Consider the following 118,620-nt stretch of genomic DNA (forward strand, 5'->3'; position numbering starts at 1 on the left):
TATTTGTAAATTTCATATTTTGCAGTGATGCGATTACGCCAGCGGGGTCCTAGAATTTCATGAAATGTTTACAAATTGAAATTGATTAGATAAAAAATGTGTTCACATGCAGGTGAGTGTGAATATTTTAAGTTGATAAATTTAGATTTTCCAGAATCCATTGAAGACGCGTTTGGGTAAGTTTCCTAGAATTTCCAAGGATGCAATATATAAATCGTGAGCCAGACGCCAGATTTGAAAAAAAAATGTAATTTATGTTAAGTTAATAATGCAACAACTACTAGATTTTGTTTTAAGTAATTATTCGGTCATATAGACACAAAATTTCTAAGAAATCTTTCATTTCAAAATTAAATTTAAATAGAGATTTTGGAAAAACAATATGTATTTTATTATTCGTGGTCGAATCTGTTCATAAGGATGATTCAGATTAATAACGGGAGTTCGAGTTCATCAAGTTGGCTATGACTTTTTGTTGAAAGAAGAAGAAAGGGATGATGCCTTCTTTGACAGATGTCAGTTGTATTTTGCGAGTGTAACGTCTTTTTTGAGTCAGTTTTATTTTCTGTGGAATTGAACTTAAATTAAATTAAATTTCAATTTAATTAATGCATCAAAACTATCTATCCGACAATTGAGTCAGCAAATTAATCTCTCTGTTGGAACAACGCATACAATGTTACACAAGAATTTATCAGCCAGCAGATTATCCAAGAAGATTACATCTTTGCAATTGGCCGTCGTGAGCATTTAATGCTTTCAACATAAAAAACACATCTAATCTAAAATTTTACAGATTAGACATCGCTGCGACTTGTATTCAATATTCAATGTTACCAAACATGTAGCCAGGGACATGTCCTGCTCTAATTATAAACCTTTTTGATAACCTGACACTCACTTTACATATAAAATAAATTTAATCAAAAATGTCACTTCTTGACGTGGTCCGAACCTGCGAACCTGACTTTTGTCATTGATCTTCTAAGACATACAATGTTATGAAATATTCAAGGCTACTTAATGAACTTTTCAATTGAAGACTCGATACATAGTGTTCTGGTTCTTGCTTTGTAACCAAATATAATAAGAAAATATTTTGGCATTCTATGACGACGCTGTAGAATCCTTATTTATCAAGTATTACGATATGTTACCTGTTACAAAAGAGTTAAAAATCACAGCAGAAATTGCAGAGATTCATGTTTCTTCATATTTTAAAATATCAACAAGACTGTAAAAAAAAAATTAAAAGTTTGTAGTATTATTTTAAAAAAATGCTTGCAATGTGATGTCATCAATTTTTCGTCAAACATTAAAAAAATGTCACTTTTTTGTCAATATTTAATAAATTGTTTACAGTAAATCTTTAAATTGTAATCTATTTACACTCTGGTCGTGGCCAAGATCCATGTAAACGCACTGTAAAACCTTCAATGGTGTCAAATCTTGTGACAGGCAAATTTGAAATTTACCATTAAAGGTTCATTTTTGTAATAGCATAAACATAACTGACATAACCTATATTTTTTTTAATGTTAGAAATATTATTTCCTGTTCGACATACATAACGTGAAAACTGGTATATAACCAAATATATAAATTCAGTTTATACCTAACTTGACATCTCTCAAAGATAACCTCAAAATTTACAATTACATAATTCATGTTTTTCAAAATTTTTGCCTAAACGAACACGAAAAACGTGTGCACCTCGACCAAAAAGGTGGCTCGACTAGAAAACTCAGACTCGCACGAAAAAGACGCCCTTTTTGGGCCTTGATACACAAATACTTAACTATAAGGTGTTTTTGAGGCTTGAAAATATTCTACGCACACCAAATCCTACCCATTATTATAAATGTACAGGAAATTAACATAATATCTAGATTATTATATGTAGCAAAGTAAGGTAGAGTGGAAATAGAAACAAGGAATGTGTCACTTAAATTTTCATTAGTAGATATGTACAACGTAAAAATATTCAAGCTGAAGAAAAGTTGTAAAGATTTACCTATGAGATTTTATGTGTAAAACAATACATACATTTTTCTCGTGATTATATCGCGCGTTCAAATGAAATCCTGGGCTGGGAAGGCGTTGGAAACCCTCAATTGTTGTGCTTTTTTAAAGCGTAGATTAATTGGAGTATGTTGACAGCTAACCTAAAATTTAGAGCCAAAAAATCTTTCTTTTTTTCTTTCTTTGCAATGTTTTACATTAAAAGAGAATAACTTAACGATTCCTGTTCTCGAAGCAAATATTCTAAGGGCACCCTTTACTGAAAACAAACATGTTCAATTGTGTCCCGATTAAACATAAGCAAATATCATTCGTGCCAAACAGGGGGAAATTCAAACTTTACACTATTCTAAACCGTTTAATATTTCCAACGCCTACTCAGCCCAGGATTTCATTTGAACGCGCGATATCTATTGGGTGATTCAAAATGATTGCTGACATTTCTTTGACAGTTCTTAATCGCGCAATTTTGAAAATTTGTCAAGTTAATGTGCAATGGAATAAAAAAATCAAATGCACGCTAATGAAATGTCATACAAATGTCAACTATACCCCACCTACACAGTTGCCACATACATTTTCGTACATAGTTGCCATACTTACCCACAACCATTTTGAATCACCCAATATTTCGATAAAAAAAAAAACAATGAAAATAATTTTTCCTGTTGTCTCCGTGTATACTGATTGTGTTGATACTGTTACTTCCGACGACGATGAGTAATCTGATTTAAAAAAAAATCCACTTCCCTCTAACGCAAGTTATAGGAAGTCGTAGCATTTCAAACTGAAGGTTAAAACATCCTGGAACTATCATAATAATTATTAAGATAGCACGCCGCATAGTTGACCGCAATTTGAGGAACGGCTTTAATCATCTCAACTTGGGAAGATCTTCAGATTATTTATTTTTGTTATCCTGTCAACTTGCAAACTGACGTATGAACGAAGAAACCGCAGATTCGATGCGGTACGTCAGACGGAAAATTCACACTGTGAGAAAGTTTAATTTTAGACGTTTGATAATGTTCTTTATTATGACGTGGCGTATTTCCATCGTTATCTGCGTCCACGGTTGGCAAAAAAATCTGTCGACATGACGGTTTGCAGAATTCGGATGTGTTCTCACTGACTCAATCGATTTAAAAAGGCTGATACAAAATGAATCATATACGTAATAAATGTAATTTGGACTGATAACAAATCGTTAATCGGTTGTTTAACTGTATCTGTGCGATAAGCAGAGAGAAAAAAATCTTGTCTCCTCAATTTTTTAGATAAAATATTTCAGTGCATCGGCGAACCGGTATGTTTGCTGTTTATCCTATTAGATTGTGAAGTTTATGCTTTTATGTAAAAGGCAATACACTTAAATAAATCTATTTATACGAAGCTAGAAATATTTCGGTATTTTGAAAAATGAGTTCGATAATGTGGTTACTTATTGAAGATGAATATGCATCTAAATTTATATGAAAATATTCTCTATAAATAGGGCGATTGAATAGGTTGAGATGAGGGGGGTCACAGAAGGTCTTTTCATAGCCGAGTTATACGAGGTGTCGACGACGCCACTCTAAATTGCGTTGAAAGCTTTGCTCTGATTAACAAAACTGAAATACTGCTCCAGATTAAAAAAAGGAGTGTTTGATATTGCCCCAAAAACTCGGACAATTTCTGACTCAGACTGATCGGTGGAAGTCGAACAACTCTCAGTTCGTGGTCATAAATTTAAATCGGAAACAATTTTTAAACGTAACATTTTCTTTGCTATTTCTTATGGTGCAAACATAATTTGGTGCACGGAATCTGTCCACTTATTTTTTTTAACTGCCAGACTGATTAGTGATTATTTACTTGAAATGTATCTTCTTATTATAAATTAGTACATATGTGAAACCTCAAAATCGACCACATATCATCTGAATAAAACTGGATATGATACATCAGTGGGAGTAAACTGAATACACAACCGCAATCGAAAACACTGGGATAACCACGTTGAACTGGTAAAAATAAAAACAATAAGATTGTGAATAAGATGAATGAGATCGACCAGATCAAATTAAAAACAAAACCAAATGAATTAAAATCATTGATCCAGATTGGTTTCTCTTTATTTATACAAAGTGTATCTGAAATACGTGTGTCAATTTTAATCAGTGGAAGAACTCGCCAATTTATGAAACTTTTCTCTGCGAGTATAACATTTTGTAAAATCCGCAAAAGAATTTTAATTTTGATTATTTAATTTTTGAAGTGAAACTTTTTATGGGAGGGTCTTGAAATTCTGATCGGCAACCTTTTTGTGTGACGAAAAGTGGTGGGGGTAAACACAGTCTCACACAACGGTTGCGCCAATATTTCCATCTCACTTAAATGTAATTGTGTATACTTCTGTCTTTGTCACACTCACGGCATTTATCGATAATGTCTTCTCTTTAATTTGGAGGCTTAAAAATGAACAATGAGTTACGCATTTCGATATTGTTTAGTGTGATCGTTGTTTATAATTTATTTTCTTCATTAAAATATACAATTTTGTTGTGAATATGCTATTTAAAAGTGATTGATGAATAATTACAATGTTTCCCTGTAATACAAAAGTTTCACTTCTATCGTGCGTCTTTACAACACATTCTGTTTTTTTTTTTTTCTATAACAATGTAACTTTTTTTGACAAGGCTCCGTTTCTATAACAGAAAATGTTCGCCCTTACCCACAGCTTACCCATAGGTGGGTATACATTTTGATGGCCAATTTATTCCAAATTTTAAATCAATTTGTGACGCTTTTTCGTAAAAAATTTAAATAGAAAAAACGTTTCATTTAACAAGTGCTGCTACGTGTTAAAATTAACACACGCATTTTAGATACACCTTGTATAATTCAAATGTTAGTTGACTTATTCAATAATAATAATAGAGTCCGTTTCGGCTCAGGGACGCGAGGGTCGCGGGTTCGATTCCGACCCAGGGCGAAATTTAAAAAATGAAAAAAAAAGGCTATATTCTGTCTCGTGATTCGGAAGTCACGTTAAGCCATTGGTCCCGGTCTATTGAGTTGGTCATCATGCCCCTCATAGATTTGTAAACCAGTCCTAGACTGTGTAACAAATTTATAATTTTTATTTTAAAATAAAAATAAATATTTAGGCATTAATCAATCAAATCATAATAAGTATGGCATGCCTATGTCAACATCATCTAATATTTCTCTTGACGAAAATGATAGTTTTTTTGAATTTAAATATCCTCAAGACTCAAGATTTCGTTTACGAACTACCCACTGGAAAATTAGTGATAAAGATTTAACCGACGCAGGTCCTTCGAACGTTAATATAAATCTTGACGAAAAATTCGGAAATGTCAAGAAATGTCACAATACAATTTATATTATAAATTAGTTTTTCAATGTGAAGAGTGCAACAGGAACTTTAAAAATGAAAAGGGTCTTAAAATTCATAGAACAAGAATCCATGGACTAATGGGACAATCTTTTTTGTGCGAATCATTTTCCTCAAAAATTGATAAAACAAGAAGGAAAAATGAAACAATCCATCAAACTCTACTTACTTCCATGGATTATGAGAAACAATCCGGATCACAAGATAGTCAACCTGATGGATCTCAACGATTACGTTGTACTCTATGTCCTGGAAAATCATTTAAGGATAACAACAGATTGAAAATTCATGTAGATAAGTATCATGTCAATAATAATCTATCAACTTCTTCTACTTCTTCTTCAACCGATTCAATAACAAAATTGCTAATTAATTTGAAACTTCAGTTACCAACTATTAGAAGAATTCCAAAAGCTTGTAGACATTTAGCTGCAGATAAATTAAGTTCCATTGTTAATAATTGTCTTTCGACCAAATCATTATCATCCTTTGAGAATCTTTTGCTTTTTTCGTATAGAGCTTTCAATGTAGCAGAGAAATCTGATAAGTCGTTGAATAAGCATATAAAAGAAAATCTTTCTAATTTTGAAGTACCTCAGATACGAACTGGTTCTAAGAAACGTACAAATTTATCATTAGCTAAGAAAGTAGAAGCAAAAGTAGCCGATTTTGATATCAGAGGAGCTGTTAAATTATTGTCCTCGGATGACTCATTAGCTTCATTCAACGAAGATATTGCTGAAGAACTTAAAAAAAAACATCCTTCACCATCTCGCGAACTTTTTTTCCCAGACCCTTCCAAACCAGGAGACATTAGTTTAATAGTCAATGAGCAAACGAGAAGCTATCAATTCATTTCCTGCCGGTTCTTCACCAGGTTTAGATGGCATGAGACCACAATACTTGAAAGATATCATATCTTTGTCAGCGGGTGAAGCAGGTCAGAAGGCACTAAGAGCTTTAACCAAACTGTGCATTTTTTTATTATCTGGGCAACTTCCTTCAGAAATCTGCCATTTATTGTATGGTGCGTCTTTATGTGCCCTTAACAAGAAAGATGGAGGACTTAGACCGATCGCTATCGGAAACTGTTTGCGAAGATTGACCTCAAAGCTAGCCTGTTTTCAAAGTCGAAATATTGTAAATTCGTATTTATCTCCACACCAACTTGGAGTTGCAACTAAACTAGGATGCGAAGCAGCAATTCATACCACACGAACCTTTGTTAATAACGATCAAAACCGTGGCAAAGTTCTTCTTAAATTAGATTTCAAAAATGCCTTTAACTCAGTCGAACGGGATTGTATTCTGAAAGAAGTCCAATGTCATACCCCACTTCTGTACCCTTATCTTTATCAATGCTATAGAAATCCTTCAACTTTATTTTTCGGTAATCATTTAATTTCTTCTTCTGTTGGAGCTCAGCAAGGAGATCCCTGCGGTCCCATGATTTTTAGTTTGCCATTCAACCAATTATTTTATCTTTGGATTCTCAAATGAATATATGGTATTTAGATGATGGAACCTTAGCTGATTATCCAGAAGTAGTTTTATCCGACTTTAAGAAAGTTATAAATTTATCTCAGGAAATTGGCCTTGAATTAAACTTTAACAAATGCGAGATCTTTTGCTGTTCTGGAGACACAGATTTAAAAGTCATAAAGGAATTTCAAAATTTAGCACCAGGCATTAAAATCTGTGACCGAGAAAGTTTATCTCTTTTAGGCTCTCCAATCTTTGACCAAGGTTTCAAAAACACAGTCGAAAAAACTATAATTACAGTTGAAAATCTTTTAAACAAAGCTGAACTCCTTAACAGACACGTGGCTTATACTTTAATCAAAAACTGTCTTTTCATACCAAAATTTAATTTTTTATTAAGAACAACTCCATTTTGGAAATTTTCTAATTATGTTAATTCAATTGATTCTTCTTTAAAGTCTTGTTTAGAGAGAATACTTAATTTACGTTTAACTGATTTACAATGGCGTCAGTCCACTTTACCGATTAGATTTGGTGGTCTGGGAATTCGTCGCATTTCCGATATTTGCCTCCCTGCTTTCCTATCTTCAATTAATGGGGTTAAAAAGCTTGTTTCTTTATTACTAAACTCAAAGGATAATGAGCTTAATATTCACCATTATGATGAAGCTTTAGCGGTTTGGGGTGTAGCAAATGAAAACGAAATACCAACAATTCCACAATTTCAGAAGAATTGGGATAATATTAATATCAAAGGAATAATTGCCAATGACTTAATCTTTAATTCACCTAGAGACTTGGCTCGTTTTAAAGCTTTGCAATGCAGAGAATCAGGATCTTGGTTGCATGCAATACCTTCTCCTAATATTGGTACTCTTTTAGATAACACTTCCTTCCAAGTTTGTATTGGTTTAAGATTGGGTTGTAATCTTTGTACACCTCATATTTGCAAATGCAATGCGAAAGTTGACGAAATTGGCACCCACGGTCTAAGTTGTTTCAAAAGCAGTGGTAGATTTTCAAGACACACTGAAATTAATTCCATTATCAACCGGTCTTTAACTTCAATTCATGTGAATTCAACTTTAGAACCAAACGGACTGTCTCGGGATGACGGGAAGCGCCCGGATGGGATGACTTTAGTACCGTGGATTAAAGGTCAACCTTTGGTTTGGGACGTCACTGTTGTAGATACACTTGCAGACAGTTACGTATTGAAATCATCTGAAGTCTCAGGTTCTGCCGCTGAAATGGCTTACAAACGCAAACATAGCAAATATAGTTCAATCATTTCGTCAAACTACGTCTTTAAAGGTTTAGCATTTGAAACCTTAGGCCCTTGGTGCAAAGAAGCCATCGATTTCATTAATGTCATCGGAAACCTTATCGCGGAATCAGGCGATTCAAAATCAAAGAAATTCCTTTTCGAGAGGATTTCCCTTGCCATTCAACGTGGAAACGCTGCAAGCATTCGGGGCAGTTTTCCAGATTCCGCAATATTATCGGAAATTTTTGTATTATAAAACAAAAATGTTATGTAATTATGTTATTAATATAATGTTCTACTATTTTTTTTTATCAAATCATATTCAACATTCAATTATAAAAGAAAATTTAGAAAAACAATTTGATTTAAGAATTAAATCTATTTTAAAATCAAAATTAAACGGTAATAATTTAATTAAAGCAGTTAATACATATGCTGTTCCATTGTTGACCTATTTTTGACACTAAAATGCATGCGAAAAAGGGCCTTTAAAACACTAAAGTTTTAAGGGTTGCTTAGGTAACAACAAATTTACCTACATTTTGAACAATGATAAATAGACATTGATGCACGATTTATGATAGCAACGAAACAACAACAATTGGCCATTTCTATATCAATGATTAATGACAATTTGCCTTTTTTAGTTATAATTTTCAGATTTTAGTGCAGGTATAATAAAAAATAGCGTATGATACACGTTTATAAGGGTCTTTAAAGCACTTGCGACGTTAAAAGCACTCCGCTACGCGTCGTGCTCTTAAACACGTCGCGCGTGCTTTAAAGGCTTCCTTATAAACTTGTATCATAATATACTATTCTCAATAGAGCTCGTGATAACACTTTTTTTTAACGCTTTGGTTTCAGCGGATAAAGGTTACACACCTTTAAATTTAAGTGATAATATAATTTCAGATATTGTTGAGCCAAATATACCTGACACTATAGCAAATATAAAACAAAAGTCTTTACATGGGAGATATTTTAAAGAACTAGAACAACCAGAAATTAATATTCAAGCTTCTCATGCATGGCTTAAAAAATCAAATATTCATCCTGAGACTGAGGGTTTTATATATACAAGATCGTGTTATAAATACAAGAAATTATAAAAAACACTTATGCGGTTTACAATCGATCATTGATAAATGTAGGATTTGCGGAACTGAAGGGGAAACCATTGAACACAACATTTCTTCTTGCACCGTTTTGGCTCAAAGCGAATATAAAAAACGTCATGATATATTCGCAAAAATTATACACATGAATTTAGCAGTTAAATTCAATTTATTAAAGGATACACAACCACATTATATTTATAAACCCGAAAGTTGTTTGGAAAATGACAATTACAAATTATATTTTGATCGTACTGTTTTAACTGACATTCACATTCAGCATAACAGACCAGACATTATTATTTTAAATAAACAACAAAAGCAAGCATATCTTTATAGCTGTTCCAAATTCACACAATATAACACAGACATATAATACAAAAATTACACTCCTGGACAAAAAAACCCGGACACTTAAAAAAAAATTGATTTTTTTAAATTTACCTTAGGGATACAAGGGAGATACACATTTCTTCCAATTCTCTAATCAGTTTTACACATGTCGATTGTTATAAATAACAGTTTTTGTTATCATTTATTATTATTGTTCACTTTCTTAAATCTAAAATTAATTAATAAATGAAAAAACTCTAGTGTCCGGGTTTTTCTGTCCAGGAGTGTAATAAATATTTAGAACTCTCCGTTGCTATGAGAAATATTTGGTGTTTAGAAAAAAATTCGATTTTACCATTTATAATTTCAGCAACAGGAATAGTACCGCAATCTCTTTTTAAAAATTTAAAAATTTTGGACTTAGAGAACACATTGGTGGTTGAAATTCAAAAAGGTATATTATTATACTCATGTCATATCGTGAGGAAATTCCTTAACATTGACACAGAACATAAAACACAAAAAAGTCAAAATATGGAGGCGAGACGCCGGTAATTATGTTGATAAACACTGCACTATTACTTGATAGTATTATCCGTAATAGTGTATGTACTCCGGCAAAATTGCCGTGCCGCCGGGTGGAGGTGGGATAATTAATAAACAATAAAAAAATTGTTAAATAAAAAAAATTTAATAATTTTTTAATTTAACAACAAAAGCAAGCATATCTTTTAGATACCTATAGCTGTTCCAAATTCACATAATATAACACAGACATATAACACAAAAATTAATAAATATTTAGAACTCTCCGTTGCTATGAGAAATCTTTGGTGTTTAGAAAATTTTCGATTTTACCACTTGTAATTTCAGCGACGGGAATAGTACCGCAATCTCTTTTTAAAAATTTAAAAGTTCTGGATTTAGGTAACACATTGGTAGTTGAAATTCAAAAAGATATATTATTATACTCATATCGTCATATCGTGAGGAAGAACAAGAGCACGAAGCTAATGTGGCAGTTCCAATTCAATAATTGTACTTTTCACTTTTGTGATAATTAGTGTAAAAATGAGGAATAAAATGTTACTTGAATAATACACTGCGCCGCAAAATTAACGCATAATTTAGAAAATTAATCGTATTCTTTTTTAGAAAATTTTCACTGCCCTTTGGAAACCAAAAATGTTCATTCTTATTATCTTAAAGTTTAAATCCGATACTCATTAGAAAACCACTTTTCACAATGAATCATTTAAAATTTAAATGTACAGGCTTTTTTAAAGTTTTTACACAGTACGAGTATGCGCTTATTTTGCTGCGCAGTGTATGTGTGAGCGTATTTTATGACTCTATAAGATACGTTGCTATTGACGACGTGTCTTATAGAGAAAAGCGTATTTTATGGGAAACATAAGTATAAGATATTAGTGTTAGAAAAATATAATTTTTTTGATGTATCTACCTAATAACCTACGTTAAAAAGTAACAATAAAAGTAATAATAAACTTTGTGTTCATATTACTCAAAATTCACAAAAATATTTAAAGAAAAAAATATAATTTTATTTTTCTAACACTAATATCTTATACTGTTTCCATGGTGCATTTGAACTCACACCTTATGTTTCCCATAAAATACGCTTGTCTCTATAAGACACGTCGTCAATAGCAACGTATCTTATAGAGTCATAAAATACGCTCACACACATCATTCAAGTAACATTTTATTCATCATTTTTACAGTAATTATCACAAAAGTGAAAAGTACAATTATTGAATTGGAATTGCCATATTAGCTTCGTGCTCTTGTTCCTAACATCTTCTTCTGCTGTTTCATCCAATGCAAGTGCCCGGCCATCGAAAATGGCAATCTTTACATTTTCTTCAAATGATTCTTGCCGTAGTGTGAATTAACTTTTAATGAAGTTCTACACGCTTACCCCATATCAAGAAAAGCCAAAATGACATCTTCGGTTACCTCCGTGATGCTTTTTTTTATTGTTCCGGCCTTGAAAGGAAACATACACCTTTTCGTATGCACTTTTAGACTTCATTGGTAACAAATTGCCCCTTTTCTCTTATTTCTTCTGGAACGTTTTGGCACATTTCAACGATGAAAATTGTTTTTTTCCAAATTTGTTGATATCATTACCATAGTACCCACGGCAATCTCCGCATTTTGTGTATTGTGACGCGCCTCGAATAATTTCTGAATTTATTAAAATTTCTGATAAGATGTTAGTGTTAGAAAAAATCTTGAAGACAACGCGTGTTTTATAGTTTAAAAATCTCGATCTATTAAATCCTCGCTCCCTGCGGTCGCTCTGATTTAAACTACGATCTCGATTTTTAAATCGTCTATAAAACCCTTGTTGTCTTAATAGCTATAAGGTACATGTTCCAAATAAGGCCCGCTCGAAAATAAGGCCCACTAATGATATTGACTTAGTTATAGAAATCTCCAAATATACGACAACATAAGGGCTTCGTTTAGCATGAGTGCATAAAATTCGTACAAATGACCGTACCAGATATGTTCAAATTTCGCGGTAAAATAACATTGCAAAGTTCACCCACCAGTGTTGTTAAAAAGCGGGAAAAGTAAATGTAAGATTTTAAGGTATTTACCACAAATTTCTGTTTGAAAATAGCATTGCAGTATTCCTTGGAAAGTTCTTTTTCATTGCATGCATTTATTTCAAATCTGCTTTTAGCTTCTTTTCGTATCATATCTTATACCCTTTAATGTGAGCTGGTTTTAATAAGGCCCGGCAAAGGAGTGGGCCTTATTAACACCGTAGTGGGCTTTATTCTTGAATTATTATTTTGACAGAAAATCAAATAAGGGAAGTTGGTATCGTCCCTGATGTGACACCTGTGAAATGATAAGTATGCGTATGTGCAAGAATTGTTCCGTTTGCTACCACGAAGCTTGTATAGGCCTAATAAAAGATAATGATTTGGATTATTTGTGTGGTTCAGGCAAGTGAAAGTTGCTTTTATTTAAGTATTCTAGAGGAAAATGATGTTTTATTAAATTTTATCGAAAATTTAATGGGTGGGCCTTATTAAGCACATCGTACCTTAGTTTAAAAAAAAACAATACGAAATCCGTTAACAGTCTAGTGAAATCAAAATTGATGGAACTAATAATTATTGTGTTATTATTGATAATAAGTACAATATGATCAATCAAAAAACAGATAAGGGGTGGCTATGAAAAACAAAATTTTTGAACGGAAGGTGAAGCTTTAATCATACTAACATCCGTGTTGAAGAGATTTTGCCAAAACTCCGACGTTGTGTACGATAAACTCAGTTCCCACTTTTTTCGTTTCCATTTCCAAAATAGGATTCTGTCATGAACAATATGTGTTCTCGAGTTAAAACCATATGTCAAAATTGATTAAATTACGCCACACGTTTTCAGAACTGTTGCTTTCCGTAGTCGCGCTTTATCTCTTTTTTTATTGATCATATTGTAGGTATAATAAATCTTTCAGTGTTTGTGTAGCAAGTTATAATTAATTTAATAAGAGCAACAGGAAACCAAGATTTCAAAATCATAATGAGATTAATTAATTAAAAGAGCGATCAAATTAATTTGTAATCGAGTTATCCATGAATCCGAAATCGTATGTCGTTACTTGAACTCCACGCTCCAATAAACACAGCTTGAAACATAGGTTAGATCTTGACATATCAATCGCAAAAGACATACGGATTCAAATCCATGGATGACTCGATTACAAATTAATTTAATCGCTCGATATTTTCTTTTCTTTATAATTGCACTTATCTTGTAATACAAAAATATCATTTTCCTAATTTTGACATATAAAGTGACACTTTTCAAAATTAATTGACGTTGGGAAACGTTACACTTTTCGTAACTGGTTACGAAAAGTAAAATCTTTCCTAACTGGTTAGGAAAAATTTATTGTATCATCAATTTGACACTGTCATATTTTTTGTTTTTAAGCAAAATAACCGTGCCTACTTACCTACTTGATATTTTAACACAATAATAATTTATTATTAATGAAATTCATTACTTCGTTTAACGTTTGAAGAAACTTTTTTTTGTCAAAATTAGAAAAAATCTTGTATGTAACACGTTAGGAAATGCAATTTTGTGTAACTCGTGTGATTTTGCGGGATCTCGCTGCGCTCGTCCCGCAAATATTCCACTCGTTACACAAAATAACGCATTTCCTAACTGGTTACATAAATAGCTATTTTTTGCATATCGTAGTGAAAGTGTAGCACTTTTTTACACGATTGTCAAAGCATACCTATTTTTTTTTGTAATTTTTCATAAATCCTTTTAAACCAAATTTCTCAACTTTTTTCGATATGCAAAAAAATAGTGTGTACAACACGTTATGAAAGTCTCTTTTTTTCACTTATCTGCAAATTCGTGAAAAAAAGTATGACTTTCAGAACTAGTACAAATAACTATTTCAATATTCTGATGTAGGCTGTTGACGTGTACATTTTCAGTTTCACTAAAAATTATTCTAATTCTAGTATGCGGACAGGTTTTAAGTGTAGGTTAAAGCTTTTCACAATGGTGTCTTGAATGTTTCGTATGGCTAAGAAAAGAAGGGGAACTTTGTTCGGGATTCCCACGTAGTGTTTGTTTGACCAGCACCCTATTGACCACAAAGATGATTAAATAGGTTTCGCTTGAATTTTCTTTGTCAACCTTCTAAATATTTGAATGTCCATTGTCGACTTTTTAATCAAGAAACATTTATTAGAAAAATTCTTTACGTAGTGTCATTTGATTAAATAATTAATCTTCGTCTAGCTGTGTTTGATGCTGATTTATCCACTCTTCTCCAATTTTGCCATGGTTACATTCTTCATCGGTGGATAACCTTTGGTTCGTATCGCCACTTCTTCCTTTCAGCACAGGAAACGAACCCTTTGCACTCAGGATTAAAATCATAATATGTAAATTACATTTTTTGTCTTAGTTTCTGGAAGAAAATACCTTCTACTAATATTTTAGCACAACTTTCCTTTTGTCATCGAATTCACGCTCAAAGGTAGTATTTTTACCCCACCGATCAAATCTACTTACGAGTAAAAACTGAACGAAGTGTTCACCAAATCAATCTGTTTCATTCTCTAATCGTCTCAAATGTTTCTGTCACCTGAAGTTGCCTTTTCACTCTTATTTGTTTCCTTCGCTAAACCCAAGAACCATACCTACAGATATAATCATCAATGTTGTAGCACTCCATTTTCCGAGGTTTTGAATTTTTAACAGTTTCACTTTTCGAGATCCTTTTGCGCTACATTATTTGGCTATTGGAAACACCTAAATTTTACGATCAATAGACGTAGGTACTTGTTATGGAAACTTGGCATCTGAAGGATTAGGTACATAAAATGTAAGGAAAAAAGAGTTATAATTTAATTAGTATATTAAAGAACGAGTTTTATAAGGGTTGATTTGGCGCACGAGTCCCAAGTGTAGAAAACGACCCGTAGGGAGTTTTGTATGGGACGAGTGCGCCAATGCCCTTATAAAACGAGTTTTTTACGTTATTTTTTAGAATTTGCACCCTTGTTTTAATCTTTAAATTAAAAAATTTAAATTTTCAAATGCTAGGGAATTTTGTCTTAATTGGTAATTCAAGGTAACGGATGCAACTACATCTGCAACAGATGTTAAAAAGTAGAGTTTGAACATTAATATTGGAAGTTTTTTGGTGTAAATGACAATAATACACTGAAATACTGATAAAAATTTTCTTAGAGATCTATTAAACTACGAGTGCTTTAAGAGATAGCCATAAACGACTCCAAATTGAATACAATAATAGGCCTATTAGAGACGCAGATTCTAAAATAGTATATTAAAAGACAAGTTTCATAAGACCAATCTTGAAGCACGAATTCAAGATTAAAAAACGAGTGGCGTAGCCACGAGTTATTTTAAAGAATGAGTGCTTCAAGGTCTTATGAAACGAGTTTTTTATACTATTTTTTGTAATTTGCCCTTTTTAAGCCGTTTTTAAACAAAAATGTTTACTTTCCTCGATTTAGGGATTTTCGTGGCGGTTGGTAATGTCTTAATTTTAAAAGTGAAAATTTGATCAAGATAAATCCTGATAAATAATTCTTTGCACATTTTGTAATTTAAACTGACACGCATGACGAATCAAGTTTTGCCAACCTAAAAATTTTCGTAAAATGTTCCGTGAAATAATGGCTATAAGGACATCCCAGATGATGACGTCGCGTTCGTTAATATGTCTATTAGAGAATCAAAATGGAGGCAAATTACAAAAATAATTATTTTAGATGTTTTAAATTTTGATTGTTTTGGAAAAGTTCAGAAAAAACTCTGATGTCGACTATTGCTCTGCACTGGAGTTGTCATATTGACAACATTGTTTTGGTCTTTGTCTTTGTACAAACTGTATTGATTTTTCTGGCTACCCAATTGATATACTGTATTGATATATTCTGCTGTATGGAGTAGAAGCTCAATTCACATTAATTTGCACTGAATATGTCTGTGCAGATTCAAGCAAAACATCGCTAATTTGTCTTCTTTGGAAACATTGTTGCTGCAGATGTTTTAGCGGTCGTGTCGAATTCATCCTTTGGTTGTTGAAAACGTTTGCATACCAAGGACATCAAGTCTTGTTGTTTACCTTTTTTTATTTGGATTTCCCCTTTATAGGGCAATTTGCCAACTCCAAATAAACCTATTTATGTATAAAGATATGTGTCACTGCTTTTCTGTGAATGAAAGCTTTCGCCAACCGATTTAATGCTCAAAGAAAGCTGTAAATGGAAGGCACGTAACAATTAAAAAAAAATCCTCATACTGATTCATATTACCACAATCATTAGACATACATTTAAATAAATGTTATCACAAAAATCACAATGATTTTCATGGACCTTTTTATTTGAATATCCCCATCTAAGATATTCCACTTATTTTGAATCACCTGTCCGCTAAGACCTCTTTATAAATTTTGCGAGTATTGCACTAATATGTACCTATGTATGTAAAGCTGTTGACTTGCGACTGTAGGGATTCTATGAATCCTCTTCGGTCAGGTTGGAAAGCTTCAAATGAAGGTAACACCCTATTTACACAGTTAATTTTTTTGTAAAGATCAGGATGGTTATCATTTTATTTTTTACGTAAATATTTATTGAGTCACAACTCTGAGAATCAGAGAATATATCTGTGAACATTAATCTGTTGTGGTAATCCTGTTTGATAAAAACAATGACGAAAGATACATTTGCACAAGACGTTGGTACATAGGAAGTATATAGATACATAACGTACGTACGTAGATAGGAACATAGAGATATAAATAAATATTAAAAACAGATTTTCAGTTTTAGAATCGCTTGCGCTAATTCCAAAAGTACCAAGTGGAACGTCGAAGTAGCAATTACACGCGAGTGTATGTTGAATCTGTTTTCCAATGAAAGAGAAAACTAAAAATCGATAATGTCTAAGACTTGTTTTAATCATACATTAGAACAAAAAAGTATCAATACGTAAATTAATAAAAACCAATGTGATGCAAAGGTTAGAGATGCATAAGCTGCAGCAAAAAATGAGACCTAGGTAATTGTCACAATGGACCTACAAACTGTTCTACTTTATCCTCATATATTGTGTTTTTAAAGTCTACAAGAAGTAGAAGCTTCGCTTACATAATTTAACATATACAGGATGATTCATATAGTTTCATACAACCTTTAACCGGTGGTAGATTCCAACCAGTAGACACTCTTACAAAAATGTCTAGGTTCTAAGATTAAAATTATTGAAGATAAAGCATGTTGAAGAGTGTACTTCCACCTTTTAAGAACTGTAGATAAATGAATAGTATATTATACGCCAAGGTAGAGAAGACATTTTTTTAAGCCGAGGTAGTTTATTCCCCGAGAAGCGAAGCTTCGAGGGGAATAAAGAAGCGAGGCTTAAAATTGTCTTCTCTAGCGTGGTTTATATACTATTTTTTTCACTACTAGATCCGTTAAAACCCTTTCTAATAATAATTATTAATTAAATTTGTTTGTCCGATGCGACGATCCGAGTTCTCATTTTTCAACGGTTGCTATGAAAATTGAAAATCGTCTGTCTACGTTAACCAATAAAAACAAAGAAAATCTTTCGTTGCTAGGTGACGGCTGTTCATTATTATATTATTAACCTAGGGAGAGAAATTCTACTTCTGGGGTCGGTTCGAGAGTCAATAATGACGCCTTCTGAGACTAGTAGTGAAAAAAATATTTTACGTTAAAACAAACTGTCAGGCATCGTTGTCAAAATGAAACTAAAGCGACCTTTATAATACGAATATTTTCTCTATAGCAACAATTGTTTGCTTCAATTATGACATTCATGACATTTGTTATACATTGGACGCAAAGTGGATAAATTAGTGAAGAATGGCATTCACTAATAGTGAAAAAACCGATATGGTAATTTTTGCCCAATTTTTGATGATTGACTAGAAATTTTATTGTCAAGAGCCTTTTGAGACCAGAATCTATCACTGGTTAAAATATGTATGAAACTATATGAATCATCCTGTATGTATTCATTAAATAATGATAATGAGGTGTTCCTTTACAACGCGTGGCATGAAAATGAAGATGGTTAGTAGAGTTATTTTCTAATATTTCCTGGTTGGCAGCTTTGATTTTTGTCCGCAGGAACATTCGACTCATTCTTTTCTGTTTTCTGTTTTAGATTTACTGCAAACTGCAAATACCTACATTTACAAGCTTTTATTAATTACACTACCTTATGTAATGTTTCTGATACTCTTTGACAAATTTGTTCCCAAACACGTCTTATACCACACAATTTTGTAAATTTACAATAGGGACTAGATAGCAATGAACCCAGAAGATAAACTACAAATTATATTTTTCTATTTCTATTATTTAAAAGTGTTTTTAAAATACTGTAACAGTAAATAAAAATTGAATACCTAATTAAATAAATAACGATCGTTTTATCTTCTTTTGTTCTAAAAAAATTTGTCACATTATACACAGCTACACTCGCGTTTTAAAATGGCCCACGCTTGCAAAAAAAGGCCCAATTTACACAGGAAAAAAAAAATCGCTTAAAAACTTTAAAATTAGCTTGACGTTTCGTTTTGACAAGTTGTGACATTTATCAAAATCCGTTCACATAGGAGAAAATTCTCAAATTCTGACAGTGTCGAACAAAAAAAATACATATAAAGTAAGCGGCAAAAGTATGGAATTCCTTAAAAATTAAACAAAATTTTTTTCAAAAAAATCTTTAGACAGGTTAATTTTAGTTTATAAAAATACATGTTTTAGTATCAAAGGAAATTCCAAGCAATCATTTGTTTTCGAGTGATGACGTCATGGATATTTTTTTTAAATGGAAACCCCATATTTTTTTCTTGATTCTGATAGCCCTTTTAATTGTCTAAACGACAGTATAAAAATTTATTATCTTACATAAGGAAATTTTTGAGAAACAAAAAATAAATTTGGAAAAAATAAATTTTATAACGAACAAAATCAAGTCAAAAAATCAAGTAGGTAAATCAAACAGTCAAATGTTACTGTCAATTTCATTCGTATGTGTTATTTGTTTTACAAAACGTTTTCGAAAATGATTCATTTAACAGAAACACAACGTATTGAAATTTTAATTTTGATTGGGTGCGGGGATAAAACTAGTTAAAACTAAAACAGGAGGAATTTCTAGCTTATTGTCAACAAGCTGGGGGATGGCAATTCGAACATTTAGGCCTGGTTTATTCACCTTCAAGTAAATTTATCTGGGCAGTAGTTGCTATGATTTAGAATCTGCTGTTGGTAGATCCATGGTAATTAGAATTACCGTTCAAATAAAGTTACTTGAAGGTGAATAAACCGGGCCTTAATTTCATAATTTTAAGTACTTAGTAACACAGTTTTTCACTTGTTTTTGTTAGTTATAAAATTTATTTTTTCTAGCATTTTCATTTTTTTTTTTCAAAAATTTCCTTATTATGTCGTTTAGACAATTAAAAGGGCTATCAGAATGAAGAAAAAAAATAGGGGGTTGTCATTTAAAAAAAATATCGATGACGTCATCACACGAAAACAAATGACTGCTTGGAATTTGATTTGGTACTAAAACATGTAATTTTATAAACTAAAATTGACCCGTCCAAAGATTTTTTTGAAAAAAAATTTTGTTTAATTATAATGAATTTATTCCATACTTTTGCCGCTCACTGTATAGGGTTTTCATGCGACTCTGAATGGTCGGGGTGTAAAACAATAAAATTAGAATTATCAGTAAACAGCCAGTAGTCGTTTTTTACATACCTACCAAGTAAATTTATCTGAAAAATATCTACATTAGAGTCATTTTTCTTTAAAATGCATTCAAATAGAATCGGTAGATAAGAAACGTAAAGGTCCCGGTCTCCAAATACTCAGCTTTTCAATCCGTTATCCGCAATGAGCAGTGCTAGCAAAATTTAAGTTTAGCTAGCCTGTAAAAATGCAAAATGTCTCTTTGCTGATTTGGTGAAGATCATAATTTTATACCTGGACCCATCAAAGTCACATGAAAACAGTATATACACAAAAATATTTATATACAGAGTTGCGATTATGTATGGAACCCGCTCCGTCCTGCTAAAATGGTTTAAGCTAGAACCCTGAAATTTTAAATAGGCTTAGGACTCATTGAAAGCTACTTTTCAAATGTTTTAAAATATTTTTTTATACATACATTTTCAAAATACAGTTGGCTTCAAAAAAAACGGGAAACGAAATTTGACCTAATGTGAATTGGAAATTTAATTTGTCAATTTATATCAATTTGTGTCTGTTTGACAGTAGTATTTGTATTTGCATAAATGACATTTCTGACACATAAGTGTAATTTTTTAACCTAAATTCTAAAAGACCGTTTCAAACTATAAAAATGTAATAAAATTTGACAGAACTTTTTCTGACAGTTCCCGTTTTTTCTGAAGCCAACCGTACAAAGCCAAATTATTTTTTTTTTAATGGGAACAAGGGTTAAATGGGCCATTCTTAATAGTATATTAGGTATGTTATGAGGGGCAAAAGTGGAGTTTTATGTGCTGCGGCTGGTAGATTGGCTGCCGAACGCAGTGAGACAGACAAACCAGCCAAAGTTTATGGGTAATTTACCTTTGTGATCGTTAATTTAGTGAGTGTCAGCGTAAGACATTAACATTAGGTGGCAGCACACCACAGATCTGTCATTTTGCGTATGACATGAGATACAAATGTATTGCCACATCTCTCTCCGATGCAGACAGCTAGGGCTATTGCAAAGCTAGAAGAAAATTGGTCGTTGGCTGCTGTGGCGAGAGAATTACATTGCAGTAAGACTTGCATCTTCAATATAAAGAGGGGTTGGCAAGAAAACAAGCTTGAGAGGCCAATGCGAATAGGTGTTAGAAAGGTTTCTTTACTAAAGTTTACTTTCACTTTAATAATGTATTAATTACTTCTCAGTCTCATTTTTATTATTACAACTTTTTATTATTAAAATAGTACGCACGAACGCCAATGAATACAGCCTGATTTAATCTAACGAAAAATATGGAAATTTTCGCAAGCTATCGTTCACTTTTGGATGGCCGCGATTGTACTACTCCGGCCAAAAAATTTCATCCACCCTTTTCCTGTCATTTCACAAAAATTGCGTGTAGTTTAACCTTTATTGTCATTATGATTGACGTTTGCAAATTAAAATTTGAAATTTATTACTGTCACCCATAAAGAACATAGACACAATTTGATTGACACATGTCAACATGTGAAGGAGGTTATTCGTTCCTAAAGGCTGCTTTAGGAACGTGGAATGACAGTTGTGGACGAAATTTTTTGTCCGCCATTTTCTTAGATGTAATCAAAAATATTAATTTTATACAGGTGTTTGGTAGATTCTTTCTTTTAATGTGCCCCACAAGAAAAAATCTAAAGGCGTTAAGTCTGGACTTCGGGGTGGCCAAAGGTTATTGGAATCTCGCCCAAGTGGCTCATACCAACATGACAACACTTTGACAATTGTTTTAAAGAAAAAATTAACTTTAATTTTAAAATAATTCCATTGCATTAAAGAATTTTTCTGTGGAGATTTTGGTATGTTTTTATCTTTAAAAATTCAGGATAGGAATCAAAAACTGAGAGTTCACCCAAAACTGAAAAAATGGAGGATTGTCTAGAAAAAAATGGTGATCGCGCGAAAACGGCAAACGGCGAAAAATAAAAATAATCGAAAAACGTTTCTTTTAAAAAAATAAAGGTTCTTATCCAAGTTCTTTTCGGAAAACTCAACGAGAAAAAAAATGCCACCATTAATTCAAATTTTGTTGTTCACCTCACCTACATTTAAACTCATTCTTCTTTCTTTGTGTGACTAGAAAATTTCTCACATTATTACAGCCTCAGATTCTCTCATTGGCAATATTTTTTCTTCAGTTTTTACTTTTTACATTACAAAAAAATACTGAACACCAAAACGTAACCTCATTGCGTTTATGTGTGAGTCAGCACTGTGATCGCAGCTTTAGGTCGGCTTAAAATCTGCGGACAGATGGCAGCACACCCCGGAGCTGTCATTTTACACATGATTCACATCATATTTCCCAGTACCTACCCGAAACTCCTTATTTCTTTTTGCATATCAGTGCATTGGTGCGCAAATACTTTATGCCATTACCGGTATTTAATTAATTGTTTTTTGATCGTATGACATTAATTAGGACAGGGAACAATGGAAGAAATCTTGGCCAAGCTTCTCGTGGCAAATAGCAGTGTTATTCAACAGGTAAAAATTGTTTTAGCCGATATGCATTAAACTGTGATCTTAACCTCACTAAACACGTGTACGTACATAAAATAAACCATTCACTTCTGATTTCTTGTTACAAAGGGAACTATAGAATTAAAAGAGGCATTTAAAAAGCCGGAAGCCATTCCGGCACTGTGTGAAGTGATAGTCTCATCTTCGAATTCTCAAATCAGACAATCCGCAGCCGTGCTGCTTCGGAGGAAGCTCGGGAAAAAGCGACAGTGGACTAAGCTGAATGTAGAGACTAGAAATAGGTAGAACAGTTACGATGTCTCACTCCCAGTTGCATGTTTTTTTGTTTGCAGGATAAAGCAAGGGATGCTGCAAGCCTTAGTAAACGAACAAGAAAAGCTAGTAAAAAATGCTATAGCGCAGTTTCTTGGAATTTTAGGTAAACATGAATTCCCTGACAATACATGGCCGGAAGTTTTACAGTTTGTACACACGCTTTGTAGCAGCGACCATATTTTTGATCGAGAAGTAGCCACCTGAAAACAAACACAATTCTAAATTTAACCGAAATCGTGTTTTAGTTGGGAATGTACACTTTATCAATTATGACTGAGATATCGCAGGGTTCTTACATTAACCATGCTGACGCTTTTGCGATACTTTTTGCAAATATCTTAAATACTCTTCCAGAATTAAACTCTAATTTAGCATATTACACTGTGGTAACTATGAACAACTTGGTGTCTGTAATTGCCGGCCATCAACAAGTAAATATATACCATTGGTGATTTGGCACATTTGTGAATTGATGTTTTCAGATGGTAAACGTGTACCACAGTTTGTTACCACGTATTTTAGAAATAATTAACGCATTTGCTCAAGAAGACGAAAAGCGCGCTTGTGAACTGTTCGAAATATTGGAAGAACTGATTGAGTATGCTGTTGCTGTCGTTGTTCCACATGTAAGGCTGATCGTAGACATGTGCCTTCGCATCGGGAGTGATAATTCGATGCCGACCACTGTTCAGATCAAAGCGATCAGTGTTGTCGGTTGGTTGATCAGATCCAAGGGCAAGGTTGCACTTTTGTCTGGTTCCTTTGCCCCAGTACTGATGGCGCTTTTCAGGTTATTCAAAAAAACAAATTAGTCGAACCGATCATAAACGTGTTGATACAGTTGATGGCACAACAACCCGACGACGACGTCAATGAGGAATATTTTTTGGGGGATCCTGACCAATTTACTTCTATTACTATAGCCACACAGACTTTGGATCTGATCGCTTTACATATACCATCAGAAAAAGTTGTTCCATATTTATTAACTAGGGTAGAGCCGGCTATTCAAGGCAACGACATTTATGCGCAAAAGGCGGCGTACTTGTCTCTGGCTGTTTTAGCGGAAGGTTGCTCGGAACGAATCCGTCATAAGTATCTGGAACCGTTTCTAAAATGCGTTTGTAACGCTATACACAATCCGAATGCGGTGGTGAGGAATGCCGCGTTTTTCGCACTGGGACAGTTTGCTGAACACCTGCAGGTGAGTGTTATACTCATATTCCATTTATTTGTGGTATTCGGTTTTTGTGGAAAAAAATTCGTTTGAGGGAATATTTAAGAACTTAAAAAATGTGCAAACAGTAATTTTGGTTTTTTGAATTTAAAACTGTGAAAGACAAAATGAGATGTATTAGATCGTTCCATAATGCATGACAGTTCTGATAAGCTAATTTCAGATATCTATAATGTGTTATGATACAAGTTTTGTAAGATATTACCGCACAAGTTGTTTGAGGCACGACGAGCCACAAAGGAACGAGTAAACAATATGTCTTATAAAACGTTAGTTATAGTTTGCATTTCTTGCATATGTACAGTCGGTGGACAAATAAAACTGGGACAAAAATGACAATCACATAAGTCAAAATTTACAAATTTGCATCGTTTAATTACGGCTTTATCACAAATAGGTTAACTTTGGTATGACATATTATATAGACACTGACAAATATATTGACAATTGAATGGTCTGATTTACACAGATTAAATTTTAAGTGTCCCAGTTTTATTTGTCCACTGACCGTACAATCGCGGCCATCCAAAAGTGAACGATAGCTTGCGAAAATTTCCGTATTTTTCGTTAGATTAAATCAGGCTGTATTCATTGGCGTTCGTGCAGCAGGCGTTACTATTTTAATAATAAGTAATAAAAAGTTGTAATAATAAAAAGACTGAGAAGTAATGAATACATTATTAAAGTGAAAGTAAACTTTAGTAAAGAAACCTTTCTAACACCTATTCGCATTGGCCTCTCAAGCCTGTTTTCTTGCCAACCCCTCTTTATATTGAAGATGCAAGTCTTACTGCAATGTAATTCTCTCGCCACAGCAGCCAACGACCAATTTTCTTCTAGCTTTGCAATAGCCCTAGCTGTCTGCATCGGAGAGGGATGTGGCATTAAAAAAAAATAGTTTCAATAAATTTTTTATCGCTAGTGTCAAACTTTGACATTTTAGGACGCCTATGATTTAAAGTAAATATCAAACTATAAAAAAAAAAACGTTCACTTTTGGATGGCCGCGATAGTACCTACTAGAAATTAAAAATTCTCCAAAAAAAATAAATGTAGGTATAAGGATTTTTGGGGAACCACTAGCGTAATAGTTGTGACACTATTGAAGCTGAAGCATTTACAAATCAAACTGAAGTTGCACATTATGCTATCAATTTAGTCAGTTCAAGATAAGAATTAATTTAAAAAATATTAGCTAAGAGTGGGCGTTTATTTTAGTTAAATGCTAATAAATGTGATGGTTTACATTTCGCTACAAGGTTTTGAGTGTCCAAATTTGAAGTTCCGTTTGAATGTTTGTATTATATCTGTTGCGTATTGAAAAGAAAACTGTTTCGACGTCTGTCTAGGTTTCGTAATGAGTCCATTGTGAACGCAAAATAGAAAAAAAAATGGTTTTTAATAATCTGAGGTGTTCAAGAAGGACTGTTTAAGGTGGTCACACTGAATTTTATTTTTAAATGGTACAACTGCAGTAACGTTTGACATTTCAAATTAAATAAAATATGCTAGTGGATCTGTTCGGCAGGCTAAAAAGAAGAGTTGCATTATGTTTAGAGCATTTCCTTTAGTTAATTGTTAGAAAATTCTACTGTATTTCAAGTTTAATTTCTTTTTTCCGTTAATTTTTACTCTCATAACCTACCATTTTCTCGCTGTTATGTTATGTCAGGTATCTGTCAAATAAACCAACAAAACATATCCGGTTGCAGTGTTGCAAATAGTCTAATAAAAAAATGTTCTTAATTCTACCTATTACCAACTCAAACAGTCCTTGTAAAATTGTAATTACATATTGGGTGGTGGATGACAAATCGAGGAGTTGGTGAATGTGACAAGAGTTCATTCATCAAACTGTTGTTTGTGAGAGTGTGTGGTCGGGCGTTATCGTAAAGTTGTACAGGGTGATTCAAGTTTTACCGCCCGAACGATTAACCCTTAAAAAATTAGTAAAAATCACGAAACTTTAGGGTTACATTCCCTTGATATAAGACTTCAAATGTGTGCAATCAATTTTCCCGTATCACTTCATTCAGTGCCATAAAATGTAAAAAATCGATTTTGATCCAAAAAAAAAATTTTTTTCGGACACGCTCATAATTCACAATTAATTCAAAGAACACATTTATGAAATTCGCATTGAAAGAAAATTGTTGGTTTTTGAATTACTCCAATTTTAACATTAAGAGCGAAAAATGACCAAGATTTACAACTGCAGTGTCATAAATAAATATTTCATTGTTGGTAGACATCTGTTGACAACTTTTTGAGTAATTCTTAAGTCCCTAAAGGGTACCATAAATTAGCCATGTCAACCTATTTTGTGGAAGTGACCCCCCAATTTAATAATAAATCATAGTTAAATCTTGCACTTTAATATCAAATTCAATTTATTTCGGAAACCGGTGATGTTTTCATAATTTCAATTACACCAAATTTTTCTTAGATGTTTGAAAGGACTCTCATCGAAAAATTGTGTAAATTAATCTAGCGGTTATTGAATTAAAACGAAATATTTACCTGTTTCATTAAAAAAGTTTAAATTTTTACAGAATGTTTTACAGCGATACACAATCATTCCTGAATTTTTTGAGAATTTTAAATCATTTGGAAGTGGGTGTTTTCGCTCGGGCGGTACAAATTAGAGGCCGCACTTCGAAGTTGCTGCATTTTGAACAGGGTTTATTTTGGACAATCAGCTTAAAAAATTTTCAAACAGATTGGTATAATTTGTGATTTAAAAAGGGTTAATACAGGGTCATTATAAATTATTGTCCCATCATAGTTGGCGTTGAAAACCCACACAAATTTTGGATGTGCCACCAGACTCGCAACGTTAGACAAACTACCGTGTAAGCAACAATTAGGTACTGTTTGAGTTGGCAATAAATTCTGGTGACTTTTGGTGACTTTTATGTCATGTTACAACGAGAAAACCATTTTATTAATAGAAGATTACGAAAACCAAGACGTTTAAATTTGAAATGCATGCCAGATGTCAACAATGTCATTAGAACAAACCGAAATAGGTACAATTCACAGTCTTGAAAATTTCATGCAAAATTTTGTATTGCCAACTGAAACAGTTATTGTTGCTCACCCGGTAGGTAGACAGATTTCCACTACCGCCACCATCGAAGATACTAGTCTCACTCATGTGAGGCTTGCGGCACATTCAACTACGTCACCAACGCCTACTGCGATGGAACAATAATTTATAATGACCCTGTAGTACATTACATACCGAGGCGGAAGGATTCCATTCCTGTCGAGAGAACTATAGTTTACCGAGAGTCTCGCCTCGAGGTGAACTAGTTCTCGAGACACAGGAATGGTACTCTAGTTTCGCCGAGGTTTAGGTTTGTATACTATTTTATTCACAATCAATCATTTAATAAAACATAATAATAAAAAATAAATAAAAACCTACCTATCGTTTATTTCGGCAAAATATTAACACTTTGTAGGCGCGCACGATTGAAATTTTATTAAATTTTAGTTCATAAAATTCACACCAAATTGACATTTGCTCAGATTTTTTAACAAACACAATGTTGATAGTGAAATAGTGTGTACCTTCCCCAGAATTGCAGGAATCCGCACACAAATTAACACTCAAATATCTTATCTGAGAAAGGCAAACTACCATACCAAAAAAACATACAGAGATTTTCGCGATTGGTGCGACAGTGGTGCCCCCACAGATCAGTTATGGGTTTCATTACTGACCGATTACGACTCATTACTGACTCCTTTTTTCACAATTACTCACCGGTTGAAGTGTACGCGTGTAATCGCTCACTTTTCAACGTTTAAGGGGTTCGAAAAGCTGTACTTACGTTACTACCGATTGTGAATAATAGTAATTTACGAAATAAGTGAGAGACGTCATTTTTCGCGCATGAGCGCGAATGTGCCGAATACTTCTTCTCGCATCGAGGTTCGTACAATATTTTTTGAGACGAACATTATGTCTGATTTGTCGTATACCCTTTGTAAGTAGGATGGCGCTTGCCAAAGTGTCAATCGAATTAATGTGATTTATTTTCACTCTTTTGAAATTTTCATCGTCCAAATAGGAGAAATGGCGTTTTGTAAACCAAAGTTTATTACTATGAAGTCAAATTATTTTCAGAACGCTCAAAAAGGCGAATGCTTTTTGGATGATTTTGAAGCAGAAGGGCGCGAAATCGGACTAGTGCTTCAAAATTATCCAAAAACCACTCGCACTAGTGTACGAAATCGACGTTCGCGCACTAGTGCTTCAAAATCGCCTGCGACCGCATAATAGTGCGCGAACATCGATTTCGCGCACTATTATGCGGCCGCAAAATGTCATTTTGAAAATAGTGAGTTCAAAAAATAGTATTACGGTACCTATTTTGTCAAAAGGAACCCGTGTGCGCTTAATCGGAACGTGGCAAAGTGATCATGATATCGTTTATCGCTCAAACTGTGGGTACGAATGTTAAGAACTGGGTAAGGTGCTATGAACAAGACGGTGAAAGAGATCTTTGTGATGATCGCTGCAAAACTGCAAGAAGAAGGAAAACAACTCTACAGCATGACAATGTTATGATAGATGCTATTTTGGAAGAACCATTTCAGAATGCGAAAAATGTACTACGAAACCTTACACTTCCGATGCATGTTTAAAACCAGGGAGAAAAGAAGCGCTCTCTGTAATAGGACCGTGACCGTGGGTCACCCCACTAGACTCCAAGAGTTTTGGAAGTCCGTTATATGGACTCTTCCTCTGAAAATGAGGGGCGTCTGGTATGGCGACTTCTTATCACTCGATTCAATCACTTTGGAATTCTGGAATGGCGTTCATAAGATCACGGAGATCTATTTCTTACCATTTGTCCGAGCAGTAGACCCACCGGAGTAAATGCCCATCGTCAAGCTTGTGCAAGACAATTGCAGTGTTCACACTTCACAGGTAACAAGGAAATGGTTCCAAGAGCATCCTGAATTCGAGTTGATACCATGGCCGGGTAAATCGCCAGACCTCAATCTTATCGAGAATGTTTGGGTGGAAGCTTGGACACCGCAATTAGAGAGGAATCGAGGGCAACTTGGTGTACTTGTTAGGAAAATACTGCAATAATTCTGTATCATCCTTTATTGCTCTGGCCAATTACGTTCTCGATCGGTTTTAAAAGTTGTATGTGTGTGTGGATACTGTTCATTTCTTGTTTTCTAAGAGTAATAAAGAAATTCATTATTTTTTTACCAGTTCACCGATGAGATAAGGTTGCCATTATTGCGGATACTGTAGATCAAGTAATTATGTATTTGCAATAGGGTAGTTCTGTTCACAAAGGGAAATTTTCAGCTCCGTCAAGAAGTTGACGTATTATCTTTAATTTGTCTGACTGTAACATCATGTGAGTCCCTTTCTGTTGACCCACTGACACTGTAGACTGCAAATGCTTCAGGTGTGATCCTCCCCATCCATTGGTTTTATTCTTCGTTTTATAAAACATCTTGGCAGATCTACTTTTCGTCACTTGGTTTCTTGAGAATAGGTCAAATCATATAAGTTTACAACAAAAGATAGGTAACAATAGATGGAACAATTTCTTTGTTTTTGCATTTGTCATTTCGTTCTCTTTCTACACTGTAAATATTTTCTTTCCCGTTGCTTGTCGTTTTTCTGCCCATATCTGTTTTCGCACAAGGACATCATCGTCATCTTTGTAGTGGCAACCCCCTCCCCAATTTTTTGCAAATTTGAGTATATTATCAAAATTTATGGGCACGTACTTACCATGTACGATAACACTTCCCGACATGATTTTTCTAACTGACCCAACTATGAGATTTTCTTATACCTTTCATTTATTAGGACTATATGACACCCGATTTCCATATTCCATCACGTCACGTTTGCGAACTAGACACCTATGAACATTTTTTATGTACTCGTGTATAATAATATATTCATTGTAAATTAATTTCTCTTACAAGCATGAAGAGTACACTAGAAGGTGCAAAATTAAGTAGGCTTAAGTTGTGTTTGGCATATGTACCAGGGGATATGCTATCCCGCTATGATGGGTGATTTTTGTTGGGTTCTTCAAAAAGAAGATAATAGCCCGCATAAAAGAAAAAAAAATTGTTTTGTATTGGATTGTACTGGTACTTAATCGTCCTTAGTCTGTTAACAATTTGCAATACAATTATCATTGGTTTTTAAGTTTTTTTACTGTTTTAATAAAAATAACATTAATGCATATGGGTTGTCACATGTTATTCCTAACTCGGAATCTAGACGTGCTAGAATAAATCTGTTGACGTTTATAGAATCAACAGACCCTAATTACCCCAGATTAGGTGTTTTCACTGCAGTTATAAAAAAAAAAAATCAAAAATGTCGGGTAGTGTAATTAGACCGATGAAATTCCAATTTATGTAACATCGAAATTTCTACAAAACATTCTTTAATAAGAAAATGATAACGTGGACGAATTTCTGTCAACCAAGAAATTCAAATATCAACAAATCGAAGCAACAAATTGAAAACACATCTTATCGCAAGGTCGCATTATTCACTGAAATATTCGGCAATTATTGTTACCATACAAATAGGCAATGCATAAATTTTAAATGAACTGATTATCTTAACTTTTTAAGGTTTCTTTCACTTTTTTTTTGTCTTCAAACAGAGTTATTTGTTGTTGTTTTATTCATTATCCGGAACAACTCTGGCTGCTTCTGTTTGGTATATTTTTGTTTTCCATTAAAGCAAAAATTAAGATTTGTTTTCGTCATTATCTCTTTTTCATTTTATCGTATACCTACTTCAATGTTTTTTTTGTTTTACGGTACGCTATGAGAAATTCGCACACCTACCCAACAAAAACAAAAAAAAAACAATTAGATCAAAGTCACAACAAGAAAAATTGCATTTTTTTTCTCTACACTTATTACAACGTCTAATACAAGAGAATTCTTTTTTACCACTTTTTGTTACCATTATTTTAAAGACAATTCCACTCAGAAAATTTCAACCAATCAGCTTGTAGTATTTTGAATCATTGGACCAATTAGGAACGAATTACACCGATAATTTAGCATGGTCCTAAAATTATCGAAAAATTATCGCTGTAATCATCTCCACCTTCCAAAAATTATCGCTGTAATTTTCTCCTCCTTCCTCGAATTTTGATAAACTCATTTTTGGTCCACAGCAAAATTTTTGTTGTTTTCAACTACGTTAACTAACTAACGCCTTGAATACGCATAAGAATACGTATAAATTAAAAAAAATGTGTAAAATTTGAAAATGAAATTTTCCTTCGTGGAATTGTCATGCCGAATACAACTCGGTGGTACGAAATTGCGGGAAATTTTTCTCCTCATTTTACTCGTATTTGTTTCTTAGACAATTTCCACTCGTTCGCTATGCTCACTTGTGGAAATTGTCGTCGAAACAAATACTTGTATAATGAGATCGAAAATTTCCGGCAATTTCGTACTCTCTCGTTGTATTACTAATGATAATTTCATTCTACAAAAGGCATAAAGGTCACTTTCACGCAAACTGCTGAAAAAAATTTGCTTGGAAAGTTTGTCCATCAATATTTCTTGTCTACAGTCTGGTAATATGGAATAAAAGTTTGTGGGCAAGATTGTTAATAAAAACATTTCAAAAGTTTAAGCCGACTGATGTAAAACTGATTTTTCTAATTTTGACATATAAAGTGACACTTTTCAAAATTAATTGACGTTTGGAAACGTCACACTTTTCGTAACTGGTTACGAAAAGTAAAATCTTTCCTAACTGGTTAGGAAATAGTATATTATATACCAAGGTGGAGAAGTTCATGATTATAGCCAGAGCGCCAAGATTAGAGCCCGAGGCGCGCCGAGGGTTGTAAGGCGCGAAGGCTATAAGGGACTTCTCCACTGTGGTTTATATACAATTTTTTTCACTACTAGATACGTTAAAACCCTTTTTGATAATAATTATTAATCAAATTATTTTGTCGGATGCGACGGGTCCGAGTTGTCATTTCTTGACAGTTGGTATGAAAATCGTCTACGTTAACCAATGAAATAGACGACAATCTTTCGTTGCTAGGTGACGGTTGTTCCATTATTCACCACTGGTTAATAATGAAAAATTATTTACCTGTCACTGGGCCAACGTAGAAAAACGAAACTTCTCAGTGTTCTATGACAACCGATAAAGCTAGACTTTATCACTAGTAGTGAAAAAAATTTATTGTATCATCAATTTGACACTGTCATATTTTTTGTTTTTAAGCAAAATAACCGTGCCTACTTACCTACTTGATATTTTAACACAATGATAATTTATTATTAATGAAATTCATTACTTCGTTTAAAGTTCGAAGAAACTTTTTTTTTTGTCAAAATTAGAAAAAATCTTGTATGTAACACGTTAGGAAATGCAATTTTGTGTAACTCGTGTGATTTTCCGGAATCTCCCGCAAATATTTCACTCGTTACACAAAATAACGCATTTCCTAACTGGTTACATAAATAGCTATTGTCTATCGCGATAACTGGCAGTCCAACAAAATTATCTTTTAATCCATCGTTTTCATTATTAAGGAATTAACATTCTCGGAACTCACATTCATATTAACTCCTCTATTGTCTAAGTGGAAGTCGTAAATTGAAATCCTAGTTGCACAATTTTCAATTTAATTAAGTTGTTTTCTTTTGTCCCATCCGCAATGAAAAAGATTAACTATAATACACTTTTTTATGATACTTAATTAAGTTGGAATATTGGATGATCTGACTGATTTTGTACATTCCAGCCTGAAATTAGCCAGTACGCTGCGGAACTACTTCCGGTACTCTTCGAGTACTTGGGGCAAGTTTACGCGCAAATGGAAAAAGAAAAATCGGAATCTGCCAGTCTGGACCGCTTGTTTTACGCTTTGGAAACGTTTTGCGAGAATCTCGACGAAGGACTGATGCCGTACCTTCCCACATTGATGGACCGCCTGTTCGTCGCACTAGATCCGAACGGGTGGTCAATGCAACTGAAGAGAATCGCCTTGAGCACGCTCGGCTCAGCCGCGAGCGCCGTCAAGGAGGGTCTGTTTCCGTACTTCCAAAAAATCATCGAACTCCTCAACTTGTACATCAATGCAGACCCCAACTCAGAAATCCATCAACTTCAGAGTTACGCCATCGGTAGAGAATGCCCTTCACAACTTTTAAAACTGTCAGTAATTGATTGTCGCCGTTGCAGAGGCTTTAGCTGTGATCGCACAATTTATCGGAGTGGACAATTTCAAACCGTTGGCGGCGGAATCCCTACAACTTGGTTTGAGGATTCTGCAGGGCACGGACGATCCGGATGTCAGAAAGAGCGTATACGCGCTGTTTGCGGCGCTGGCAATCGTCATGAAAGAAGAGATCAGTCCGGTTTTGCCAAAAATAGTCGAGCAAATGATCAATAGCATACAAAGCAGTGAAGGAATTGTGGTAAGTGTGTTGGTTTCATTTGATGGTTGAATTTAATTGAAGGTGTCGTAGACTCATTACGAAGAGGACGAGAAGGAAGAATTAGATGTTTACGGTGAGTTGTCCGACGACGATGAAGACGAAGAGGAGGATATCGATGTAGCGTCTTCGAGCAGTGCCGACTCGACGCATTGTCGATATTCGGTTGAGAATTCGTACAATGAAGAGAAGGAACAGGCGTGTTTGGCGTTGAGGGAAATCTGCATCAACACAGGGTAATATCTTAGGGATGATCGATCGAACAGTTGCACAAAAAGCGATACAAAAATTAAACACATAACCTCAAACTTAGAAAAACATAACCTAATTTAACAGACAGCTTTATTACCAAATTAAATGCAAATCTTCGATGGCCTCTCATTGTGCCAAAACAACGTGAATGCATTTTATAAAATCATCAGATTATTAGTTGACTATTGCAAACATTATGTGTTCTAATTCAGTCAAAAGTGAAAATTTTGTAGATGGTGGTTGACTCGGTCTAACTTTGCCCTTTGTAATTAGGAGCTCCTTTCTACCCTACATAGAAAAGAGTTTCGAGGAGATCTTCAAGTTGATAAACTACCCCCAAGACGACATCCGCAAGGCTTCCGTCGACGCCCTGCTCCAGTTTTGCATCGCCCTCCATAAAATGAACTCGAACGAAACGAAACAAGCTCTCTACAAAGCCCTCCAAATGTTTGTGCCCAAGTGCGCCGAACTGATCAGATCCGACGAGGAGAGAGGTGTCGTGATGTGTTGTTTGGACGCTTACGCTTCCCTATTGGACGAAGTGAAAGGTGACGTTCTCGTAGGAGAGGGCCACCGAGAGGCCATAATGAACTGCGTCATAGACGTCCTGACGCTGAAGGTACGTCGAGTTCGGTCCGCGACGCCATTCTTAATAGGGCTCCGTGCTTTCAGACCATGTGTCAGGACACCGACCTGGACGCCGCTTCCGAAACCAACGACGACGACGCCGAAGCGGAGCACGACGAACTGTTGCTGGAATCTGCCGGAGATGTCATTCCAAAATTTGCAGCGGCGATCACTCCAGACGATTTCGTCCTCTACTTTCCGAATATACTCCAGCTGATGACCCAGAGAACTGTAATTGCGACTCGTTCGCCACGCCTTCTCGCTAACGCCGTGATTTCAGAAAAAGCAGCACAGCATCAGCCAGAGGTCGTTCGCTTTCGGGACTCTGGCGGAGTGCATGAAGTGTCTGGACGTGTACGTGGAGAAGTTTCTGCCGCACCTGGTGCAGTTGTGGTTGGCCGGCGCGAAGGACGCGGCCGACGAGGTGCGAAACAACGCCATCTTCGGACTAGGCGAGATGATTCTGCACGGCAAGAGCGCCATATTTCCGTATCCTTTCAAAAGTGGAAATCAAATCGATTGAATTTCTGTTTCGTCACAAGTTCGTTGTGGTTTTTCTTAATTGTCAGTCTTTATCAAGATATTCTGCAGGCTCTGTCGGCCTCGGTGGCCAAAGAATCTCACGCCGGCACTCTGGACAACATCTGCGGGGCTTTGGCTAAGATGATAATCGTGAATTCTGCTGGCATACCCCTCGAACAGGTAATGCAAATTCTGAAGTGAAGTCTCTCTTACGAAGGGAACTACCGTTTTGTCCGCGTGATTTATTGGGGGATATCTCATTTGACATTTTCAGGTGTTCCCCGCTTTCTTGCAACGTCTGCCGTTGAGAGACGACTTCCAAGAGAACGAAGCGGTCGTCGAGTGTTTTTGCAGTCTCTACCGCGAAGGAAACGCCATTTTCAGGCAGCATTTATCCGATGTAATCAAAATTATCGTGCAAGTTTATCACAAAAAGCAGTATCCCAATGATGGTGAGTGCTCGCGAAGATTATTATATTCCCAGTTTAATTTTTATTTTTCCAGAAACGAAAACCAAATTAGTGGAACTCATTAAAATAATTAATAGGGATTTCAGTGAAGAATTTGGGAATACCGTGTCTTCCTTAGGACCAGAAGTAACTAATTCTTTACAGAATTTATTTACTGCATCTTAGGAGCGCAAATAAAATGAAGCGACGCGATTTTGTGTCGGGGTTGGTTGAAGTTAACTCTTGTCCTAAAACTGATAAGATTGACCGTTAAAAATTGTGCAATTGTGACTGATCCAAGGAGCACAGGTCGTTCTAGTTGAATTACTTTTTGCTAGGACAAGGGTTAATGTCGTTTTGTTATATTATTATAGCTCTTGTTTGATTATTTATTGTACCTATTATCAACTATACTACGCTACATCTAAAGAGTTAAATAATTATTGTTTTTAATAAAATGAACCGCTTTGATTTCTTTAAAACGTTGTTTTTTCTCCTTTCTTTAATTTCCAAGTTTGGCATGATTTGTGTTTTCATGGAATAATGCAATAACAAAAAAATCGCATAATCAAATTTTTTTTAGACGCAAGGTTAACGCTAATTATTATTGGTGAAAAAAATTGTATAATCTAGTTCTTTAAGGAATGTTAATTTTTGTTTAAAGTCGATGAGGCTTAAGCTGTAGAAGATGTCATTCCTATTTATGGATACCTATCATTTTATCTAACGTAATCTTAAAAATTAATTTTCAAATCTGTTATCGCCTATAATCATTCACTTAAAATTGAAAGCAAAGTAGATGTCTCAGATGAGCTAGAACATTTTGAGTGATGGACGCGCTAGAACTTGTGGCGAAAGTAAGTGGCAACAAGTCTAACGTCGCTAATGTGAAGTTAACAGTATGGTGAACAAAGTTTTATATTTAAAGTTTATTATAAACTATGTGCAATGGAGGTGCAAATATTAGGTGAGTACTAAATCTATTGTTATACGTAGATATTATTAGATAATAAAATTTATATCAAAACGGTTCAGCATTCAAGAAAGAAATTGCAGCACAGTTTTTTGCTGGCATGAGAAAAAATTGCTTTTTAGAATTTTTTTCTAGAATCTAGAATACCATTCACGAAATTATCGGGTCATTTAAGTAAATTATTCTTAGGCCCGTATTCACCAACGCCAATTAAAGTTAACTGTAGGTTAAAATATACGAAAACATTGTTATAACAATAGGTAACTAAAGTAACGAAGTATTTTAACCTACAGTTAACGTTAACTGGCGTTGGTGAATACGGCCGTTAGTAAGTTTGATCCGTTATTTTGATTTGCCGGCGTTACCGCGTGTACAAAATTTTGTTTGTGGAACGTAACCAATTTAAATAATACACTGTGTATATTACAAAAAAAAGTTGTCTTACTTGTTGTTGCCAAAGTTCTATGGAAGACATCTGTTACATGCTCTTGAAATGAATTTTTATGTATAGTCAAAATTTTGAGAAAACTTTCCTTGATACCAAATTATCCACTCCACATTGATTCAATTGGATTTAGGTCTGAATTACAAATTGACTAATTCCTTATGGGGACAGCGATTGTTTATAGATAATCCTCTACAAGGTTGATAATCTGTGAATGTGAATTATGTGGGATTATGAGAAAACCGTCTACTATAAATGAAGAATGTGCTTATATAAAACAATAACATTTCTTGTTAATATTTGTCGGTTTGTGTTTCACAGTAGCTTGCGTAAATATGGCTTAATATATCAGGGGTTCCCAAACATTTTATACTGAAGGAGCTCTTGCACAAGGAAAATGCATGCTGAAGTCCTCATAAAAATGTGTAGATGTTGTTAAATTTTCGGTGCAATGAAGGTAATCTACACATTAAACACTCTTCGTTACCGATATAAATTGAATTTAATACAAGGTGACTACAAATGTTTGTAATTTTTTCTGTTCTGAGTTGGCAACATATTTTAAGTTTTATGTTAGCATATCCGTATCCGATATTTAAATAATTTTAAAATGGTTTTTACAACTGGGCACAATTCACTTACTGTAATGGATTATTTTGGAAGCAGATTGCAAAATGAAAATTTATTCACGTTAGTAAAACTTGTTTTGACCATTCTTTTGTAAAAGCTTATTTACAATGATTGTCGATTAGTTAAAATAACACAAAATTTCCAAAGTCCTCTAAAAGATAGGTAAATGCAGTACCACAATTAATTTTATCAGATGGTGTAAAACATTTTTATGCCCTCCTTCCGTAGAATTATGAAAGGTAAAAGCAAATAAAACTAAATAGATCGTAATCATGTTTTATCAGGAAGACCCTCAGAGTATTAAGTCTTGTTATTAATGTATGACTAAGTCTCGTATATTTGCTGAATAGGTATCGTTGTCCACACAAAAAGTTCGAGAGGGTTTATCTCTGATGTGTTCAATATTAACAAGTGAATTTCATTTTTCTAAGCGATTAAAACATTAGATTTTGTAACTTTCAAGCTACTGTATTTTTACTCCTAATAGAAATATTGACTAAAATCATAAATCACACCAACAAAGAAACAGTTTACAATCAACTTACAGGTAAGAAACCGGTCATTTTTGCCCGTTGGGTGTCACCAAATATTTGGCTGGGTTATTTAACATCCCACCATAAATTGCCGGATGGGGTGCTTCAAGATCTGTTTCTTTATTCGTGTGATTTATGATTTTACTTAGTCAATATTTCTATTCTACTATACAACGTGTAACAGAAATAAGTACATACATGAATTTTAACTGGTAATAAAACTCATCAAGAGCAACAATTTTTCTAAATATTTTTTTTTTGTAAACGTTCTTGTTAATGAGTTAAAATTGTTTCAAATTTTTTACAAATTTCGCTACCCGCCACTGGAGAGCATACTACCTGGACATGATCGCTGTGCTTAGAAGGTTTACGTAAACGGCTGAACGGCTCGTTAATTTATGGGGGGGGGGGGGAATGTTTTAAAAAATTGCCGATTTGGAAAAAGTGGTACACGCGAGCAATAAATTTTGGTCGTCAAGGTCATTCTTTGACGCAATCGAAAATGCTCCATTGTAAAACAGTCCTAAATATCATAACCTATCATCATGTTGTATGACATTAATTGTCATTTATTTCTCAATTCTTTGACACTGTTGACGTGGGCATAATCAGGCAGGGAAATTTTTTAAATTTGCGACAATCTAACCAAATTTTGAAATGACATTGACGACCAAAATTTATTGCTCGCGACAGTACATACTACATAGAAAAATTGTTCATCATGACGAGTTCTGTTACTGGTTAAAATTAATGTACTTATTTCTGTTACACGTTGTATATGAAGATCCCAAAAAGTTTCCTTTATATCACTTTTTTACACGGATGTATTAAAAAAAATGTCCTGTTCCATAATCCGTCATTAAAAGTAACTTCCCTCTATGGTCTAACTTACATTCAAAATTTTCAAATTTCTAGCGTTAAAGACACTAAGGAATAACTTTTCCCTCGGACATCCGGTATAATACGGGTGATCAAGAAGGACCGTTTAACTTGGCAATACAATTAAGATCATTTTTTTGTTCGGGTATTTGCAACACTACAACTGGATATGGTTTGTTGGTTTATTTGACAGATATCTGACGTATTAACAGCGACCAAATGGTGGGTTATAAGAGTAAAAATTAACAGTAAAAAAAAAATTTTGAATACAGAACGATTATTAAAAATTAACTAAAGGAAACGCTCGAAGTGCTATAAACATAAATTCACTCTTCTTTTTAAACTCTCGAACAGATTCACCAGCATGTTTAATTTGAAATGTCAAAGGTTACCTACTTGTCAGTGTGAATCCGTCAACAACCGGAAGTTTCTACAGTTGTACCATTTAAAAATAAAATCCAGTATTACCAACTCAAACAATCCTTCTTGATCACCCTGTACATTAATAACTAGGTACAGTTGGTTGCAAAAAAAAAAAACGGGAAACGAAAATTTTCCTAATATAAATTTGATTTTGTCCATTTATCAATCAATTGTCTACCTATCAAATATGTAATTTTAAAAAATGTCATTGAATTTTGACGTTAATTCTAACCTATCTCTCGTAAGAAGGCATATGAAGGTTGCACACTATTATTTTGACAGTTCCCGTTTTTTTTTGCAACCAACTGTACGATGAAATACGGGGTGATCAAGAAGGACTGTTTAAGTTGGTGACACTGGACCGTATTTTAAATCGTATAACAGGAGTAACTCCCGGTTGTTGGTGGCTTGTCGTTGTTAATGCTATACCTATATCAGATACTTGTCAAATAAACCAACAAAACACATCCAGTTGCAGCGTTATAAATAACCGAATTAAAAATTTTTCTCAATTGTACTGCCAACTTAAACAGTCCTTCTTGATCACCCGGTAGAAAATTTTCAAAAGCAAATTTCATTATAAAACTCGTTTTAAGATTAATTTCTGTTAAGTTTAATTAGGAAACAATTTGGTGAACACCACAATTTCAAAAGAATATACAAATTGGAACTAAATTTGTTGTCAGAAGTTGACAAATACAGCCTGTCCCAGAACTGCCTCCGCATAGAAAACAGACGGGCCGACAGCAAAAGCGACCCCAAGATGACTAACTACTAAAATAAATTTTCCTATAGCTCACATAATTGAGTTATAAAGTTTTCAATCCCAGAAGCTCGTTCTCAGGTATTACTAAAAAATCAATTAGGTTGCTAGACAGCAAAAATAATTGTTAATATCACAACAAAATTCGAAATTAGAAATCTCACCAACACAAAATTGCGGTCATCCTGGTCAAGTTTAGGATGTCTTTTCTCGATTTTCGCTTGAGATAAGACTTTTTTCTTTAACACATTTACCGAAATACTGATGCTTTTTTTCTCTGGGGAGGCCGTTCTAGGAAATTCTGTATACAATCATTATTATTTAGGATTTAAGATGTGTAAATATTAGTTAACAAGATAGCCAACGTATTTTGAGTAAATTGTCGATTGCAAAAAGTAGATCTCGACCCATATTAGGTGTGTCCTATTGATTTAAAATAAAAAATTTCAAGTCAACCATAATCTCGCTGAACACAAGATGACGAAATAAAAAAAACAGATAAGTGAAGTTTATTTAAAATGAATTTTCTGGAAACGAAGCTCACACAAATTAATCATCATACAAAAATTTCTAATCATAGGTATTCCAACGAAAAACCACTAGAGTACTTTATTAATAATACAGAGAGAAAAAAATGATCTATGACTGTAATGTTTTAAATTGACATTAGTAATAATTTCAAAGATGAAATATCTGTCAAGTAACCTTTGTTAAAGAATTTTCTAGATTAATGATTACAAATTATATCAGTTCTACATATCAATTGTTAATTAACTTAAGCCAAGAATGTCACTTTAATTGCATTAAAACGATACATTTGATTTTCCATTTACATGGGATCGTGCATTCCTTTAAATGTATCCTCAAAGCTGATCCGTGATCCGTAATCCGTATAGTGCGTTCACAATCGACAAACTACTTTAAAAAACAAAGTCATAATACGTTGTCAAACAACCTCGTAGGTAAAATTTCTGCACATTTTAAAAATACACAAATATTTTATAAAACGTACGCTAACGTGGTTTCCTTGTTTTAAAGCATATTTCCTATAGGTTACTTCGCATTGGCGTACATTTTATAAAACATGATATACAGGGTGTATTTTTAAAATGTGCCGAAATTTTACCTACAAGGTTCTAGGACAACGTAGAAAACTAAAAGCAATTTAAAAACATTGTAGCTCAAAAAATAAATGTCATTTTATTTTTTGACAGATAATTTTTTAAATATTTTTTCCGAGTTCTACATGAAGCCCGTAGCTTGTGGTTAAAATATCTGTATAACTTTCAATAACACCCTGTATACTAAAATAATTATTTGGACAAAAGTATATCTTTTTCGTACGAGTCTGAGTTTTCTGGCCGAGGCGAAACCGAGGCTTGAAAACAGGCGAGGAGAAAAGGCACTTTTTGGCAGAGGTGCACATTAATTTTTTTAGGCGACTGCACGAACTACAAAGCAAAATACATCATTGGAAAAATTACAAATTTATTTTGTATCTACCTTTTTCAAATACATAGATACATTTATTAGGTAATACATATAATGTATTCCAACTTTAAAAAAACGATGCTTGGCCATGACAATCTGACAGATTTCATCCTGTATATCTGAAGAAAAGTTTGGTTAGGAATTTTGAAAATTTTGAAGTCACAATGTTGCCATACTTATGTTCCGCTTTTTTACGAATGGACGAGAGAACCAGAGTGTGTCCAAATTGCCGAAGTTGTACTGTATACAGTTTAGGATTTAATCGAATACAAATTCATCGTTCTCACATTGAAGGTGTCCATCAATCTGTTAATAATAATCGCATCGTTACTTACATCGGGCCTATCTCGTTTAAAATGTGTGGAGCACTTCAACACACTACGTTTTGTCTCAAAAGACACAACTTTTGGCATTATGCATTAGTAAACCCTTTAAATTACTACTTTGTGTTGTTTAATTTAAAATAAACTAGAAAAACGTCAAAATGACATTTATTGATGCTTTATTTACTTTTTTTTTAGAATCATCTTGCAACATAGGATTTCAAATTTAGTTCAAAAAGGTTTACAACCAACATGAAATGAAATATAACTACTACTTTCCTCAGTACTGCCAATTTAACAAAATTAAAGCATGGCAACCTATTGTTTTTTTAAAGATGGAATAGATTATATTAACAATTTTTTTTATACTTAGTATTTGCTATCAGCTTGCCAACAAAATTAGAAATTTACTATGTATTTGCAATACAATTAGGTACTTATGTAGTTACATAATTTATGGTGACAGAACAATTATCGGTTTTGTAGGTTTCGTTGCTAACTTACTAAACACGGTCAGCGTCCGAAAAAGAGTTACTTTTCGTCCGCTTGTGAGTACGTAAAATTAGCCTTTTCAAACTCATTTTTGACACTTCTTATGCCCTATACATTTTTTCCGGCCACTAGATTTATGAGTACTTTTAATAGATTATTATTATCTGTAACTACCAAATAAAAATATACAGTACAATTTATGGTTCGGAGAAAATTTCCAACGAATAAACTAATTCTGGACAGTTGTACACAAGACAATCACAATTTTTACTCTAGCTATATCGTAACACACAGATCAACACATCTGTATAGGATTAATTTGCCTGTGCCCCAATTTTGCGAATTTACTTTACATGTAAAGAACCAAATATTATATCATAATATGGCAAGAACCACTCTTGATTGTAACATATGCAGTGATCATCAGAAATAAGTTCATTATACTTTAATATCTTTAGATTAGGATCTCAAGAATTGTGCTGTAATTTAAAAATATCTGTTGACACAAAAAACATACACTTAAATTATGACAAAGATATACACTGCAATAAAGTCATAAAAGCATTATTAAAGAGGCAATCCCCTTTTAATCGGCCTATTTTGTCAAATTTATTGGCATATAACCGAAATAATGGACGATTAGATAAGTTTCATTTAGTTATATTCTATTTATGAAATATCACCTGAGAATAGCTTTGGAACAATAGTTACCCACACGATTAAATGCGCTTCTCAGTGCACGTACGCATCATCTATCTATTACGGAAAAAATGTATTTGTCCACAATGTAGAGTTCCTGTTATCAGTGTTGTAATTTCTGTGACGTTTTATTAGCCAAAAAGACAATACCTTCTTATCACCTGGATTGTAACTGTAATATTTTGTTATTTTTGGTTTTCAAAATATTTGTTTAATTATCAGATCAAATAAAGTGCATCCAAATGGATGGGATTGAAGTGGAAGCAGCATACCCCTTATCCGAGGATGAACACTTTCAAGAACCCAACAACGAAAAGAGATGGAGACTTTCTTATTTAAAGGTAAATTTCATTTTAACAAGCTTTGTTTCCACTACTCTCTATCTATGTCGTACCTATCTCCGAACAAATATATCAGTCGAATCATTTTACAAATATTTCGAAAATGCCCCATCACTTGACGAAATCTCATGACGCACAAGTTGACGCAATAACATTATCAACAATATTATTACGATCTTCATGTCATCACATATGTACTTGAGATTAAAACAAACCCAAAATCGTAATGTCCGGTGCAACAGGATGTAATTTCAGAATTCAGAGTCCTATCATTCATTCGGAACTTTGAACAATTTCACAAAGTTATATTTTGTATTTATCTTGAAATGTAAACACTAACATATTATTTTCTTTTCAGGATCAGTTTGAGTGCTTAGAATTACACAAATTATTTCACAGATACAGCCAAAGGATAAGTCACGGCTATTTTTCGCAATTCCTGTCTCTTCAAATTATACTGATCACTACTCATTTTATTTTGTTATTAGCCGCTGTAAGTATAACCGTACATTTGTTAAATATAAGGTAGTTGAAAAAGACTTTAATTGTTTATATCTATTGGTCAAAGACAGTGTCTCTGCTCGACTTTCATTTCCATTTTGAGCGATTTCATCCAATAAGCAATAAGCAATGTAATCCCAATAATTTAATGGTCAAAGCTCCGCCTCCACATTTCAGATATTCTAACTGGAAAATGACTAACTAAAAGTTCACAATTTTTTATATTTCAAAGATTTGCTTTCGTTGAATCCTCTATTTTCACACGGAAAACTTTATCTATTATTATCACACAAAGAGCGGTAAGCTCTTATTAGAAGCCGACACTTAGGTACATTAATTATAGTATGTTTCCTTTATTATCTTATTTACGATTATTTATTATTTTTATTGCAATTCGCAATAAATACCTTTGTTGACAAAACTGATAAGTGTGCAGTCAGTAGATGACCTTAACACCAATTTTAAAAATTCACATTTGTTCAATTTGTTTTTGTAAACGATTTTAAACTTTTTTTAGTTTTTTTATTTTTACTATTTATGGAAGTTTTCACAAAATTAAATTAAATTAAAATGCAACTCTAACACAAAATTCTACCAAAAGAAAGTGTTCAGAATGTGTAGTATGTAGTATATTATGTTATGAGGACCAAAAATGGAGTTTATGTGCTGCGGCTGGTAGTTTGGCAGTACGTTTTGCAATAATGTACAAATTTCTTGATTAAACCTTATTTATTCACTTCAGCTTTCAATATCTCACATTCAGACAAGAATTTGTTACAATTTGAGGTAGGAATTTCAAATAATTTAGCTAGTTTACTTCACAGCTGCTACTCAGCGGAGATAATAACTTCATGGACGCTGGTCAGCTTGTTAGATACCATGATAATGAAGTGACAGTTTAGCATTATCAGTGCAGTAGTACAGGGTTATTCTAAATGATTGTAGTCGAAGATGGCCATGCCCATGTTATTACATTTTTGCCGCTGTCATGTGAACTGTCAGTTTTGTCGCTGTCACTGTCATTTTGTAGGTGAAAAGTGCGGTGATGAGATTTTTATTTATTTTTGTTAAATTAACGATTGAATCCAGAAATATTGAGTTGTTTTGCACCCAATTTAACTCCCGTGTGTGAACGGTGTGTATTCACTTATTCACATCATTTTAATGTTTTTTTTATGTGGGGCGGCAACCATAAATTTTACATTCAGTTTTCACGCCTACTTCGACTAGGTACAATCATTTAGAATAATGTCATAACTTATGGACGTTTGAAGAAAAATATATTTTTTAATTAAATTAGGTACACCAAAAGGGCTAAAATAATCATGTTATTTTGGAAAATCATATCAAATTCTAGGAATAAGAAAAGTAAAAAAAAAATGTATAATATGAAGATGGCTAAACATGAGATCATTTATAATTAAAGTAGGCGGTTTTTTTCTACGATTGCTAATCCTGACATTTGAGTCGCTGTGTAAATTAAGGGTTATGTCTCATGTTTAATCATTTTAATTTAAAAGAAATGAAGCGTTAGAAAATAATATAGTTTTATTGACAATCATAGAAAATGTTCCAAATACAACTGTTAACTCTGCATTGAATTTTGAAGCGTCACTTTAATAATTCAAATCAAGTTGTGAACAGTGTTGCCAATTTAATTTAAAAGTCATATAGTCTACTTTAATTATTGTCCCTCTAAAATAAATAAAAAACTCAAACCAACCAAGCATATTCACCTCAGAAATTAATTAAGAACGTTAAAAAAATTGTCAAATAGCTCGTTTGCTTTTGTTTCCAAGTTAATGGCTTCCTTAGGTGTCAAACTATAAAGTCGAACGTCATTTATTTATCGAGTGCCTCATTCAATGTCCACAACTAAACTTTTAAGGAATAGAAGAATTAAAACTTCTTAAGCCTAGGGCCAGTTTACTGAAACGTAATTAAGTTAATCGTAATCAAATGCGAGATTAACTGAACACGTGATCAGATTGAATTTCGGATTCACGAGTTAATCGGGCATTAAAATTTAATTCGAATTAAATATTTAATTCTCTTTCTATAAACTGGCCTCTAATCTTAATTTGTTAATTCTTTATCTTAATTTGGTACTGATAAAAGTTTTTCTACGTTATCTAAAAAAAAAATAGTTGTGCCTCATCTGTCACGAAGAATCACTTGATTAACTAAATCACATAATATCTTCTTCAGTCATAACGTTTTTTGCAACTTGAGTCAACTTTAAAGTTCAATCCAAAGTATAGGCTCTGCCATTTCTATTGAAACACCACCTGTTGATTTTTCCTAAAATTTAGCAATGTGTAACAGGTTCGGTTGATTATAAAACGGCTTTTAGCGAGAAATTTGAAATTCTGACATTTTCTAGTTCCTAAAACGTCAAAGTAAATCACTGTCAAAATAAGTGTAAAATATAAATCAATTGTCTAACTACATATTTAGCAATTATTTATCTCGTCGACTCATCGTGCATTCTAAAAATAATATAATATAAAATATAACATAGGTATATAAAATATAATATAAAAATCAAGATCGGCAATTATAGTCAAAAAAATTACTAAACATATTTGCCGCGTTGCCAAACTGAAAATCGACAGGTGGTGTTTCAATAGAAAGTGCAAAGCCTATATGTACGAAAATTTATGTGGCAACTGTGTGGATAGGATAGAGTTGACATTTTTTTGACAGTTCATAGAAGCGCAATTTTGAAAATTGTCAAGTCAACGTGCAATGATACAAAAAAATCACGTACACTTATGAAATGTCATACAAATGTCAACTGTACCCCACCCACACAGTCGCCACATAAGTTTTCGTACGTAGTTTCTATACTCCACAATCATTTTGAATCACCCAATATAACAAAACCTTATTAAAGCATGTAGATCTATTTGAAATAACTTTCAACCATATAAAAACTGACTGAATGTCCCTGCAGACAAGATGAAAGATTGCAACTTTATAAAGTAAAAAGTACTAGAAGGTAATTTTGCACACTTATTTTTTACCTAAAGGGTGGATAGTAATGAACTCACCTCTACGTGAGAGACAAGAAAAAAACAATAAATCGCTTTAAATAGATTCATTAAACTGGATAAGTATTTTAAAATTTAAACCTCTGTACAGTTACGGCCACGGAATTTCGTCAGTTATTTTACTGTCAGTTCGAAAAAACTTATGTAGCCTAAGCTTTATTGTCATGACTGACATTCAAAATTTTTGTGACAGAAATTCTGTCACCCATAATAAAAATCAAAATGCCAACAGTAACGTTTTTTAATAAAGTTAGAATTGTTACCCTTGCTCAGGATGATAAGTCCACACAGTTGCGGCAACTACCATTAATTCCATTATTCAGAAATGGAGACATCCATGTCAAAAATTCAAATGTGGGGTTAGAAATATGTATATAAAGCTAATGTCAGTTGAATGACAACGTGCCCGTGACTGTACAATACTCCACCGCACCATTTCTGGAAACATCTTCTCGTGCCCACTTTTTATCTACTGTCAGGCAAAAATTGTGAGCCCTCATTGACAGTAATTTCCGCGTTACCGAGAAATGTTTAGAATAATATCAAATTTTTATAATAATGTTTTACGTCCGACACGTCAGTCATTCTCTGTATTTGTTTACTTATGTTCTCTTATCAATTTTTAGACAACGCCAGCGGATGTGATACCAGATCTTATCCTCTATGGTTTAATCTCAGCGTTCTCAATTATACTCCTAATCCTGACTGATAATTATGTCAAGAAACACCCGAAACTTCTTAAAATATTCGCCGGAACTGCGTTCGTGACGACATTTTTTATGAACTCCTTCATCCCTTTCTACTACAACAACCACGAAACCTACGGCAACTTGCGTCCGGCCTACACCACTTACCTAATAATATCAAATTATATTTTCCTAAATATTCACAACCACGTAGTTGCTTTCGTTTTGGGTCTCTTTGTATCCATTTTTCATCTAGTTACGCTTATATTAGTCACTTACGAGGACAGTGACCGACGTATTGAAAGAGTAAGTGATCTCTAGAATCATCTTAAGTACTATAGCAGACACTTTTAGCTTGCCTCAGATGGTATTTACTTAATTTCGATCAACAGTCTTGGACTTTATTTCCGATATATGAATGAAATTGTCATTAGAAGAAGTTTTCTCGATAGAAGATCTTGCGTTGAGTCAACACATCAGCTCAAATTCGAGGAAGATCAGGAGGTAATTTTACGTCAATTTTAAAGACCACAACTAATTGCGAAACTTTTAGAACCAACTCATGTCCAGCATTATCCCTCAGCATATAATAGTAAAAGTTAGATTAGCTTTAATGGAGTACATACGGCGCTACGAAAAAAACAACAACACTCCTCAAGTGAAACCATTCGAGTACGTTTGCCCACTCGTCTTCTGTTCTTGTTACATTTTGTCTTTGCAGAGATCTTTACGTGGAGGATCATCCCAATGTAACGATTCTGTTTGCAGACATTGTCAACTACACCGCGATGACAACCCAGTTGAACGTGATCGATCTCTTGGACATCTTAAACGAATTGTTTGGACGTTTCGATGATGCCTCTGAGGTAAATCTCCTACGTTATCTCCGAACTAGAAAATATGTTCTTCTCATTTTTTCAGAAATTGAAAGTGCTGCGAATAAAATTCTTGGGAGATTGTTATTATTGTGTTGCCGGTCTACCTCCAGATCCCGTCGCCCAACATGCAGAAGCGTGTGTTGATCTCGGATTGAAAATGATTTCCATCATAGCAGACATACGGTATGACCACAACAATCCATATGACTTAAGTAGGTTCATCTTCTTTGCTTCTACAGTGAGCGAAAGGGACTGGACATAAATATGAGAATTGGTATACACACTGGTAAGATAAGTTCTGGGATAATAGGAACGATCAAATGGCAATACGACATTTGGTCCACAGACGTTGATAGAGCAAATAAAATGGAAACTGAAGGGTCTCCTGGGTATGTAGATGACAAACGTTAGAAAAAATAGACAGTAACAATTTTTTTCCAGGATGGTACACATTACTAAAGAAACCAAAGAACGTTTAAGAAAGGAATATAATATTGTTCCATCAAAAAAAATTGTAAATGGCGAGAGGACTTTCTTAATACAACCGTTTCCAAATGTATGTGTCCGTTGTGGTTGGTTGTAGTGCAAGGCTAAATAGAAATCTTTGCAGAAAGAAATTGAGTCGAACGGTAAGTTGGTCGGTCCCAAGGAAGAACTGGAAGAAAGCAACGACACGGATAGCCCAAACAGCAAACGTAGGACATCAATTTTTATAAAGCGACCTAGCACTGTACCCAAAGATCTCAACAACGTCGTTAAACTTAACTCGCAAACTTCAACGTCATCAAGAAGTTTTTCGCTGCTCAGTAACTATCGAGCGTTACAGGAAAACAGGGAAACTAGCGAAATTAAGAATCAGACGAACGACCCGTCTGTTGGTAAACGTCACACGTTTCCCAGTACCACAGAAAGAAGGTACAGTGGGAATCCGAATTTGGGACAGTATCAAAGAAGACCAAGCGGAAATGTGAGGTATTCTACCGACAGGCGACTAACTGCGAGCGATCGGAAGCGAAGGACAGCTTTCATGAACAACAACATAAAAAGGTACAAGGAAAGGCTAGAGGAAACGAATAAAGAACTGGAGGCAACGATAGAAAGTATGTTGCTCTCTAAATTTGAGTAAGTGGGAGTGGATCTGAATCGAGTGAAATAGACTAACGACAAATTTTCAGACAATGGTTTAAAGTCAACGATATGTATCGAATACTTCTCGTGTTCAAGAATTTGAAGAGTGAACTGGATTTTATCAGAATGCCGGATCCTCTCTTCAAATATTATCTCTTAAGCGAGATCTTGTTAATTGTTTTAGTATATATTCTTCAGAATTTAACTCAGTCAACGTGAGTATCCACTTGCATTAATTACAAGTACAAAAAACTATACAGAGTGACTTTGAAAATTGTGCAGATATTTTAACCAGTCGTAGAACCCACACTAGGTAACGATTGAGCCAATATATCCTTATACAAATGTTGATATTTTTCGAGAAAAAGGGGCTAAACATTTTTCAAAAAAAGTTTGGAAGCCACTGAATTTTATGAAAAAATGGACCAAAAATTGTAGACTTTTCTTATTGTCATTTAATTCAAAATTAAGTCACCTTGACAAGAAGCTCAATCTTAACCTCATTTTAAATCACAAATGACTTTCACCAACCTGGAGAAAGCCGATATGGTTTTTGATTTATGGCGAAGTTCGCGTATATTCAGAATTCAGAGCTAGGACGGCAAACCTACGGTGAAAGGTTTCCTCAAAGGATATTTACCAATATCCCAATGCACGAACCTTTGTAAACGTTGTACAGCATTTTCGAAATGAACAAGTGCGATCTTGGCTGCCAACGAGAAGTTCGCATTTTAGTTGCAGAAGAAGTTCTTCACGAAATTGAAAACTATTCACGAACAAGTAGGTACAATCGCGGCCATCCAAAAGTGAAGGATAGCTTGCGAAAATTTCCGTATTTTTCGTTAGATTAAATTAAGCTGTATTCATTGGCGTTTTTGCAGCAGGAAGATGCAAGTCCTACTGCAATGTACATAATTCTCTCACCACATCAGCCAACGACCAGTTTTTTTCTAGCTTTGCAATAGCCCTAGCTGTCTGAGTCGGAGTGAGATGTCGTGGCATTTAAAAAAATACTTTCAATAATTTTTTTAACGCTAGTGTCAAACTGTGACATTTTAGGACGCCTATGATTTAAAGTAAAAATCAAACTATTAAAAAAAAAACGTTCACTTTTGGATGACCGCAGTTGTACTTAGCGTCTTGCAAATCACCTGGTAGTTTTTCAGTTTGTGAGTTCAAAACACCGCTCAGGAAATTCCTCAAAACAGAGGCATTCTGAATCGAGTTCGGCTTTGTTGGGCACGTCGTGCTGAAGATTGTGTTGAAAACGATGGCAAAGATTTTGAGCAATTTCTTTGATGTTTCATTTTATACTTTTACTGACAATTACAGTTTTCTTACTTTGTCGGTTAAGCCTTTGTTGTTTTCTGAATAATCACTTGACAAATTTTTATCAAAATTCATGATGAAACTCAAAAAACTTTAACGATAAAAACCAAACATAACCACACATAACCTCAAATGACAGAAAAACTTGACATTTTAGGTTGGTCATGCGTCAAAACTGCGCGGCAAATTTTAAATGTTTTCATTCATTTCAATTCATCATTAACATTATAAGGCAAGTTAGGTTGTTTTGCATTCTTTTAACACGTATTACCTTTAAAATATCTGCACAATTTTCAAAATCAGACTGTATTTGCATTGGAGGAAATACTCAGGTAATTGTTAGTTTTGAAAATTACGTTTTCGGATCTTAGTTCGTCTCCGTGTCGAAAACTACGACAGCTACATAAAACTATCGAGACACTTTTTTGTAAGGTGTAAAAATTCTTATAAAAGAGTTAGAGACGGCTGTATTGTAGCTATTAAACCAAGTGATTTTTTAAATTTCACATCTAGTCACTGTGATTCCATTGGAATACGAGTATAATTCAGTTATTTTAAAAAACTCAATGATTTAATCGTGAGAGAGTTTCAAAAAACGCACCTCAACATCTTCTAATTTCGCGTTATTTACAAATTCGTGGTTTCAAAAAAATTCAGTGTCTAGATACTATTTATAAAGAAATTTCTAATGCCAAATGTTTGTTTTTTAACACTGCGAAACAAAATTTTTATTTCCATTTTTATTAAACTTTGAAATGCACTCTAATGTACGAGGGGGTATTGATAAGTTTTTAGCTTGGTGTAAAAGAATAGCTATTTATTTTCAAAATAATAGGTATTATTTTACTCAACGCAATCAACCATACACTTGACACAACGTTCATAAAGTAACTGTAACCGTTTAGAAAAACATTCCTCTTTTTGGCCTGCAAACTGTATTTCTCAATCACTATTTCTTTTGACGTAGATCTTCGTATTTTTAAGACTTCTTTGAATTTTGAATATTGCTAATAAATTAGAAGGGACTATAAGTCAGTAGAATATGCTGGATAATCGGTAATTCTAAAACTTGTTTTTTTCACTACTAGTCTTGAGAAAGCGTCATTATTTACTCCTGAACCAAACCCAGAAGTAGAATTTCTCTCCTACTGAATAATCATGAACTTCTCCACCTTGGTGTATAATATACTATTATTGAATATTTGCAGAACAACAAGCAAATGCGTTGTCTTGCTAAAACAAGGAACCTTTAAAAGATTTTTCCCTACGTATTTCCACAATTTTAGTTCGAAATTTTGTTAATAAAGAACAGTAATAATTTCCCCTCATCAATTTTCTTTGCTGCGTGTAATCAGCAAAAATTACCCCGTCTTTATCACAGAAAACGGAGGCGAAGGCTTTTCCAGTAGACCTTCTCTACCCGAATTTTTGAATCGAAACCCAACATGTTTCCACTCTTTTCACATTTCTTTGCTCTCTGGGTCAGAATGATGAATCCAAGTTTCATTCATTGCAAATTCTCTCTTGATTAGCATTCAGTTAATTCCCTGTTAATAATATGAAAAAACGCGTTCATATGAGATGTTCATAGATGTTTTCTGCAGAAATCTTTATTCCAGTTCTCTGCTCATCTTTATTTTTTTTTATCTCTTTTAAACGCCACATCCCAGCCTTTCTAGTAAAACAAGAAAGACATTGATCTCCTAATGTTGTCAACATGTCGTCAAAAATTAATTTGCCAGATAACCCCTTCAAAAATAACTACTTGATTACAAAGCGGTACTGAATTTTATCAGAATTCAAATTTCTATCCGATATGGCTTTTTAAAAAAATAATAATTCGAAAACGGCCAAACCTTTTAACGTCAAATTTTGCACATGCACTTATCAGTGTAGATTTTTTTTTGTCATTTTAAGGATGATGTACTGGTTTACAGTACAGTTAGGTACTGTTTATAAAAACAAATCAGATTGTATCTATTATCCCAAACTAGGTGATGAAACATTAAGAAAAAGCCCAGTTTGCGACCTCGACTTCGTCTCGGTCCTCAATCTCTGAGCTTAGCACAAAAAGACTCACTTCTATTTTTAATGATATAATCTACCTACTATTTTTAATAGCCGACCTGACTTAAATAGGGAAGTGTATGCTTACAATAAAGGTTTTGTATAATTTTGCTCTGTTTCTCCTAGTCTATTAAGGTTCAAAAACGTAATTTTCAAATCTAAAAATTCTCATAAATTGTATCTCCTCGGGTCCAACTGTATTTTGTACTCTTAACATACCTAAACAAAATTTAATTTGACTGGACCATTTATCATGAGAAATGAAACACACAATTTTTAGGTGGAACCTGCCGAGTTGGCCATATTATGTGACCATAGGTATTATAGTATTTTTATTTTTACCCCTTTCTTGGACGCATTATCTGTGGATCAAGTATATTGCCAAGTTTGAATCCCATCTTCCCACCAACATTCTAATTAGATTTTTGTACAATACATCGAAATTGATAACCAATAGTGTAGTTTTTAGGCTACTGATTTACACCATCGTGTATGGATTATTTTGCCTATGCGTTCTCACGGAATGGGTAAGTTACCTATTTTACCCAACGTTGCTCAAAATATTTCTCCTCTTCTTATTCTAGCTGGACTGTTATAAATACACGGCAGGTGATGCGAACCCTGTTATGACAAAGAAAAATTTTTTAATATTAATAGGGAGTCGTGTAAATAACCTTACTTCGGAAGTGATTACATCGCACTGCGTCATCCCTTGGGTAAGACACGTAATACATACAACAAATTCTTCAAATGAACAAACGAAACATTTTTTATTTCAGCATATGACAGAAACATGCGGTTTAGCCATAATAATGAGTTTCCTGTTTCTTCGAATGTACATGTGGTTAAAATTAATTTACGCGTCTGTGATAGCCTTGGTGTACTCTTTCTGCATCTTAGAATTCAGCGGTGCATTTTATGGGGTACATGCGATAATGCTTTTACACCAACTCGTTACTTATTCAACTAATCTTTCAGGACAGTCAAACGTTCAATTATCTACTTTCCCCTCAGATATCTCACGTAGTCAGCGTGGTGTTTTTAACGTTAATTCTTCACCTAGTCGACCGCCAGACCGAATATATGAACCGACTTGACCACCTGTGGTACAAAAACTTGATCGAAAAGCAGAAACAAGCAAAGAATGTACACACAGTTAACAAGTTGCTGCTCACGAACATTTTACCCATACACGTAGGTAAGGTGCGCAATTTTTGCCCCAAGTGTCCAAGTACTGATTCTCCTTTTGACAGCTGAGTTATATCTCAACGTGAATCGAAATGCCTCCGACGAAATATACAGCGAGAACTACGACGACACTGCTGTGATGTTCGCCTCGATAACGAATTTCTCAGTTGAAGAGATGGGACAAGGCTTTTTGAAAACCATGAGTACTATAATCAGTGTATTCGACATGGTGCGTCTAATAACTGCACAATTTGTATTTGTAGTAATGTTGATTTTTATTTTTAGTTACTGGTTGAAGACACTTTCGGAAGACCTATCGAAAAAATCAAAATTGCCAAATGGACGTACATGGCAGCTTGTGGATTGGCCCCTGGATTGGGCAACAGTGAAAATATCCGAAAAGATCAAGGCAATCATGTGGTGATAGCGTTACTGAAGTTTGCAGCGTGTTTAATGCAGACATTGAAAAAAATGAATGGTGAAACAGGGCAAGAGATGAAACTGAGAATCGGTAAATGTTTGATTAGATTGGAAGGGAATCGATTTTTTCAATTTCTGTGCTTGCAGGAATAGCCCACGGGTACATAGCCGCAGGAGTGGTTGGATCCAAGAAGCCCCTTTATGACATATGGGGCGACCCCGTAAACATGGCATCTCGAATGGACACCACCGGCGAGGAAAATAAAATACAAGTGTTAGAAGAAACTGCCGAAATTATCGAGAGTTTTGGATACGTCTGCGAATATAGAGGACGGGTTAAAGTGAAAGGAAGAGAAAACCTTGTGGACACTTATTTCGTGATCTTGGATGAAGCTTTTAATTTAGTAACACGAAACATTACCGAGTAAATAATTATATTATGATAAAGGAATAACTGTGACACGCTCTAGGGTTGACGTATTGATCGGTGAAGATGGCATTTCATCGATTTGAAAAATCCAGGAAAATGGCGATCGCGATCCCACTTCTTATATTGCTGTACAATTCGGCGACGCAGCTTGCTGATCTGCAGCTTAAAATAGAAAAAGTGTCGGTTATAATAAGAAGTGGTAGGACATGCTGTTCGTCGTCGAATAAGGTTATAGAGCGCCCATGATCTCTGCCTTCTCCAGAATTAAATGGTTTATGGGGGGGCTCTATAACTTTATTTGACGAGAAATACGTATTTGGATGCTTACTTTGGTCTAGGAATTGTAAAGAAACCACCAAGTAGGTTGCAATAGACGACAGCACCTGGAAAAAACTGATTTATAGATGTTTACCAACAATACAACAACGGAAAAAATAAAGCTGAATACTATATACCGCGTTTTGATAAATTACCCCAACTGATACGAAAGAAATAGACAGATTTTCATACCAGAAATGACAGTATATTATACACCAAGGTGGAGAAGTTCATGATTATAGCCAGAGCGCCAAGATAAGATCCCGAGGCGTGTAGAGGGATGTAAGGCGCGAAGGTTATAAGGTACTTCTCCACCGTGGTTTATACCACAGACAATTAAACATAGTAAGACTGTCTAGATCTATTCAAATTTCAGCGACGCGCGATACTAGCGACGCGCTAACGTAGGGCCGAACTAGATGTATAATAAGTTGCATATTCCTCAATTATTGAATCGAATGTATAATTAGTTGCATACGGACATATTTTTTTGTTTTTATTTACCTATTTTCATATTATGGTTTTATTTATTGAAAAAAAAACAAAGACAAACAATTACCCAAACATTTTATTTCATTATTTTTAGAGTTTTCTTATAAAGGTTTGAATTTTGAAATTGTTTTTCGCTTATAACGATCCATGTAATAGATTATCTTTTCTCTGAGATTGAGTTCACAAATTTTGGTACGTTGAAAAACCTATAACACTTTGCCTGAGGATTTTGATGAATGTGCACGTTCTGGGATAACTTCAGGATCAGGAATCACAACTTCTGTAATTTACATAGTCATTAAAATCTTCGAATTGTCTAAAAAAACTGTTATTTTGTGACACTGTGAATTTGGAACGAAAAATTGATGGGAATGGCACGGGACACCTATAAAATCTAGTTTTTTGAGAACTTGTAGAATAATTTTCTGAAAAGTGGTCTTGCCAAGTGAGTGAATTTTGTAATTTTGAAGAAAGTATTCCAGAACTATCTAAAACCTTTATCCACCTTTTTTCAATTCTGAAAATAACATTTTTTGTAATAACTTTTTTTTCGAAAGTATTACTTACCGAATACGAACTTTTTGGTCAAAAACAATTCAAACAAGTTAGTCAGGCTTCGACATCGCAGGTAGAAGAGGCTCGGAACAAGTACGAAAGTCGTTTTGGATTATTTTATCATTTTTATCATAACGAAATTGATTAGCCAATTTTTGACAATGATTAATAAAGATTTTTGAAACGAACAAATTTGATTTTTTGAATAAATCAAATTTCCCGCTGTCAACGTAAATAGTCGATTCATCATCGACTAAATACGGTCATTTAGTTCGGCCCTACACTAGGGTTGCGCTAGCATCGTCCACGTCTCCTAGGTTTTATATGGACTTTAACAGTCTTAATTCGTTATTGGTCTGTGGTTTATACAGCGTGATCAACAATGACTGAGTCTGTTGGCAATGAAACAATTGAAAATACTGGTGATTTTTGTCTAGTAATTAGCACTGACCACGCATTGACTGGATTTTTTAACTTGAGATGACATTAAAAACATTCTTGGTAATGCAGGTTATGTTTATACTACCTATTACAAAAATTAACCTTCGTTGGTAAATTTTAAATTTGCCAAATTTCATTGTTACCAACAGACTCAGTCATTCTTGATCACTCCGTACTATAGTCTATTTTTTCCTGGTAGGCGCGTGCGTGCGCATTTACAAAATCCTGCAACGAAATGCGACTTTCCTATTGGTTACTTTATTTTTCTACTTACACTAGAGAAATGTGCAATATTACAGTGTTCTGTACTGTCAATCAGGTCCAAGCTGCCATTTTTGTTTCATCGTGTCTTACTTTTCCGTTCGTGTTTTGTGTCTCTTTTGTTTCTGTTTCGTGTCTGTTTTCTGTTGTGTCCGTTTATTTATTAAAAAAACAGGTCTTAGTTCTTAGAGGTTAAGAAGTTTTTATATGTCAACAAGATGTCTCAATTTAGATCACCAAATAAACGGCGTAAGTTGGATTTATGCTAACAGCAAGTAACAGTTTTTTATTAGTGCATATTTATAGCAAATTTCTCACAAGCCGAGAAAGAAATGATCGTTAAAGTATTTCGTGGGATCTCCAAGGATTTTGCCGAGTTAACCAAGACGGCTCAAATGGAAAAAACTGCAGATTATACTGGTATTGATTTCTGAGTTTTTTTTTTGTTGTATCACAGCTTAATTGCTTTGTGTTGAAGGTTGTGGATTTAGAACCATTCAATGATACTTGGCAGAAGAAAAGAAGTGTGGGCACCGAAGAAACCTGATAGGAAATGGATGAACATCAAAAATATCTCATTCGAAAAACAGTGCACACATTTTTCTCTGCAAACAGAATTCCTACAATTGATGCTGTGTACAGGGAAGTGCAAAACAATGAAGAAATTCCAAACATCAGTCGTTCCAAGCTTTATAATGTTTTACACGAATTAAAATTCAAGTAAGTACATACATTGTTTTCAATTAACTGTAAACATTGAAATCTATGTTTATTTCAAATAGCACAAATAACGAAACAGAAAAAGCCTGTTAATAGAAAGAAAAGACATATCTTGGCGAAGAAGATATTTTTATTATTATTATTATTATTATTAATTTCATGCTCAACAGGAAAATCCCAATTAAAGAGCACGTATAATTCGACCTACACAAATTAAATATCCGACAAATCCAACGATTTTAACACTTCAATGCTACAGGAGAACAGATCAACAAGATCACCGACAGAGTTGGAAATATTGAGCATGTTGTTCAAAGGAGAAAATTTAAGAAAATCCGTTCTTGGAGTTGATAAATAGAATAAGTTTTTACTACGAGTAGTAATAGAATGCTTACCAACACAAAAATTAATCTGACTGAGCAGAGAACAGCAGTCAATCAAGTTATGAAGGATTTTGTACAAGAACAATAAATTCATTAATTTATTGCGTTCAGATAAAGTTTTAAACGAGAAACGTTCTAATAAAATCTAATAATATTTACGGGAAATAAAAGAAATACGCCAAGAAGGGAGACCTTTTCTCTTGCAAGATACATGGTTATTAGAAATGATTGTAGTCGAAGCAGGCCATGTCCATGTTATGTAATTTTCTTTAGATGAAAAGTGCGGTGTTGATTATTTTATTTTATTTTTTTTAAATTAACGATTGAATCCAAAAGTATCGAGTTGTTTTGTACCCAATTTAACTCCTGTGTGTATAAAATAAAAATAAAAAATGTTGTACGTATAATATTTGTTATCAATTTTTCCACAAGTTGATTCATAAACTTTTTTGTTTACATTTTACAAACTATACAAAAATTAAATCATAAACATAAGTTTTAATCTGCAACCACAAATACTGATCCCCCTAGATAATATGCAACCAAAAATACTAACAATTCCTGCATCCTGCTAAAAATCTTAGCTATGTGATTCTACCTTTCGGAGATGCGCACGCACGCGCCTACCAGGAAAAAATAGACTTTAGTATATGTACAATTTTTTCACTACTAGATCCGTTAAAACCCTTTCTAATAATAATTATTAATTACATTTGTTTGTCCGATGCGACGATCCGAGTTCTCATTTTTCAACGATTGCTATGAAAATTGAAAATCGTCTGTCTACGTTAACCAATGAAATCAACAAAAATCTTTCGTTGCTAGGTGACGGCTGTTTTTTTTAACCAGGAGGAGAAAAATTTTACTTCTGGGTTTAGTTCGAGAGTCAATAATGACGCCTTCTAAGACTAGTAGTGAAAAAAAGTAGGTAATTTTTTAATTCAAATATGCAGAACAATTTTCCTAATATGTAAATGGCCAAACTACATAGTCTAGTCCAACAAACTAGATCTTTATTTTAAAGGATTGACAAAACTCTTTGAATCGTGGGAAAAAAGCTCAATTTACACGCGAACGAGTTGAATACAACGTTTTTTTGTTCGGCGAACCCCTTAAAGGCCCCAAAATCGCTTAAAATTTTTAAAATTAGCTTGACGTTTCGTTTTGACATTTATCAAAATCCGTTCACACAGGCGAAAATTCTCAAATTCTGACAGTGTCGAACAAAAATAGTTATTTGTGAATTTTTTAATATGACAGTTAATAAATAACCTTTGAGTTAAATCAATCATTGCCAAGTGGATTAAGAGGTTACGTTACGTCACCCGCACTATCTAAACGCACCTTCAGATATCGCAGCCAATGGGCGAGCGATAAATAACATGTGTCAGATGTCAGAAAGACAAAGATGGAACAAACGTCATCTGTCATCCGTGAGTGATTACTTTTTTAGTGGCGTGTTTATTGAATTTTCATAATTGGATCACACTTTTTGCGACTATGATACAAGTGACCCCGATTCAAAAAATATTTTAGAACATGAACAACAGACAATGACCATCTTAGAAAATGATTCGAAAGAAAAGAAAGTGGTGTGGTTCAGACGACAATGATTGTTTTTCAGTACCTAAGTTTGTTTACTTTAATGTCCTTTGGGGCCGCTGAAGTTAACATTCACAATGAAATCTCGACCGAGGATAATTTGGAGTCCCCGCTGTGTTGCAACCTTACAACAGATCGCGTCGAGATCGATTACAGTTCGAAAGTCGTGGAAAATGAGTACATTGTTATGTTCAACGGTTATTACAAAAACCAGGCCAGAGCCAATTACATCAACACCGCTCTCAACACGTCCGGTGTGAAAAAGTGGAAAATCCTTTCAAGGGAAAATCCAGCTAGTGACTACCCTAGTGATTTCGATGTGGTCATTCTCGAAGATACAGACAAAGGGGCTGGTTTGGACGCCCTGACTAACCATCCTTCGATCAAAACGGTCACCGCTCAACGGATGGTCTTGAGGACGTTGAAGTTTGTCAATGAGAATTATATCAGACGAGGGAGAACCAGTCTCAACTCGAAAAATCAGTTTTGGCAAGCCACCGGACGACACACTAGCCGACGCTTGTTGAGAGCCATTCCTAGACAGATTACTTCGGTCTTGCAAGCCGATTCGTTATGGAACATGGGAATAACAGGCAAAGGTATCAAAGTGGCCATATTCGACACCGGGCTGTCGAAAACTCATCCGCACTTTCGCAAAATCAAGGAACGCACCAATTGGACCAACGAGAAAACGTTCGACGACGGCCTAGGCCACGGAACTTTCGTCGCGGGGGTCATAGCCTCGAGCAAGGAATGTCTAGGATTCGCCCCCGATTCAGAACTGCACATTTTTCGCGTCTTCACAAATAACCAAGTGTCGTACACTTCCTGGTTCTTGGACGCTTTCAATTACGCAATATTAAAAAAAATCAACGTGCTCAATTTGAGCATCGGGGGCCCCGACTTCAAAGACCACCCTTTCGTCGACAAAGTGTGGGAGTTGACTGCGAACCGTGTGGTGATGGTGTCCGCAATAGGGAACGACGGTCCTTTGTACGGTACTTTGAACAATCCGGCCGATCAAATGGACGTGATCGGCGTGGGTGGGATCAATTTTGAAGATCAGATCGCGAAATTTTCCTCTAGAGGGATGACCACTTGGGAATTGCCACAAGGTACTGCTCCAACATAAAGAGAGAGAAAACTGATTTTATTTGTTCAGGGTATGGAAGGGTCAAACCAGATATCGTCACCTATGGTTCAGCCGTGAGGGGTTCTAACAACAAAGGTGGATGTCGAGTCCTATCCGGGACTAGCGTAGCCTCGCCAGTTGTAGCTGGGGCGGTTACTTTGTTGGCCAGTGGCGTCTTGCATCGGGGGGAAGTAATTAATCCTGCCAGTATTAAACAAGCATTGATGGCTTCAGCTCGTCGACTGCCTGGTGTTAACATGTTCGAACAGGGCCACGGAAAACTGAATTTAATGAAAGCATATCAGATTTTGAGTAGCTACAAGCCACAGGTGATTTTTTACCGTAACTTGCTTTTAGAAGTAATTTTCTTCAAATGAAATGACATTTTCTGTCGATAAAATTAGAATCTGTATTATCGACTCACAGTGACGTTACCTTGGGTTGATTTTGATTATTTCTTTTGCACATTTTTCAGTCGGTGCAGTCTTTAGCAATGTGAATTTATCATTTCAGGCAAGCCTTAGTCCAAGTTATATCGATCTCAGCGAATGTCCATACATGTGGCCTTATTGTACTCAACCCCTTTACTACGGTTCTCTGCCGGTAATCGTCAACGTAACCATTCTGAACGGCCTTGGTGTTTCTGCTGTGATCGTAAATAAGCCCCAGTGGCACCCGTATTCTCCTCAACACGGCCAAATGCTCGACATCGCCATTTCACATTCGGAATTGTTGTGGCCGTGGTCGGGCTGGATGGCTGTCAGTTTGTCCGTTTCTTCCGAAGGCTCTACTTTTGAAGGTCTCGCGCATGGGCACATTACACTAACCGTAGAGTCACCGCCGGGGCCGGGAGAAATAGAAGCACGACAAAGCACGGTCACACTTCCGATAAGGTTGTAAAGATTTCTCTCGTAAATTTGGTCTATCTGAATTCGACAATTTGTTGTAGAGCAAAAATTATTCCCACCCCACCGAGACACAAACGGATCCTGTGGGATCAGTACCATAATTTACGATATCCTCCGGGTTATTTCCCCAGGGATAATCTCAAAGTGAAAAATGACCCGCTGGATTGGAACGGGGATCACATCCACACGAATTTTAAAGATATGTATCAAAACTTGCGAAACGCAGGCTACTACGTAGAGGTTTTAGGTGAGTATTACTTATTTTCACATTAGTTTATTATGTGTAAATGTTGCTAGAACAAATCAAGACGTGTCTTTTTGTGACCAGTTACCGTTGAGATTCTGTAAATTGTATTTTAAAATATTTTAGGATCGCCTTTCACGTGCTTCGACGCCTCCCAATACGGAACCTTGCTCATCGTCGATCCCGAAGAAGAGTACTACCCCGAAGAGATAGCAAAGCTGAAAAGAGACGTCGATGCTGGCCTGTCGGTTATAGTTTTTGCAGACTGGTACAACGTGACCGTCATGAAGAAAGTGAAATTTTACGACGAGAACACCAGGCAGTGGTGGATGCCGGACACGGGGGGCTCAAACATTCCAGCTTTGAACGACCTGCTCGCGTCGTGGGGCATCGAATTCGGGGACAGGGTTTTCGAGGGCAGCTTCAAACTGAACGACCACGACATGTACTACGCTTCCGGCACGAGCATCAGGAAATTTCCGAACGACGGACTCTTGATTTCCGCCAACGTCCACGATCAGGGCTTGCAAGTGAGTAGTGTCGAATGACAGACGATCGATTTTACGATGTCGCTGTTTGAAGATGTTGGGCGAAACGGGCGAGGCGAACCGACGGTACAACGTTCTCGTTCTGGGGCTGCTGCAGACGAGGTCCACGGACAAAAGCGGACGGATAATCATCTACGGGGATTCGAACTGCATAGACGCTAGTCACTTGGAGGCAGCGTGTTACTGGATGTTGGACGCGATGTTAGAGTACACTTCGACGTCGCATTTGCCTTCCGTCTTCAAAGATAATCAGCTGAAAAATTGGGAACACACTGTAGACACTGACGTCCCGGTCAGAATGGAGGGAAACCGCCTCTACAGATATTCGAAAGTTTTGGAGGGGAATTTGGGGGAGTCGCAGGCGAGACCGTTGCCTCAGTGTCCCCATCTGGTGTGGGCGCACCCTATTCCGTTGAACGTTTCGGCGCCGTCGAACTTGTATCAGTCGCAAAAGTTGCTCTCGTTGATGGAAGATGTCGCTTTACCGACCATCAACATAGAAAACATCATCAAAGGTAAGTCTGCCGTTGATTCGCCCTATACTCCGTTCAGTTGAGCCCTCAAAATGTGCAGTCAAGTGGCCTGCTGCTTGCTTTTGTTTTCGTTTACGTATGGCGTAGCTTTATCAGCTGTCAAATATTTCGTAAAAGAGGACGAAAGAGTTTGAAATAATATGAAACGAACAGAAAACTCCAATTTGTCATTAGAGAGAAAATCACGGCCTGCTTGACAACAGTATTATATAAAACACTCGTTATTACTGTACGGTTTAAGTGAACGGAGTATAGACCCGTGAATCGGTCATTGTTTTTCCAAATTGCTGTTCAAAGAACGAATCTCTCATTAATAGTAGATTAAATTTTGTAGACGCTTCAGGACACGAGAATAACGAAGAAGCCGACTTGTGGAGTTGGAGAAACAAACAAATCAATTCAGTATCGTACAAAACTGAAAATTTTAACGTCACACTCACCATTTTAGTGTTGTTATCCGTTCTCGTGTTTTGTTACTGGCTTCGTATGTACCGGCCTAAACCAAAGAAACGGAAACTGTGCAAGCGGTTGATAAATTTCATGCAGTGTCGAAGAATGTCGACGGTTTAGTATGATTTTAACGACATTCAGTAGCGTAGCTATAGTTGAAACGAATGTACAAATAGAACTAGTGTAGTGTAAAATACGTAACAACTATTACATTACTGCCAATAGTAGTTCAATTAGCGGATCTAGCTCTAGTGCAATAGAATACGAAGGGTACGAAAGCTATAGTTATGTGGGATCGTATTTTTCATTCAAAATGTTTAAAACTTTTTCGACGTCGTTATGAAAAATACCAGGTTTGTTAGATTTGACGAATATTTTTCAGACAGTAGCGTTTGATCTATTGAACCCTAAAATATCCCTCGACACTTGTGAAACTAGCGAGTCAGCCAGAGTACTGAATTTAGATGTGCTTGAATCGCATTAGCGAATAAAATTTTGAAAGTGTAGTCGAGTAGAGAACGTAATAAAAACACTTAATTTTATCATTTAGAAAAAACTACAAAAATCGGTTGCTTATAGTGTGTTATATATTATTGTACAATTTTATTATTGCGTTGTAGATAACATTTTGTAGATTTATAATTATTGTATCTATTTTATTTATTATATGTATGCAAGAGTCGCGAATGCACACGTTAACTATTTTGTATGTATGGATATAAATGATCTTGTAGTCATATGAGATAATTAAAAGAAATATATTTTTAGTAAGAGATCGTTCGGTGGAATTATTATTTTAAGGACTCACCGATGGTATTTGGCACTTGTCGATGATAAAGAAACCGGCTGCAGAGACCTCAACCGGTCGAACTCCAAGTTGTATCATGAAGGTTTGAATCTGTAAAAAAAATATTTATTTATTTAAAAAAAGAGTAAACGATTCATTTAACGCACAGCAAATGTACAGTTCATCCATTTTCAATATACTTTACTAAATCTGGTGATTTTAGTAACTTTTTTTGTTCGACACTGTCAGAATTTGAGAATTTTCTCCTGCGTGAACGGATTTTGATAAATGTCACAACTTCTCAAAACGAAACGTCAAGCTAATTTATAATAAAAAAACGTTGTATTCAACTCGTTCTTGTGTAAACTGAGCTTTTTTGGCACTCGTGGGCTTTTAAAACGCTCGTTTCACTCGCGTTTTAAAATGGCCCACTCATGCCAAAAAAAGCCTAATTTACACACGAACTCCTTAAATGAACTACTATTGTGGTGTAATACCTAGAATACAACTTTTTTTTTTCATGATCATTGGATTTTAGTGGTTTTTGCTCACTGAAAATAGTTAGCAAAGATGGCAATTGAATCACTAGTGAGGAAATAATATTTTTAGAATTTGGAGTCGTTTATGGCTATCTATTAAAGCACTCGTGGTTTAATAGATCTCTAAGAAAATTTTTATCAATATTTCAGTGTATTTTTGTCATTTACACCAAAAAATTAACTCTAATTTTTGACATCTGTTGCAGATGTAGTTGCATCCGTTACCTTGAATTACCAATTAATACAAAATACCCTAGAATTTGAAAATTAATTTTTTTTATTTAAAAATTAAAAGCGTGCAAATCTAAAAAATAACATTAAAAAACTAGTTTTATAAGGACATTGGCGCACTCGTCCCATAGAAAACTCCCCTACGGGTCGTTTTCTACACTTGGGACTTGTGCGCCAAATCAAGCCTTATATATTATACTAATTTGAATACTCCTTGATGACGACTAGACACGAAGCTCCATTCGGTATGCGCCGGATTTTGCCAACTAAGAACGTCCGAGATCCACAAAGCGAATTCTACATACCTACATTTTGTGTAAGAGTGGAGTTTGATAACGAAATTGCTCTTGAGGACTATAACAATCCCTATAAAAGACTAACGGATGTAAGTCTGTACATAATAAGGAAATAAAATTTATTTTTTTTACACAATTTGCAAAGAGAAAAAAATGTTTCGTAATTTATTCTACATATAACAACCTCTAGAAATCACAAACTTGTCAAGTTAAAAAAAGTCACAAAGGAGTATTTGAATGTGAAGATTCACAAACAAATCTTAGATGTCATGCTTAAGTTTTTTAATTTACCTCTATGCGACTCTTGTCGTTGATCCGTGAAAAAACAATTCCTTGCAGCAGATCTATCACTTTGTTGCCCTGAAAGATGCGATTTCAATAATAATTTTTGTTGATAAAAATCGTCTAAACTTACAGATTCCTTAATTCGATGAGAAATTAAAAGAACACACAATACAATAAAAACGTTTATAATAGTAAAAGCTATTAAATGTATGTCGTGTGATCTCGTGTTTATAAAGGTGCAGACGTTGGTGATGACCATAACTATCACACACAACTGGTCGACGGCCATAAAGTCGCCATAGCACTTTCCCAACTCGTACACAGATTTCGTCGTCATATTATGCATGTGTCGAAGATATTCCAGTGACACGTGCATATCCTCTGGATACTTCACATTATCGTCGAAAAAATTAGCCACATACCCGCGTTTTCGTAAGGTTCTATTGATGATGTTGAAATTGCCGATTATTTTTGATGCGAAGTACATGTACAGCAGGAGAGGGACCACTTGCCAGACACACAAAGTGCCGAAAAACACTGCTGCCAATGTAGTGTTCTGCGCGCTTAATTCTGGAGGCATAGTTTCCAGCAGGATGTTCATGGATTCCGAGAACGACATACATATACACGTGAATCCCAAAATTACAGGAAGAGCGGTCCACAATCCAAAATCCCTTAGAGTGGTTTCAATCTTGTCTGTCAGTACGGAGGTTTTTTTCCTGTCGAAAGTGTCAAGTAGTCTGATGAGCTTCGGCAGTTTTCTAGACTGACTTCCACAATATAGAAAGCAAAGAGTGGTTCTTATGAGTATGACGCCGACGACGATGAACAAATAAAAATCTGATTTAGCGTCGAAAATAAATCCGGAGAAGTACCAGATCATGTAGATGTTTGCAGCAAAAATTCCGGAGCTGTACAAGTAGGCCAAACTTTTCATCTTCACTTTTAAGACTTTCGGGTCGTTGGACAAAATGTTTTGTAACGGAAATATTCCCATACATTTACACGTTACAGCAATTGGTTTAAAATACCAGTAAAATGTTTTTTCTTGGGATGGCGCCATCATTGTTAGTATTTTGGAGAACCGTGTCAATGAACAAACACTAACAAGTCTACCAAAACTTTTGTAAAAAGGCGATAATAAATCAATGGGGTCTCTTTTATATCTGGGATATAAAAGATAAAGAAGATAATCAGTTTAAAGTAGTGTTTCCGGCGAAAACATTATTTTTACCATATGGGACATAGGTATTTACTTAGTAATTAACTCTAATTCAAAGTGCTGTACGAGATATTTGACATTCCGACAAAATATGAAGGTACCTAATCATTGTATATTAATGACTGATGTTTGAGATACTGAAATTTATACACAATAAACACATTTATAGAGTATGTTATTGAAATGCGTTAAGAAAATTTAAACGGTGGTAGAACTCATCAAAACAAATTACTTTTCTATCTACCATTTTTTCGAAAAATCTTTCTAAACCCAGATAAAATTTGAATTAGTTTGATCGTAAATTCTAGTACCCGCCAATGTCTCCCTGCGTACATTAAAAGCGACAGAAGATAAAAACTTAGATAGTCAAGCAAAAACCAATTCTTTATTCGTAGTAAGTGAGAGTGACATTCAAGTTATGCACCACACTTGATCAAGGGCACTAACCTTCAAATTAAATGTTCGAAATGACGCCCTCCGTTATCGATGCACGCTTGTGCCCTTCGAGCCATAGAAGCTTGAGTTCTCACCAACATGGCGGAATTTCGTCGAATTGTTAATTCTTCGACGGTGTTAACTGGAGTCGCATACACAATCTGTTTTAAATGGCCCCATAGAAAAAAGTCACAAGGATTTAAGTCCGGTGAACGAGCTGGCCATAAAACTGGTCCATTACGACCTATCCACCGATTTTCTAAATTAGCGTCCAACCAATTTTTAACACCTCGTGATGCACTATGAGCGGGCGCTCCGTCATGTAAGTACCACATATCCCTCCGAACTTGCAACGGCACGTCATCCAAAAGGTCACTCAGCTCATTTTGTGAAAAATTTAAATATCCTTCACCATTTAAATGTGGAGGTAAGACATGTGGCCCGATCAAACGATTCCCAATTATACCCGCCCACACGTTAATCGAAAATCTTTGTTGGAAACCACGTTCTCGGATTTGGTGTGGATTTTCTTCTGACCAGATGTGGGTATTATGGGAATTGAAAACTCCATCTCGAGTAAATCCTACTTCATCTGTGGTTAAAACGATGCTTAAAAAATTGGGTTCTTCGTCGATTTTTTGAAGAAGCCATTGACAAAATGCAATTCGACGTGGTGGATCTTCTGGTTTTAAGTCTTGGACACGTTGAAGATGATAAGGATGTAATCCTTGTTCGTGCAGCGTTCTCCAAATTGTGAAACTGAAAACACCCATTTAGGAAAAATTTGATGTCATTGAAATCATGAAAACATCACCGGTTTTTGAAATAAATGGGATTTGATATTAAAGTGCAAAATTTAGCCATGATTTATTATTAAATTGGGCGGTCAGTTCCACAAAAGAAGTTGACGTAGGTTGTTTATGGTACCCTTTAGGGACTTAAGAATTAATATAAAAGTGGTCAACAAATGTTTCCCAACAATTAGATATTGTAGCATAAATCACGGATGTAGTACCAAAGCGCCCCGTACTAACCCTTTCGAAGCGCTACCGTCGCCAGCGAGAATCTAATCGCTGGGCCCCTACCATCATCATCAGCTGCGCGCCGTCGGAGCGTGCCGCACCATCCCCAGCCAGGCTATAAAAGGGATGCACGCATGGACAAATCAATCATTATTCATATGATCATCCGAACTCCCTCAAGAGTCTCACTACAAACCTTTATTAACTTTGTTTACCTTTATGTAAATAAACAATTTACAACACAAACAACGTTAAAATATTTATTTATGACACTGCAGTTGCAAATCTTCGTCAATTTTCGCTCTTAATGTTAAAATTGAAATAATTCAATGTCCTTATTTCTGAGACACGTTGTATGTGTAAAAATAAAAACGCAATCTCATACTGAAGAAACCAAAGAACAATATTTAAAAAAATATATTCATTGAAAATAAATATTTTGTTTTTTTGGCAAATAAAAGAGAGAAATTATATTTCAAAATTTAATGAAGTTCTAGGTACATTTAATTGAGGACTATGGCGGGCAATAAATTTAGGCCGGGCTGTCATTGGCTTGACATCAAAATGTGAAGCTGGCATTATGTCCAACTAACCCCATTTTCGATTTTTGTCTTTCTGAAAGAAACGTGCACCAGAGAGAAGTGCCTACTACAAATCAGTTATGGTAGAGCGTCATGATTTGTAAGTTACGAAAAGGGCGAAGGAAACGCCAAACAGCTTGAAAACGTTCAGTTTGATCAACCAATTTTTCTTTTTCAGTTTTCTTCAACTTGTTTCATTCTTTGGATGCTTCTTCTGTTTCTAATGTTACAGTTTGCGCGGTAGATGAAATTGCGTGCATTTCTTCATTTTTTTTTATCACAATTCTCTGTTTGGTTTTGTACATTAAAAGTCTTTTCGATTTCATTATGTAAGTTCTCCACTTTGTGGAACATAGTCTATTGTCTCATTGTATTCGTTATCACAGACTGCAGTGGCTGTCTTTAGGTCCTCTAAATCTTGACTATCTAAATCTTCTTTATCTAAGTTATTTCGATTTAGATCTTCTCTGTTTAACTCGTCTGTAGCAAAATTTTCTCGATATAAAGCTTCTCTGCCTAAAACATTTGTATCTAAATTTTCTCGATGTAAGGCTTCTGTCTAAATCATCTCTATCTAAATTTTCTCGATTAAAGTTTCTCTGGCTAAATCGTTTCTCTTTAAATTTTGTCGATCTAAAGCTTCTGTGTCTACTAAATTGTTTGTATCTAAATCTCCTGTTTAAATCTTCCCTACCTATATTAGCTATTTATGCACCAAGCGCGTTACAACGATGATTACGCCCGGAGAACGATGAATCCAGCTCGAGGGTTTTAGCCCGAGAGATGGATATCGTTCAATGGGCGTAATCATTCGGTGACGCCGTGGTGCATACAAGATTTTATTTTTCACTATACGTGTTCTTAAAAAAAAAAAAAACTGGCATCTTTACAATTATGAATTGATGAGGCCGTTATGAATTCATTACGCCCGCTTATTCTTAATACGCCCTGTTATTATTCCCCGGTTGTTATGGACATGTTTACTTATTTCGTGTCCTAGGAGTTATCATGCAATTATACTAAAGTGAAAAATAAAAAGCTTTTGTGCCTAAATCGTGACTGAATGTATCTAAATCGTGTCTAAATGTATCTAAATCTTCTCTGTTTAATCTTCCTATACATACAGGGTGGACCATCGTATAGCATATTCTCAATAAACCATATTTCTAATCAGCCTAGAAATTTGAATTTTGCGGTTAATAATCTTCAGTGAAAATACTACCTGAATTTTTTATTTTTTCAAACAGACCCTCCAAATGGCGTCAGGACGCTAAAAAATGAAAACATTAAAATTACTTATTTTTTTTATCGACTCCCTGGATTGAAGATACCACAGAGAACCATTTCTGATATTAAAAATCATGAAGGAGTCATTGATTTCAAATTATGTAATTGACGTATGTAATAATTTTTGGTACCAAAATGTGAGTAAGTAATTTATTACGACGACCCTCCATGGATCATAATTTCTGATTGTCAATGGTCGCTTACCGCAAACAACCAGCTGTAAATCATAACTGGCGGTACGGTCCTGGATTTGTAAGGTATTGGAGACCCTTGTAAATCAAACTTTACCACCGTTTGATGATTTCTGTCATTTTAAAATACTACCATAAATATGCTACATACTATAATACATTCATTTTTGTTTTAGACCAGAGTAGGCTATTTTAATTTTTTTAAATGTTGGTATCGGGGCTATGTCAAAATAACAAAATCAAAATTGTTCGAACTGCCAATGTCAAATTTGACATTATTATTAAGTATTAAGGTAAATTAGTTTTAAATTTGTGCAATATTTATATTTATCACTAAATACACACATTATTGAGTCCTCGAAACTATGTAGAATTGGAAAATGATAATCCTTGGCTACATGGTCATGAATTTTGACAAGAAAGTGTAACCTCAAATATTATACATGATGTATAGGGAAAGGGCGGGCAAGTTGCCATACTTAGACTTGGAGAGGTTGCAAAATTGTTTCTGTAAAGTTTAAGTCAGAATCCTTTTACGGCAAGTAAAAGTAATATAAATAATAAATATAAATAGATTGGTATGGTAAGTTATTTGGAATTGCAAAAAAAAAAAAATATTTTAGATATTTTGACAAAAGCCATATTGCCCGACATACATAGGGCAAGATGACACGCATGAAACACTCAATGATTCACTTACATAATTCCCAAACAAATCATTTAGAACGGTGGGAAAGTCCTGCACACTCTGAATGCGACCAATTTTTACACTTTTGACAACCTCTTCACTGGATGAATTTGAAGATAATATGCGTTTTGTAACTATTTTTCGCTTACTTTTTCTTTGCATTTCTTTTTTTTTCTTCTTGTTCCCTTAGGCTCTGGAGATAAGGACTTCCTGTTAGATTATTTTTATACAAATTTTGCTTTCGCTTAGACGGTTTTCTTCTTCCGCTACCATCAGGCATTAATGTGTCGGTAAATGGCATTTCATAGCGGTATGCTATCTTGCCCGCTTGAACACGATTACAGATTATCTTTCACCAAACTTTTCTAGGACTTAATATATTAGGAAACAAAATACCACGCACTTCCCCACTATACAGGTGATTCTGAAATAAGTTTGAGAAAAAAATGTGGAGTGTCCTTGACACAAAAGAATTCTGCGTAAATGACTTTTGGAGGCGAAATCAAAAGGATAGAAATTACCCTATATCCTTGTGTTTTCAACGCCTATGAATGAGGAAAATTTGTCCGAATTTGTTCATTTCATTAGCAACCATGGTTCCAGCAACTCCACAATAAAGTCGTAGGTGCAAGCACACTGCTTTATAAATGTTTCTATGGAAATGATCGAGAGGAGTAAGGTTACGTTTGTGACTGACGGGCACCTTTGAGTATTATTGTTGCTAAACTACCAAGATAATCAGGTAATCACCTTTAACTCAGCAGCGTACTAGCAATTTTGACCAAATTTTCAATCATTTGTATCTCGAAAACGAAAAAACTTTTATAAGAAAATTTTTTTGTCTATGACTTCTTCTCATCATCACCAATTACCGGTTTTTTTTTCCAAACTTATTTTAGAATCACCCTGTATATAGATGTATATTACCAAAGAACCAGGTCATGCTTTATAAAATAGTAATAATACAGCATTAAAAAGTTCGTATTTACCTTGATACGTTGGCGCGTATTTTTCTGCTGAACACATTTAAAGACAATGGCGGCAGATTTTGAACTTAAACCAATGTTATGTATATTATTACCGATATTTAGAAGCTGTTTATAGCTCTTAGTCGACAGATGGAGTGACCGATTTAATACAATGCCTGCTGTGTCGACTTGCCCGACTATGTCATCTTACCCGTCCTTCCCCTACTTCTGCCATTTTTAAGTAATGCAAAAATACATTTAGTGTTGCGACAATTTTTTGGTGCAGTATACAATATTTTTTCTATTTTGGCCCTTAAATTTAAAAAAAGTTCAACACATAATGCTAGGAAAATTATATTTGGCAAATATACGGATTGGTAACGCTGATAAATAGACGAATAATTGTAAGTTTTGAATTTAAAGTGTCGTGAAATGCAATGGTCACGTAGCAACAACTCACTCACAACATTAAAAATTTAAGTAAATGTTCCCGAAACGCTTATCGAAAAGAGCTCCTTTTCGAAACCTATTTGAGTGTTATACTGACTGTGTTGTAGGTGCAAAATAGAAAAAAATCTTTGTTGTGTCATTCTTCTGCATTCAAAAGTCTTACACTTAGCGATTCTTTTCGGTTTCTTCTGGAAATTATTCAAAATGTGTCATTACATATTTAGACAAATTTGTATTAGTTATTAACAAAATCTTTTTTTTTTTTTAATATCCAAAATTTCACTTCAGAACGAACAAATAGCATGTCTAGGCGTTCAAAGTTGTTATGGTGTGGATGGCTCAAGCAGATTATGGGAAATTTTTTTGCTAATTAACGAAAACATCCATAAATGAGGTCTGAAGACCAATTATTAGCAAATAAGAGCACGAGATGAAGATGCCATTTTTGCTCCGAATAACATATACTATTTTATCTTCAAACGCAATAAAACCATAAAACGAACACCATTAGAACGCAATTTTAGTGATTTAAATTATTAATAAGTATTATGTAATTATTCATGATAAATCGTAATACCTAATACAATTTGTCACAATAAATATTAATAAATTATTTCGCTGAACTCTTTGATTTTTGTAGTTTATGTGATTTGGCACATAAAATAGTCAATTTTGCTATTTTATGTGTTTAATCACATAAAATGACACTTTTACCTTGTCATTTGAGTGACACAATTTGTCACTTTTATGACGTTTGAAGATAATGGTAGTTTATTTAACAAGTTTGTGTGTAAATTGGGCCTTTTTTGGCATGAGTGGGCCAGTTTAAAACGCGATTGAAACGAGCGTTTTAAAGGCCCACGAGTGCCAAAATAGGCCCAATTTACACACAAACGAGTTGAATACAATGTTTTTTGTTCGACGAGCCCCTTAAAGACTCCACATCGCTTAAAATCTTTAAAATTAGTTTGACATTTCGTTTTGACAAGTTGTGACATTTGTGTGATGAACAAAAAAGGGTATTTGCACAAGGTTTGAGTGGTGGGAAACGATGTAGGAGGACGCCCCAGGTGTCTGGCTAGAAAAAACGCGAAAATTCGACCGGGAGCTAAAGTAAACTTTTGTGGCAGCCCTATTTTATTTCAGAATAAAATTGGGACGCCTATAACACTAGTCTACAAATTTTGACTTTAAAAAAGTATTCTTCGCATAAAGTACTTTTTTTTATTAATCTTCATATGCTGAATGCAAAATTTATAATATATACTTAAAATTAGTTTCCGTTTTCTAGAAAAAAAAATTAGAAGATTTTTGCAAAAATTAGCAGAAATTATACTGTTCTTCTATACATTATTCTGTATTTATTGTATTCTACTTCTGTAACATCTGGACAAACAGTCCAGCAATAATACTCGTCTACAGTGGAAAAATATTCGGAATAATTTTAACTAATTTTTGCTTGTCTACCCACGCTGAATATGAGTTGATAAGTAAAAGTCATTAATTAGTTTAAGTTTTCACGATACCTGATATCTTCCAAATTTAACGATCCTAACCTTCTTGAACTTGATAATATTAATATTTACTTAGTTATTTGACATCAAATGTCGAAAATATTGTGTTTTAGTGCTCTGTTCTGTATTACTAAGTGATAAGAGTGTTAAAAGAGACATTTTCCTATAAAATATATTTTTTTTTTTTACTTTTATCACTTAGTAATACAGAACAGAGCATTAAAACACAATATTTTCAAAATTTGATGCCAACTAATTAGTAAATATCAGTATTATCAAGCTCAAGGAAGTTAGGATCGTTAAATTTGGAAGATATCATTGATATCAGGTATCGTGAAAACTTAAACTAATAAATGACTTTTACTTATCAACTCGTATTCAGCATAGGTAGACAAGCAAAAATTAGTTAAAATTATTTCGAATATTTTTTCACTGTAGACCAGTGTAATTCCTTGACAGCAAAGACGAATTTGCTTTAATAAAAAATTAAGTGTTCATATTTTTGGTCGCGATAGTACACGGAGTCACAGCACACCTAAATGTACGAGTATGAATCATTTATGAGAACCCTGTAATCCACAAAGCGAATTCTACATTTTGTATAAGAGTGAAGTTTGATAACAAAATTGCTCTTGAGGACTATAATAATCCCTGTAACAGACTAACGGATGTAAATCTGTGCATAATAAGTTTTTTTTTTTACAAAATTTGCAAAGTTAGAGAGAAAAAATATTTCGTAATCTATTCTATAACCACCTATAGAAATCACAAACTTGTCAGGTTAAAAAAGTCACAAAGGAGTATTTGAATGTGAAGATTCACAAACAAATATTACATGTCGTGATTAAATTTTTTAAATTACCTCTATGCGACTCTTGTCGTTGATCCGTGAAAAAACAATTCCTTGCAGCAGATCTACCACTTTGTTGCCCTGAAAGATGCGATTTCAATAATAAATTTGTTGATAAAAATCGTCTAAACTTACAGATTCCTTAATTCGATGAGAAATTAAAAGAACACACAATACAATAAAAACGTTTATAATCGTAAAAGCTATTAAATGTATGTCGTGTGATCTCGTGTTTATAAAGGTGCAGACGTTGGTGATGACCATAACTATCACACACAACTGGTCGACGGCCATAAAGTCGCCATAGCACTTTCCCAACTCGTACACAGATTTCGTCGTCATATTATGCATGTGTCGAAGATATTCCAGTGACACGTGCATATCCTCTGGATACTTCACATTATCGTCGAAAAAATTAGCCACATACCCGCGTTTTCGTAGAGTTCTGTTGATAATGTTAAAATTGCCGATTATCTTTGATGCGAAGTACATGTACAGCAGGAGAGGGACCACTTGCCAGACACACAAAGTGCCGAAAAACACTGCCGCCGATGTGGTGTTCTGCGCGCTTAATTCTGGAGGCATAGTTTCCAGCAGGATGTTCATGGATTCGAAGAACGACATACATATACACGTGAATCCTAAAATTATAGGAAGAGCAGTCCACAAAACAAAATCTCTCAGAGTGGTGTCAGTCTTGTCTGTCAGTACGGAGGTTTTTTTCTTGTCGAAAGCGTCAAGCAGTCTGATGAGCTTTGGCAGTTTTCTAGACTGACTTCCACAATATAGAAAGCAAAGAGTGGTTCTTACGAGTATGACGTCCACGACGATGAACAAATAAAAATATTCTTTCACATTAAAAATAAATCCAGAGAAGTACCAGATCATGTAGATGTTTGCGGCAAAAATTCCGGAGCTGTACAAGTAGGCCAAACTTTTCATCTTCACTTTTAAGTCTTTCGGGTCGTTGGACAAGATGTTTTGTAGCGGAAATATCCCCATACATTTACACGTTACAGCAATTGGTTTGAAATACCAGTAAAATGTTTTTTCTTGGCACGGCGCCATCATCGTTAGTATTTTGGAGAACCGCGATAATGAACGAACACTAACAAATTTACCAAAACTTTTGTTCAAATCAATGGAGTTTCTTTTATATCTGGGATATAAAAGATAAAGAAGATAATCAGTTTAAAGTAATGTTTCCGGCGAAACCATTATTTTTACCATATGGGACATATTTACTTAGTAATTAACTCTAATTCAAAGTGCTGTATGAGATATTTGTTACATTCCGACAAAATATGAAGTATAATGAGTTAATGATTGATGTTGGAGATACTGAAATTTATACTGTTATACACAATAATACAGGATCATTATAAATTATTGTCCCATCATAGGTGGCTGTGCGCTATACTTTAGGTGCGCCGCTACTCCCCCTAGTTGTTACAAACATTTATAATGACCCCGTAGTATATTATGATACAAGTTTATAAGGAAGCTTTTAAAGCACGCGCGAGTAGTTTAAGAACACGACGCGTAGCGGAGTGCTTTTAACGCCGCAAGTGCTTTAAAGGCCGTTATAAACATGTATCATACGCTATTTTTTATTATACCTGCACTAAAATCTGAAAATGATAACAAAAAAAAGTAAATTGAAATACTTACCTTTTCCGAAGTAATCTGTGTCATTAATCGTTAATATAGAAATGGTCAATTGTTGTTTCGTTGCTATCATAAATTGTGTATAAATAGAGAGTTTTGGCGTTACGTTCCGTTAAAATAACCGGTTCGCTATTCGCGACCAATTACGAGTACCGTAATCGCTTATTGTAATAATGAATCGGTTACGCTATTGCCTAGCAACACCGGCGTTAGCGTACACGGTTATCTGAAAAACTTAACGCGAAAACTCTCTACTGTCTATTTATCATTGTTCAAAATGTAAATAGGTGAATTTGTTGTTACCTAAAGCTTCGGTTTCCTACAAACCGGTACCGTAAAATAGCGGCCGTAATTTGACGGCAAATGACGTCACAAAAAACGGGAGCGTGCTTGTACTTATATAAATGCCAGTTTTTTCCTCCAGAGCGTTAGGCCCTACCGCTTCGTAAAAGTACGCCACCGTATTATCGGAAGCGGCCGCTCTGTACGGTGGGATATTGCTATAGTCTATTTTTCCCTGGTAGGCGCGTGCGTGCGCATCTCCGAAAGGTAGCATCACATAGCTAAATTTTTTAGCAGGATGCAGGAATTATTAGTATTTTTAGTTGCATATTATCTAGGGGGATCAGTATTTGTGGTTGCAAATTAAAACTTATGTTTATGATTTAATTTTTGTATAATTTGTAAAATGTAAACAAAAAAGTTTATGAACAAACTCCTGGATATTGATAACAAATATTATATGTACAACATTTTTAATTTTTATTTTATACATACAGGAGTTAAATTGGGTACAAAACAACTCGATACTTTTGGATTCAATCATTAATAAAAAAAAAAAAATAAAATAAAATAAAATAATCATCAGCGCACTTTTCACATAAAAAAAATTACAGTGACATCGACAAAAATTGACAGTTCACATGAAAGCGGCAAAAATTTCATAACATGGACATGGCCTGCTTCGACTACAATCATTTATAATAACCATGTATCTTGCAAGAGAAAAGGAGATATTTTTGATGTTCATCCAATTGAATCATACATTTCCTATCAGGTTTCTTCGGTGCCTGTAATTGCCCACACTTCTTTTCTTCCGCCAAGTATCGTTCTAAATGGTTCTAAATCCACAACCTTCAACACAAAGTACCTAATTAAGCTGTGATATAACAAAAAAAAAAAAAAAAACTCAGAAATCAATGCCAGTATAATCTGCAGTTTTTTCCATTTGTGCCGTCTTGGTTAACTCATCAAAATCCTTGGAGATCCCACGAAATACTTTAACGATCATTTCTTTCTCGGCTTGTGAGAAATTTGCTATAAATATGCATTAATAAAAATCTGTTACTTGCTGTTAGCATAAATCCAACTTACGCCGTTTATTTGGTGATCGAAATTGAGACATCTTGTTGACATATAAAAACTTTTTTTCACTACTAGTCTCAGAAGGCGTCATTATTGACTCTCGAACCGACCCCAGAAGTAGAATTTCTCTCCCAAGGTTAATAATAATTTTCATTATTAACCAAGGTCAATAATGAACAGCCGTCACCTAGCAACGAAAGATTTTCTTTGATTTTATTGGTTAACATAGACAGACGATTTTCAATTTTCATAGCAACCGTTGAAAAATGAGAACTCGGATCGTCGCATCGGACAAACAAATTTAATTAATAATTATTATTAGAAAGGGTTTTAACGGATCTAGTAGTGAAAAAAATAATATATACACCACGCTATAGAAGACAATTTTAAGCCTCGCTTCTTTATTCCCCTCGAAGTTTCGCTTCTCGTGGAATAAACTACCTCGGCTTAAAAAAATGTCTTCTCTACCTTGGCGTATAACATACTATTTAACCTCTAAGAACTAGGAACTGTTTTTTTAATAAATAAACGGACACAACACAAAACAGACACAAAGCAGAAACAAAACAGACACAAAACAGAAACAAAACAGACACATAACACGAAAGGAAAACTAAGACACGATGAAACAAAAATGGCAGCTTGGACCTGATTGACAGTACAGAACACTGCAATATTGCACATTTCTCTAGTGTAAGTAGAAAAATAAAGTAACCAATAGGAAAGTCGCATTTCGTTGCAGGATTTTGTAAATGCGCACGCACGCGCCTACCAGGAAAAAATAGACTATAGCACATTTTTGTGCTGTGGTCCAGTGCAGAAATTCTACTGTTTAGTACCGTTTTGCGTAGGTAGAGGCATAGGATCATCCAAAGCAGCTTGATATGGAGCCAGCACTTTGGCTTCACGTAAAATATTGTGCAAAATACAAACACATGTAATTAACTTATCAATTGTATCGGGAGCAACAACAATAGTTTGAAAGAAAATGCGAAAATATGCACGTAAGATGCCGAAACTATTTTCAGTTGTGCGCCTTCCACGAGATAGACGATAATTGTACACAGCTTTAGACTGATCATTCATAGATTGTAACTGACAGCGGCCGTATTTTATTGCACCGTTCTCGTCGTTACTTTACAATAAGTAAAGTTCCCCGTAAAAGCGGCCGTACTTTACTCCACCGACGACGGCCGTCAAATTACGGCCGCTATTTTACGGTACCGCTTTGTAGGAAACCGAGGCTTAAGCAACCCTTAAAGCTTTAGTATTTTAAAGACCCTTTTTAGAATTTGCGTTTATAATACGTCTATAAACGTTAGTCAGTAGGAGCCGTTTATGTTTATGGCTTTATACCTAAAAGTACACTGTACTTTAATTAAATTTTTGTCAATATTTCAGTGTATTACACCAAAAAACTTCCAATATTAAGGCTGTTGCCTAGTGGTTGGACAAGCAATGGTAAAGCGCGCTAAACGGATTTTAATTATTTTTCCACAGTTTTATGTTTGAAGCTATCGTGACTATATTTTTTGTTAAACATTAACGTATCTCACGGGGCTACTGTCTCAGTTTTTTTTCAAATCGCTTCATTCTTTATAAAAAAAATTAATAACGTTTTTCAGTAATTTCCCTTATTTTTGCTCAATTTTTCATTTAGAGACTATTTAAAAAGTGCATTAGATTCAGAAGAACCGAAGAACGTATCTCATGGGGCTACTGTCTCAGTTTTTGGAAAAACAAATTAGATTGGAAGAAAAAAAATAAAGAAAAGCTTCAACAAAACGGGTAAAATTCGGTTGTCAGGCAGCCCACTATACTTCTGAACTACCTGGGGGTCGTAAACCATTACCTCCTAAAGAATTAGAATTTGAAAATTTATTTTTTTTTTTATTTAAAAATTAAAACAAGGGTGCAAATTCTAAAAAATAACATAAAAAAACTCGTTTTATAAAGGCATTGGCGCACTCGTCCCATAGAAAACTCCCCAACGGGTCGTTTTCTACACCTGGGACTCGTGCGCCAAATCAACCCTTATAAAACTTGTTCTTAATATTTTACTTGTTAAAGTGGAGCTGTTCTCAGCCAATAAATAAAACTTTTCAGTTTGATTTTATTATTATTTTCTTAAAACTTAATTTCTCGAATTAGGAGGTTGGTGAACTTCCAGTTTTTGAAAACGTTTCTATCGTTTTGGAAGTTAAAATGGTATAATAACAATAAATAATAGTAAAATAACAAGCTTGATCGTACGTTGTAGATTGGTGAGGGATGATGAGGAAATAAGGAAGGGCTTTGACACTGGAAGTAGCTTATTGCCTTATTTATTCTTCGAGTATTAATGATAAAAGTTACGCGCTATTCAACTTTTTACAGCATAGACACTCGTCTCTGTGACTGTGAAAAAAGTGTACACAGGGTCGCTAAAAAGTATGGACACAGCTAAATATTTTTAGAACGGTTTAGCAGAGCTCAATCAAATTTGGCATGCAGTTAGAAGTGTTTAAATTCTATCATCTGAGTTTTTTTTTCTTTTTTCTAATGTCATTTATTTTGAAGATACATGGCTAACTTGATTTTTTCTAAATGGCACGAGGGATGAAAAAATTTAATATTTTTTAAAAGAGTATTTTTTGTGAATTCAGTGATCTAACACATGCATGTCTTATTTAATCGAAACTTTATAAAAATACAGGGTGTTAGAGGAATGTTCTGAACATGAAGATAGTTTTCATTATTCTATTAGAGGTTCTATAACAAAAGTGGATCATCTCGGTGTAGAATTTTCTTCATCAGATGAAGAAAATTGAGATTTGGTTAAGTTTTTGCCCCTAAATTGACGATTGAATGATACGCCAGTGCCAGCGGTAAATTGGAGAGCGCGCATCCTAAGCTCCGCCCTGTCATGTTTCGTTTGGACTTTACCTCTAGAATCTAGAATACGGCATACAGTTTTTATCGTTACATTATGCGTATATGAGTTTTTGTATTGTCATTTTAGTTATTATGCAATAAGTTGTTTTTATTACTGTTACTGCCAATGTAAACGAAGCTTAACATTTATCAAATATAAACATAAACTCTACTTAATCATAACAAGTTCCACTACTTACAAACATGGTCTGATCTGTTTATATTTCCAGTAAATAACTATATTTGCAAAATACTTTATATTTATCTTTTTATCAGTAATTATATCACTGTTCACTGGTACACATTCTAATAATATTTTTTGTCTCACTCATACATAGGTGAGTTTGATTTTTTTTTTAAAACCTTTCACAACACATTTTGCCTTTTTTAAGTCGGTGCTCTGAAACATGATGAAATTCTGTGCCAACCTGTCTTTCATGTTCACCGAACAACCATTCTTGGAAAGATACAAACTGGCCAAAGAAGCTGGTTTCAAAGCTGTAGAAACAGGATTTCCTTTCAACCTGACTGAAAAACAAGTAACAGATGCAAAGAATCATGCAGATATTAAACAAGTTTTGATCAACACATACACTGGAGATGTAACAAAGGGTGAATTAGGTTTTGCAGCCATCCCAGGAAAAGAACAAGAATTCAAGGACAGCATGCAGAAAACAATTACTTATGCTAAAGCTCTTGGTGCTTCCAAAATTCATATCATGGCAGGAAAAGTAGAGAATGTCACAGATGCCAATCATTCAGTTTATGAGAATAATCTCAAATATGCTGTCACTTTGCTGGAAAAGGAGGACATACTTGGTGTCATAGAACCAATTAATAAATATGCTGTTCCTAATTATTACCTCAATTGTTATGATAGAGGTAGGTATGGGAAGGTGGTCAAGGTAATAAACAAAGTAATAATCTACTTTTGTAGCACTGTCAGTGGTGAAGACTGTTAACAGTCCCAATTTGCGCATCATGTTAGACATTTTTCATTTGCAACATATTAGAGGCAATGTTACAAATAGCATAAAAGAGCTTGGGAGTTACATTGGTCATGTCCAAATTGCTCAAGTCCCAAATAGGAACGAACCAGATACTCCAGGGGAATTGAATTACGTTTATGTGTTGGAAACATTGAAGTCATTGGGATACAATGATTGGATTGGGTTGGAATATAAACCATTGGAGGATACAAAGAAGGGACTCAAGTGGCTGCAAAATCTCGGCTATTCATTATAATTATGTCTTTGTTAATTAATACATAAAAATTTTATACAACGGTTACTGATTAAATCAATTATTGAAGATTGTCTTTTCTCTAGTTTTCAAGAGTGCACTCACCACGTGTTGCGGGTTGCATATACGGAAGGGCATTAATGACAGTTTTGACAATCTACTTTTGTGTGTGATTTCTTTTGGGGTTAAGAATATTAGGTAATAATATTTATATCTGATGGCTTCACTGTTACGGCAGTTTACAAGAACACTCCGTTCACCTTTAATGAGAAATGGGGGTAGTGAAGCAAAAATTACAATAAAAGCGGTGTTTTAATTTTCCTCGTTTTAGTGAGCAGTTCTTCTGCAATCAAATATAAACACACAGAAGCAGCCCCAGAAGAAGAGACAAGACGTAGGTAATGTCCACCTGTTTAGCGATTCTAAAACAGTAAAATGTTTTAGCCACCGTGAGAAAGCCAGACCTTTTGGCCAGAAGTCAGTTGAAAGACTTTGGAAAGTATGTAGCGGAATGTTTGCCAAAGTACATTCAAAAGGTACAACTAACTGCTGGAGACGAACTCGAATTGCTGATAGTGCCTGAGGGGGTTCTCCCAGTCTTACAGTTCTTGAAAGATCACCACAATGCCCAGTTCACCAACATAACTGACATTGCAGGAATGGATGTACCTAGCCGAGAGTACAGATTTGAAGTGAGTAACTATCTCGTATAAGTGTAGAATCCAGACGACGTCTGACGTTCCAGATCATCTACAATCTGCTGTCGCTCCGCTTTAACTCGCGAATCAGAGTGAAAACGTACACTGACGAGTTGACGCCAATCGATTCAAGTTGCGAGATTTTCAAAGGATCCAATTGGTATGAACGCGAAATTTGGGACATGTATGGCGTGTTCTTCGCCAATCACCCCGACTTGCGTCGCATTCTCACCGATTACGGCTTCGAAGGTCACCCATTCAGAAAAGATTTCCCATTGACCGGTTACGTTGAGGTATTGCACTAAAAATGAGAAAATTTGCGATTTTATCTGACTTTTTGCAGGTGAGGTATGACGACGAGAAGAAACGCGTCGTCGTTGAGCCGCTCGAACTGGCTCAAGAGTTTCGCAAGTTTGAATTGTCGGCACCGTGGGAACAGTTTCCCAATTTCAGAAACGCCCCGCCCACGGCGGAGGAGGTTCCAGTCGACAAAGAGAAAAAGTAATGCGTTAGTTGATGTAAATTTGTTGTATTATAATTGAAATAAAAGTGACGAGGTTATGTAAACTTTTTATTGTTCCTAAAGGCGCGTCCAGACGGGTGTCCACACTCTACTCTCAAAGTCGAACATCGGCAATTAGCACTGCATTCAGTTTATAGATATTATGCCATTATTTCGATACGTCAATAATATTAAAGAATTAAATTATAATATTAATAGTAATTAACAGTTTAAGCAGTTTTTATTATAAATTCTTTGAAAAAATTACAATGCAGTTCCTACCTTAGTTAATAATAAATCTAAATTATTTGCTGAATTTAAATTTCCCTTTGTTTCAAATGTTATTAAAAATCCCAGTCCAGATATGATTTTTTTGAGGATACTGAGTTCTAGTAGGAATATTTACTGGAGGGTTTTCTTGAGCCCAATATCGCGTGTTTTGAACATTTGGTTCGTTATTTAGTGTAAAAGTAGATTCGTCTGTGAAGCAAATTGTCGACAGAAAGCGACGATCATTAGCACGCTCCTGTGTTTCATAACAGGTTTCACTCTTTACTTTCTTCATCAACAGCAAAAATCTGTTGATGACACTGTGTCTCTGTGCTATGTCTTGTAGGAATGATATTTGTAGTATTTGTACTTCCTGAGGATATTCACTATCCGCGATTTACATAAACTTACTTCAAGAGAGATTTGTCTTAATCTGTATGGAGTAACTATTCATTTTTCCGTAAATAATTTTGACAGTAATTTACCGAAATTCGCTGACTTAACCCAACAAATTACTAAATTTTTTGACAATTTGAAAATCATGGCATGTCATATTTAAAAATCGCCAAGTTTTAAATTTGTATTTTAAAATAAAAATAGCACCTTTAATCTTATTGTTAGTATCATTTCAAGCGCAATAATTTTATCTTTCTATTGATAGCATTACCTTACCTGTAAGTTCAATTGGCGAGCAGGAATCAGCAAAAACGTTGAAACAATGTTAATTGCCTATGTTCGAGTTTGAGAATGCGCAGGGGGTATAACAAAACATGTTATAACAGATGACCCCCGGACGAAGACCAGAGTGTTCGCCGACGATACCGCCGTGTGAACAAGCCAGAAAAATCCCGTGATCGCCGGCAAGATCCTGCAGGACTACCTGGATGACATCACCACCTGGACAAACGCCTGGAGAGTCAAGCCGAACCCGCTCAAATCCCAATCCATCCTAATGTCCTACTCCGGAGCTAACAATTCCAGGTCCCGCCACCAAGCCCCCCCAACTTGTATTCAACAACCAGGCCATCCCCAAACTCCAACACATCCGTTACCTCGGCGTCACCTTTTCCAAAAATTGCACCCTCAACCGGGACGTCAAAGAAACCCTCAAAAAATCCCGCAAACGAGCCAACCTCCTGTACAGGATTCGGGGGCGCATCCGCGGGTGCGATCCGAAAACCCTGTACCACACCTACAAATCCTTCATCCGTCCCGTCATCGAATACCCTGCCAAAATATATTCAGAAGTATGATTTGTAGCCTTGTTTCTTACATATACCTACAGGATGAGTCAACCACCATGGGTAGTTTGGTACCTGTTAACAATGTTTTTTATGTTTGAAAACTATTTTAGTATTTAATTTTCTTGTAGAACCCTTCACAGTGTGTGACTTAGCCTGTTTCGCGCAACGAAACGTTTATCTAAACCCTTTCAGCATATCTAAATCACTGATAAAAGTGAGGGCTCATCCTTTTAATTGAGAAAACACCGGATATTATAAAATTACATTAAATTTATTTTGTTTTGTAGACAAAATTCAAAATTATTTTACACAAGTATTTACACGTTCAACAGGAAACAAAGCACCAATTTACTGAAGGTGAAAATGTAACAGTTTTTGAAAAACAAAATTTATTCTAAACAATGAAAAACTGTAGCTGCTAAAACAACTTATGCTAAAATAAATAATGATAACATAAAAAGAACCTCTGCGTTGCATAAAGTAAACATTATCAATTCGAATTTTCCAAAAATAAAATGCATTTGTTAGCGCGGATTTATGGCATCTGGACAGAACCTTGATTGTTGTAGGATCACGATCGAGGTCTGTAAGACATTTAATGTTTGAAAAAATGAACAAGTTGTTCCCGGTCCACCGTTTCTGTTGCCGCAAGTACTGAAAGGGTGAATGATAACCCAATTACAAAAAAATCTTAAAACTACATTAGTTATTATTTGTAATACTAATAATATGTATTTCACAAGTACAGGTACCATCTATCACACTTTTCTAACATCAATGGTAACTTTATTAACATTCATTATATATACAAGAAGTTTATTCCGTCCCGCGAAAACCCGCCAACTTTACCCACAGAAAGACAAAACAAATAAACGAAACTCTGCGTAATCGTGACTCGTTGGCGAGTTTCCGCGGGACGGTCTTTTATATATTTTTTTTTAGGAAAATACCTCCAAAATATAAACATACAAAAACAAATTACATAATTTACAACTGTACAAGTTAAAAATATACTTAACATTTAAGAAAATAACTGTTTTAGTCCATTCAAAAATATATTTTGTATGTGCATCATAAAAAATAGTGTATTATGTTATATTCTTCGATTCTAACACCATTTAAAGCTTTTTTTTACTTTAGTAGAAGTGAGCCCATTCATCATTATACATGATCGGACTAGTGCTTGAGGTATTCCAACAATATAACACACTCCGCAAGCGCATTAGATTCTTGCCACAACAATAAATAGTGAGAAGTATCACAATTCAGTCGTCTTCATTTCAAAAACGCATTTTACGTAAAACGATGTAGCGCACTTGTCGTTCAGGAAAAATCAACTTTGAAACTACGCATCAGTCGCCAGTTTAACTCACAAAATCACCTCACACGCTGCTCCACTATTTTTGAAAAAATGACAAAACGCAACTATCAATTTTGTCGAGTACTTAATGTACCTAGCCGTTTGGAGATGAAGTAACTGTCGTAGAGGTCTTGGATTTTCTTATGGGCTATGAGTCATATCTGCACAAACGACGTAAAGTTGACTCAAGTTGCAAAAAACCATTTTGCATTTGCAACAGCACTTTTATGGTATTAGTCATTTGAAATTACTGTACTTATATGGAAAATATTCAATCCAAACTATGATTTTCTGGCCTTTTTGTGCCTTTATTTGGTTTAAAAATATTGAAAAAATGCTGTTACAAATGACAAGTGGTTTTTTGCAACTTGAGTCAATTATATATCGGTCTCAACTAGGCGCTACAAACTAACCGAAAAACATCGTTAGTGTCGTCTCTCTCTCGTCTATTTGCCTGTAAAGTAGTTGATGTTTTCAGTTTTCACTTACAGATTTTTCACTGATTTATCGCTCTGCCTTCGCGCAGATATTTCCAAGGTCACAGCCCATGAGAGAATCCAACACCTCTACCAGTATAATTAAAAATTGGGTGAAAAATACAAAACTTTGACAAATAATCATTTACTTGCTGAAGGGATTGTTTGTTGTATATGATCAAAGAAAAAACTGCACAAGTTCGCAGCACGACCTGCTGTATTATAATAAGTTACAACCAGCCTGTTCAAAAGTTTAGTTTGAGCGAGTCCCGCAGAGCGCTAGTAAATGGGCGCTTTTTGGGGATATTATTCATCTTAAGTTTTGTCACCGAGAATTTTTCTTGTTAAAATGACATTTTGAATTAACTCAAAATATTCTTTGTTTTGTGCTGCTTTGAAATTAAATTCGTGAATGTTTTCCTTTTTGTTCGTTGTTTTTGTTTTTAGTAGGTATTGTTATTGTTCTTTGTTATATTACGTAGGTATTGATTATTACTTTTAGAGAAGAGCCCGTTTTGTAGTGCCCTAATCGGCGGAAATTGGCTCTTTCTGAGAAACATTTTCATAATGGATTTTTAATGAAATGAACACAGCAACAGCAAAATGTTTTCTTTTTTAATAATGTTCGTGGAGTTTATCTCATTTAGAAAATTTTGTTCAAGGAAGAGGCCAGTTTGCGTGTTAAAACCATTTGCATTAATAATAGAGAAAGAACACGGTTTTTCTAATTTTAGGATCTGCACTTTGGTATAGAAATTGTATTAAATTTTTTAGTTATCGATTAAAATAAATTTTGAAAAGAAGGATTTCAAAGTTGATCTACTCCTGAAACGTAAATTTGTCGCATTTAACTCTTCACAGAAGTAAACATGGTTCTTATTAGTCAATAAATTAAACTTAGTTACAATTTATGTTTATCAAATAGTACAAATGTATTTACCCAATACAAAAGGGAACAACATTTGAACAAAATAAAACGAAACAAAAACTCCACTTTATTAGCTGCTTCAACTGGTACAAAGACGCAACTTTCTTCATTTGCAAACATTTTTATTTCGTTTTATTTCATTTTACCCCATTTGTTTCGAATACAATCAACGTATTCGGGAACAGAAAAATTCTTATCTATAGATTTCAATTTGAAAAGTTTGTCCGGCAGATTCTTCAAATTTAAAATTGTACTGTCGAGCACGTCCAGTGTGACAATTTCGTGTTCCCTCTTATTGACTTTTACGCAATATTAAACACTTACAATAACAATATTCAATAATTATAACAATTTATAGCGTTCGAGCTAAATATCAATACAACTCCAACAATAATTACAATGGTTAAAACAACTCTGACGTTCACTTACAGAATATCCGATAAACAGTAAGACCCTGATGATAATTTGTCTTTTTTTACAAATCGTAATTCCATCATCTGCCGTCGACAGTTAGTATTTAAAAAAATACAAAGCACATGAATTTCTGCCTTCGAATCGAAGTGTTACCCTTAGGCCATCGATCGTGCGAATACACAAAAGTGATCTTGATTTATTGCGAGACAATTGATCAGCCGATTCACATCGAAGTTGTTTTCGGGAATACCCTCATGACGGACGTGGTCAGAGCAATGGGGTCGGTTTGGCCAGCACTAACGTGTCTCTCGTGGTACTCCTGGAAGCAGGGAACTATGCACAAGTTAGTCTGACACTCCGGACAGTGGTATTTTGTCTTGCGCCGCAATATCCTCCCGTGATTGTCCACGGTGTTCCAGCAGTAATTGCACCCCAACGCCGGCCCTGTGCGCACCACCGGACAATGGCTCGACCTCGTCCCAGTCTGTGCAAATCAAAAGTCTAATTAGAACAACGAGTTGAAATGAAACAATTTTTAATGTGCCGTAAATGTCCAAAAATAAAACCGAGATCTAGCGCGGCATTTGTTTGATCAATACGACACAAATCAGTGGCAAGTGTGCAGGTTTTGGCGTAAAATTGCATGCGGTCATGACGACCTCGTGGTCTAATTTGGCGAATTTGCGGTTAAAGACCATCACGATGCGGAAGAAGAAAGACGACCCAGAAGTCAGTCCGGTGGAGAATCTTTTGAAACCGGTCAGGAGTTTGGAACTCGACGACGATTGTGGGAGTGATGTCAGCGAAATATCGGACGTGTTTGAAGAATTCCACAAGAGTAGCTATTTGAAACCTCAAGCGAAACGTTATTTAACGAAACACGAAGCAGACGTTAAAACGATGGAGGAGTTTACCGATGATTTCAAAAAAACCATGGCTACGCTGAGAGACGATTTAAATGTAAGTCTAAAGTTGTACCATAGGTACACTAGTTGTATAGTCTTACAGAAACTCTAGTGGAATTTGACTTTGGTTGTAAGGGCAGTATCAAATTGCGGCGGCGGTCAAGTCTTAATCTTTTAGGGGAAGCAGGTACTGATTTCCAAATAAGTAAATAGCAGCGCTTGTCATTTTACCCCCCAGGGAGTGGGCAGGTAGACGATTATAAATAATAACTATCCCTTACCTCAGACTTTTAAGGAGGTAACTAATTAATCATCTGCAAAGTCTGCAATTTTCGGAAAAGAGAATAGTAACGGGAAACAAAATTTTCTTCGAAATCATTGGAAGGTAAATTATATTTATTAATACGTAAATTGAAATACAGAAATATCGTTGGTGCACAAGAAAAGTGACACATCTCAAAAACCCTCATTTTTCAGTAGAACGATTTTAATAGTATACCGGGTGGGGCATCGTATACGCGCACGCGAGAAATCGCGACTTCTAATTAAATAAAATTTTCGAAATTTTATATACCTAACTAATTATTGATGGTATATTTGAGAATTTTTAAAAATTTTTTTGTTAATAAATAAGGCCGTAACAGTTTTGTTAGTTTTCTGAAATTAACTGTTAATTTACCTATAAAGTTTTTACGCTAAATGAATCTGTATCTGCTAGCGCATCGAACCCTGGTGGCACAATTACAAATTTTGACTTGGTTAACTAAATAATTCGCTTTTTTATTTAAACGCAAACCAGACACGTGATTTATGGCCCAAATGCTATAATTTTCCAACAAAGGGGCTATTCACCAGTAGCAGGCCGTTTTGACCGTCTTACTTACAGCTTTGCCATAAAAATGACAGTTTCCATTGTCACCTAAATTTACGACAGCACAAGTAGTAGATCATAAACAAAAATGATTTTGAAAGTTGAAATGTAAAATTGCGTTTAATTCAAAATCTAATTGTTGTTTTTATCCGCTGATTTCGTAAATAATTATAGGAAGTGAATCTGGGTAGGTCAGTATAAAAATCAGGATTTGACTTTTTGGTTGAAATTTACATTTTTTTTTTTTTGGCTTTGTTTGTAAGTTAAAAATGATCAAAAAATTATGAAATGTACCTTACCAATAACCAGGTAAGTGTGAAAAATTTCGACAATGTTATTTAATTAGAAGTCGCGATTTCTCGCATGCGCGTATACGATGCCCCACCCGGTATTGGGATATAAGGTTAGGAAGTGCATTATAACAGAATCGAGAAAGAGTTTGAAAAATTGAGACGAAGGAGGCACATAATGTACATTTTTATGTCCATGAACAGTAAATAATTGTTTAAAAAATTTTGTATAGTGTGAAAACGTACCGTCCGCGTAAATTTTTGACGATGTTGACAAGAATTTCAAATTTTGTGGCAAGAAAAAATTATTATGTTTTTCTTTTGTCATTCACCGGAAGAAAATCTTGATTTCGATTAGTTTTAATTTGAATTGATTCAAGACCATCATGTACACCTTTGATACATCTGCGTAATGAACTCAGAAGTGCAGTGCTATAGTTCTCCCAGAGCTGCAGCGGTTTTATGGCAGGGTACCATTGTATAAATGTTAACAACACCGACAATAGGTTTAAACCGCAAGTACAACCCCTAATCGTAAATTCGTCCAAGTACTACCCTGTAAACTGACAGGTATAGAACGAAAATGATGATTGACAGGGGTCTGTTTATGTCGCGTATCGGCATCTCAACAGGCGTAATAATTACTATTGCCCTGCCATAAAACCGCTGCAGCTCTGGGAGAACTATACCTGAAAATTTCTAAATGATAAGCCGACCCCTTATTAAGATTATAAGCGCTGCAGTTTACATCAGGTTATTAAGACCCAAACTAACCGCGCGCTGCAATTTAGTACTTAGGATTTTAAAACCTTCGATCCTCGCTGCAATTTGACATCGCCGGGTTGTAAATTTATGTTTATCACTGGAAAAATAGAATTTTATGCTGCAGCAATAATCCTACTAATAAATGCTAATGAGGGTCGTCGGTTTGGGGTTCGCAATGCTAGCTTCAGGCAGGAATGTTACAGGTAGTGGTAGTGATATTTATGACAAGGGTTTTTACTTGATGATAAAATCTTATTCTTCAGTTGTTGTTGTTAAATTTACAACCAAAGCATTCTACTAGAGTTTCTGTAGGACTATACCTTCTTCGGTGACGTTCTTCTGCTTTAGGGTTTTAAAAGTGTAGAGTGGAGGTACAATCGCGGCCATCCAAAAGTGAACGATAGCTTGCGAAAATTTCCGTATTTTTTGTTAGATTAAATTAGGCTATATTCATTGGCGTTCGTGCAGCAGGAAGATGCAAGTCTTACTGCAATGTAATTCTTTTGCCAGTCGCCACAGCAGCTAACGACCAGTTTTCTTCTAGCTTTGCAATAGCCCTAGTTGTCTGAGTCGGAGTGAGAGGTCATGGAATTTAAAAAAATCAAAAAAATACTTTCAATAATTTTTTTATTATACCTGAATCATAATCCCTGTTTTTGACACTAAAATGCGTGCGAAAAAGGGCCTTTAAAACACTAAAGCTTTAAGGGTTGCTTAGGTAACAACAAATTCACCTACATTTTGAACAATGATAAATAAACATTTATAGAAAATTTATAATAGCAACGAAACAACAACAATTGATCATTTCTATATCAACGATTAATGACACAGATTACTTCGAAAAAGGTATTTCAATTTACTTTTTTTGTTATAATTTTAAGGCTTCCTTATAAACTTGTATCATAATATACTATTTTAACGCTAGTGTCAAACTGTGACATTTTAGTTAGGACGGCTATGATTTAAAGTAAAAATCAAACTATTAAAAAAAAACGTTCACTTTTGGATGACCGCAGTTGTACACTTCTATTCAAAAAAAAAAGTGTACAAGTAGTGAGCACAATTTTGGCTAGATTGCCATATCGTAAACCTATCTTTTAATTGTTGTTACTTAGAAACCTGTAACAAAACCCGTGATGATAGTTGGATTTGATCGATGTATTCTTCAGAGATTTTAATGTGTATAAATATTTTGCCTTTTATTAGGCAAGTATTACCACAATTCAAACTTTTATTCACAAATTTATGGAAAAAGGCAACTCTCAACCATCTAACAATTTAAAAATTTATAAAAAACTGTTCACACATTTGACATACATACAAAATGTCAGTAATACGTTTTCTTGGAAACGATTAATTTATTTTATCCCCCTTTACAGTAGCCCTCAATATAAACCATTCACGATTATTTCAAATTCGGACTATCTATGAAAATCTGACATTTTAGTTGGCAGTATTGTGATTTGTCTTAATAAATCTATTTTAGGTTATAATTCAACCGAACACTGCTCCCAAGTTGTTACATTTTTTAAATAATTGAACGCATTAGGAACAATAATCGTAAAATTGTAATTGAAATGAAACATACATATTTGTAGGGCAGTTCTGGGTAAATTTGTATTAACTAAATTAATGACGGAATTGACAACAATGCGAATATTTAAAAACGAAACGTCATATGACAGGACCTGACGCCAATCTAACAAAAAAATATCGCGGCCTCCTGCTTGTTTAAAATAATCGTGAACGACATATACGTGTACGCTTTTTTTTTTTAATAGAAGTGTACATGTTAAGGTGGTGAGTATTTTTTTTTTTAAATTCAGATTGGTAGTTGAATTGATCTGTTCGGTCAAAATTCAAAATGTCGGAAGAGAGTTGAAGTAGGTAATGAAAAAACTTTTCAGTGAAAATGAAAATCAGAAGAAGTGCCTATATCAAAGTGGTTCCAAACTACTTCGATGGATGAAATTGAATTTTTTTATAGAAATTGGTAATTTTAGATAAAGAAGTCGAGTTGAATCGAAAATAGGTGCCTTCGATTATAATATTTACTAGTAGATTATATCATTAAGAGTAGAAGTGAGTTTTTTTGTGCTAAGCCCTGAAGGCCGAGACGAAGTCGAGGTCGCAACTGGGCAAAGCACAAAAAGACCTTCTACTCTGAATGAAATTTTATCATCAAGCGAATCACAAAAAAGAAAATTGGACATGAACTCTTTTTTTTTGGTGCAGTTACAGTAAAATAACAATTTTCAGATTTACAATTTTTAAATTTTAAGGCACCAGTACCTAAATTCCTAATTCTTTTGTTGCAATATTATTAAAGTGTAGTATGTACTATCGCTGGCCAAAAAAAACTCGTACACAGATGACAGAACAACAGATCCAAAAATTAAAAATTTAAGTTATGTAAACATCGCTTTTTTAATAAAGGTTATGTACGGTTGGCTTTAAAAAAAACGGGAACTGTTAGATTTTATTAAATTTTTATAGTTTGAAACGGCTTTTTAGAATTTAGGTTAAAAAACTGCACTTATGTGTCAGAAATACTACCGTCAAACAGACACAAATTGACAAATTAAATTTCCAATTCACATTAGGTCAAATTTCATTTCCCGTTTTTTTTTAAGCCAACTATATCCATAGGTTTGATTTTTTTGTTTGGCCAATAAAACGGTACCCTTATCAACACCAACCTCAGCAGCAATTGCCCGTATCGAAATCCCGTCTCTACATTACGCTTTAGTCTGTTTTTGAATTTCAGTTAAACCCATTTTTGCGCATTAACTTTGACACTAACAATAACGTTTGACGTTGTAGACTTTGATTTACAATACTAAAATTTTTGATGTACGAGTTTTTTTGGGCCAGCGATAGTACCTATTAGGCATTCACGATCTTTTTGGGACCGAGTTGGCTACAAGGAGGTTAAAATGAGAGGAGAGAAGGCGCCCTATGCTGGTAATGCATTGAAAATGCCAATCGTTCCTTCTCCAGCAACCTTTTATGACCGTGAAAAGATAACAGGATCACTATTTGACTGTTTTGAATAAAAACGACAACATTGCTCGAATAATTCTTGAGAATAAGGGATTGTTTTGAGCAAAAACAAATGCATTAACATTACTTTTAAAAAATCCTTCTTCAACTGAATATAAAAAGGTACAAATTTTTACAAACATTTTTTTTGTCGTCTTGTTTTAATTAATAAAATAAAAAAACGTGCATATAATGAGAGGGCACCACACATTAAATTTACCACAAAAAATTATTCTTTAGTTTCTGTTTTATACGACTGACCTGTATTAGCTGACTCATGCTGTATGTAAATACCAGTAGTAGGTACTATTGGAGACACGGAAAACTGGGCAGATGTCCAGATGTGTCATTCAGTTGTCAAAATTTCTAAACCATACCTTAGCTACTCATAACCAAGCTTAAGTTAATTTGACAGTTTTTTTGAAAATATCAATCATAATGACGGTAAAGGTGCATTTACATTGACACTTTTTGAAATGACAATAACAGACTGCCCAGGATTCCATGTCCCTCATTGTACTATCCATTCAGAATTTTTAAAAAAATCTCAATAATTTAGCCTCTTTTAAAAAATATAAAAAAAAAATTTGCTATACAGGCTGTTTGATGAAAAACGCCTCAACCCATAACTTTTTTATTTATTACCCGATTTCAATGAGCAAAAAAAACAAAGATATGGTTTTTCAAGCGCTACTAGACAGCCATAAAATGTATTTTTTTTGGCGTTATTTTCAATAGCTAACGATAGTCAACTTTTTTTTTTTTTAATGGACACATGTAGTTTTTTAGGCTTGGTCTGGTAAGGTTTTTTTTTTCTGAATCTAATAATGTATTGAAAGTTATCATTTGGTTCATAGCTAACTGAAAAAAAAAATAAAACATTTTTTTTTGGTTCAGCTTATAATAAAATTTTTAAGAGTGCTGTGGAAACAATCGGAATACAAAGTACGATAAATGTCATCTAAACGTCAGCTTAGAAATTTTCATCTGCTTTTTTAAACTTTTTTTATTTAAGTATAAAATAACATTTTCAGTCATGCAGGATAGCAGTCATTTGACTATTATTTTATGTTCGAGTGTAATAAAAATCGTAATTCGTCAAAAACAAAAAGTTAATAGAAAAAAAAAAAAAAATTTGTTACACAGTCTAGGACTGGTTTACAAATCTATGAGGGGCGTGATGACTAACTCAATAGACCGGGACCAATGGCTTAACGTGACTTCCGAATCACAAGATAGAATATAGCCTTTTTTTTTTCGCCCTGGGTCGGAATCAAACCCGCGACCCTCGCGTCCCTGAGCCGAAACGGACTCCCTTAGGCTATATTCTATATTTTTTTATTGCTGCTTCGTAGCGCATGAAAAACCATATCTTCGGTTTTTTAGTTCATTGAAATCGGATAATAAATAAAAAAGTTATGGGTTGAGGCGTTTTTTATCAAACAGCCTGTATTTTACTCGATTTGAAGCCTCTTTTAAAAAACGCAAAAAATCGGCTTAATTTCAGCTTAATTTTCAAGACCATTGAAAGTAAAGCCAATTTCCTTGATACTGCAGGCAGTAGCTGACTACATCCGGAAAATGTACCAAAATATCATTAAAATTGGAGCAATTGGACACATGAGAAAAGGGTTAAACATTTTTGTTGCCTGAAAAAATCAGGGTGAGTAGAACTGCACACTGGATTTTGATTCCAGTGTAAATGTTATTAGGCGTCTTGACCTACGCTACGAGTGAGAGAAAAAAAATGTAACAATGACAAATATATATGTAGTTGACTCAAGTTGCAAAAAACCACTTTGCCTTTGCAACAGCACTTTTATGGCATTAGTCATTTGAAATTACTTTAAAACTGTACTTATATGGAAAATATTCAATCCAAACTATGATTTTCTGGTCCCTTTGTGCATTTATTTGGTTCAAAAATATTGAAAAAATGCTGTTGCAAATGACAAGTGTTTTTTTGCAACTTGAGTCAACTACAGGGTCATTATAATGTCCCATCGTAGGTGGCTGTGCGCTATGCTTTAGGTGCGCCACTACGCCCACTAGTTGTTACAAACATTTATAATGAGCCCGTATATATGGTAAATTACCTTGGTGGTAATCTAATGTGTAATAATGAATTTAACATTATATGCAACACAGAATAAGGTACTATATCTTTAGAAGGTAGCGCCATTCCGCTCCACAATTTTTTGACTGGAAATTAAAAGAGATGGCATTATTGGTAAATCCCGTAAGTGTGACAAAGATAGAAGTATACACAATTTTAAGGGATGTTTGTATCGAGTCAGACAGATTCTATCTTTGTCACACTCACAGGATTTATCGATAATGCCATCTCTTTTAATTTCCAGTCAAAAAATTGTGGAGCGGAATGGCGCTACCTTCTAAAGATATAGTACCTTAACACCGAATACTTCATGTTTGAAAGTGAGAAGTATAAATAATACGACCTGTGCGCATACGCGAACCTGAACAGGAACGAATGCCTGCGTTGACGTCAGTTTCTGTCTCCATCGCCATTTTCTGGGCAATTGAGACTTGACCTTGACAGTACAGAAGAGAAAAGAAGCAAGGCAAAGTCACAGATTACTCATATAAGCAGATAGTGCACTTGACCAGCAATGCATTGATTGTAGCGGTCCAAGATTCTTGCCGCGGTAGCTTTCGTTTGGTTCGCGCGAATTTAAAATGTGAACCGATCGACGCGGAATTCTAAAATTGTAAATAAAGCAAATAAAACCAATATATGAGTTCTAATCAATTCTATTAATGTTATGTCCATAAAAATGATACAGAAAATAAAACCAGAATAAAATATTAACGTAATATATCTTTCAGAAAGAAAAAAAAAAAAAAAAAAGGAATGCAATTCAAACAAATCAATTATTCTAAATAAAACAGTCAAAATGGAAACGGGCTAACCCATACAGACTTAATTGTGGCACGAAATAAGTTTAAATTTTGTTGTAGTGAATTTAAACCACAGTTTTATTTATACCAATTAATTGTAAGTTATTATTAGGCTTTGGTTCTAAAGATATTTATGTTATAGTCAATTATAACTATTATATTAAGTATATATTTCTATATTTTCTGGGTTAGGCCGTTTTATCTTTTACACTACCTCAAATAAATGCTTCACAAAGTCACAAATGCGATACATTCAATAACTTTCTGTTTTTAAGTGTTGGGCAATTTATGTTGCGGTTGTAATATTTTAATGCATAATAAATTCTCATGTGGACATGCAGTTTTAGAGAATAATCTAAGAGAAAATTCTTCTTTATCGTATTTATTAACAAAACCAACTAAACAGGTTTTTAAATTCGTGCGAACCAAAACAGAGACTTGCGCACTGAAACTGGAAACAATTCGAGGTCCGAGTGCAGTATCTGTTTATATGAGTAATCTGTGGCAAAGTCTCAAGATGGAAAAGTCTGCGCATCCAAGTGGCGCCGATGCAGCGGCCATGTTTTAAGAATAGAAGTCAGTAGCGTATCGTACGAGCGTTTGACGCAATAGTGTGTACCAGTGGCGGCGTTTTGTTGTATGGCGCGTTCAAATGAAATCCTGGGCTGAGTAGGCGTTGAAAAAAGTAAACCGTTTAGAACAGTGTAAAGTTTGAATTTCCCGCCGTTGGACACGAAGGACATTTGTTTATGTTTAAATGGGACATAACTGAACATGTTTATTTTCAGCAAAGGGTGCCCTTAGATATTTGCTTCGAGAATAGAAATTTATCGAAGTTATTCTTTTTAATGCAAAACATTGCAAAGAAAAAAAAAGAAAGATTTTTCAGGCTCTAAATTTGAGGTTAGCTGTCAACATTCTCCAAATAATTTACGCTTTAAAAAAGCACAACAATTGAAAGACGAGTCCATAATTCTCTTATTTATCGGAGGATTTTAATTATTTATACACCAAATTAAATGCTTGTGAACAGGCTATAAAAGGGCCTAACAAATTTACGTATAGCCCCAAGGCTTCAAGGCTAAACTATCAAAATATTTTTTCCCAAATGCGAACACATGATTTTTTTTAGTAATTCTGATATAATAGATTTTTATTCTGAAAACAACAATGTATCACAAGTAACACTTAGATACCAAAAATACAAAAAAAAGTAAAAAATCGTCTAACTTAATTTGGTTATTACATTGTAATGCAATGCATTTTGATAACTTCTCGCTTGGTGCTCGTCATTTGTTTCAAACGTAGGTAGTGTTATTAAAAAAAAAAAAAAAACTTATTTGAGGTTATACATACGTGTGATACATTGTTGTTTTCAGAATAAAAATCTATCGGAATTACTAAAAAAAAATTATGTTCGCATTTGGATTTTTTTGACAGTTTGACCTTGAAGCCCTTGGAGGCTTTACGTGAATTTAGTAGACCATTTTGTACCCTATTCACAACCATTTAATAAAATCCTCCGATAAATAAGGGAGCTATGATCTCGTCTTTTTTTTGACACCTGTATATGTAGGTGGCATGGTTTATGCCATACGGCAAAGAAATGTGAAAACAAAGCCTACAACACTGTAATTTGGCTTTCTTCACTTTTCCAAAAGAAAACAATCGAGTAAAAATAACTTATGCAAATCCGGACCTGAACCTCGGGCTGACATTTTGTAAATGCAGGCCTGATATTCTACTCGACAAACAATTTGTCTCTGTCTACAAACATGGCTGCCGCTGGCTGTCACCGATCAAACTGATCAAAGGCGACATTGCCGATTTTGCCTTCTAAGTTCTAATTGTTTCTCTTCTCTTCTGTCTTCTCTTTCCTGTGACAGTAGCAGATCATGGACAATAGTAAGTAGTGACTTACAGCAACGATTGTTCAGGATTTAGTCTTGGTGCGAGGTTATAAAATGGTAAGCTTACAAAAGTTTAATTTACGTATAAAGTAAAAGTGTACATTTTCTATTTTTTCACGTGTATATTCCAGTCCAGCAATAGTCACATTTATTTATTTATTTATTTATTACTTAGGGCCGGTTGCACCAACGCCAGTTAAAGTTAACTGTAGGTTAAAATGCTTCGTTACTTTAGTTACCTATTGTTATAACAATGTTTTCGTATATTTTAATCTGTGGTTAGATTTAACTCACGTTGGTGCAACCGGCCCTTAATAAAATGTTTTCAAAATGTCCGCTTCATTCCGTTTTTGCTTATTGTTTTGCGATTGATGGTTAATTGTGGGATCTAAAGTTACGTCCTTTTATTAGTATATTATACACCAAGGTGGAGAAGTTCATGACTATAGCCAGAGCGCGAAGATTAGAACCCGAGGCTCCCCGAGGGATGTAAGGTGCGAAGGCTATAAGGGACTTCTCCACCGTGGTTTATATACTATTTTTTTCACCACTAGATACCTACGTTAAAACCCTTTCTGATAATAATTATTAATTAAATTATTTTGTCCGATGCGACGATCCGAGTTTTCATTTTTCAACGTTGCTATGAAAATCGTCTACGTTAACTAATGAAATCAACGAAAATCTTTTGTTGCTAGGTGAGGGCTGTTCATTATTGACTTTGGTTAATAATAAAAAATTATTAACCGTGGGAGAGAAATTCTACTTCTGGGTTCGGTTCGAGAGTCAATAATGAGGCCTTCTGATACTTATTACCTAGTGAAAAAAAAACTTTATTAAAATTAATTTGGTTTTCAAAAATTTTGATAATGTAATTTTTAAATACATACATACCGAGTGTAGAATTGGTTTGCGAGACATAGGATTTTACATGTAAAAATAAAGAGTTTCAATTATTGGCTCCCCTAACAATTTTATGGCAAAATAGTTAAAATAAAAGTTAGAGAGAATTAAAATTACTGTCTAATTTCAATCTTAGTTTTATTCTAACATCTTGTGGTACTGAAAGAAAGGCAAGAAAAGAGTTAACACAAAAATACTAAAAAGTACTTCTAGGCATGAATTTCTAATTCTTTCTTTAAATGGTATTATGGAGGATCTTCTTTAAGAAATTTCCAAGCAACATTTGCTTCAGGTTTCCCAGACCGACCAATTTCAGCCATAGAAACAATTCGAAGAATTGGAACATTTAATGGAAGATACCTTTTCATTGGTCCTGTAGTCCTGTACGAGTTCATTTGAAGGGCAGATCAAAAGAAAATTAAATAATAGTGAAACCACCCCACAAATAATTTTAGAAGTCAAATTTCATTGCTAGTACTGCTTTTTAGTATTTTTGTCTTAACTCCCTTCTTGCTTTTCTTTCAGTACCACAAGATGTTAGAAAAAAACAAAGAGTGGAATTAGACACTACTTTTAATTCTCTCTAACTTTCATTTTAACCATTTTGCCATAAAATTATTAGGGGAGCCAATAATTGGATCTCCTTATTGTTACATGTAAAATCCTATGTCTCGTAAACCAATTCTACACCCGGTATATCCGAAAAAACTCCAAATCTGATTTTGTTGTTAGTTTCAATTTTTCGTTAGACCGTAATCCTGGATATACAATTAAATTTGCTGTAACTTTAACCACCGTTGTGTGTTTATTGGAGCGTGGAATTCAAGTAACGATATGCGATTTCGGATTCGTGGATGACTCGATTACAAATTAATTTGATCACTCGATACAAAAAATTTGCTTTTTATGATTTGAATAATATGGCAGTGTTGTCAAGATAACACAGCCCTACGCATAAAATTATCAAATCAGGTTATCATAAATTGTCAATCGTATATTTTTTCTTTTAGAGTTGTTTCATCACTGTGCCATGTCCTCGAAAATTAAATATGGACGAAAACGTGAAAAAAAATTTATTTGAAATGTTTACCATGATCATCTCAGACCAGAAAATTAAAATTACAAACATAGAGCCGTTAACATCGTCAGAAAAACCATGTGTATGGGAGGTGAAATTTCAACACACCATAACTTTAGAAGACAGACACATCGAAGAAGGAATCTTCATTGGTTTGGAACAATTTATTTCCATGAAACTTGCACAACAAAAACCGATGAATGTTAAAAATTACCAATTAGAGTTTTACAATGAAAACGCAGGCAGAATTACTTTTCACATAAAGTGTGATTGCCTTGCTCCGGATTTTTGTTATGGTGACGAGATAGATCCTTGAAGGGATGACTACTCACGGTTAAAAAATTAATTAATTAAAAAATATAAAAACAATTAAAAAGGAATACCTAATTGTAGAATTGGAGAAATTATTATTTTTTTTGTACACACTCAACTAGTTTTATTAACTCGAGGTTGGAATGGATATAACTATAACTATAAATTATAAAGGAGAATGCGAGAATGGTACACTCGGCCGGTAAAGAAAAGCCCAGGCCCTCCGGCCAGACATGCATTATTTGTTTGTCTAGTAGTATTTAGCCTAAGGAGACCAGAGTAGCAGGTCCAGGTAGTGCCGTAGTGTACCCAGTCTTATTTGCATAAATGCCGCAAATGAAGACCAAAAATATTCACTTCCTTCGGCAGCGAAACTACCAGCCTCAACACATAAAATTTCATTTTTGCTCGTAATAACATTTTTTAAAAATTCAATTGATTTGATTGGAAAGATTATTATTCATATTTTTAACAGTTTTTAACTGAAAATCATTTAAAAAATGTAAATTTAAATTGTTAGAAATATCTCCTTGTCTATTAATTATTTTATGGTATTGTTAATTCTATAAGTAAATTTACCTACATTGTGGTTTTTGGTGTTTGCATTAAAAATAACTTTGTCATAATGGTGTCTGCTTTTTTTATATCACATCTGCATAAAAAGTAAAAAAGTTAACAGTTGCATCGAAGCTAGGAAGAACACTTTGAACATTTGGGTAATTGTTTACTTTACCTACTTCTAGAATTTTCGCGTTTTTTCTGGCTAGACAGCCTCAGGGCGTCCTCCTACATCGTTTCCCACCACTCAAACCTTGTGCAAATGAATTTTCCTTGCCCTTTAGTTATACTAAGACAATGACGCGACCTTGAAACACAACAAGAGAGAAAAAAGGGCATTGTCTTTGGTTGTTCTTTCCTAACGTTTAAATCAAAAAGATATGAACCTAGTTTATTACCAGCTAATTTAACAATTTTGGGTCCACCTCTGGACTCATAAAGTGAAGCTTTAGTTGTCTGTGTGATCTCCATTTATAGTAAATTCATTTTAATAAACAATTGTCAAAATGTTGTCAGATTGGTAGACTTGTCAAAATGTCAAACCTAGTTATTTCATAAATCAATGTTGGTATCTCTGTTAACTGAGTACTCGTATCTTTTTTAATTACTCAAACGACAAGGGTCCAGAGATATAAATTTATTCCGGGATTCAAATTGGGCAATGTTTAACCATTTTTTCATGTCTCCAATTCCCTTATCCAGAAATGAATTATTTAACAAAAAAAATATACAGGGTGATTCACGTAGCCCGTTTGTTAGAAACTTTTTGATTTCCCAAAATCGTATTAATACGAAAATTGGTAAACGCTTATAGTCGACTGCTCTAAGTTCAAATAAAATATTTTCAAAACAGCGACACCTCTGGAAATACCGGAAATCGACGCCACCTTCGTTTTTTTAAATGGAAAGGCCCCATTTTGATTTCATATGTATTTGGATTCTACGTTAATTTTTGAGTTTAACACGTCCTTCTTTTAACTCTTATCTGTCATCATTTTTGACTTATGCCACTTTTTTCACAAAAAAGCGGGGTTGCAGGGTTTCATTAAAAAATTTATAATTCTTGAACCATTGGAAATAAATATGTAATAGTTTTTTTTTTACTGAATTCCCAAAGATTTGGCTGATTTTTTGTGCTATTAGCGACGTTTTTTATGTTTCATTTGCTTACTGCAATTTTTCAAAATTGATAATCAAAAAATGATGAAAACTTCATTTTTTCAAATGGCAACTACCATTTCTCATACTAGATATAAGTGAAAATTTAATTTTAAGGCAACTTTTATTAACATTGTGTATGCCTATTTCCGGCCGCTTTTTTTTATCAAGCAATTTTTATTCAAAAATATCATTGCAATAAATAGTAGATAAGATTCTAGGGCTATTGTGATGTACATATTTGAATTTCAGCCCGTATATACAGGTTCGATATAAATAAATACATTGTCGAAGTGAACTAAAGAATCTTCAGAGAAAATTGAAATGAAAACAAAAAAAGGGAAAATTACTAACTATTCTCATGGGAGCTTCTGCAGTATCTGCTTTAGCGAAAAAAGGTTGTCTGTCAACAATAACTAATCAAGTTACGACAGTTTTCAGTACATAGTTGATTTAAATGTGTAGTTATATTCATGAAATACTCATCCGAATATCATTTGGGGTAAAAATTTTCCGATTGATTTACTCGTGTTTGTTGGTAAAAATTATATTTTCACTGTTCAAAATTTGCAACTGCAAATTATCTCTTTTCAAATTTAAGAACAACTCAGTAACGACAGTATCTTCAAAGTAACTGTCCACGAACAAGCAAAAAATTGCAACTTTTGCAGTAAAATATAAACAACCGAAAAGATAGCAGAAGGAAATCTTATATGATTGTCTATTTTTACTGCTGACAATCAGTAAAAAAATTTTTCGACTGATTTAACATAGGTATATTAGATGCGCTATCTAACAAATAAAAATACAAATTATTTAGCTTGCATGCAAGAGTAGTTTCAGTTAGTGCCTTTATTTACAATTTTTTTTTTGATCATTATATGGAGGTTCGTGGGTGCCAGAAATCAATATTATTTTTTAATAACAAATATTTTTTTCAGATCGACAAAGAACTATTTCTGGAGCACACCAGTGACATAGAGAACACATTCGAAAAGCCCAAAGATCCAAAAATATTCCCTAAGATATGCATAAGCAAAGAAATAACGGAAAAACTGGATGACAGCGCGTACTCGGTTCCACCTCCTCACGAATTAAGACAAATGAGAAAAGTGAGCGACACGAGCACCACTTCAATAGTTTGGCACATGTTAGAAGCAAACAGCGATAAGAAAAAATTCGACATCAGTCCCCCCGGTTTTGACACTTTCCGCCAGAAGCAACCTCATTGGCTGCAGAGGGCGTCAATATCCTGGACCGACATCGACCAGGCGACGCTCAAATGCGAAAACTGGTTGCAACAACATTGCCAATAAATCCCCAAGTGATTTTTGTGTCATCAGAGTTGAAGAGTGTACGTACCTGCGGCGAGGACGCGCTCCTCTTCAGCTCGTCCGACCGTATCCTGAGCGAGCTGGGCGGTGCGGTGGCGGCGCTGTCCGCCCTCAAGGGAACTTCGTGGGACGCCACCGACAGCGGGTCGGAGACGACCACCACCGGACTGACCGCCCGCTGCGCCGCCTCCGCTGCACTGGGGATTATGTGTATGTGAAGCGGGGGAGACATCTGTCGGACAAAAGCGAACAGCAAATCGCAAAAGCAAACGGGGCAAAATTTACCGATTTCGGGTGCATTTGGCTGGGCAGCAGGGGGTGGGAGTGCTGCTTCACAAGTACTCCCGGAACTGTCAACAGGTTGCCTGGGGGAGGCGAATGCGAAGGCAAGGGTTCCGAACACTGTCTCTCCACGCGCACCGGAGGCACCGACAAATACTGCGGCGAAAGAGGTTCACCGTCGGGGGGCTGACTAGGGTCGCTTTCGCGCTTTATCCGAGGCTGCCTCATTAGGAATCTGCCACGTTTTGTGCCCATCACCAGCTGCTGGCTCCGCTGCGTCAGTTGCGTTTGGGTCGACGAAGACTTCTCTAAAAACACAAAGTCAGTTTAGCGTACCCGATACTTTAAATAATAATTAGGAAAAATAACCAACGCGATTCGTGTGCAGCTACTTGCAGTAAAATTACCAAATAAAAACTTTATAAAAGCCTTCCTTTATTTTGTGTAATATACAATGTTAGAAAAGTAGGAATAATATGACACAATAGTTAATACAGTTTGTTGTGTTTAACGCTAAGTAAGTCATCAGGCAAAACAAAGAATTAACAATGAGATATTAAAAATACAAATATAGTTTTAACGTAATGAATCACAACAAATTACAAAACAATTAGAATGGATGAGGTACATTTATCTAAATAACAGATAATCTGCACGAGTGGTATTTATGTAGATTATTTTCCTTGTATTAGACATACACAATTTAAGCAGGTAATTATGTTGATCGTAATCAATAATAGAGTTAATCAGTTAATAAATTGTGTTTTACCATACAGTAATGAAAGTTTTTTTATGATAATCTTACAGGTATAAACTAGATAAGAATTACAGAAAAACATATATTTCGTTCCAATAAAGAGAAAATTAAAATATTCCTGATCATTAAAATTAACGAACTGTTCACTAATTGTAGAAATAATAGAAAGACTAACAAACTTAAACATAAATAAATATAATATGTATTTTAACATTTTAGAAAAACAAAGTATATAATTATGGTCTAATTATAAATCAACTGAAATGTTGCTTTTTTATTAGCAGTTGTTTTACTGCTCAACAATTAAAGTAAAATTTCACTGGATATAAATAAAGCTGAAATAGCCCAGACATGCATTTTTAACTGCCTGTCTCGGCTGATTTATTTAGCATTTTAAATATATATATTGTTTAAATTTCTGTTTTCAATTCATTAAAATTACAGATTTAGTAACACAGCACACTTAACAAATTTGAGATTTAATTGGATTTGGTTTAGATTCGAAAACCGAATTTTATTTCATTCGATCAGTGAAAACAGTAATATCAGTCTATTCAACATACATTCAGAAGTATAGCTAATACTGCGCACCCTACATTAAGTATACTGGGTGAGATAAGAACTCGATTTATCTTTCTTCTGTTAATTTCGGAAAAAACATTAACATTAACAAATTATTGTTAATTGTTGATCTAAGTCGGAAATGACATTAATTTTATTATTTTAAAAGCAATAACAGATTGTTCAATAAAAATATGCGCAAATCCCCGAAACATCTTTGCTACGAGTACTTTAACAGATAAAACTTGATTTTTCATCACGCTATTGTTTTTATCCATGCAAAAAAATCGGGCTCTGGATTCATTAAATACACCACAATTTTTAATAACCGGAGGATGTTCAAATTTCATTATTTCTCTCTTGTTTTATACATGTTTCGTAACATAAACGTAACAAGTTCATTTAATTTTTCTGTTAAAGCAACGTTTGGTCCAAAAAGACATTTTGAGGTCGCTGTAGTCGTTTTGAATTTTTTTTTTGCAACAAATTTCCAAAAATTCAAAAACTAATGTCATGTTTCCATTTAAAAAATTAAAAACAAGAAACAAGAAAATCGAGTTTCTGCCTCACCTAACATGTATTAGATAGTAAGTAAAGCTTGATATTTGGTGTATAAACATATGAAAGGTGTGAATATCGTATAAAAAAATAAAATGGATTTAAACCCGACTCAGGAAATTCAAAAATAATCAGAATAACTCTTTGCGCCGTTCACATCTCGACCGTTATATTTACATCTGTTCGAAATTGATTCCTTGAAAATTGACTCCTTGTTGGGGATTAAGGATGGTCGCGTCCAAATACTTGGGCCTTTGCAGCACCGACCCCAGATCGACGTGTTTCCCGTCGAAGAACGCGCTGCTTATCAAGGCGACGGGATGATTTTGTTCGACTTCTTGTTTCTCGACGGGCGGTGGCGCTTCGGTCTGCGGACTCACCGGCGGTTGCTGATTGGTTTCCGCTTGTGCCGCCTGAGCGTTCTCTTGTTTTCTGTTTTTGATGCTCAACCGGAAGTTGGGGTAGCCCCTCTTCTTGTACTCCAACCAGAGGGTGCGATTGTTAACGCCGTACATTCTGGCCGCTTTGCAGAAGCCGATGCCCCCGAATCTCACCGCTTCCAGAGCTCTTATGAAGTTCTCGTCGCCTTGGGGGTTGATGCTCCTTTTCCGTTTCTGTATCATCTGCGGCGGGGAGTTCGTGATCTGGTTTTGATAACACTGGGCGTTCGGCGAGGGAGGGTTCATGGGCTGTGGTGCTATGTTGGGGGCGCATTGGGTGTAAGTCTGGTTGGTGTTTAGGGAAGTTGGTGAGGTACATGACGTGAATTGGGCGTACGCGGTGTGGTCCATCACGTTCCATTGCATGCCTGCAAGGGTCAGGTTAGGTTAGATGAGTGCGAGGTACTTGACAAGGCTAAGCTCAACGGCAAATGTGAACATGAACGACATTTTGGGGATGTTAGTGACAGTTTAGGGGGCCGGTTTTGGCTACCGGGTGACCATTGAGCTCAGCCTCTGTCGAGGGACAGAGGGATGTGGAAGGAGGATCGGGCGTCACGGATTTGTTCACGTTGCTGTTGATTCTTAGCCTTGAGAAATGCTTAAACTACTAAGGGTTGCGGTATAACGCGAGATCAAAAAGTCATCTCAACTGCATTTGTTCAAGTTTAATTAATCACACTGGTTCTCCTGTCCCCGACACAAAAATAAAATGAGGCTCAAATCTGTCACTAATGGTCGACTCTAATTTGAAAACTTTTTGACCGCACGTCACAACACTACGTTGTCCATTTTCTACATGAAAAAAATTGTCACTAATAATAAAAGAGTGACTTGCATAAGGTATTCAAAAATTGCAACTGTAAAGGTTTTTTTATGTACAACACAGACAGGAAGTGCTTAGTTTCTAATAAGTATTTACAGGGTCAAGTAAAAAGAAATTTCATTAAATTACTTACTAAAAAAATCTACTTGCTTTACAATTTTGGAACTAAATATTTGAAAATATATAAATATAATTTCTTCATGTTTTTTCTATTAAATTAAATATTCTCGTAAATGTTTTTGTTTTGACTACGTAATAATAATTTTTTAGTTAATAAAAATAATTTTTGTTCATTATTAAATAAACGCTGATGTATTTCGCATACATAATGAACTACATATGTATTATATTTTAATCATAAACAGTTTTCAATTTATAATGTTTGATGATCTAACAGGCAACTCCAAGTTTTATACATTATTTTATCAATAGTTTTTGAAATCTCAATCTGGAGAATCGTATTTAATTAGTTGACAAATTAATTGGGGTGCTTCTAACAAAAGTACATAGTAATTATTATTGCAAGAGCAAGTAACGGTAACATAAATAAAGAATCTCGTATTACACAATTTTATTTTTTCATCCAAATAAAACCATTCATACAAATTTTTGGTATTGCTTAAAAAAATTATGTTAGATGTATTTTGTACTACAATTATATTTTAATCTACAAATATTTCCAATTTTGCATTTCCCTTTAGTTATTTGAGTCAAAAATCTTGAAAAGAGATGTAAGGGCGGCAGAAGTCTTATGCGTCGTTGTCAAAAATGTTTGTGTTCAAAAGAAATGTATCGCTCTTGGTACTTGGAAAAAATTTGTAAACGATTAAGAAAAATAACTACTTATTGAATATATTTCGTTTCTAGCCATATTGTGATTTTCATTGTTAATGACAATTGATCATTTTCATTTCAATATTTCATTTCTCTATCTTCCTCGTTTTTAAAATTTGCTCACATGTTCTTTATCGCTGTGCTGGGGGTCATCAAATCTTTTAAGTATATTAATTTAAATCACATCTTCTCACGGTGTAACCGATACATCTACGTGAAACTCCACATTTTCTACAGTTTTCGCTGAGAAATGTGTGGTTTACGTTCGTCGTTAATTTTTAAATATAATATTGTAAATTATGTAAGTAGGGACATTTTCTTAATGTTTTACGGCACTGTAGCATGTCCCAGATTATCAGATATTTTAATGTAGTTAATGAATATTTAATTTATTTACGTAAATTTATGGTTTTACCCATAATGATGACATTGTCAGTAATGAAACATTCAAGAAAATAATGTCAATGATTTTTAAGATAATGTAATGTAATACATCTACAAGTGAAATCTTTAACACACCTTTAACAATTACCTACTTCTAGCCCAAACGTTCTATTAGCATTACCAAAAAATTGTAAAAAAAATTGACTAATGTTTAGAAAAAAAAACCTTGAGTTATAAGAATTTGAGATTTTTTTTGTTGAAATACGTAGCTTGCATCAAACATTCTTCGAAATTAATTAATTAGTAATTAGAAATATGTAAATAGACGATGAAACAAATGTTTGTGGTTTTGTATAATGGCAAATGTAATTTCTTTGGAATATCTGTTTCTACAAAAAGTAACAAATTAAATCCAAAGTACTCGTACTGTATTTAAATGTTATTAACTTTGTTGTGTAAAAACAATAGTCGCACAATGAAAAACAATAATCGTACAGTAGAAATAATAAACGTATAGTAAAAAAATAAGTTTCATGGGGAAATAAACGGAAATAAACTACAATTGCTCAGTAAAATTAAAAATGTACAAAATCGTTTTAAACAGGAGGAACAGTTTGGAGAAAAATATAAAAATAAATGAAAGACAGCAATAAAACTATTCCATCATGAAGTAAAAAAATACAAAGCTTAAAGTTGTCAAACATACTAGAAGTTAAGTCTGTATGATTTATTATTGGTGCAGCAAAGATTTCTTGAAACGGTAAAAAAAAGTACATACAAATACAAAATCAAATACAGTGGATGTGAAGTCACTTTTACTAACCAGGAGAGGTCGGTAGATGTGGGAAATCTGGGTGGTTGCCCCGACCGCCTATATCACCACCCCGATAGGAAACGCCCAAACTCTCATAGATTTCAAAAAAAAAAAAAAAATGGTGAGCTAGTCGGCTAAAAGCGTTTAAAAATAAAAATTTTAAAACCTAATTTAATTTACAAAAATGAATTTAAAAAAAAGGATTTGTGCTTTCATAGATGAATTCGATGAGTATATTTGTTTTACACTTTGATTAGGTGAGATATAAATACATAGCAACTATTATGATAATTTGTTTATTTTCTGCTTCACATTTTGCTACACAAATTTCTTCAATAGACGATTTGTTGAAGCCAAATGATTGAGAATTACTAACTCGCTCGCTCGGCTAAACTCGACCCCCTCGAATGAGCTTGACGTATGACGATTTTATGCTGACGCGTGAAACTAATTGACTGCCCGTGCGCCTAAAGAAGTTTTCACTTCAAAACAAAAAAATTATAAAGAAGGTTACAGCAAAGCGTTTTCTTTCTTTCAGCAAGAAAAAAAAAAAACTCCGGCAAAAAGATTCGAACCCGGAGCGTCGAGCGTTCGAGAGCCGCTTTAGCCTGGCCCACCGGCGCGAGGAACGAGTCAAAATTTGCCTTTTTTACCCCGTAAATTTACGAACGTTCGGGAGTTTCCTTTGGGGGTGGTGATATGGGGAGTCGGGGCAACCACCCTGATTTTTTTTGTTTGTTCCCAAAGCCGTCCCACATCTGACGACCCCTCCTTGTAAGATACTGTGCAAATTGGAACAAAATACTTTTCATGTTTTACTGATCATTTTCAATTTTTTACTGTGGCAAATGTAACAATTTGTTGATTATTTTTAATATTCAATATGAAAAAATTAATTCAATACTGAGCATTCAGAATTTTTGCTTAAAAAAAAAATAAAATTAAATATTGAACGCTTTATTGCACCTATTTTAAAAATACAGGATGTCCCAAAAATGGCGTGCTAACGGTGCACTACGGTGTAGAAGAGATTACCGTAAACGCCAGAAAAATGTTAAAAAAATTCTATTGGACTTATTTTCTGATTTGGCGGTTTTTGAAAGTGGCACTTAACAGGTCAATTATTTTGAAATATATGTATGAAATTATCATGACAGCTACGTCTAATCATACATATTATCACAAAGTACAAGATCACTCACTACCAATATCTAATCCTGCATAATACAGAATTTAGAAGCTTTGGAAATCGAAAAGATTATTTTAAATCCTCTACGGTAACATTGCAAGGTAATGATGTATGAATATACCTTTGTTTACAATGTATTATCGTTAATAATAATAATAAAAATAATTGATTTTTTTGTCGGAAACATGTTTTCCATATTTTTTTCATGTACATTAAGCATCCTCGATAAGGTAGTAAGTAGTTTGTACACCATTTTCGGGACACGCTGTAGGTGTTATTTGCAAAAAATCTTTGAAGTTCCCTCATCCTGAAACAATGCATCGAAAGTAATCACTTGCATCTTCTCAAAGCATTTTTAAAACTGCCAGAATTAAGGCCGGTTTCATAATGTATTTTAAAAGCGGTTTTAAATTTAAAACTACCTTTAACTAAAAATTGTGTTTCATATTCATTAAAGGTGTCTTTAACTCCTTAAAACCCCCTTTAACTTTAAAAGCTCGTTGTCGGCCTTTTATCTCGTTAAAGGTGAATTTAAATGGGGAACATAACCTCAATTACATGACAAGTGACATTTCGCTAGTACATTGCAACAAATTGCTACTTTTTTTTGTGAATTAGTAGGTACCCAATAATTCAATTGATTACACTAGTTAACACAGTATCTGTTGCCTCAGATTTTTTTGCCGTTTCCGAGTAATTTTTGTCTGCTGTTGCCGAAAATGTCCCTAGTTTTTTTCTATCAGCTCTAGTTTTTGAGTTACAAATAACCCATACTTTTGTTAGTGCAAGCAGATTTTTCTCTTTCAATCGTGAAGCTAACGATTCAGAGACTTGTTTTAAGAGGTTCAAATCTCTTGCGAGATCATTGTTGCATTTCTATTACATCCAACTGTACCCACGAAGGTCTGGACGGGTGCTTACACCCCCACCCTCATTTTTCGTAGAACTATAGTCTATTTTTTCCTGGTAGGCGCGTGCGTGCGCATTTACAAAATCCTGCAACGAAATGCGACTTTCCTATTGGTTACTTTATTTTTCTACTTACACTAGAGAAATGTGCAATATTGCACTATTGCAGTGTTCTGTACTGTCAATAGTGTCAATCACGTCAAAGCTGCCATTTTTGTTTCATCGTGTCTTAGTTTTCCTTTCGTGTTTTGTGTGTATTTTGTGTTGTGTCCGTTTATTTATTGAAAAAACAGTTCTTAGTTCTTAGAGGTTAAGAAGTTTTTATATACCAAGATGTCTTAATTTCGATCACCAAATAAACGGCGTAAGTTGGATTTATGCTAACATCAAGTAACAGTTTTTTATTAATGCATATTTATAGCAAATTTGTCACAAGCCGAGAAAGAAATGATCGTTAAAGTATTTCGTGGGATCTCCAAGGATTTTGCCGAGTTAAACAAGACGGCTCAAATGGAAAAAACTGCAGATTATACTGGTATTGATTTCTGAGTTTTTTTTTGTTGTATCACAGCTTAATTACTTTGTGTTGAAGGTTATGGAATTAGAACCATTCAATGATACTTGGCGGAAGAAAAGAAGTGTGGGCAATTACAGGCACCGAAGAAACCTGATAGGAAATGTATGATTCAATTGGAAGAACATCAAAATATCTCATTCGAAAAACAGTGCACTCATTATTCTCTGCAAACAGAATTCCTACAATTGATGCTGTGTACAGGGAAGTGCAAAACAATGAAGAAATTCCAAACATCAGTCGTTCTAAGCTATATAAGTACATACATTGTTTTCAATTAACTGTAAATATTGAAATCTATGTTTATTTCAAATAGCACAAATAACGAAACAGAAAAAGCCTGTTAGTAGAAAGAGAAGACATATCTTGGCGAAGAAGATATTTACGGGAAATAAAAAAAATACGCCAAGAAGGGAGACCTTTTCTCTTGCAAGATACATGGTTATTAGAAAAGATTGTAGTCGAAGCAGGCCATGTCCATGTTATGAAATTTTTGCCGCTTTCATGTGAACTGACAATTATTGTCGATGTCACTGTAATTTTTTTTAGGTGAAAAGTGCGGTGTAGATTATTTTATTTTATTTTTTTTTAAATTAACGATTGAATCCAAAAGTATTGAGTTGTTTTGTACCCAATTTAACTCCTGTGTGTATAAAATAAAAATAAAAAATGTTGTACATATAATATTTGTTATTAATTTTTCCACGAGTTGATTCATAAACTTTTTTGTTTACATTTTACAAATTATACAAAAATTAAATCATAAACATGAGTTTTAATCTGCAACCACAAATACTGATCCCCCTAGATAATATGCAACCAAAAATACTAACAATTCCTGCATCCTGCTAAAAATCTTAGCTATGTGATTCTACCTTTCGAAGATGCGCACGCACGCGCCTACCAGGAAAAAATAGACTTTAGGTAGTATATAAGATGTAAAATTTGTAAATAGTAGAGACTTAGACAGAAGATTTAGATTAGAAACCAGTAAGATACAAATAAAGCGCTCAACAAAAGTGATAGTAATTTTTTCTCTCGCAACAAGACAAGAATAAAGACGTCCACCACAAAACGTCCAATTCTGTCGCAACAACCCAACACAAAACAAAAGGGGTTACAGTCCTAACAGTCCAATTCTGTCACAACAACCCAAAACAAAACAAAGGGGTTACAGTCCTAACAATCATCGAACTCGTTTTGTGAAAATCGTTGAGGTGTTGATGGTGAATAGTCAAATTTAGAATCGTTTTCTGATCTTGTTTCTGAAAACTCGTCATCTACTGAATTTTGTAAAATTTGCTCAGCAGTGAAAGGAATCGGCGGAACTGAAACATCATCTGAATATTGTGTGGGAAGCTTTACAGACGTGGGAGCACTTGGACATTCCCATTTATGGCGATTTTTTTTATTTATACCCTTCACATTGAAACCACCAAAATAACAATCATCTAGATGATTTTTGGGTTCTCTCGATATTGCTGGAATTCCAAATTTAAAGGTACTTCTTTTACCTCTGTTCCATAGTCTTAAGTATTCGACACACGATTTACATACACAATTAGGAGCCCACAAAGGCATGGCAAAGTACAAAAAGTAAGCACTTATGACAAAATCAGAAATTATTTTCCTAGATTTTCCAAAGTATACTGGCCACATATGTAGCAGAAATGTTGCGGATCGTTGAAGCAAAACCTTCTTGAAGAACTCATTCCAACTGAACTTCGGTTAATAGTCGTACACAGTGATCAGTGATCAAAATATACCGAAACATTATGTGAAGTAATATTCGAAAAAATCACAAAAACTAGAGCTGTTGATAAGATTCTGACGGCAGATATAAAAAAAGAGCCTAGAAAGCTTTCATATTCAGCCATTAAATTTGCGGCAACAGACAAAAAGTGAAATTTTGTAAACTAGTGTTATAAATCAACATTTCGGAAACTTATAGGTACTTAGAAAATAAAGATATTCCATGAATTCATTAGTTTTTATTGCTCAATTGTTTTCTTGCTAATTCAATCTGCAAGTCTAATAACAGTTTTTTCCTTTCGTGTTTCTTCTCTTTCTTCTTTTCTCTTTAAGTGTAGGAAGTTATTTTATATACACAAGTTTTGTTTTAGAATTATAAAATTTTTCCTTCACTTGAAAGGTTGGATTTGGCTTTTTTGGTCGCAATCTTTTATTAATCGGATGTTTTAATTTGGCGCTGCTCCACTAGCAAAATGTAAAATGCAGAATGTAAACAAAAATTAAAATACTCGAAATACATTTCAAAGTCCGAGGGAAACAGTTGCAAGTTACCAAAACACGGTGGATGATTCGTTTACGAACTATGTAATGCAAATTTTAACCAATGTTTCGATAGTCCGCGTTTCTGAAATGCAGTCTCCTTTATTTTAGCTTTAAAGGCGCATTTTATTAAAGGAGACTTTAGGGTCGGATTATGAAACCGGCCGTTAGCTTCAGTTGAAAGAAGTTGCTGAGTTTTAAAAATTTCAGGTAAAATGAAATTTTTGTTTTAATTTATGGTACCTACGAACGTAAAAATTAAAATTATTCTCGAAAAACAATTGTTACATTAGATCGCAGAACCTTTCGGTGCAAGTATTTCAACAAAAAAATCTCTAGTATTACTTATTCAATAAGAAAAATTTTCACTCATTTTTAAGTAAACGCATATGTACTGGAAAAGTTACAAAGTACATTATCAATTTTATAAGTATAAATAATAATTAACTGAAATTAAAACCTTGAAAATGGTGAATAATATCTGATGTAATATGTGATTACTTTTGATTATTCACAATTATTGTTTGCTATTTTTCTTATATGTATTTATAAATGTGAATTGATTTAAAGTTCTTGTAACTGTAAACCTTATCATGTGGTTTAAAAAATATGACTTCTCTTACAAAGATGAATAAAGAAAAGCGTACACCCAATAATCTTCTAAAAATTTTTGATTTCTCGATCCACTTTAGCTTGCTATTCTTTTTGTAAAAACATTGTCTCGACACGTGTCAGTTATTGTTAACGACTTTCGAGATTTTATTTTCCACTCGCTTTTAGCACCGATCCGTGTACCGTTACTTTATTTTTGCAATAATTCACAGTTCACACCCGTTCACGCTTTTATTATTCTAGGGCAATAAAAAGATAAATCACTTTGTTTCAAATAAACATTGTTATACTCACCGTATACAAAAGTTTAAGTTTTTTTTTTTACATCTAACCGTATCATTTATTTTATGCACAACTTGTGTATTATCAGATTTCCCCCCATTTCCCTTTAAATTCTTTGTAAACAGTCTTATTACGTAATCAGCCCTCAAGCCATAAACAAAATAAACTTACCGGTTAACGTCAATTGCGACGGAGTCGAAGGACCTGCTACGTCACCCGTCGCTTCTATACTGTGTTGAACGTTAATTTCTTGAGGAACTTGCTGAAAAACAAACACAAAATTGCAGCTCTTCCAAAACCTTCACAACAAACAAACTGTCACACAGTTACGGAAATAACGCACTAACATCATAATCACTGGGTATTTACCAAAGTAACTTGATGGGTCATTTCTCCCTCGATGCTCTCGTGTGAACTTCCCCTGTGCAACTCCGAATCGCTGCTGTGCTGCTTGCTCTTCTGTAATATGCTGCTAGTGTCGGAAGCGTACCCTCCGGGATCCGACTTGATTACCGTGCCTAAAGCGCTGCCACTCGATGACGTTAACGTTACCTCGCTGGACTGGTGTTCATCTGAAGTTCTTTCAGTCGATCCAGATCCTGACCCTGTAGAAGACTTTCTTAACCGTTTCCTGAAAGCTGCCTTTACACACAGACCCAATGGGAAAGTACAACATGAAATACCGTTTGCTGCTCGGGGACAGGGGGCAAGGAGAGGGCGACAAAGACTGTCTCGGGCCCCCGTCGGAACTCCAATTTGACTCTCCTGGAGTCAAAAGTTCCGCTTTGTCCGTCGAACTGTTCTGGGTTTTTGAAACTGATTGATCAACGGGGATTTCTGCCAATCCTAAAAATGCCACCACGAAATTTATATGACTATAAAAAACAATTAAACATAAAATTAAAGTTGTCTACACTTTAGTTTTTAATTTTTGACTTAATTCACCATTTACAAATCATCAATCATCTTCAACGTACTAGAAATTTTACGATGTGAACATTTAACAATTCTACAAGAAATCATAACTAATTAAATTATAATTCAAAAATTAATAAAATAAAGTAACATAAAGGTTGCGCATTATAATAAAAAAATATCTTTGTTATTGAATCAAACAAACTTTATAAACATGTATTGTTCTTGACAGATACTAATAATTCTGTTATTATTGTTATTGCTCATTAATTAATATTTACTACACATTTACTTATGGCTTGCATTGACAATTTGTCTTTGTGTTGCAGAAAAAGTTGTCATTTTTCAGAATAAAAAACGAAACAATTAAAACTAATACGCGGTTTATTTCCTATAACTGATAATTGTACAATTAATTCAATTTTTTTCTAAAACTAGAAACTCTGTAACAAACAATTTTTTATACAGTAAGGGGCAATTAGAGGAAAACGCCATTCGTTGGAAAGGCTAACTTTTATAATTAAGAATATAAATTTCGATTTGATTTGTGGGTAAAAAGTCAAATATGAACATATTTCATCATAGTTAAATTATAATCATAAAGAATGATGCTACATCCCATAAATACTAAAATCTATAGTTTGCCTTTTTGGAAAATGGCGTTCGCGTAACCTTGCGACTTCACTTTTATGCAGGAAAGCCATCTATGTATTTCTAGAAATTAAAATTCGACGAAATTTAGGTTTTGAGAGGAAAATTGAAAACACTAATTTGTAGTAACAATTACAGCATTTATAATCCACAGTATCTCATACTGCCTTGCAGTAAATTTTATTATTAGACTAATTTTTGTATGACTGTATTTTCCCAAAAAATAAAAATAGATAAGTCAAGCAATTTACCTTTGATCTTTAGCATCTCTGCAGTTTTTAATATATGTGGCAATTGTTCTTGGGAAACATTGACTTCACCATAATACATAAAATCCACCATGACTTTCAAGTCAGTGAATTTAACATCTTTTAATATCACAATAGGATGTTGGCAAGGATTTATAGTGAACAAAGACTGAAAGTAGATGCAATGTAGTCGAGCTCAGAATAGATTATTACACTTACTTGAAAATACGAACTGCAAGCAGACAGTACAACTTTGTGTGCTTGCAAGTGTCTGCCTTCAGCAGCAAGAGTAACGTCAACCAATGACTCACTGTTTAGAAGACTAGAGAAGACCGAAATGAAGTTTGGTTGATGGTTGTTCCATCGTAAACAATACTGTTGCATTGTCATTGTAAAAATAAGCTGACACCTGAAAGAAGAGTTATTTAGGATTAAAAAGCCCAACGGTTTGTTTATATTTTTAATTTTCAAGTACGTACAATCAATAAATTGACCTGTGAATTGTAACCTTGAGAGTCCACCAATGCGAGATGACATCAACGAATTACAATGATGACTGTAACAATCAAAATAGAAAAGGTCAAAATAAAAACTAGCACCACTGACGTCATCTGCCATACTTACTCTTCGGACTGTTCAACATTATACGGAAAATAAACACGCGAATTTTTTAAATAAACACTACACTTAAAAAACATAATCCACCATATTTAGATTTTCCACACTGACGTAATTTTGGCAAGCGCTAAGGTAGGAACCTGTAATAGTACACCGACTGATACCAACATTATCGAGTTGACGATGCGAAAAATCACCAAAAACGAAAACGACTAAAGACGGTGTTGTTTTAACTTTTAAGAGTTTTAAGGTAGGTCCATATATTAAATACAACTCTAGTCAGTATTTCTTGAACACTAAACATTTTTATTGTTCGCAAAGTCTCCGAAAAGTAAATCCGCTGTCCACAGGTGTCGCCACGTGTCACACTTGAAGTGACCAATCCCGTAAAACTGATTGCAAATTTGTTATTATCATTTGTTTACAAAATCTATCCGTTGGACAAAGAGAATATGGTATTTTTTTACTTTATCTACTGTGTGTAAGTGCTTTAATTTTAATACTGATGACGTCACAACGCATATCAGGAATTGAGGAATTTAATATTGGTGCGCAATTATTTTTGTTGGGACCAAAATGATAAATTATTATTAAAATGTCGATTCTGACTGAATTAAGCTCAGACGGGTTATTATTCAATCACCGTCCAGACAGACTTTATTTATCCACAACGCCGGTCGCTAGGGAAATAAATTTGGCGTTTATGTAATAAAAGCGTTGCAAAAATGGCTACGACGGCAAAAAAATTCCATAAAATTTTAGATTTGATGCAT

General features: G+C 34.5%; 8 protein-coding genes and 2 long non-coding RNA genes across 17 annotated transcripts; 7 read left to right on the forward strand and 3 right to left on the reverse strand.

Moving 5' to 3' along the window:
- The first annotated feature begins 22,271 nt into the window (after window positions 1-22,271).
- Window positions 22,272-35,850, forward strand: LOC138122818 (importin-4-like). Its single transcript, XM_069037172.1, has 15 exons — window positions 22,272-22,477; window positions 22,583-22,755; window positions 22,807-22,981; window positions 23,035-23,220; window positions 23,272-23,529; window positions 23,580-23,993; window positions 32,825-33,206; window positions 33,265-33,500; window positions 33,552-33,754; window positions 34,044-34,389; window positions 34,443-34,628; window positions 34,678-34,886; window positions 34,967-35,099; window positions 35,194-35,371; window positions 35,424-35,850. The coding sequence occupies exons 1-15, from the start codon at window positions 22,424-22,426 to the stop codon at window positions 35,552-35,554; spliced, it is 3,264 nt and encodes a 1,087-aa protein (XP_068893273.1). The 5' UTR covers window positions 22,272-22,423; the 3' UTR covers window positions 35,555-35,850.
- A 303-nt stretch (window positions 35,851-36,153) lies between these two features.
- On the forward strand, window positions 36,154-55,492 carry LOC138122812 (adenylate cyclase type 2-like). 2 transcript variants are annotated; one of them, XM_069037150.1, is made up of 19 exons: window positions 36,154-36,335; window positions 43,242-43,360; window positions 43,719-43,853; window positions 47,541-47,906; window positions 47,955-48,104; window positions 48,154-48,272; window positions 48,322-48,466; window positions 48,522-48,661; window positions 48,718-48,867; window positions 48,920-49,034; window positions 49,089-49,600; window positions 49,654-49,821; window positions 53,283-53,529; window positions 53,587-53,718; window positions 53,782-53,925; window positions 53,981-54,200; window positions 54,256-54,419; window positions 54,476-54,701; window positions 54,758-55,492. In XM_069037150.1, exons 1-19 carry the CDS (start codon window positions 36,317-36,319, stop codon window positions 55,036-55,038), a joined length of 3,552 nt encoding a protein of 1,183 aa, XP_068893251.1. In that variant the 5' UTR covers window positions 36,154-36,316; the 3' UTR covers window positions 55,039-55,492. The 2 variants fall into 2 exon arrangements, with proteins under 2 accessions (XP_068893251.1, XP_068893261.1); XM_069037160.1 differs by lacking the exons at window positions 43,242-43,360; window positions 43,719-43,853 and having other exon boundaries at window positions 36,155-36,335.
- On the reverse strand, window positions 55,028-76,315 carry LOC138122885 (uncharacterized). Of its 2 annotated transcripts, none has more exons than XM_069037283.1 (5): window positions 75,109-76,315; window positions 74,986-75,054; window positions 64,436-64,525; window positions 55,369-55,423; window positions 55,028-55,202 (listed from the first exon to the last, which is right to left on the reverse strand). In XM_069037283.1, the coding sequence occupies exons 1-5, from the start codon at window positions 76,042-76,044 to the stop codon at window positions 55,159-55,161; spliced, it is 1,194 nt and encodes a 397-aa protein (XP_068893384.1). In that variant the 5' UTR covers window positions 76,045-76,315; the 3' UTR covers window positions 55,028-55,158. The 2 variants fall into 2 exon arrangements, with proteins under 2 accessions (XP_068893384.1, XP_068893376.1); XM_069037275.1 differs by lacking the exons at window positions 74,986-75,054; window positions 75,109-76,315 and adding exons at window positions 65,772-65,840; window positions 65,896-72,792.
- On the forward strand, window positions 56,997-58,617 carry LOC138122937 (uncharacterized). The gene is made up of 4 exons (XR_011156656.1): window positions 56,997-57,356; window positions 57,414-57,527; window positions 57,586-57,827; window positions 57,890-58,617. It is a non-coding gene; the product is annotated as an uncharacterized lncRNA (long non-coding RNA).
- Window positions 59,601-64,402, forward strand: S1P (membrane-bound transcription factor site-1 protease). Of its 2 annotated transcripts, none has more exons than XM_069037185.1 (7): window positions 59,601-60,927; window positions 60,975-61,273; window positions 61,458-61,837; window positions 61,894-62,099; window positions 62,223-62,626; window positions 62,679-63,159; window positions 63,512-64,402. In XM_069037185.1, the coding sequence occupies exons 1-7, from the start codon at window positions 59,820-59,822 to the stop codon at window positions 63,745-63,747; spliced, it is 3,114 nt and encodes a 1,037-aa protein (XP_068893286.1). In that variant the 5' UTR covers window positions 59,601-59,819; the 3' UTR covers window positions 63,748-64,402. The 2 variants fall into 2 exon arrangements, with proteins under 2 accessions (XP_068893286.1, XP_068893296.1); XM_069037195.1 differs by having other exon boundaries at window positions 63,498-63,655.
- A 1,242-nt stretch (window positions 76,316-77,557) lies between the features above and the next one.
- Window positions 77,558-78,942, reverse strand: LOC138122938 (uncharacterized). The gene is made up of 2 exons (XR_011156658.1): window positions 78,016-78,942; window positions 77,558-77,958 (listed from the first exon to the last, which is right to left on the reverse strand). It is a non-coding gene; the product is annotated as an uncharacterized lncRNA (long non-coding RNA).
- Window positions 78,943-80,972: 2,030 nt separating this feature from the next.
- On the forward strand, window positions 80,973-82,232 carry Gip (hydroxypyruvate isomerase-like protein Gip). Its single transcript, XM_069037323.1, has 3 exons — window positions 80,973-81,257; window positions 81,312-81,801; window positions 81,857-82,232. The coding sequence occupies exons 2-3, from the start codon at window positions 81,327-81,329 to the stop codon at window positions 82,162-82,164; spliced, it is 783 nt and encodes a 260-aa protein (XP_068893424.1). The 5' UTR covers window positions 80,973-81,257; window positions 81,312-81,326; the 3' UTR covers window positions 82,165-82,232.
- Window positions 82,233-82,277: 45 nt separating this feature from the next.
- Window positions 82,278-83,420, forward strand: ND-30 (NADH:ubiquinone oxidoreductase core subunit S3). Its single transcript, XM_069037334.1, has 5 exons — window positions 82,278-82,439; window positions 82,493-82,555; window positions 82,606-82,853; window positions 82,907-83,152; window positions 83,203-83,420. The coding sequence occupies exons 1-5, from the start codon at window positions 82,379-82,381 to the stop codon at window positions 83,362-83,364; spliced, it is 780 nt and encodes a 259-aa protein (XP_068893435.1). The 5' UTR covers window positions 82,278-82,378; the 3' UTR covers window positions 83,365-83,420.
- Window positions 83,421-85,125: 1,705 nt separating this feature from the next.
- Window positions 85,126-118,096, reverse strand: BtbVII (BTB-protein-VII). Of its 4 annotated transcripts, none has more exons than XM_069037208.1 (10): window positions 117,854-118,096; window positions 117,709-117,785; window positions 117,449-117,638; window positions 117,233-117,398; window positions 116,099-116,261; window positions 115,785-116,046; window positions 115,587-115,677; window positions 104,387-104,691; window positions 104,130-104,333; window positions 85,126-88,537 (listed from the first exon to the last, which is right to left on the reverse strand). In XM_069037208.1, the coding sequence occupies exons 3-10, from the start codon at window positions 117,617-117,619 to the stop codon at window positions 88,277-88,279; spliced, it is 1,623 nt and encodes a 540-aa protein (XP_068893309.1). In that variant the 5' UTR covers window positions 117,620-117,638; window positions 117,709-117,785; window positions 117,854-118,096; the 3' UTR covers window positions 85,126-88,276. The 4 variants fall into 4 exon arrangements, with proteins under 4 accessions (XP_068893309.1, XP_068893317.1, XP_068893333.1 ...); XM_069037216.1 differs by having other exon boundaries at window positions 117,850-118,096; XM_069037232.1 differs by lacking the exon at window positions 104,130-104,333 and having other exon boundaries at window positions 117,854-118,088.
- Window positions 88,681-105,158, forward strand: LOC138122934 (uncharacterized). Of its 2 annotated transcripts, none has more exons than XM_069037348.1 (2): window positions 88,681-89,013; window positions 103,709-105,158. In XM_069037348.1, the coding sequence occupies exons 1-2, from the start codon at window positions 88,705-88,707 to the stop codon at window positions 104,081-104,083; spliced, it is 684 nt and encodes a 227-aa protein (XP_068893449.1). In that variant the 5' UTR covers window positions 88,681-88,704; the 3' UTR covers window positions 104,084-105,158. The 2 variants fall into 2 exon arrangements, 1 of the variants encoding a protein (XP_068893449.1); XR_011156655.1 differs by lacking the exon at window positions 88,681-89,013 and adding an exon at window positions 96,099-98,815.
- Window positions 118,097-118,620: the final 524 nt, after the last annotated feature.

The sequence above is a fragment of the Tenebrio molitor genome, chromosome 1 (assembly GCF_963966145.1).
Source record: "Tenebrio molitor chromosome 1, icTenMoli1.1, whole genome shotgun sequence".
Taxonomy (NCBI): domain Eukaryota; kingdom Metazoa; phylum Arthropoda; class Insecta; order Coleoptera; family Tenebrionidae; genus Tenebrio; species Tenebrio molitor.

Excerpts from the sequence above, each read along its gene's own strand:
- LOC138122818 (XM_069037172.1), top strand. The coding sequence starts at position 22,424 with ATGGAAGAAATCTTGGCCAAGCTTCTCGTGGCAAATAGCAGTGTTATT. Across the intron at positions 23,530-23,579 it reads TGATCAGATCCAAGGGCAAG|GTTATTCAAAAAAACAAATT; the intron begins GTTGCACTTTTG and ends GGCGCTTTTCAG. Across the intron at positions 33,501-33,551 it reads AAAGCAGTGAAGGAATTGTG|ACTCATTACGAAGAGGACGA; the intron begins GTAAGTGTGTTG and ends AAGGTGTCGTAG.
- LOC138122812 (XM_069037150.1), top strand. Across the intron at positions 48,273-48,321 it reads CCTCAAGTGAAACCATTCGA|AGATCTTTACGTGGAGGATC; the intron begins GTACGTTTGCCC and ends TTGTCTTTGCAG. Across the intron at positions 54,201-54,255 it reads CATTTTACCCATACACGTAG|CTGAGTTATATCTCAACGTG; the intron begins GTAAGGTGCGCA and ends TCCTTTTGACAG.
- S1P (XM_069037185.1), top strand. The coding sequence starts at position 59,820 with ATGATTGTTTTTCAGTACCTAAGTTTGTTTACTTTAATGTCCTTTGGG. Across the intron at positions 61,274-61,457 it reads TGAGTAGCTACAAGCCACAG|GCAAGCCTTAGTCCAAGTTA; the intron begins GTGATTTTTTAC and ends TTATCATTTCAG. Across the intron at positions 61,838-61,893 it reads ACGGTCACACTTCCGATAAG|AGCAAAAATTATTCCCACCC; the intron begins GTTGTAAAGATT and ends AATTTGTTGTAG.
- LOC138122885 (XM_069037283.1), bottom strand. The coding sequence starts at position 76,044 with ATGATGGCGCCGTGCCAAGAAAAAACATTTTACTGGTATTTCAAACCA. Across the intron at positions 75,055-75,108 it reads CTCATCGAATTAAGGAATCT|GGCAACAAAGTGGTAGATCT; the intron begins GTAAGTTTAGAC and ends CGCATCTTTCAG. Across the intron at positions 55,203-55,368 it reads TTTACAATTCCTAGACCAAA|CTGCAGATCAGCAAGCTGCG; the intron begins GTAAGCATCCAA and ends TTCTATTTTAAG.
- Gip (XM_069037323.1), top strand. The coding sequence starts at position 81,327 with ATGATGAAATTCTGTGCCAACCTGTCTTTCATGTTCACCGAACAACCA. Across the intron at positions 81,802-81,856 it reads CCTCAATTGTTATGATAGAG|CACTGTCAGTGGTGAAGACT; the intron begins GTAGGTATGGGA and ends CTACTTTTGTAG.
- ND-30 (XM_069037334.1), top strand. The coding sequence starts at position 82,379 with ATGGCTTCACTGTTACGGCAGTTTACAAGAACACTCCGTTCACCTTTA. Across the intron at positions 82,854-82,906 it reads GCCGAGAGTACAGATTTGAA|ATCATCTACAATCTGCTGTC; the intron begins GTGAGTAACTAT and ends CTGACGTTCCAG. Across the intron at positions 83,153-83,202 it reads CATTGACCGGTTACGTTGAG|GTGAGGTATGACGACGAGAA; the intron begins GTATTGCACTAA and ends GACTTTTTGCAG.
- LOC138122934 (XM_069037348.1), top strand. The coding sequence starts at position 88,705 with ATGACGACCTCGTGGTCTAATTTGGCGAATTTGCGGTTAAAGACCATC. Across the intron at positions 89,014-103,708 it reads CGCTGAGAGACGATTTAAAT|ATCGACAAAGAACTATTTCT; the intron begins GTAAGTCTAAAG and ends TATTTTTTTCAG.
- BtbVII (XM_069037208.1), bottom strand. The coding sequence starts at position 117,619 with ATGACAATGCAACAGTATTGTTTACGATGGAACAACCATCAACCAAAC. Across the intron at positions 117,399-117,448 it reads CTTGCAGTTCGTATTTTCAA|TCTTTGTTCACTATAAATCC; the intron begins GTAAGTGTAATA and ends ATCTACTTTCAG. Across the intron at positions 116,262-117,232 it reads AGAGATGCTAAAGATCAAAG|GATTGGCAGAAATCCCCGTT; the intron begins GTAAATTGCTTG and ends TGGCATTTTTAG.